This window comes from Pagrus major, chromosome 17 (genome assembly GCF_040436345.1).
Source record: "Pagrus major chromosome 17, Pma_NU_1.0".
In the NCBI taxonomy this organism is placed as follows: domain Eukaryota; kingdom Metazoa; phylum Chordata; class Actinopteri; order Spariformes; family Sparidae; genus Pagrus; species Pagrus major.
In genome coordinates this window covers 28,261,738-28,405,916 of record NC_133231.1, presented here as the reverse complement: position 1 = coordinate 28,405,916, position 144,179 = coordinate 28,261,738, and the positions used below count along the sequence as shown (strand labels likewise).

Sequence of the window (144,179 nt, the reverse complement as noted above, 5' to 3'; positions counted from 1 at the left end):
TCCCTAAAAAACAGAGAATGCTTCACACACATTCAACGCGACAGCACAGAAGATCGAAGTTACTACAGTTTTATTAATTCAGTATCTGTCCAAGTGTGAAATACAGTCACGGTCTCTTCTGATTTTATCATAATTAGTGTACGAATTTCAGAGTTATGGACTGTTGTGTGACGACACAGTGACCCTTGACCACCAAATTCTTATCAGTCAATCCTTGAACCCAGATGGACGTTAATGCCAAATTTGAAGGAAAAGCCTCGAGGGGTTCTTGAAATATTGTGTTTGGGAGAATGGGACAGACGTGACATCGTAGTGACTTTGACCTTTGACCAACAAAATCTAATCATTGCCGCCTGGAGTCCAAGTGGACATTTGTGCCAAATTTAAAGTTCCCATGAAACGGCTAATGAAGTGCAGTTTGTTTCGGCACAGTTACTTTTAGTTACAAGTAAAGCGATCTGTCCAGAGCTTCTCGAGGCAGAGCAGCCTGAGGTGAAAACCAGAAGATATTTTCTCCATAACACGACCCAGTTTCACTGAAATCACTGAATAAAGTTTTAAAGTTGTGTTTTTATACAGTCGTCTGTGAGGTCCGGTCTCTAGCAACACTCCTCGGGCGACATTTTTCTTTTTGTACATCCATGGCAGCGTCCAGGAAGTAACACTGTAAAACTGTAAAATACCATTAAAATACCCAAAAAACATTTTTTTTTGCCACTGTAAGGCCGGATAGTGGTGCATAGGTGATATATGGAGCAAGACACTTGCTTAAAAACACTTCAACAGCAATTTCAATTTCATGGGAAGTTTAAAGAAATACCCCTCCTCGTGTTTCTGAGATTTCGTGATATAGTCAGACTGACATCATGTCTTCAGCCATGGCTCGGCTCAGAGGCCTACACTGCCCCCATCACAAAGACAGGTAGATAAAGTAATCATTACTAATTAAAGACAAATAATCCTCTTTAAGTTTCTGTGTTTAAGGCAATACTGTAATATTTTAAGGTAAAATGTTACCGACTCCGACAGACGTCACACCACGGTAGGATCTGAGATCATAATATTCTCTTTACACGCAGGTTTAACAACTTATCATACTGATATAAACATCTGCTCACTGATGTGTCCTGTAATATTTCAAAACGTTGATTGTCTGAAATCACAGTGACGGCGGTATCATCTTATCACAAACTGCATTCTTCTGAACATATTATTATTGTCTGCATGTGATTTCCAATTCACAGGAAAGAAGATTGACGTTGTTTTGCTCTTTCTCCGTCTGGATTGGCTCCCTGAGTTCAGACCCGGAGTGTGATTGGTCGATGCGGAGAACGAGGCTGGTCGTGAGAGGGCTGAAGCAGATAAGAGCCGGAGCCACACCAAATAAAGCCCAGCGGTCTGTTAGCATTCCTCACGTTGTTCGTTATCCCCCTGCCACACACAGAGACATTCCTCTGCTGTCTCAGGAAAAAAACACAAAAACACGTTTAGTGCTTTTGTTTTCCAACGAGACTTAAAACTTACCGTGATAATGTGAGAGCTGGGTTGCTGAAGTATGTGAGAAGCTCATTTATAATCTCACAAATACTTTGGTCGGTCGCCGATTGGACGAACAGGTTCCAGCAGAGGTGATACGGTGCTCAGCTCAAAGACATACAGCGCTATCACAAATATGCACACAAAATAACTGAGAGTAAATGTCAGACAGATAACGGACACGACACGTGAAGCTGGAGAGCGGCACGGTCGTCATAAATGGAATGATGAAAATGTAGGAAATGAATACAACATTCTGTAAAAGATCACATTTAATTTCAGGATTTAGTTTCCTGACACTCATCCAGAGCTGGATTTGCCTTCAGCAGCTGTGAGCAGATGCATGTGTGCATCCAAAACTATATGAAGGGATGTTTATTCTGATCACATGTTGGGAGGTTTGGGGTTAATCTAATCTATTACAGGATTCAGTGAGCTCACTTCTGCCTGCAGTTTATTTAAAAAGTGTTCCTCCGTTCCCGTCTTGCAGTTGAGAAACCTGATTTTTAACTGACCAGAGAAACTTTCACACAAAACATCTTCAAGTCATCTTAAGTTAACGCAGTTAAGGAAGAACGCTACACAGTGTGGAGAGGCATCACTCACAAGCAAAGTGACTGAAACGTTTGGGCAGAATGTACGAGGAAAGGCACTCGTATTACATATTTTGTGTATAGTTTGAAAGTCCCTGTCTTGGATTAATGTGACTTAATTCCTTCATACTTAAAAATTAATAACATAGTCCAGAAACTAACCTCTGGCCTGATCCTTCTCTCCTCTTGCAGAGCCACCACTCTCTCTCCTCCTCTCCAACATCTTATTCCTCCTCCTCGTGTCCTGTTAGCTCTCGCCTCTTCCTCTATCTGCTGTCTCTATCCTAGGATTACCGTAAATAACGTTACATGCATTAATAACGTTATTAGCTCACTAAAACACTGTATAATGAAGACGTGCATCAGAGAGAATTAAAAAGTTGGTGTATGCAATGCAGACTTTGAAAAAAGTCGTTAAACGATACGTTAGCTAATGCTACGTGGCACATATCATACCATACAGTAGGCTAGGTAACATGAATCTTGAAACACAAGTTGCCTAAATCTTTTGTTGAGTGTGTTATTTCACAGTTAATTACCAGTTATAAGTGTTGAGCTGTTGAAAGCAACTAAACCAAAGCTGACATCCCTCATTATGAATGCAGTATAATGAGAATATGAAGCAACGTAACAGCAGCAGTGAAGAGTAAAAAGCTGCTTTCACTTTTACCTGCTGTGTTTAGACAGGCCGGTTCCTATCTTTGGTTCATTTAACAGGATGTTGATCGTTAAAGCTTCCTGTTGGAGCCAGCCGTGACTCAGGCGTGTGGATTTTCAAACTGTCTTGAGTTTTTGTCTTAAGCTGTCAAGTTCAGGACAAAAGCTCTTAAAATGGTTACTGCCATCAGCACCACACACGGTACAGAGGCGGAGAGCTTTCTCTTCCTAAACAAAACACCAGGCGTCAAACACAACAACCGGTCGCTGTTAAAAACCGGCCGGCAAACAACGCGTACACCCTCTCACACTTTCGCTCATTCATGCCATGGGAAGTAGGATGCCGTTCGTTACGGGCAGTTGTTTTGCTTGTGTCAGCTTTTACGAGTGAATGAGGAGATGTTGAGTTCCTGTTCCTCGCGGGCCGGACCACCCTGCCTCCAGAGTGAGCGTGAGGGTTACATGAAGGCATTTCTCAATGCAGCAAACGTCATGTTGGAAACTTCAGAGCTCTTTCAAATTCCTGAGAGCTGGAGGGTGGATGCTCAATGTCGTACAGTTTGTGTGTCTTGAACGTTTCCGGTTCTGAAAGTGAATTTTCCATTCATCCACTGATGTTTTCGTCAATCCTTATTTAAAGAGTTTTAAGCCTCATGCAAAGCCAACTAACTACTGGTATTTTTAAACCTGGGCCCTACATCTACATGTTTTGGTCGTACTTACCAAAAGTTTTGGATTTGGTTCAGCAGATCGTCCCAGCTGGCCGCGACGACAAGGCTGCAGTGGCTGCAGTGTAAATCCTTTGGGGCAGCTCCAACCATCAAATTTACGTCGATTAAAAGTGTGTGTTTGTTTCACAGGCAACGCTGTATCTTACGAAATCACAGAAACAAAGCCTACAGAGACAGCTGTTGCCTCATCTAGAGCGTCAAAATCAGTTAAATATTCAGCCGTGACTGACAATAACTCTCTCGGTAAACTTCATCTTTCTGCGACGACACTCCTCTCGTAGGATTTCAGAAAGAGACTTCACCTTGAGCGAGATTTGTGTTTCTGATTACAAAAAGGTCCACCTCCACGGGAATCATTTTGTAATGTTGTCAGACACTTGAATCACAACTTCAGCCTGTCGGTGGCAAAAACAAGCACTTTGAGTGGACGTGATTTTAATGGTCAGAGTTGCAGCCGTGTCGCTGCTGCCAGCTGAGATGATCTACTGGACCGATTCCTAAACCTTTGGTAGGAATGAATCATTTGCACACCAAAACATTTATATATAGAGCAGGGTTTAAAAATACTGGAATTCCCCTTGAAGTGTTGAAAGGACAGGAGGTCTTTTAAATCCCTTCTGGCACACTCCTTCATCCTTCACTGCAGACTGGATCCAAATAATCAGGGAGCGATTTATTTCCAAAATGAACTGGAGTGTATTGCACCTAAAAGATTTCCTTGAGTGTGTTAATGTTTCAGGACGTGTCTAAGTGTGTATTAATGCCTCTGTTCAGTGAGGTCACCGACAAGCCACGACTTAAACCACTTGACAACCGTTTTTATCTTTGATCTCTCAGGTTTTACCTCGGTGTTCGCACCTCCTCGGTGAACAAACGTGCGTCGGCGGGGTGTTAACAGACGCTTGGAGAGGGCACCTGATCATCCACTCACTTCAAAGACCGCAAACATGTCTGTTGTAGCACAAATTGCTGTTGATGTCCCATTTTGGATCCGAACGGCGCGGTCTGCAGCACAACAGTGGCTGTGTTGTTGAGGGTGTAACTGCAACCATGGCCCCCGGGGAATCCACCGGCTGAGAGCCTCAAAGCCACACAAGAGGAGCTAAGCCCTCCTGAAGAGAGGCTGTCATCTTCTCCCAGGCTGCACCTGTGGAGACTGGTCTGCCTCTCCACGGACCTGGGCCGGGAAAGAGAGAGGAGCTTTGGGAGGATTTGGGTGAGAATGGGAGCCCACTTTGCACCTTGAAACGGTAAATGCCTTGAATGGGTCGACGGCCTTTGGTATCAGCCCCGAGGGGAAGGAACGGAGACGGTGCTGGAGCTGTGAAACACGTACAGCTGTGCAGACAGGAACAGGATGATACCGCTTCAGCAGGCAAACCCACACATTAGATTGTTAGTAGATTATTTCAGATGAGAGTTATTGTTATTTCTGAATAAACGAGCACAGGATGAGTCGACTGTAGCTCTTCTCTGGAACAACTTGAGTTTGAGCATCTGCTTCGTTACACGTCTGCAAGATTCAATTAACAGCATCAAATACCACTAACCATATTTCTCTTTATTAATTTTTGTATTATTATATATTCACTCTTTATTACAGAACCTTTCTTTCACTATGATATAATTGCAAATAACTAAAACATTTCTCACCATCTCTCTGTGATTGGAAAACTTGCATCAGGCTGCATTCACATGGATTCAGGCAGACGGACAGAACAGGGAAATATGCACCAGTATGTTGTGTAGATGTAAGATTTAGCTTTCTCTAGATATTTATTATATTATTTATTATTTATGTTAAATTCCCTCTTTAATAGAAATAGAAATTCCCTGACTATTATACTATATATGCTATAAAAGTATTATCAGTTTTATAGATTAGGAAAATTAGATGATATTTCTGTGTGGAAGTCAACTCTGTCCAAATTTCTCTCTTTAGTATTTTTTAGATAATGACCAAAATACACAAAATGTCAGCGAAATGCTTTGAACACATTTACATTGCAGTTTATTATAGGTAAGTTTCCCATTTTTATTAAAAGACATGTTTTGGTGTGCTAAAATGTCATGTAAATTATGCAGAAAGGTTGCGGTAAATGATAATTTAATGTATTTTTGTGATATAACTGACGACAGAGGAGCTTCACAGAAGCAACGTAAAGCCAAAAACCCGAGACCTGAGACTCAAACGTGGTATAATCATGTGTGAGTGGAGTTGAGTATTAGTTTTATGATTGGTTTTCTCATACATAAAAAACATCAGGGAGACAGATATATGTGGCACTAAACCTGCTCGCTGTTCCCAGCAGCTCCCTCCATCCACAGGAGAGCGTTTCACAGTCTGGTACTGCCGACGTGTTTACACACACTTAAGCCTCACTGTATTTATTACTGACAGGATGCTCAGGTACTCATACAGTCGAACCCACCATCTCCGAAAACACACAAACACACATCCTGACAAACAGGCTCACACACATTCACACCCACACTTACGAATATCATGAAACCCACATTTTTCACGCGAGTACGCTCCTCAGAAGTACTTAGCGCATTAGAGAAACAAAACAGATCTACCTCTCAGCACACACTTTAATCCTCAGGCATCCAGCCCTGGGATGGTGTGAGAGAGCCTGATGCTGAGCTCTGCATCCCAAGCCGGTCTGCGCTGACAGACGGCGCTCCCTGCAGAACGATAGGTCACCGGGTCCCGTGACCTATCTTTGGACGAGCCGCGGGCAGACACGAGGGCCAAGCCGCTAATCCAGCCATCCTTCTTCGATACGCTGTCGTCAGGCGAGGGGAGAGCACTTATCTGCGAAAAGTGAGTTTTGAAGAAAAGCATGGTTTGTTGTTCAGTGATGAACAGTTGGGTTGGAAATAAGGAGACTGTGGCCGCAGCAGGTTTCAAGGGTTGGAGGGTCTTAATAAAAATGTAAACCAGCATCACAGTCGGTGTTTCTCCACATACGTGCACTTTGTTTCCAGTCATTCTGGACAGCTTTGTGTTTTGTGTTCTGACATTACTACAAGTGTTTCCAACATGGATCAAACACAGAGGAATCCTAATTTAATATTTTATGTTTAATTTAATCTTGAGTATGTTAATTTCCTGATTACATAAAAATACGCAAGTATGTGAGAACCAGTTATCTCAGGATAAGGGCGATGGGTGGGCTGGTCAAACACAGGACATTTGTGCACATTCCTTCATTTATTTCATCCCCTGAGGAGCTCTTCTATCCCAAACCATGATTTCTTTATCCCGCGATTGTCAAAGGAAACGGAAATACGAATCTACCATGTGATGAACTATTCGGTGTTCGCAACTGTGCATGCTCTACGGGCCCCACGATGTAAAAGCTTTGAGTGATTTTTATCCAAGAAGTCAACATCTGTATCCAGATTTCCCTGAATAAATCCGTGAGCCACAACGGCATCACACAAAGAAACAATGCTGGAAAAGAAAAAGAAAACTTCACAGCTGCTAGCACAGATGTAGCACAGCCTCATATCAAAATAAAAGTAGAAATGTTTTGTACAAGCCAAACACCAAACTGTGAAAGTACAGTTAGTTGCCTGTACGTCTACATGTCAGACGTGCATTCAGCTGAACGACGACCCGGTGAAAAACACTCTGTTAACCGCAAAAAGACGTTTGCTGCAAGAAGTGGATGTGGACAGTTTGAGGAATGGAGGCGTTTATAATCTGCGAGGAAACAAATGGGAGCGCTGAACGAGTGCTAGCAAAGTACGCGATCGATCACACAGGGCGGGAGGGGGAGGGACGAGGGCGAAGGGAACGTGTGAGCGGGAAGGCAGCGATGGAGGGAGTGAAGCAGTCGGGGGGCTGCTGGGTGGGTGCAGATAAAGCCGAAGCTCTGGAGGATTAACTTGTCTCGAGTGTGTTTCAGAGCCGGCGTGGTTGAGGGACAGGCACTCTGCTGCGGGGGGCTCTGGAAGTTCTCAGCAACATCCAGACGCCCTGTCTGCGGTCACACACACACACACACACACACACATAAACAGAAAAATAACACACCAACACCTAAATACAGACAGGTACACACTCTGGTCCGCCTCTGATTCTGACCCACTTATTGCTCTGACAACTTGATTCTACTGAATTTAAACTTTGTTTATACGTTCTTACTTTGGTCAACCAATGAAACACATGGAAAGTATTTAGTCGAAGTATATTTACTGTTCAAGTTTTAGGTACTTGTCCTTCCATTTTATGCAACCATCTACCTTATTTATGAATGAATGCAATTATTTCGAACATGAAAACAAAACAAACAGTTAAATTAGTTCCACAAATAAGCATCATAACATTAAAATCATGTTGTAAAGTATATTCCATTAATAAGCACTAACATGCCCGAAAAGCAGTAGGAAGAATTATACACTTATTTAATCATACCTCTTCTCCACAACTCAGTAATCAATCATAATCAATTTACTTCCATTCCTGAACCTGTGTACCTTCGTACGCTCCCATCTAACTATTACTATATAACCTTACGCTCCATTATGTTTATTTTTTATCATTAGTTACCAGTTACCTCACAGATTCAGATTTAAAAAATATATACAATCAACAAATAATTGATGTATTTTCATAGATCACCTTCAGCTGCTGCAACATTTACACATTATTATACAATGACATAATATACATTATTGTAAAATGGGCCATTATGTGCAATAAGTACTTTTAGTTAAATCTATATTTTAAAGCTAATACTTGCTAGTACTCGATCCAGCGGGATACTCAGTGATTTGAATGATTTTTGGGTGGCTCCACAAACTAAAACCAATTTTTAGATTATAATGATTTTTTTTTAATATATATATTCTCCAGTTTTAAAATAAAACAACATGAATACATCAAGATCTTTCTATATTTACACACAGTGTCTTCTAATACAACATAACATTTTGAATATTTGCCTGAAATCTGCTCACACAGTCAAATTAAGAGGATTCAACTCCAGCAAATGTTTTAGGAATAAGACTTGAGTTGAAGCTACCTTTAGGTAAAGGAAGACGATAGTTGATTGTGGAGTCTCATTCTCAGATCGTCTAACACCAACATCTTGGGTTAGAATTGAGGACCGGATACCGACCCAAAACGTTGGTACTTTGGTGTCTGGTTCTTTCTCCAGGATCACCTTCTCTACCTTTAAGGTTGGGGTTAGGCACGTGTACTTTACATGTGACTTTACTTAAAAATTACAAAGTAGACTAATCATTTGAAGTTGTAAAATTGTTTTAGCTCATACAACTTAAAATTAGTAGTCTACTTGGTAATTCTGAGGTAATTTTAAGGTCTGACCCTCAAAATCACAAAGTTTTTTACAGTCTGTGCAGCATACAACAGCTATAAGACCTTAAACTGAATAAAAAAAGGAAGACACCTCGGGAGAGTTCACTCTTCCACTACGGACGAGGTACAACTCAGAATAAGCAGGAATTTATTCACAGTTTATATAACCTTTATTTAATCTGTTAAACACAGCGAGATCTGAATACAGAGGAAAAACAAAGAACGTGAAACTATTTGTATGCACACACACACATCTGTGTGTACCTTCTCACTTCAGTCCTACTTAAAGACATAAGCCCAGAGCACTCCTGTTAGAGAAACACACAGAAACGCTGGATTACACAGTGAGAGGAAGTTTTAAAGAGATTTAAAGCTTTACTCCTTCACCCAGACGACATCCACGAAGTCTAGAGACAAAAATACTCAAGTTGTGACAGATTACTGCACAGTGAAGACGAATTAAAGGTTGGAAATCGTTTAGTAGCGTCGACTGCTACGTACTGCTGCATGATCTTCTGTTATGTGAAGTATTGTGAGGCTGATCTGTGCTCGAGGCCCACGTTGGCCTTGATGCTGGATTTATGGTTGGGTGTTAAGTGGGTGCAACTACTGTGTGTAAATAGTCACACACACACCTAATAATTTATAAAGCAGCTTTCAAAAACAGAGTTACAAAGTTCTTTACCATAAAAATACACAGTAAATGCAATAAAATCCAGAACTTAAGATATGAATGAGATAGAATATTGTCAAAATAACAATAAATACCAAGTAGGTAAGTATAATAGTTAGTATAAACTTGTGTTTATGTCTCTTTATTTTCACCCACCTGCAAGAAAAATCATAAACAATAAGAAGACATGATTAGAAACACTGCACAGCACAGTAATAGACCTTTCCAGCACCAACAGCTCAGTCTGCCAACAGAACAGTGTTAATCGCCTACTCATCACTCATCATGTTGTGTGCTCAAGAGGGTAAATGATCAGTAAGCGACATAATTATGGTTTTAGTATCGACATCTATCTGCAACAGAAAGGTCCAAAACGTTTCTTTCCAACAGGTAGTTTGCTTCACAGCATGCTGATAGCAATTCCTGAGAAAATTAAGGTCTCATTCCCTGGATGTCCCGGAGACCAGAGCCTTTAATCAACCAGCGACATGAGTTAGCAGGTCTGTTTCACACCGTGACGCTCTCGGGCTCTGGCTGCTTCGCTGGTGTCGGCTGAGGAAGGTGACAGGAACCCGGTGTGAAAGCGCTGATAGGAGCTCCCTTTTCCAGAAACGTTCCCACACGGAGCGTCTCCAGAGCCACCGACACTGACAGCATTGATGGGTGACAAGCGTGTCTGCCGTCAGTCATCCCGGGGCCCACCGACGTTTCAGCGACTAGATCCACATTATTAGTGCTGAGGTGATCTGTCAGTTAATTGATAACCAGACTGGATGTTGATCTGATGTTTATTTGAATATTTGATGGTCTTTGTGTCCAGTGAAGGGACCATGTTGGTGTCCAGAGACAAGAAGGTCAAATGTTTCAATGATTATTGAAAAAACCTTTGAATATTTCAGCAAAAAGAGAAACTGTTGTGATAACATCAACTTGTAAAATGTCACACACACACACACACACACACACACAGCAGGCCCTCCCACAGACATAATCCAGGCAGCAGGTGACTTTGTGTCTTTGCGTGTTTTCTGTCCATGCACGTCTTGTTAATACACTGCATGTGTGTTAGTGCATGTGCCTGTGTGTGTGTGTTGTTCAGACGTCATCATCACTGTCATGTTGACAGTAGCACACACACGTAGCTCTGAGAGGCGTCTGAGGAGCCTCAGGCTGCGTCTGTGTGTCAGCAGTGGTGAGTTAATCGAGCCATTACGCTGATTAGCTCGTCTGCTGTGAAACCAGAGAGATGGTTTAAAAAAAAAAAAAAACATTATTTAGAGGGTGTTTTTAAAGAGGTGGGTGAGTGTCGGTGTTGGTTAAAGAGGAAGTTTGCTTCACGGGTGACAATTAGGAGTTCAAAATGTGTTTTAAACTTCGACAAAGGGATGCCTCATCCAGGTGTTTCCACCAGATTTAACACGGTGCTTCACTCACTAACAGTGAGAGTTTGAACCTGAGCATTCGTCACTGATGGTTTACATTTCAGTCCTTCAAACAACCCAGTCTCACACAAATAACACTTAATTATTTTGCATTAGGAATCATATTTTGCGGGAAATACCTTTTACAGCAAAGCACACGTGAAATGCATTTTGTCGCATGCGGGGCACCATTTATAGATATATTTGCATTTGTAAAATATGAGACATCACATCTATGTCACATGTGCTTTCTTTTGGTCAGCAACAAACACGTGCTTATTTTTATTGGTAACCTTGAATATGTTTTGAGCACACTAGAGGGATTTGGTAAATGTTTCCGTTAATAAGGAGTTAGTAAAAATTAGTTATTAAAGTTAATAAAAAAGTTTACCTCTGCTCAGTTTTCTGGGACTCAGGATTAAAAGCACCACTGTCTTTCTTCTGTGGATTTCTTCTGCAGTATTATGATTTACAGATGATAACAGTGTAATTTGTTTACTAATTTCAGTTGAATATTCATCAAAGCACAACGTTCCTGAAAAGGAAAGATTTTTGGTAACTAAAGCTAAGTCGCTCTTTATGTATCTCTTAATTTAAATGTATCCTATTTTGTGGTATTTATCCTTGTTTTATTGCAAATGTTTCTGGTTATTTGATTTATTGTAAATCAGTTTGTGCTGCATTTTGTGCATGAACTTTACAGTAAATGTATGTAAATAAACAGCATACACACTTTTTTATTCTTTTGGTTTGTCTGGTTGAAGAATCACAGACTTTTATATTTCAGGAATAACCAACGAAAGAACATTTGCAATAATATTTAGCAGATTCATACATTTTTCAGCACATTTAGCATTATATTTCTCATCCTTTCAATTGCTTGATCAAAAGTCTTCACCTGTTTTACAAGTCATTGATAAACTAAAATGTCTTGATGTGCACTTTATTAAAGTAAGTATCTCTGCAGGCCTTCCTCTCGTCTTTCCCGATTTGTTGTTCTCTACAATCCGAGCAGCAAATAAAATTTTCTGGAGAGAGGCCCACCTGCTTCTTCAGCAGCATCTTCACTCAGCGCAGCCTCCACAGCGGCTGTTAGCTTTATTGTGTCTGTGATTTGTCATCCTCTCGTTTCCTTCAGGACTCTTGGCCGGGGGACAGCTGCCTTTGTGTCGCTCTGGTGTTGAGCTCTGGTGAAAAGGCAACAGAGACGAGGCAATGAGCTAAGTGATGTTTAGCTCTTTGCCTGCTTCGAACCAAGACAAACACACACACACACACACACACTGTCTCTCACACATGCCTACAAACAGATCTACACACACAGATAGACGTATAAAAACAAAACACAAAGTCCCTTCAATACACTCAGCAACCGTCGAAGCTGGCTCCAAACCTCCCAACAATCAGCAACACACACACACACAAACACACACATCCTCTGTCAGCCCGGAGTTGACGCTGACAGGCCGCTCTTTTGTCCATCATTCACCCGCAGACAAGAGCACCAACAAGAGAGGGAGAGAGAGGGAGAGATAAAAGCCCTCCCCCCTGCCCGCCGTAATCCAATTACAGGCCTGCAAATTTGATTGGCGCCCCAGGAGTGTGCCTTCAGCTGTCCGTCATTAGCGACTAGAGAACAGGGGGGCTCGCCGAGGGTGCTGTTAGGGTGGAGGGAGGTGTGTGTGTGTGTGTGTGTGTGTGTGTCTGAGACAGAGCAGGACTTACATTTTATCTCTGCTGCCTCAAAGACGTCTCCTCTGTCTTCATGTGCCAATGTCCCGTGTAGACTTCCCATTAGTGGCCATTAGAAAAACAATGAAGCAGGCGGTAAAACGTCTTCATGAAACGTTTGTCGGATTATCAAACGTGCTGCAGATTCCTGTGGTGGGCCTCACGTTCAGAGGAGACACAGGGTGTAAATAAAGGTTAAAAAAGAAGTGGAAAAACAGGACACTTTATGTTTTTAGTCCGGTTAATCTCTGATATCCTGTTGATCTTCTCAGCTCAGGAAAATCTGGATCCTGATCTGAGTGGATGAAGTGATGGGGAGACAGTCGCTGTGATCAGTAAAAGCAGAGCAGCAGAGCAGCTACAGACTCCAAATTCTTGGCAGATATACACTGAAACTTTTAACCAAACTGATTCTCATTCGCACACGCTCAAACACCGATGGCCAGCGGCGCAGGAAGTTCTCAGAATTGAACTGGCATGACATCTGGTGCAGATATTTGGGGGGGAACTTTGACATGTTGACGAGGAACATGTCAAACCAACGCGGCAGGTAGTGGACAATTAGCTCTACCTCTTGAAGACAGCCTTACAAAGCTGCTGGCGTGGCTTTAGCCATGTGTGATACCATCACTGCTGCGTCTAGTTGAAAATCTCTCAACTTTTCAGGAAGGCGCTGGTCGCCGTTGCTCTTTTTCATTCTACTGGAGGAGGCATTGTATTTCACAGCATTTTTGTCTCATACGACATCATCCTCCTTGCTTTGGTGCTGATATCTGGAGCCCTGACTGCGGGGACATTATTAGGCTCATCGTCCACACAAAGTATGAGGTCAAGCTCATGGTAAAAAAAAGATGTCAAAGAGAAAACAGAGGTGGTCAAGGTATTGTTGTCGTAGAGACATTTGTGCAGCGTTTTTTTTCTCTCATCCCAAGTGCACTTCTACCCACGATGGACACGGTCTGCATGGAAACAAGGTGTGCTCGGTCAGCGTATATGGAAGATGAAGTGAAACTGAAAGTGAAACAAGTCGTTAAAACTGTGCACGTATAACTTTAGCAGATTGTGTAGCCAGGAAGCCTCTCTGCCAAATATAGCAAGTGTTCAGAATGGTTTGAATAATGCGTCTACATGATTAAACAGTAGATTTGTCTGACGGTATGTCTGATGGCTGAAGCCCTAATGGACTCCATTATAAAGATGTTGTCGTAACTGATAGGAAAGATGGCCGAAAACAACAAAAGTAAGACCCGTCTGTTCAAAACGAAGAATCTGGATTCAAACACAGCCTCAAAAGCAGTCCTGTTACGTGTTTTAAAGTCGACTATGTGAGCAGTTTATGTTGGTTTCTCTGTGGATGCCAGCGAGACGCCAGCCGTATCAGCGCGGAGCCTTGTATCTACTGAAGGAAGATCAGTGAGGAAGTCACAGACATGCCGCAGGTCTTATCTTTTATTGGCTGGCTCCTCGCAAGCTTATCTTTTATTGGCTGGCTCCTCCGTCAAGCTTATCTTTATTGGCTGGCTCCTCCTGAGGACAGCCTGTAAGCCATGCTGGGTGGAGGTGGAGGGCGGAGGTGGAGGTGGAGGGAGGGGGCAGTGCCAGGATGACTGGGACCGACACAGATAGCACAATCACCAGTGTGGGAAAAACACACAACCCTGTTTCCACCTCCACCAGAGAAGAGACAGAGTTCCTACTGTCTCTACTCTCCCCTTCTCTCCTTACTTCCTCTCATTCGTCCCTCCTACTTCCCTCTCCATCGGTCTGCCATTGTTTTGACCCCATGACCCATTTTACACTTCATTTAGCTGATGCTGTGGAGTGATTCGGATGTTCAGATGCAAGTTTGCTTCAAAAACACAACAAAACGTACGTCTCAGTACTCACACCGGCATTTAAAATGGCTGAGGTTTGTGGCGAAATCAATTCATGGCAGTGGAGGTGTTGAGATCGGTGATTACGCCACATTTGCTCGCAAGTTTGGTGAACTGGTTGACAAATAGCAAGCCGTCTAGTCGGTGCCGACCGAGAGGGAACAAAAAGTCCCAAGAAACAGAAAGTATCATAGCTTATTAGCTGAGCAGCAACAAGTAATGTTTTTTTCCCGATGTAGAATATTTTGCTCAAACTTTTTCGTTTATTTTTTCTCTCCTTATTCTGCTATTTTTTCCCTCATTGGACAGACACTGACACCCTGATGTGCTGCTTTCAATCAGCAGCCTCCTTGTTGCTCATCACATGTGACATCACTCTGTCGTGTGTGTGTGTGTATGTGTGTGTGTGTGTGTGTGTGTAAATGACAGAATAAGACGCTGTTGTTCTCAACACTTTTTTTCCTGGAGTCTGGCCTATCAGTGAGATAAACAGCAGATCTCCTTCAGCAGGTCTGTTACAGGAACTGCTGTTCACAGGCGTTACACAGTTCAGTCACACAGAGCAGAGCTGATAACTGACCTCTGCAGACCGACTCAGCGTTAACCATAATAAGCATTTGAAGAGCTTCGTTCCAGCAGCAGATGTCTGAAAAAGAGACACCTGTTCTCATCAAATAGATGCTAAATACGGGGTGTGTGCTAACGCTTTCAGCTTGAAAAAGGTGTAAAATAACGTCGTTTCAAATTAATTTGAGATCTTGAGACCTCCGGAGCCGTTTTGTTTTGAAGGATATGAAAACTTTAAAGGGGCACTATGTCGTTTTGGAGAAGAAATTCAATCTCAGAATTTTGATATTTACAATATTAATGAGGTAATAATACAAACTCAGACATATCTATTTTTTCAAGAGGCAAATGAGGTCCCCAGAACACTGTTTGAAGCTAGAAAGGTGGCAGGGTCCGCCACAAACAAAGTTAAACAGTATGAAATTGTGTGTTGTTCTTTAAGATCAGTTTGTCATCAGTCAATGAAGATCTTATTCTTATAAGATTTATTCCTTAGTGCTCCTTTAATGAGAATTAAAAAGAGGACTTCAGGAACCAGACGACTTTTCTTCTACTGTCTGTCCGTCCTGTCAGCTCACAGTGAGGGGGCTGACATCCCCCTCCGCTCCCCCAGCTCACCGTCCCTGGACCCCCTTATCAGCTCCTCCTGTCCTCCACGGCTCCACCACCAACCACAACCACAACCCCCCCACCTCCACCACCTCCTCCCCAAAACACACTGCCGTCCTCCATGTCTCCTGATAAGTGTGCGTGTGTGTGTGTTGACTGTGTGTATTTGTGTCCTGCCGTGGCCCTCGTCTGTCTCCGTGCCTCGGATGACATCACTGGGACGTAAAGTGGGGAAGTGTGTGTGTGTCTGGCGGAGATGGTGGACTGTCCTGCGGTTGCCGTGACAACAGCATCATCCGTCCCGTGGGAGGAGGGAGAACTGGAGGTCTTATCACTCTGAAAAGCTTTTAAAAAGAGAGAGAGAAAGGAAAAAAACAAAACAAGTCGAGGCTTTAGGAAGCAGAGCCCGATGGGTAAATAAGTTAACCAGGGATCCATCTCCGCCATTTACGACCAGTTTCCAGTAAAACACTGATTACTAACCGAAAACTGTGTGAGCGAGTGTCTGACCGTCTTTGTGAGGTCCAATTTAAATTGTTTCAACTACTTCAGTTCTTTTTAAAAAGCAGCGGTTCTGCAGCACATCTCATCATCTACACGGGCGTTTTTAGTTATTAGATGATCGGACCTGGAGCTGTGATGGCAACTGCATGAGGTCATCAGACTCAATGCACCGATTAAACCACATAAACTGAAGAAGTCCTTCTAAAGACAAAACATGTCACTGCTTGTTTCTTTTAACAGAACTGAACATTTCAGAGGTTCTGAAAAACAGAGATGCAGATTTTCTGCTGGACTTTGATGCCTGTTGAATCTTTTTTTTAAATCCCTGCACAGTTTTCTGGTAAATATAAAGTTCAGCTCAGGGTTGAAGTTGAAGGTCACCAAACACCATGAACTGCAGTCGGACTTGACTTCACCAGGTGAGATTAATTTAAGTGGCGTGATGAAAAGCAGCGCGGGCAGGTAGCAGCGTGGGTCGTACAGTAGTGAATCACAGGAACAGGCAAAAATAGCATCAGGGAAGGGAAAACACAACAGCTGACTCAACAAAGATGGACCTGAAGACTGGGCTTAAATACAAACTAAACTAACGAAGGGATGAGGTGCAGGTGAAGTGAGGTGGAGAAACAAAGGGGAGGGGATACAGAGCAGGGAAGGAGCTGATTGGCTGGAAAACACTGGGAACAGGGCTGGGCCGACGAAGGAGATGCAGTGCAGGTGAGGAGGGATAATCAGCCTCGCCTCACTCCATATAGAGTTAAACAGGGAGTTAAATTTGGGCTGTAACGAAGGTGCAATGAAACTAACGAGTGAAGAAGCTGTCAGTCAGTGACAGGCTGTAACACACCTACATGCCCAGTTATTATGTACTTAAATTTTTTTATTTCAAATGTCTTTTTTGTGTTAAGATGTTAAGATAAATGTTGACAATATAAAGTAAAGACACAAAAATTGTGTTTCCAAAAAGTGAGTTGAAGCTCCTCTTAGTTCCCAAAAGTAATCAGAGTACTTTCTTTGTCCGTTTTCATCACCCCTGTAATCTTTTGCTGTCTCTGTGTCGCTTCATGTCTCCCATCCAGCCTGTTAATGAAATCAGGACTGACAGCTCACCATGACGATCCGCAGCTCTGTCGTGTCATTGGCTGATAAACAGGAAGTAGTTTATGCATCAAGTGTTTATAGAAAAACAAACATTAATGTTCAGAGCTCTGATTTTAGGGGTTGTGTTTCAGTAGGTAAATAAAGTAGTCACACCTTGCTTATGTGAACACACACACACACACGCACACAAACGGTGTGTTGAAAACACACACACACACCCCATCCAGACGTCCCTCCTTATCTCTCAGCTCCTTGGCTGCATCTTGACACACTAACCATGTACAAATATGGAGAGAGCAAAGCACTGTCAACACCATCCCAGTCCTCCCAGTATGGACCAGAGCACATGCACGCACGCACACACACACACACACACACACACACACACACACACTGAAGACAAACACATATGCACTTTCTGCATCAGAGACACACTCACTTGTACTAGAGAATGCACAAGACCACAGATTTACTTTGGTTGACTCATACTGTTACTTGCCCGGACACTTTCACTCTCACAGTCATAATCACACACACACACACTCACACACACACTCACACACACACAGGCACACACACGCACACACACCCCTCCTCCCTGGGAAAGGGTGAGAGGACAGCAGGCCGTCACTGTTAGCGTTACATACCACTCTGAGCGCGCTCAGATAAGACGAGCAGAGGAGCCGAGTCCTTCAAAAGACCAAGACCAGATCCTGACTGAGCTGCTGACAAGACAGTTACAAATATTAGAATACTTAATATTAGGACATAACTTATATTTTCATTTGAATAAATTATGTTTTTAGTTGATATTTTGTTCCCATTTTCAGTTGAGAATCTGCTCACACTTCACAATCCTGCCCTTCATCTCCGCCTGTCCTAAATACTCGACACACCTTCTCACTAAAGGTCTTCTTGAGATTATTTTGGCCTCTGGAGCAGCTTCTCCTGCTGTAACCTGCAGTCTGCAGGGAGCTGATTGTGTTGGACGGTGATGACCAGAGCTGCGTGCTGATAAAGAAGAAGAGGCCTTGTTGTGTTCACTTCTTCACTAATTTAAGATGTCCTCTAATTGTGGCTCGCTAATGGACCGTAGAGCTCCTATTAGGATCTGTGAGATAGTTTATCTATGAGCTGACCCCCCCCCACACACACACACGCAGATACACAACCACCTGCACACATTTGTGGCCTTTAACATCCGACACACATTTATTAAAAATACTACAAGGATGTAGACAACATACAGCACTGGTGAGACAATAATTTAACTGTTATAAACATTATTAATATCTTAACTGTAATTTAAGATAGAATTTAAGTTTGTATTCAAGCAATACTGTTAAAGTAATAAAGTAAATCTTCCTCTCTGGTGATGCAGCAGTGTGCGTCTACCTGCTTAAAGGTGTATCCTAAACCAATGACACGCTTGTCTCGATCCCCACAGTACTATTGAAAGATCGCTGCTAACAATGTGACTCAATGTTAATTCAGTTACAAACACGTTTCAACTCCTGTAACTTCTTTACGATAAAAGCCCTCCGTTATTTAGTCATTTAAAAGCTTTTATTATGAAGCAGCATTACAGGAAACAGTCCGGCATGGCCCTGCTCCGGAGCAGGTCCATTGGCGGCACGGCTCAGCTCAACTTGCTGCAGTGAAGCTGGTAAAGGAAAGGCGAATCTAGGGCTGGTGGAAAAAACGGCATCTGAGGGTTTATCAGGGTCCAGGGTGCTGTGCAGGAGGGTCAGCAGGTCACAGTGGGAGGCCTGAAGGTTCAGGGGCAGGCTGTCTGTCTGGGAGCTAATCCTCCAGCACACACACACCTGACCTTAGACCTGACCTCTCTACCGCCAACAGCATCACAGACCGGACCACGAAGCCAAGTGTGTGTTTATATCTGTGTCTCTGCGTTTGCATGAATCTGTCCCTGGTGTCTGTGTGTGTGTGTTTGTCACATCTGAGCTCCAAGAAAGATATTTTACTGAGTGTGTGTGCGTGTGTGTGCGTGACGGCGTCCATCATCCATCGTCATGCCGGTCGCTGCAGACAGGGAGGCCGGGCCGGGGGTCAAAGTTCACAGAGAAACAGAAGTCCCCGACCACATCTATCTATCAGCACTCCATCGTTCTTCGCCTTCGTTCTCAGAGCAGAGCAGAGGAACCGACAGCAAAAAAACGACAGAACTATCAACACTTCATTTCTGGAAAAAAAATGACTTCTGGTGATTTGTTTACATTTTCACTTGACACAAACTGAACACAACTCAGTAAAGTTTCAGTTTTTATGTAAAAAATCTATTTTCTTTTAATCAGAAAGACTTTCTCTTTCTTTCTGTTTGTCTTTCTGTGAGTGCCTCAACGGTTTAATTTAAAGGCAAGACTTTACTGAACAAATTACAGGATTGATTTGTCAAAAGTCTCCCGTCTTACACTCACCAGGCTCTGTATCTTTGGTAGTGAAGTGAAATCAATCGTCGGTGTTTTAAAACCTGATAAAACACGATTCTTACGATTGATTTTCATTCCTCAGCTCAGAGAGACGCTGAATGTGACAAAATGGACACAATTTTTATTTGTGTCGGGAGTTGGGCTGCAGGGATGTGTGACAGTGTGTATGTGTCATCAGACACTTACAGTGTGTGTGTGTGTGTGTGTGTGTGTGTGTGTGTGTGTGTGTGTGTGTGCGTGCAGATGGGTGACCAATCAGAGGTGATGCTGTTTATGTTCATTCTTCCATAGATTTTAGCAGCAGTGTGTCCGCTGGGTATCACTCAGTCTTCAGCAGTTGGTGTGTTTCTCTGGAGGTTTGGACACAGAGTGTGTGTACATGCATGTACAGTGCAGTGTGTATTGAGTGTGCACGTACACAAACCATTGTACTGTGAGTTTTGTATTGTACTGTTGTATTTTTTTACCCTTTTTAGACCTGAGACTAATCAGACCCAATCCAACATGCAGGTCCAAAACAGTAGGGATGCACAATACTGGATTTTTGCAGATATCCGATATGCTGGTATTTTATTAAACTCATTTTGTCTGAACATTTGTTTCCACCTAATTACAGAGAACATTAAGTATTAAAAAAAATACAATTATGCCTACTTCTATCATGATGGCCCACCAGCAGATTCAGACGAACAATGCTTTTTAAAATGTTCACATTCACTGGGCCAATTAAGAAAACTACTGGGCCTGTCATATCGGGAGACATGTTCATTATGGGCCGATGCAATATTTTGTTTTCAGTAGCGGCACTTTTACATTTTACTCCTTGGCGTACCTTGACTTTTTCTTTCTTTTTTTTCTTTTCTGCCAGAAAAGGTCACTCTTTTCTGTCCTCGCAACATCACACTGATATCAGTCGCAGACCAGCTCGCACTAAAAGCTCAGTGAATCTCACGATGACTTCACAGCGACGGCAAAACTACTCTGCTGCATACGTTTATATTTAAGTTGTCTTGGCAAAGCTATTTAATAAGCTGTTGATTTATTCATTTTGCATATTTCCCCCCGGATATTTTGGCCCTTTATATTTTAAACCTGCAGGACTACACGTGATACATAAACATAAACCCTGGCGCCATGATGTCATCCTCTGTGTAGGTTTGCCTAATAAATTGGCCACCAAGTTTATTTTGTCTTAATACCTTTTCATGCCTCGATGTTGAAATGTGCCACAGTATAAACTCGTCTTTAGTCTGAATCTGTTGCTGCTTATCCGTCAGATGATGTTTCCTCTGTCCTGTATCTTTAAAGGAGGAGTGAACCTGTTGACCTCTTGGTTCATCAGTCAGACAGAAACATTTTCTGTTTGATAAATAAAGAGTGTGACTCTTCAAGCCTCAGTCGGTGAGTGGGATCGACCTTTTTTGAATTAAATATTGGAGAAAAAAAATAGTTTGATGCTCTTTCTGTTGTGATTATTGTCTCAAGTTCACCTTGTTTGCATTTCTGTGTGTATCAGTTCTTTGTGTACTTGTACACACACACAGATTCAGGTCCAGTCCCTTGGGGCTGCAGCAGTTCTTAGCAGCTGCTCGGTGTTTATGTGACACCTTTTCAGGGGTGCTAATGCTGCAGAGCCGTTTAACAGCCAAACAGGCCGCCGAGGCCTCCGAGCTGCCAGGAGACAGTAATGGATGGTTGGACAGTGACTCAGGGGGGAGAGGAGACAGGAGGAGGGGGTGAAGATGGGTGAGGGAAGATGTTGTTATGAGGGGGTGTTTCTTATCCCTGTCCCATGGCGGCTCCCCTGCTGCGCTGGATGAAAGCTCCCCGACCAGCCGTCGTCGCGGTAACTAATTTGCTGAGATTTTCTGCTCGACTGGAGGCACGAGGAAGAGGCTCCCCATCCCGCCCCGACCAGCGCCACCCCCACCACCCACCCCACCATCAACTTCCCCTCATGTCTCCCTCAACACTCACAATGTCTCCATCTCAACTTCCAGAGATCATAATTATGATCATAATCAAGGTTTTTATGGAGAATTATTTCTGTTCTGCATCTTTATATTACAGTAAAATTACCTTAAACATGAAACTGCCCTCTCATATCAGATTAACTGGACATATGAGCTCCCATGGGAGGAAAACATTCATATCAGCCTGGAAATTAAGGATGGATCACATTTTCTTCCATTGCTTTTTAGGTCTTACTGTTTGCTACTTTTTCTTTTGTACATGTTAATATCAAGATTTTTCTCTCTCTACTACAGGCAGTAAAGAAAAGTTAAATATAAATGTCGTTTTCACCTCAAACTTTACCTTTGAATATGCATAAAATATAATACCTGCTGCCGTTTCTTATTCATGCAATTCAATGACTGTATGACACCCAGTTATAGGAATAATGTGTGATCTTCCAGTTCTTCATTTTTTTCTGATATGAACTCTGCAGGAACAAACTGGTCTTCATTGTTGTCGTGGAATTGATGTTTCAAATTTGCATTTCTTTCTGAGCAGTTTAAGGATGTCTCCTCCGTGTTGGCGTGAAGGCTGAGGTTCACTCTCCATCTTGAATCAGCAGTTGAGACAACGGGAACACCACAAGGTCAATTTAGTCGCTATGCTGGATAAATAACACAATCTCCAGCCGTAGACTGGACTTTAAACTCCAGCTTTTGAGCCAACGTGCACAAGAAGTGCGACGAAAATGAGAAAAATTGAAATCTGAACACCTATGTTGCCATGACAACTGTTGATGAACATCATGAGACACTGAACGGACCTTCACCAAAGTCCCCTCTTCATTATCTGGGAACCAATATTTCGTCTGTAGAGCGACTAACATGATTACATACAGGAACTCATACAGCTTCTGTCTCTGCCTGTTGTGTCTCAGCCACGTCATCTTGATAATATTCCCTAATCAGCGCTGTGGCACCCTTTAGGGTTCAAACGGGTCATTGGCAAGAAGCCATAATCCCCTTTTTGAACTCCGACCCGCGACAGCCATTTTAATAGGGTCAAATACTGAAAGCGGATCACATCACATCCTGACCAGCGTCGCAAACTCTGACGTATCGGCTTGCTGGAGGCGAGAGGACGCTTTGAGGGGCTCTTCATGCCTTCACACATCAGGAACTCAGCAATTATGTACCTGCAGCGGATAAACATGAGGATTAAACACAGGGGCGATCGATAATATTGATGGGGACGCAGCGGTGGAGGTGATCACTTGTCATCAGTTCATGTATGAAACCACAAAGGAGGAAGGTGTGTGGATTACCAACAAATGCATGGGAACTGTGTGTGAAAGCCGCAAGAACAACACTAAGTGTCTACGTGTGTTTGTGCATGTGCTGGTGTGTGTTTAGCTGCGTATGTGTGTGTGTGTGTGCATTATGGTGTAACTAAGCGCAGATAATACCAGGCAATAACAACACTTGGACAACAATGGACCTTTTCTCCGGGCTCGTTGGCTCTCCTCCAGTTTTCTCTGTGTTATTTTAGCGGCGATGCTAATCCCGCTCCGAGCAGCGTTCGGTCCCGTCCAGCAGCCGAGACGAACACAGGCCATGAGACCGCAAGATTACGGCTTATAGATCGCCGTTTCTAACCCACAGGAAGTCCATCTGAGTGTGTGTGAGTCGAGCAGAAGGTGAGAGTCTGTGGGTTTGGATGTTTATGCCTGGAGTTAATGTAAGAAATGTTTTTTTAATCTGCCACCACAGGAATTACTTTTATTTTCTCATGGTTATCCAGAATTGTTTATTTTATTTGATCTTTTTTTCACTCTTTGTCACAGGTGCTACACATGTTTTGTTTTTGTTTTTACGTATTTTGGATCAGATCGCTCCTCAGAGCTTTGTCAGGACGTCTTTTCTAACTCACAAGTCCTCGTAGCATTTATAAAAAGGTAAAATTAGCTCTAAGATCAAGATTCAAGATTCACTTTGTCGTCCCACATTGTGCAAAAAACTAAAATTGGTGTAGGCCAATGCCCCCAAGTGCAGGATGAGTCATCAATATTTTTTTAACTTTTTCAGGAAATTACAAACTCTAAAATAACAATGAAATACCGCAAATACCTCCTTTTTTGCTAGCATGACACTTAGCAAGATAGCTGGAGGGGGTGTTTGTGGCTAACTTGCCAGCTACAGTGGTTGGGAGCTAGTGAGTGCGAGTACGAAACCCATTCACCAGATGACTAAATGTCGGCAATGTTTACTTCTTACATTTCTTTATGTAGAGTTTTCAATTTTATGTTGCGACAACACTGTGCTTGGATTCGGTTTAGGCAAAAAAGCCACTTGGTTAGGGTTAAAGCTTAGTTTATGCTTCTGCGTCATGTCGACGCCGTACCTACGCAGTCGACATGACGCCGTCGTTGAGCATTCGAAGTTCTGCGTCGAGGGTCCGCGTTGCTCTGCAATTCACCGCCATGCCGCCAGGGGGGTGTGGCTGTGTGGCTGTGTGGTTTCAGGGGTTATAGCCGAATCCTTGCTTTTTCTTCCGGTCACAGTAAACAACAGTAAACAATGGCGACCGAGGTGGAGCAGCTGTATTTGGAGTTGGATCAATATTGAAGAGCAAATGCTTATATTGTAAATGTTAAAGCGCAGGCGACAGAGAAGACGTTTGCGGAGGTCGTCTGTATGATCGGAACAAGCAACTGCCGGAAATTACGTTCTGAGCGGACCAATCACAGCGCTTGCGGTCCGCGTCAACGCGACGCGTAGTTAGGATTTTTTGGAGGTGCACGTCAGGCTACGGCGTAGGGGTCTGCGTCGACGGCGTAGCTACGGCGTAGGTACGCCGTCGACCTGACGCAGAAGCATAAACTAAGCTTAAGAAGAGATCCTGTTGTGGCTAACCTGGTTCTGTCACCACAGACACGGCGGGAAATAGTCTGACATCTCATCAAAAGTACTTTTTTAATTATATTGTCCCAATGTCTAATTGAAAAGGGCTTTGATGTTACAGTCACGGCTGGAAAAAATACCTGGTTTTTCGACTTAAAGGTGCAATTTGAAGAATTGGCCACATGTTGAATTCATACTCCGAACAAATATGGGGCAGCATTTCCCCAGAGTGATCCCCAACTGCTGCTAACTCTAGCTACAGTTAGCTAGTGAGCTATGTTAGCTACTGTAGTGTAGTGGTCATATTAGCAAACTCTGCCCACCTAAATTAGACTTGACAATATAACAAACAAATTAAAATGGTGTCCTTGACATTAAGAGAACTCAAGATTTAAACAGATCACAAAAAATTGGGAAGTGAGTGCAAACTTGAACAATTCGTGCATTGAGATATTATGTAAGGATGAAACCATGAGGGTCAAATTGATGTGTAAGAGGAAAAAAAAGTCTTCTGAGCGACCTTGCAGACCCGGAGGAGAGCCTGGACGGGGTGGGTGAGGAGCAGAGGGGGTGGTGGGTGAGGGAGGGTGCTCGGGGTTGTCGGGGTCTTTAAGTGAATAAAGGTTGGAGTCAGTTCTACTAACAGGGGCTCTTTGCACATTGCAGTGCCTTTGCCTCCCCTCGCTGCGCCGGCTGTTAGCACCCTGCATCCCTCTGCTCTTCAGATCCGTCCTGCAGCCCCCAGCTACCCCCACCAACACACACACACACACACACACACACACACACACACATGGATGCATGAGACGACAATGCACAACACAAATCTAGAAACAAATTAACGTGCAGTACATGCTAAATCTGGAGTGATCCTGTGTAGTCACTTAAATCTGCATGAGGACATTTATACGGCATAAAGCAACTCACCAAATCCTGTGATATCAAACAAAAAACGTAGAAGTAAAGACAACACGGTCACATGTATGTAAGTCGTAGTAGACCTGTGATACTCTCAGACTAAAAGGGTGCACCTGAAAAAAGATTTCACAGTAAGTTAACGCTTTCTCTGCTCTTGAGTTGAGAATTTGTCCTCAAATATCCACAATCATGAGATAAAACCCTTGTTCCCAGGGATGTGCAAAACTTTACTCTTTATTCTTCAATAGTTGTGTATGTATAATCTGCCGTGACAGTTTGAGTTCACATATTAAATTCAGACAATATTAAGAACACCGATGACCTCTGAAATTATGAGGGATGAAGCCGGGTGTATTTCCAAATCAAGCTCAAATTTCGACACATTTTTTAGAAAGTCTGCAAAAGAAAAATGTGAATGAATGCACATTTTCATTGTCTTCTGTTGTGGCTGAAATATTGTATTTCTGTTTGCTTAATGTGTTAATTGGAGGAAGGTTACTGTCTCCTCATCGCTACACACACTTTAGTGGATGTTTAGGTCACATGCTTCATGTACATCATAATTTATTTGCTGAATCTGTTTCCTTTGCACTTTTTTACACATTTTCTTTTTAACGTTACTCCAACTTTTTACATCCCCAAGCGTAAAAACGTGAAAGTTTGACCTTTTTTTCTTCTTCTTTTATTTCAGTTTTTTTGTGTTTTTGTGCACAAACTGAACATGCTCATGAAACAGTTGGATGGAAACACACTGTTAGAGGAATAGCCAATAAATATAGTGCCTAAGATGTTCTTCTTGATACTTATTGGGTAAAAAATCAAATCCTAGTACGACTAACATTTTCCTGGAGGTGACACAACATAACATCTTGAAAAGCATACAAATGAATCTGTATCTCTTAATATGGTGATCATAATCTGATCTAAAAATAATTTTTTGTACATGTTTTTCCCATCACAGGTCATTTGAAAGAGCAAAGATGCAGTGATTTTCACATATTCAGGACCGAATGCTCGACCTTGAAGGTGCAAAGAAAGCAAAAGCCGAACGTTGTAGAAAAAAAGAACTACTTTCCACAACTTTGTGCAACGACCTTGACTTTGACTGTGACTTTCCAGCCTCGGTGTGAAGCTTCCCGTGGGCCAGACCTCCTTCTCTCCTCCTTGCCAAAGTGAAAATCTGTGGAGCTGAAGTGTGGAGTTCTGAAGTTGAGGTCAAACTAATAGAAGGACACGGAGGTGAAGTCCACAGTCTAACATGCCGAGGTGACTCCCCCCCTCGTTCTGGCCATATTTAGAGATGTGACTCTTGGCACATCTCAGAAACAGCCTCCCCGGGGGGTCAAGAGGGTCGATCCGGTCTGCAGAGTCACAACACAATTACAGCACTCCTTCTTAAAGAGCTGTACGAGGAGGCTGAGGTGCAGGGTGGAGGGGTGTATGTCTAAAGTCAGACTGTTAGCTTTTAGCACCACCCCCCCGCCTGCTAAAATCTTATGGTTGTCCGTGCTATGCTGCAAAAAGGGTTTGGGTGTTGCAGTAAGCGTGTTATTAGCCTCTCGCTGTCTCGGTGTCTGTCGCGCTCTCTCAGGACGCACAGCAGAGAGCCTGTAGATGTGCATTAATCCGCCTCCTTTAACCACCGAGCTCCTCAATTATTCAGCAGCGGTGTGGAGTCAAACATTCCCATTTAAAGATCCAACACTTGTTTGACCAGCTGAATGTCCGATAGTCGTGTCGAGACAGACGGATGGCGGGTGGCTGGGTGAGGGGCGACGAGGACGGACACGAACACACAGACAGTGTGGCGAGACAGACAGTATATTGAGATAAAGTAAAGACTTTTTTCTAGAAAGACGTGTTCACTTAAAGGCTTTATTCTACTTTCTGATGGGATAAATTATGTCCCTTAAGAAAATATCGCGTGAGATCAATGGCTGCGTGGAAAGTCAGACATTGGGCTAAAATCTTGTGCTTTTTTAAAACAGTTAACTGTGTTTTCAGTGTTTTCTGGCTTGAGATCGTCTCGTCTTTAACAGTTAAATGACATCTCCTCTCTTAGCGCTCTCCCAAACCTCCATCCATCTCACAGTATCACAGTGTTTGTGGCTCATCAGTCCCCTGATCCATCACATCCTCATCCCTCCACCCCGCCTCCCTCCTTTCTTTTCATTTGACCTATCCTTCACCAAGGCCCAGTGTAATCCCATTGAGTTTGGGCAAAACAGAGTTTAAAGGGGAAGGAGGGGTGAGTTATCGGGGGGAGGGAGGGACGTTAAGGAAACCTGCTCTATAATCCGAAAAGTCACAGACTTGATCCTGCAGCTACGGCTCAGTGTTTGACAATATATTTAAAGGCAAACAAGGAACTGAAAATGGAAACACGAGGACATTTAGTCTCACTAACGCTGTGATCTTTAGCTTTCTAGCGGCGTGGTTTCAGACTGAAAACAGTCCTGTGTTAAAACAACAGGAGGGTCTGTGTTGGTGGAGGCGCATTGTTTCAGGTACTTAAGAGAAATTAACACAATCCACAAAGTCCAGATCCTTGTCAGACGGCAAACACTACAGAGTGTTTATAATTCTCTGCAACAGGATTTTTACAACTACAGAGAGTTACTGTGGTCGCAATGGTTTTATCTTTTGTCGCCCTGATCGTGAGGTAAACAGTAGAAATACCATTGAAACCCATGACACCAGGAATATAAGATACATATTTGATGGATCAACGCAGCGGCAGCCCGATGACCAGGAGATTGAGATGTTGTGATTCTCTTGAGTCATTATTTTTACACTAAGTTCACTGATTATTTTGCTTCTTTTTTCACATTTCTGTCGCAGTAGAGGCAACAAAAAATCTGGTTAGGTTGAGGAAAAGACAGTTTGGGTTAAAGCAACATTATGTAGAAATCGTGCAGCACCACTGTCAGCGTAATGAAGGTGCTAACTACAAACACAACTCACGTATGAAACGCTGTGATCCGACCCTCTCACTGAAGTTAGATAGGGCAGAAACAAGTGACAGAGACACCATTCACCCGCTTACAAGACACTGAACCATCAACATGAATTTGAAGCTGTTATTTTAAGGTAAAAAAGTTACATAATGTTGCTTAGATAAGAAAATCAGACTAAAGGTCGAGGTTTGACAATGTGTCGTCGAATCATGCACTTGAAGATGGGGTGAAAAGCGTGACGAGGCGATTGAACAGAGCTGGAGGGAAAAGTACAAACCACGCCTGACCAACACCGCTACCTTCCCCACAGTTCAGAGCTCAAGTTTAAGAAGCTCTGACAAGCACTTTGTTTGAGGCACACTGTCCGATAATGTCTCTGTCCCTTAACCTGACTTCGGATGCTGTTAGCTAAACTAATAAAACTATATTTGTGATCAAACTCATTTACATTCACATGCTGTTGTGTTCGCTCTGTTTTTATTCGTACTCCCATCATAAAGCGTTTTGTGACTTTCCTGTTTGTTGAACCTCTTCATGGCGGAGATGAGTCGAGGGGGGACGGGGGTGTGGCGAGAGTTGGGGTTGGGGGGGGAGGGTACTGCGGGGGTGAGTGGAGACGTCGGCCCTGCATTTGAACTTAACCTGACTGTGGCCCGGGACTGACGCAGCAATTAGCACCAGGGATCAGCATCAAAAGGAACGGCGCAGTGTGAAGCTGGTCTAATTAGTCATATGAACGGAGGCAACAGACCGACCACTGCATGCCTGAAGATCTGGAGGGGAGGAGGGGAGTGTGTGTGTGTGTGTGTGTGTGTGTGTGTGTGTGTGTGTGTGTGTGTGTGTGTGTGTGTGTGTGTGTGTGTGAAGGGCTGACTCGCTGCAGTCAACAGCAGGTGAATAAGAGTCCACGTTGGTGAGGACATGCTTCAGATCAAAGCTCTGTTCTGTCGGCTCTTACGTGATCTGATACGATCTGTTTCTGAAAACATCCCCACTGCTTCTCCGCACGCAGTTTTTTGTTATCGGCATACATTTAATTTGAAGCTGAGCCCATTATTATTATGAATCCATATGAGAAACCGTTTTAAAGTTTGAGTTGTGTAGCCAAAAGAAAAAGTGTAAAACATGAGAAAAACAAAGATTGGTGAAAAGTTAATAAAAATGAAAAAAACTGCTCTTGTGTTTTTATTTCATGCTGCCTTTTGAGAGGGAAGTATTGTTGTTGTTACTCCACATTTATACACATTTAAAGCTTCATTTCAGTTCTTTTCAGTCAAGTCGCCAGAATCGAATATTGGCTCTTAACATTTCTGCAAACCACAAAATGTCCTACATACCATGAGCTGACTTTGATGTCAGAAGGTCGAGAAGATGGTGGTGGATTAACTGCAAGCCAGAGACCACTGTTCAAGACAGTGTTTCAACTTTTGTAAGTGTGATAGCACTGGATATTTTTAGGGAGAAGTCGGGACAATTTCCAGCCGTGTTCGTAGTGACTGAACCAGGTATTTTAAGCCAAAAGATCTTTTCCTAACTCTAATTTATTTAGAGATTTGGGGTTTTTTTTGTTTTGTTTTTTGGTGCCTTAAGCTAACCAGACCACATGCACAGCGTTGTTACAACATGAAATTGAAAATGTAAACTAAAGTTGACAGATAAAGAATGTAAAGTGTGCAGAAACATACATTGCAAACATTTATTCTGGTGACTGAGTTGATTACTCACGAAAAATATGAATCAACTAAAAATTATGATTTTTTTTTTTTTAGGTTAAGGTACCGAGCACGATATGGAGCTGCACCTTTACCAGCTGCAGCATTAAACTGATGAACACATTAATTCATCAATAATATAATATTATTATTATATTATTCTGAAACAGGACAGTCTATATAATGATTACATTTGATACTTAAAGAATATTTTGATGTTGATACTTTTACTTAAAGGGGCACTATGTAGAGAAAAAAATTCAAACTCAGCATTTTAATATATACAATATTAATGAGGTAATAATACAAACTCAGAAACATTTATTTTTCCTATAAGTGAATAAACAAGCTGTCCTCAGAGGAAAATAAGGTCCCAGAACACTGTTTGTTTATACGTGGCGGACCCTGCCACCTTTCTAGCTTCAAAGTAAACCAGTATGAAATTGTGTTGTCCTTTAAGGTCAGTTGGTTTATTCAGTTTATTCAGTCATGAAAACAAAGAGAGCTCGTTCATTTAGTTTGTTTAGACATAAAACAAATCAATCAGGGAAGATCTTTCTCCTCTGATTAAAATGTCTTCCCCAAAACTCCACATCTATTAAGACGTACAAAAAAGTTCTATTGTGTGTCCAACATGGTTTTTAACATATAATTACCACATTTAAATCTCAAAATGGCACCTGTTTCTTCTCCGTCACTTAAAAATATATGAAAGTGCAATTATTTTTCATTTCTCAAGTTGAACTTGCTGGACTCAAGAGTCCGTTCTCAGTGTTTGAGCGCTGGAGGCTTCGAGTTTCCACATCACACTTGTGTTTGCTGAGTATGGGACCAGAACTGGGTCTGAACTAATCCTTATTTACACTGGAAACAATCTCCTCTGTTTCCACTATAGTTAAGAGAAAACAGAATCTATTTTTAATCTGAGTGGATTAAATGACTTGTCACAATAGAGCTGTACTCTGCAGTGTGTGTGTGTGTGTGTTAGTGTGTGTGTGTCGCTGCCACACATCAGTATTTCTGAGCAGCAGGAGATAACAGGATATGTGACGGCTCACCACACCGAGAGCGTACGAGCGGCAGCACTCAGGGATATGACGACGAAACCATCCGAACAATTATTCCTCGGGATGAATGGCCGCGGCGTGAAAAGGTCAGCAACTAAATGACAGCCAATTCCCCTCAGAGTGGGATCTGAGGAAAAATAATCGCCCCGTGATTGAATTGCATCCTGGGACATTTGAGCCACAGTAATGAAAATGGCTGTTGTTGTGACCCGAACCTTTCACCTCCCCGACGATTTTTTACCAGATTACAGAGCAGGCAGCAGGGGCGACTATTTGCCTACAGGAATACATTTAATATATGTGCATAGGTTTGTTTTGTCAATGTAAATCCCCCATTATCACAGATACTTCTGCATATTACATGTCGGTGTTCACCTGCAGGGCTGACGGGGCCACACGGCGCTGAGGAGAGGGATTTATTTATTTAGTTATAACGGACGCTGCTGAACACGGGATTTTAGCCACACTAGCAATGGAAGTGTCTGTCTTTGGTCGTCTCAGCAGGAGACTATCGGTTAAACTATTGGATGGATTAATTTGAAATTTTGTACAAACCAAACATGGTTCCCAGGGAAGAATTTGAAAGTCTTATCCCCTGACTTTTCATGAAAAAACCCAGAAATCAGTTTGCATTTTTCCAGTTCCTTCCAGTTCCCTCGTCTTGAAGTCATTTAAACGTTTTGTTCTACGACATAAAATACATCCCACAATTTAATTATAAAGCGCTTACTTGTCTTAAAAACGGCGTCTAAATGAGACGACAGACGTTGTCACGGACATTAAACGTCATCACAGCGAACACAGAGAATGCAGTTACAGTTAGTTGCAAATTATTCTAACTCTAACTTTACAACTTGTACATTGATCAGTGTAAAGAAAACTTGTGTAGTAATTATGTAGTAAGATGCTTAGCTGTGGTGACGTTTAAGTCATGTGACCGTGATGTCGTCTGTTTACAGCCTAACATTAGCTTTTTACTGCAGGAGATTTAATTTACTGTTCGAAAATCACTAAAGCGGTTTTCATCTGTGAAGATTATCTTGATGAACAAAACGTGTAAGTATCCTGAACATTTAAAAAAACCATAAAATCCAATGAAAAAATCCCAAAGGCTTTTTATCGAGGGAACCAGGGCGATGCTAACTTCAGGGTTAGCCTGCAAAAATACGTCATCGCTACACCCACTCTATAAAGGTTAAGAGCAGTCACATGTTAAAGGCCCAGTCAGTGCTTTTTGTGTATAAACTACAAGTTCATTCACATTTCTAATTGTTAAGTTTCAATTGTTGATGAACCAGCAGTATTTTCTTGTTGGTTTCTAATGTGCAGGTTATAGATATTAAGTACTGTGAACATAACATAGTGTCAAGAGACATTAACAGTATCAGAGTGCAAGTTAGACTATTTATTTATATTTAAAACTGATCACTCTCCTTTCAAAAATAGCTTAACATTGTTTAGATTTTGTGCTTTTAATCATCTTTTGTTTTTAATCATCTTTTGTATAAAGACACACAATAAATAAGAGTTCAGGGTTTCATGTCGTCTGCTGTCGTCTATGAGAGACTCACACAAACTGAACAAATGTATGTTTGTTTACAAAAAATAAATTAGTAAAAGCAAAAAATATAAAAAGACAATTTAACAAGTATCAGCATTAGCTCAAGTGTTTATTTGTTGTTGAACACACTGGGCGTGTTTTAATCATAGTAACACAAATGTATGCAGATATTATGTGGAGAAGCAGTTGAAAGTCGTGATGATTTATGAAAAATTTTTCATTTAAAAGGTTTATTATTATTATTATTATTATTATTATTTCAAGTGATTTGAAAGCAAAGACTTTGAATGAAAAGGGCTCGTTAAAAAGTTTGGAATAAAATCACTTGACGTGTAAATAGACTGTATTATAGTTAAATTTTTTACATTTTCTGTTGCATTTATGTGTGATACAAGATTTTATAACCTTGATCTATCCTTTAATTATGTTTTGAGTTGTTATCACTAAAGATTTGTTCAGTTTTAAGGTGAGTTTGTCTTGTATTTGGGTTTCCTTTGTTAAAGATATGATATGTAACATTTTCGCATTAAAATTTCTAAACAACTTGTTACATATTTTATCGAGTTGCGTACTTACGTTACATCCCAAATGTTTCGAACAATGTTCAAACCTAGAAATCTGCACTTTCTGGTCGCCTGTGATTATAACTTCTGGGGGAACATCAGGTGATACGTCGGAGAGTGAGGAAGGAAGCTGGTGGATGATACTAAATGTCACGTAGTCACAACTCCCATGATACCACAATACCTACGTCTTTTGTTTAGCTTTGATTGTGAGGCAGAAATTACATTCTGGAAGTTTAAAGTCAGACTTGCAGCTGATTTTGTGCTGGACAAAAGGACACCATGTACGTGGAGTAAAGACAGTTTAAAAGGTGGTAAACAAAGGCACAAATGAATAGACAGCCTGCAAAAATGAACCTCCAGAGGGTTAAATGTGGGTCAACTTTCAGTGGTTATTCTGAAAGGTTTTTTTTTTTAAATCTCACCCTGTCTTTGAGTCACTTGGCTTTGAACCATCGTTAGTCAACTCTTACTCCTGGATTTCCCGGTTTTCTCCGTGACTCATCCTGTATTCAGCTGTGAAAGCCACCGACACCAAACACCATCTGTTTTCTCCCCCCGGTCCTGTTTCTTTAAGGCTGCACCGGCCCCTCAAAGTGTGAATAATATTCAGTAAGGAGTAACGCTTAAGTGGGAAAGCTTTTAGCACATTATCCACTGGCAATTGCAAGGTAATCTAATTTGCCAGCGCAGGTCTCTTATTAAATATCTGCAGCAGCGGATTTGCATTCAGGAGTCTCCTAATGGGTTTAGCCGCTCCGCAGATCTCTGGCTCTGTGTTCCTGTGAGGAGAGAGCGAGAGTGACATTGAGGATGAGAGGTGGTCCTGCTCTCTGCAAACACACACATAGACACCTTTGGAATAAATCTGAAGTCAGCATTTTGGATACGTGATGCCTTCAGGTGCTGCTCGTAAGCTTCTGCTTCTTTCTCAAACATTTTGATTTAAAAATAAAAAATAAAAAAATGTGCTCTGTAGCGAAAGTCTCTCTGACCGTCGAGCATATCAGTCGTGTCGAGAAAGAAAAACATTTTGTCTCGATAAAGCTTTATGTGACGTCTAGACCGGATTCGGTCCCTATCAAGTTAAAAGCACGGGAAATAAAATAAGATTTCTATAATCAGCTCTGAAAGCTTTCTCCTTTGATATAAAACTGAATGAGTGACTGAAGACGGTAATAAGATGATAACAGTAGGAAGTGTGAGCCTGGAAACACTGCAGTATGGACTGCAGGCCGGTCTGCTGTCACCATTAAAACCAACTGCTAGAGTGGTACTGTTAATAACCAACCCAGTCACCAGGATTAATACTGGTGATGTGCGTTACTGCAAACAACAGATGTGTTGAAACTTTACATTTCTGAATCTTCAGTTTTCAATTAATATTGTGACAGTGCTGCGCTTATGATCTGGTTAGGTTTAGGTACAAAAGCCACTTGGTCAGGAAAACATCATGTTTTGATCCTGATGCTTTTGTTTCCACAAACACAACTGGAAATGTCTCGACGCCTCGCCATAAATATCCAGTTTTGTTGCCACAAACACGCTGGAGACTGTAACTGACGTCTTGTCAAGTTTGCTCGCTTTATGGTCACAGACACAACTGGAAAAATTCCCAACATCTCATCAAAAATATCCAGATTTGTCACCATGAATGTGGCTTGAAAATGTCCCCAAGTCTCTTCAAATGTATCTGGTTTAGCTGCCACAAACATGACTACAAAATATCTTGACTTCTCGTTAAAAAAGCAGTTTTGTCCCTGCAAATGAGGCCGGAAATCATCCCAACATCTCATCAAGAATATCTGGCTTTCTCACCACAAACACGGCTTGAAAAATGTCCCAGCGTCTCGTAAAGCCGGCTCATATCCACGTAACGTGAACGAGATATTAAACTTATTGTAGAAAAGTCGATATGAAACGTAAAATGGCGACTTTCTTCAAGCCACTTTGCTCTAAGAGCAACTGCTGTTACTGGAAGGCCTCATAAAAATAATGTGCATTTCCTGTTGTCACATGAGAGCTGTGTGTGTGTGTGTGTGTGTGTGTGTGTGTGTGTGTGTGTGTGTGTGTGTGTGTGTGTGTGTGTGTGTGTGTTAAAGATTAGGTGCTCACTGGTGTGTGTCACAGAACGGATTAACCCAAGACTGCTGCTCCTGCACTCAATAAGGTTCCTGTGTGTGTGTGTGTGTGTGTGTGTGTGTGTGTGTGTGTGTGTGTGTGTGTGTGTGTGTGTGTGTGTGTGTGTTGTAAAGGCATTTCTCACAGTTGCTGAGGGTCTCACACACTTTGAAATCACATAATGAGGCCAAAAAGCAGAGTGGACGGAGAGTCAGTCAGAGTGTTTGTTCTCAGTCGGTTCATGTTAAACAGAAGCTGAATCCTGATGCAAACATCCGTCCGTCCGTCCGTCCGTCTGTCCGTCATCCTGTTTCTTCTCCTTTAATCCAAACTATCATACAGGCTGTCATGACTGTTTTCAAGATGAATACCTCAGGGTAGTAGTGCTGTAACTCTGTAACCCTGCCAGCTAATGAACACCACAGTGGTGTGTGAACCAGCTTCTCATCGACTCAGATTCAAACAGCTGCAAACACTGGCTGACATCAGCTAACTGCTAGCTAGGCTAACAGCTAACATATAGAATGAATATATTTACACCGCTGTCCGTATTATAATTTTGGATTCAAGATTCAAGAACGTTTCCATCGGTTGGGGCTCAAACAACATTCACACCCAATGAGACTCACATGAAATCACACAGCAGTTCCATAGATCAATAAAAACATGTGTGCAAAGCTACATTAAAGGAGAAAATGCATATTGCAGTGAGAATAAAAGAGTTCTTGTAAGTTCTCCTTTCGGCCAGAGGTGCTGCTGAAGGTCGTGTGAAGGGTCCTCAGTGATGCAAACTGCTTCTCTTCTTACTGCACGACTGTAAAAGTCTGAAAGTTGGATGTGAGTGGTTGTGGGTTACTTTAACTGGTGGTGCCCAAACTTTTTCCCTTGGAGGGCCACGACTAAAAACTTAATGGTGGACCTCGGGCTGAGAGCATTAAGATGCAGAGGGAAAACCCAGAGAGGCAAGTGAGGAAAAAAACAATCTGCTAATCTGTTTTCTAAGTCTGATCTAATTTGTTTTGTCTCCTTTGTTTGTGATTTACGAGATGAAATGTTTTGCCAGAATAATCTTCGACTGACTTCCTGAAAAAGTGTCTCTATGCCGGCCCTGCTCAGATTAAAATAATAATAATAATGATGATGATAATAATAATAATTAGGGATCCTACATATTTAAAGAGCATTTTCCCCACACCATAAGTAAAGAAACATACACGGCAATTCATATTTTATGTAAATATTTTTTCATTAATTATATCTTTTCATTAGAAACACCTGGCTGAGACAAATCAAACCGTATGGTGGCCACTTTGGGCAGCCCTCTCACTGTTATTTATAGTATGTAAGTGCATTACACTTTACTTCTTCTTGGAATAAAGTTGAAATTAAAATAATAATCCTATGCCTTTACAATACAGTAACTAAAAACTAAAAAAAATAATAATTTTAAGCAGCTCTGAGTTTCTCCCACATGCTCTGATGACACTAACAGGAGGGAATTTGTGGTTTTGTGATATTGAATCGTTACAAAATCAAAACATGTGTGAATATGAGTGTGTCATCACCTTCCTGCTGCCATTAATTATCAAACAGCACCATCTTGGGCAAACCGCTCCACTGTTGACACTCTGGGTTTGTGAGTCCCCAACATGTGGTCTGTGGGCCCTCCAGGGGTCCACCAGAGGGCTACAAACATAAACCGAATTTCACTTTTTTATTTCTCTTCTTTAATTTTGTGCAATGAGAGCAAAGAATCACATTTTCCTGACCGTGTGTTAGTCATTTCCCCACTGTCATCACCACCAGAAAAGTCTCCCATAGTACTCCTCTGTAACCACACGCGCTCTCCGGGGTCTCTGGCACGAAAAAGCCCCCCCCTGACAGCTCCAGCTTTTGTAATTGGCTGCTCGGTATCAGAGCTGCTGTGGGACAGTGGGAGTGTGACGTGGAGGCAGAGGCAGTGATTGGAGGGGCAGGCTGGAATTATAAGGGGAGGGTGCATCGGACTGAAGCTTCCCAAACAGCAGCCGCGGCCTCAGATCTGACACCGCAGGACAAGTCAGTGGAGTCGGTCCTTCAACATGCATCCGACGAGACGAGCAAGTCGGCAAGTGTGACCAAAGAGGCGAGAATTTATCCGTCCGAGCGAGCAGAGCGCGCGTAAAGAGCGAAATCCAGGACAATCTGTGCGTATTTGTCCCTGCGCCTTTTTTCCTTTTTTCCTCCGCTGGGAGCTGAAAACAGGCGGAGTTGAGCCTTTCTGGAGGATTTTTTTTTCTTTCTTTTTTTCTTATTTAAAGGGGAATATTTTCGTGTCCGAGCCTTTGCACCGACATGGAGTACACGTCCTCCCCGAAACCGCAGCTCTCATCCCGGGCGAACGCTTTCTCCATAGCCGCCCTGATGTCCAGCGGGAAGCCCAGCAAGGAGAAGGAGGCGGAGGAAAACACCATCAAGCCTCTCGGTAAGAGATGGAGGAAAGGGGAGTTAAAATAGAAAAAAAAAACTTATTACGAGTTTAAATCAGGTGAGTTCATGCGTGAAAATTACAGCTGTTAAAGTTGTTTTTACGCAGAAGTCCATAGAGAAAATGAAGGATTTAAGGGAGGCGGAGACACAGCTGAGAACAGATCCGAGTTGAGAAAACAAAAATAGGAAAATACATAAATTAGGATGAAGTGGATGTAAAAAGCGAGAGATTAAGTCTTTATAATATTTACATGTGTATAAAATTGTAATATAGGCGACAGAAACATCCTCATAATTTTACAAATATATTTAAAAATTGACCATTAACTATTTTTTCAATTATTAATTATGATTTAAAACAAGAAGTGAGAGAAATGTGATTTATGTGACTCATTATATTAGTTTTATTAAATTTCACATAAGATAAATGGTAACAGATGATTTCACTTCACTGGATTTTGGAGCAGAGTGTTATTTTATTTTATTTTATGTCTTAAATATGAAATAATTTGTCATTTGAAGCAACACAGACACATTAACATTAATCCATGATGAGGCATTATTGTGCAAAATATAGTTGGTTTGTAGCCTGTTTGTTTTATCAATAAAGTTTTTATTTAAAGTTTGGATTCGTCAAACATTATATGAGAAAAAATATAAACCTTTGAATAAACTATGCAACCACGTTATATACAGATACATAAAAGAAAAAGAAAAAGAATCTTTCATTTATTTTGTTTTTATTTTTATAATTTGAGTGAAATTGTAAAAAATGAGTCCACGTCTCATAGATTCATTAAAATATAGAGCTAAAATGTTCTTTCTTTTTATTTTCCCCGAGCCTGGAGACTTTAAACTAGTCATAATATCCAATAATAATAATGTTAATAATAAAGAAAATATAAAACTGATGATGACAAAGACGAAATAAACCCTCCTCACTCTTCCGTCCGTCTGTTTCTCTGTTTGCATAAACAAAAGAGCAATTCGTGGAGAAGTCCTCGTGCAGCCAGCAGTCTCTGGCCGACCTGTCCTCCCTGGACGGACACGGGGACTTCAGCGGGAGCGCGCCGGCGGTGTGCACGGAGCCGCTCATCCCCACCAATCCCGGCATCCCCAGCGAGGAGATGGCGAAGATCTCGTGCAGCCTGGAGACCAAAGAGCTGTGGGACAAGTTTCACGAGCTCGGCACCGAGATGATCATCACCAAGTCTGGAAGGTGAAGCGCCCACTGTCTTTTATTTTAATCATCTTGTTTTGTTTTTATTTTTTGTTATTAACAGTCGGAAAAATAATAAAAACAACAACAATGATAATAATATAATTTATAAATTAATTCTGTGACTATAAAAGGCACAGATTTATATTATAACGGTGTTTTTTCGTTAAAGGAAACATTTATTGTCCTCAAAAATATCCTATAATTATAAAAATGAAGAGTTCAGATGCTCTGCAGCTCTCTGGGAGTTTTCCTCTGAGACTCACCTGATTTACTGAAGAGTCACATAAACGTGCTGCCTGAAATCATAATGTATCATAATGTTTTATTGACTTTTGAAAACAGAAAAATATATATAAGTTATGTCCATATAAAGCCGCATTAGCCGACACCACAGTGGCTTCATCTGCACATAAAATAAACACATAATTTAAAAGAATTATCCATATTTGCTGAAGTATAAAACTAATATGTATCCATACAAGTTGAAACATTTCCAGGGTCTTGTGATTTTATACGTTTCTGCACGTGTTGGCCTAAATATCGAGACGGAGTGTAGCTGCACGAGGACAATGAGGTCACACGCTGAGCAGCATGGAGGGGGTTGCAGTCTTTATAAATTAAAAATAAAAAACACATGACACGCATTTTCAGACTTTAGTAATAAAGTAAAGTAACTTATGACTAACTTTAAAGCAACAGAATAAAAATATAAAAATAAGTGACACCAGCTTTAAAAATAACGAAATTAAACCAGGAAATAAAATGCAAATAATTAAATAAGTGGGTGTAAACATGTGAAAAAGACTGACTGATTTAAAAATTAAAAAAGAAAGATGTATTTAAATGCTGCATGTTGTTTGACACAAATCGGATATATTGGCTGTTTTTCACACATTATTGTTACCAAATAACTTCTTTTATAAATAATAATAAATAAATTCTTATTAGAAAATTAAATAAAATACAAATGTAAATGGTAAACAAACAACAAAACAAACAACAACACGTCTTTTATTATATTTTTATTACAGCCTAATTCTCATTATAAGCCCCATATATATAATATATAAGAATAAATGTAACCTTTCTGTTCTGCATCAGGAGGATGTTTCCCACCATCCGGGTCTCTTTCTCCGGAGTGGACCAGGACTCCAAGTACATCGTGTTGATGGACATCGTCCCGGTGGATAATAAACGGTACCGGTACGCGTACCACCGCTCCTCCTGGCTGGTGGCCGGCAAGGCCGACCCTCCTCTGCCCGCCAGGTACCTACAGACCCACAGATACAGGCTATTTAATTACTTATTTGTGCTATTTAACCTTTATTTAACTATAAAATCTGGCTGTAAACATGCAAACGCGTATATGAAGATTAATATTCTGAGTGAATTATATCTGACATACACTTGTGATGTTATTCTGGAGGCTGTGTGTGCAGAGCCTGACTGCACACGCCTGTATTTTGTTTATATCACCTGTCAGACGTGCTCCATTCAGCAGCTGGATTACCTGCTCCAGGTGTTTGTGTTGATAACGTGCAGCGCTGACACACGAGCCAGTCTCACCTTCACATCAGTAACTGTCGTGACATTTATTTATTTATTTATTTATTTATTTATTTATTTTAAATAAACGTCATCAACAACATGGTGGAGACCAAAGAGCCTCACGAGGCCACCACCTTAATTGAGACCGATGAAATAATTGAATCTTTAGCAGGAAGCATCTGGGAACATTCATCCAGCTGATGGATGTTATAAAGATGTCAATTTGAGAATAGAGCAGCTGAAGCAGTTTCTTTCTTTTCTTTCTTTCTTTTTTTTTTGTTTTGTTTTGCGCGATGACAATGGGGTCATGTCCTTTTTTCCCTGAGAATTTGAGGGTTTTGGGGAGATATTTAGGCTCAATACATTCGAATTTGACCAAATAAATGAACAATTTCTCCGCCAAAATGATGTGGAGGCTCCTGTTTTGGGGTTATATTAAAGGTGCACTCTGTAGTTTTGGGGAAGACACTTCAATCAGAAGAGAAAGGTCTTCACTGACTCATTTATTAACTCCTAAACAAACTAAATAAACAAACTTTCTTCGCTTTCATGACTGAATAAACAAACTGACCTTGAAGGAGGACACACTTCCACACCGTTTATATTTTCCTCTGAGAACAGCTTGTTTATTCAGTTACGGAAACAATAAATATTTATTGTATTTCCTCATTAATATTGTAAATGAGTATTTGAGTATGAACTTCTTAAAATTACACAGTGCCCCATGAACGGACTTGGGACCTCTGTATTTCCAAAGTCCTGGTTCAGGCCCTTCATGCACATTCATCAATAATTACCATAAAAAATGGTTCAGAAAACGTGGAGCACATGTACATGTAGATCAATTTATGTTTCCGCACTGATGAATAAAGCCAAAATAATGTATATAACTACGATTTTTTTGGGTTGGAAAAAGATTTACTATCAAAAAACATTTCTCTCGATTTTTTCCTGTCCTTGTTTTGCTCCTCGGAGTTAAAATACCTCCTAAAAACCTTTAAAAACACGCAAATTAACAGTTTTCCCTCCTCAATATTCACCCGTTATATAGCGGGAAGATGGAGCGCGGTTGCTAAGCGACATGTAATTTTTCCCCGCAGCAGAGCGTTGATTGGCTATCGCGCGTTCTCTTCCAGCGTCTCTCAGCCAATCAGAGCGGAGGATATGACCGTTCTTCTTCTTCTTCTTCTTCTTCTTCTTCTTCTTCTTCTTCTTCTTCTTCTTCTTCTTCTTCTTCTTCTTCTTCTTCTTCTTCTTCTTCTTCTTCTCTCCCTCCCGCAGGCTGTACGTCCACCCGGACTCGCCGTTCACCGGAGAGCAGCTCATGAAGCAGATGGTTTCCTTCGAGAAAGTCAAGCTGACAAACAACGAACTGGACCAACACGGACATGTGAGCACTTGTTACTAACTTTATTCCTCTTTTAACTCGACAAAATAAAAAAAGGAACACACACACACGTTATGAGTCATGTTTAAAAACGGGAAAATAACTAACTCAACGGTACAGTTAAGCTAGCAACATTTCAGCTAGCAGTTTATTCATCTTTCCCTTATAAGTTACATAAAAGTAGTTTATCTTCTTATATACCAGAAATACATATAGCTTTAACCTGCTAACATTTTTAAATAGTCATATACAGTGAAGCTGTATCTAAAAAATAGGCTGCTACATGTTTTTCTTTTACATTTCTGGCTCCTGGATCATATAGTTCCCATGAAGAAGCTCTCCTCTCTGTCAGGTTTAAAGGCCGGTGTGACAATAAAATGACTCACCTGACGAGAGCAAATTGCTCTTTTAATCCTCTTTTCACTGGAGGCTTCATGCAAGCACAAGCAGGGAACTGACAAACATTTCACAACCCTAAAAAAAACATTTACTAACGTTTATCCATTAATAAGCCAACAGTAGGCGAAGACACAGCCTGGGAAACAGGGTAATTATTATCCTGAAGGGTGTGTGTGTGTGTGTGTGTGTGTGTGTGTGTGTGTGTGTTACACAAATAGCCTCCTGATAATATTTACATGTAAGTCACCAATACAAATTAGCCTATGAGTACATAAAACCAAAATTTCTTTATAGGCCTATTGCTTTTATTTATCTGATTTATATTTTTTATTTTCTCTCTATATATCTTATAATAATAGAGTAATAATAACAATAATAATAATAATAATCATAATAATAATAATAATAGAGTTTATGGTCACAAGGTCTTGACCAACTGTATTTAAAAGAGAAAGATAGTTGTTTTTCTCACTAAATGAACGTAATAGCAATAGTCTTGTATTCCCAATTATAAGATCATTTCAAGACTTTATTAATCCCTCAGCGGGGAAATTCAGGTGTTACAACAGCTTAAGAGTCATAGGCGGAGGGAAAAGAACAACAGTGACTGAGACAAAAATAGATTAATATAAAGATAAAGTGATAAAAGTAATAATGATAATAATAATGATAAGACTATATACACTATTTACCTTTTACTTACAGATACGACCAAGGAGGACAATGGCACTTAATAATTGCAGCCATAGTTGTTTTGAAATTAAGGAAAAATCATTCATAATAATATTTGTAATAATTTCTATCAATCATGAAATTAATTGTTTTACATAGACATACTATGAATGAATAACGAGAAATGAAATACATTTTTACTCTATAGCTGCACATTTTAAACAGAGGTAACCTGAAAGCAATACAAAATTAAATACATACACCCAAAATATCCTATAATATATATATACCATTCAGAAAAAAACAAGCTGTGAGAATGAATTTTGAAATAAGATAAAAGAGACATTTTCCTTAATTCAAAAACAATATTATTTTCATCACAAAAACAGAACGTAGAAAAACAAAATAGTAATGTACATGGTGCATCCTTCTGTATCAAACATGAGTTTAATGAGCTTATATACCTGTAAAGACTGCATCCTTTTGCACCTGTTATTCTGCAGTAAAAAACACAATCAGTACACACATCACATCTGATATTTGATTTGATATTTAGCATCCTGAGTCAGTAGTTGAGAAAGATATTAAAATGTTTCCTGGGTTGCAGCCAGACGATCATAGAGGAAAACTCTCACCTGGAGCTGCTGCAGTGCTGACAACATTATCTGTTCACACTTGTCTCTCTGTCTTTTTATTCTTCTGTCGTTTAACTATTTGTCTCTCTGCACATCATTCTTGTCTCTTTGTCAGTTTATTTTTTATTCATCTTTCCTTTTTTTTCCTCCGTCTTTGTTGTCCTTACCTTCCCTTTCAGTCAGGGCGGTGAGTCGGTTGGATATATGTTAGATATTTGTTTGGATATTTTAATTTCAAAATATATGCAAAGCTGCACAGAGTCTGGAGCAAAGACCAAACACTGAGTTTGAACTGTGAGACGCCCTGCTCAGTGTCAGAGGTCTCTCATTTCTTATTTCAAACAAATATTTCAACGCTTATTTAAACATTTGTTTATTTTTCATTTGATGATGCTTTTTTGTTTGTTGCTGATTTAAAAACATCAGAAGTGAAATGATTCTGGAGCAACTTCTTAAAAGTTTTTTTCAGCAAATTAAGAAAACAATCTCAACCCAAGGTCCATTTAGTAGCTGTTCTGGAGCTTTCGACCAGATCACACGATGATAATGATGAGTGACCATTATTTTGGAGCGCTTCAAGGACTTTTGGCTGAAAAGCTATAAGGTTGAAGTTTGAAATACATCTAATAAATGCAAAAATACACCACAGTTCACTTTATTTTAATAATTTTCACACATGATGTGAAACTCACTTTGTAAAACATGCGAACAGGATGAACTTGACATTTGGTTTGTCACCTTTTTCTACCATCTTGAATTTGCAGCCATGAAACTTATTCAAACAGACCAGACCTGAGCATGAGCATGATGTATTTACGCTGGTTAGACTGTGTGTCATTTTAGTCTGACAGTTAAACCTGTAGATTTACCTGTATCATTGTTTATTATTGATGCTGGCTCCACAGATCATCCTCAACTCCATGCACAAGTACCAGCCACGGGTCCACATCATCAAGAAGAAGGACCACACCGCCTCGCTGCTCAACCTCAAGTCTGAGGAGTTCCGCACCTTTGTCTTCGTCGAGACCGTCTTCACTGCCGTCACTGCTTATCAGAACCAGCTGGTGAGTGAGTGATGGTTGACGCTGACCAACGAGCATTAGAGGTCACGTGTCTCTTCTTTGTCTTCTTTGGATTAACTGCCAAACTCTGCTGTTCCAGGAAGTTTTAAAACAATAGAATAGCCTGAAACCCCATTTTAGTGGCTGTCCTGGAGCTTCTGATTGTATCATCTTCATCGGCAAATGGAGTTTGCCCAGCTGACATGAATAAGAAGCACTTTGAGGACGTCTTGTCCCCATGGGCTTAAACGTTGAAAATAAAAATTATTTCTTGACTTGAGGAAGATTGGGTGATATGTTGTGAAAGCTCCAGAACAGCTAATAATCTTGACATTATGTTTGATACTGAACAGAATACCCAACAGCACAAATACAATCAGTGATACAATATAATCATCATCAAACTCAGTGACGGGAACCAGATCATTCATGACTGATCCCTCTCTAAGGCGGTTTCAGCTTGAGTTGAAAACGATCGAGTTCTGTGGAAAAGCAGTTCCACCTATCGACCACCTGGACAGAGAAAGACGTCCGTCAAAATATTAGGTAAATATAAGTACAAGATCGGATTGGTATCAGCAGAAACCTGATATTAAAGGACTCGGATCAGATCAGGACCAAAAAGACATCTGCTCTAATAAATATGAAAAGCTTTAAAGCCTGAGCTCTATTGTGTGAGGAGAGAGCAAAGCTGCAGGAAGCAGCACGTTGAGACAGACTGACTGGACGAGGGAGAAAAGACAAAATCAGATGGAAATATGAGTGAAACATTTACACTCCTGACTCTCCCTCACTCTGCTTTTGTTTTTTCTTGACAGATCACCAAACTGAAGATCGACAGCAACCCGTTCGCCAAAGGTTTCAGGGACTCGTCACGGCTCACAGACATGGAGAGGTACAGGGGATTCTGGGTCCTGCACTGTTTGTTTATCGTCCATAACACGAGGAGGGTGTGTGTGTGTGTGTGTGTGTGTGTGTGTGTGTGTGTGTGTGTGTGTGCGTGCGTGTGTGTGTGTGCGTGTGTATGTGTGTGTTACAGATATCCTGCTGCTCATTAGCAAATACAGTTTGTTTCTCTCTGTGTCAGCATTAAACAGATAATCTCATATAAGAAGCTTCGTCATCTGAATTCTCTCTTCTTTCTTTCTTTCTTTCTTTCTTTCTTTCTGTTCCTTTGTTCTTTACTTTCATCTTTACAGTCTTTACATTTTTATTTCTTTTCTTCTCTCTGTCACCATCTTCTTTCCATCCTTTGTTTGTGTTTTCCCTTTTCTTTACTTATTCTGCCTTTCCTTCTTGTCCTTGCTTCTAACCTTGTTCCTTATCTTTAATTCTTTTCTTCCTTTTCTCTCGTTTTTTCTTTCTTTCTCGTCTTCCCGGTTCGTTCTTTCCTTACTTGCCTTCTTGTCTTTCTTTCATTTAATTCCTTTTTGTGTTAATTGTCTTTCTTGTCCTTTTCTTTCACCCTGGATTTCCTTCCTTGTTGCTAGATCACTCCATTCTTGTCTTCCATTCTTACCTTGTTGTATTACTCCTTCCCTCTTATCTTTCTGTCTTGCTTTTTCTGTCTTCTCTCTTTAGTTCTATGATTACCCTTTTTTGTTTTTTTTCTCTTTCTGCTGTCGTGCTGCCTTTTCCATTTTCTTCTTTTATTCCTTCTTTTATCTTTCTGCCGTCTTTCAGTCTTCTCTTCCTTGTTGTTCCTTCTTTCTGTATTTCCCTCTGCGTCATAATTTCTTGCGTTGTTGTGTTTCCTTTTTTCTTTAATTCCTTCCTTTCTTTTTTTAATCTTTCCAACTCTCCTGTTGATTCTTGTCTGTTTTCATCTTTTCTCCTCTCACATCTTCCCTGGTATTTTCCTTTTTATTTAATTTGTCTCTTGTCATTTTTTGCCATGAGTGTTTTTCTTTCTTTGCCGTCTTTTCTTTACTTGTCATTGTCTCTTTATTTTTCTTTCCTTCATTATATATTTCATTTGTTTTCTTTTTATCATCTTCTATTTCTCTACTCTTCTTTCTTTGCTTCTGTCATTCCTTTCTTTACATTTTAGCCGGTCTTTCTTCTCCTCCCTCACCTGTTTACCTGTCTTTAATCCAGCCATCCCTGTCTTTCAGTCCTTTACCTTTTTCTTTCACCCTTTCCTTCTTATCTTTCACTTCTCTTTATTTCTTTCATTTGTCTGACTTTTCGTTTAACCTTCATTCTCCAATTTCCTTCCTTCCTTCCCTCCCTCCTGTCATTTCAGTCTTTGTTTCTTTGTTTCTGTTCTTGTTCACTACAGTTTATCCTGTATAACATTATATGCTCACTATTTATGTAGAGTACCACATTGTGCAAGAGGCTTATGCATCACACACACACACCCACACACACACACACACACACACACACACACATTTACAGTAACCCCGACCATCCAAACGATTTATATGGTCGCTGCCAAAACACACACTTCTCGTAATTCCTGATTCCGGCACTTCAGCCGAAATCAAACCATCTGCCCATTTCCCTCAAACATCCCAAACCAGAGACGGTCGAATCACAGCCAGACACCCTCCTCCTCCTCCTCCTCGTCCTCCTCCTCCTCCTCTGTCTCTCTCTTTTTGAGGGCTGTGAATTAGACCTGATCAATTGATCTTCGGGGAGCTGCAGAAATCACATTAGTCTGGAGTCGGCCACTGCACTAAAACACACTGTAATTCAATTGGCTGCAGTGACTGATTGAAACCAGCATGTCCCGCCCCCCCTCTTCGTATCCCTCTTGCCCTGCCTTGCATTGTGGGAGTTCGCTGTGGCCTCAGTGCCGGAGGGGCCCGACGCTGATAAAAACACACACATTTGTACTCCTCTGCTGACAGATATTGCACTTTCCTAACCTAATTGGAGGGGCGGGGGCTGCGGAGGGGGGGCTGCTAATGTGGACGCATGGCTCTCATGATGCAGACCACTTGCCTGTCCACCCACACACACACACACACTCACACACACACACACACACACACACACACACACGCACACACGCTCACTACTCCCCCCAACAATTTGTGTCACTGTGTTTGAGAAGTGCGATCTGACAAGACTCAAATGAGCTAATGCACTTTGTGGGATAGTGAACATACACACACAAACACACACAGGCCAAAATCTACATGCAAAGTCTACACAAACATGAGGATAACTACACACACAGTTAACACACACACTTTTTTATTTAAACAAAAATACTACATGAATGCAAAGTAAATACACTGGGCAAACTTTAAAAACTCAAGCCAACAACTGTGTTTAAAACAATATATTGTTAAATATTGAAATATTTAATGTTATGTTATATATGTTATATTATATTATTATTAGTATTTGTAAATGTTAAATAATGATAGTGGTTGAATTATTGTTATTTAAAGTTTGATTTAAATATTCAAAACACATTTTTGAAACTATAAATGATGAAAATGTGTTTAAAATTGTGGATAAATGCGTTTAGATTTATCTAAACAAAGAGAGGATCACAAGTTGTGGCAACAGCTACTAAAATAAGTGACCGCAGGGGAGAAGTTTATTTTATTTGTGATTTTGTTTTTACTGTTTTTAATTTTGATTTTGTGACAGAGAGATCGATCTCAACAAGGCTTTCATGGGTAAATCAACGAAAAAATAAAGTCACAGCATTTGACAGATCACAGATTTAAATTTAGCATGGCAAAAATAATATAGATGCATTATTCAGTATATAAAAGATTATATTCATCTGGAATTCTTAATCATTTTAACATTTTTCAAAATTTAACTGATTAAAAAACACACAGGTTTTTATGTTGGGATGCAACTCTACAAAATGAATATCTAAAATGGAAACAAAGAGATTTATGTTGGGGCTCTCTCTTCGGCTTTTGCTGCAGGGAAAGTGTTGAGAATCTGATCCACAAGCACTCGTACGCCCGGTCGCCGATCCGAACCTACGCTGGAGACGAGGAGAACCTGAGCGAGGACGGACACTCGGCACATGCCAGAGGTGAGCGGCTGTTACATCTACACAGTCTAAACAACCAAAATAAGATCTTAACGTAGGATAAGTGTGGTGTTATTTTGTATTTTTGTTACTGTCAAAGAATCCAATGAAAAGACCAAAACCAGCAATCTGTTTGTGCATCGCTCAATACTTCCTGACTAGCAGTTCCTACTGAAGAGATAGTTTTTTAACTCCAGGCTTCAAATATATTTGGTTTTTAAAAAGACACAGCTGGCTATTTCCTTGAGTATTTCGAGCAGCAGGACGGTGTTTGCAGGACTGACTCAAAATAAACTACAGTGTGTGTGTTTTTGGACAACAGAGGAAGATGAAGTTTGTTTTGGTCTTTGGATTTGTCAACACCCAGCTACTTTCCTACTTTCCTCTAGATGTTTACGTCAACCTCGTGTCTCCTGCAGGCTCGGCGTTCACCGCCTCAGACAACCTCTCCCTGAGCTCCTGGGTCACCACCACTTCGGGCTTCTCGGGTTTCCAGCACCCACAGTCCCTGTCGGCCATGGGCACCGGCACCGCCTCCCTGCCTCACCCAATCCAGGGCTCCCTGCCCCCCTACAGCCGGCTGGGCATGCCGCTGACGCCCACCGCTCTGGCTGGAACCATGCAGGGCAGCGGGCCGTCCTTCCCTTCCTTCCACATGCCCCGCTACCACCACTACTTCCAGCAGGGGCCCTACGCCGCCATCCAGGGACTCCGCCACTCCTCCACGGTCATGACGCCCTTTGTATGACTCCGTCCTGGTGAGGAGACGGCCGATCCTCGCTCTGACACTCATCCTCAGTCAACCAGTTGTTTCTCCACTCCGGCTCATCACTCCTCATCCTGTTTGTATCTCTCCCCATGGACTTTGTAAATAGTTCACCTGCAGAGTGAGGCAAAGCGGATGATCCAGAAAAGAAGAACAGAGGCACCGCAACAGGACACATCAGCAGGTCCTGTGGTCTCTACAAACACTTTCTTGACATTTTACAAACACTTGCAACCTCATTAAAAAACTATAAAACCTGATGCAAGACGACAAAAGGAGCATGTTTGGTCTTGGCCCTTGAAGAACAGAAAGTGGATCCTCAAATCCTCAACGTAAACTCATGTTAGGTAGCAGACCCTCTGAAGGCTGAACAATCCCTACTGGCTACAGGGTCTCCACCTCACTGATCCTTCAACAATGCAACCTAAACGATCCTTTTCTGGAGAGACTCATCTGATGCTTCAGTATGTTGGACACCGAGGCTCAGTCTGAGCGGTGGAGCGTCCACCTCAGCTCTCCTGTTTTCTAGAAAGCCAGCCATATGTACAGTTCAGACGTCACGCTGTGTTGAAAATAATGTCAAAAATGAGTTGTACAAAGATGAAAAAGGCAACATTTACTCATAGGAAAATTCTCATTGTAGAGTGCAAAAACAAAAAAAAATCATAGGACGCATGCTGACCGCAGTAGACAAACACACTGGGTAAACTTTATATGGAATAATATGGGACGAGGAAGCTGACCTGCGACAGGAGTGAAGGCTCTCCGCATACTTTAAAGGTTCGGTCACACCAGCTGTTGCTGTGAAATCTGTTCATTTCAAAGGAATCTGTGGATTTACTCATCGGGGCGGAGTCAGTTTTCATATTTCTGTCTGTGGTAACACTTGTGAACTTTCACATCCAGATTCCACCGTTGAATAACAGCAAACTGTCTAAACTGTGCTGACATTTGAGGGAACAGAACTAGAGAATACAAAATGGAGGAAGCTATTTTATTACATGTGTTTTAACTTTTAAAATGCTCCAAAAGAATGGATTGCAGGCCTTCATGAGACAGGAAGTGATAGTACAAATACGTCTTTTGAATAAACTATGTGAGCTTACTGCCTCGTTGGCAAAAATAGCTGATGAAATGAATGAAATGGCGCAAAATCCTGAGAACAAGGGTTGAGCGATTTCTCGGCTAAAATGAGTATCTGGTTCAGATAATTTAATTTTTACAAGTAGGAGTATCATCAGAGTAAGATGTAAGAGGTTGTTCGATTAAGTTCATGAAAAAAAAACTGCTCTGTCAAAAGTTCTGAGGCAGTTTTGTAATAAAAAATAAATCCAGCAACCTTTGATCAACCTAAATCAATTTCAGGCTTAAATTAACAACCTCAAATTAGTGTCACTCATTTCCAGTTTAACCCCGCCTGTTTCGAGTACAGACACGACTACAGATAATGGTGTACTCGCTTATCCTATCCTAGCAACTTAGCTAACGAGCTTCTTGACTGACAGTCAGCGTGCTCGCGTCCTCCTTCCTCCTTTTTGAATGAAATGGTTTAAATTCCTGAGAACACACTGCCAGTGGGAATAAACTGCCCACGACAGAGAAAATACAACAAATCTCAGAGGGTTATTTTGACTAACAAGCGTTAGCTGAAGTAGTTCGTTACTAGCCGTGTGCAGAGGTCACAGAGCCTCTAATTCTGCCCATTTCCTGCAAAGACGTGTAGATGAATTTCATGTGTTACTTTCTGGTGTGACCGAGCCTTAACTAAGAGGGATTTAATGACAAAATGTGTTGAGTTGAAATCATATTTTTATTCACTGGACATACATGTAACCCTCATAAGTCTGTCCCCACTGGTCTGAGGGAGAGAAACATTTCATATTTTTCATTGTAAACACACGGCAGCCTCACGTTTATCTCCACGGTGTTCCCAGTCACCGTCTGTTGACTGCAGCCTCTTAGCGGTTGGTCTTTAGCAGGTGTTAGTGAGCTGATTCATGGCTGCATCAGAGCGTGTCGACAGGGCGTCCGCACCTGGAAATAATGGCTCTCTGCTGTCTCGTTTAAAACATGCAGGGAGGAAGAAGCTGGGAGCTGCTGGAGTCGACTCAGTAACAGTGCAGGTGCATAAAAGTGGCAACTCACAGGTGGAGAAGTCAGTAATTTATTTAAAAAATATGAAGAAATAGACGGTGCTACTTGGAGGGACAATTAATGCTGTTATTTTAGAAAACATTTCAGACTGAAGATACATTTTCAGTCCAGGAGTTTCACAGGAAAGATCTCTGCCTTAGTAAGTATTTCTGTCTGTAACTGAGTCCTAAAAATTAGAGCTCACTGCAGAGAGAGCTGCCACAATTTTCAATTGATCGGTGAGTCGATTGAATGAAAGTTATTCCAAAAATATTTTGATAATTGATCATTTCAGCCATTTCATTTTTAAGTCTAACATTGGCTGGTTCCAGCTTCTTAATTGTGAGGAAACTGCTGCTTTTCTTTGTTATTTATGACGGTAAATGAAGAGTCTTCAGATTTTGGACTGTTGGTTTGACAGAAGAAGCAGTTTGAAGACGTCAGGTTGGTCTCCAGGAAATTAAGACAAGGGTTATGCACAATTTTTTGACATTTCATAAACTGATTTGATAATGATGAATTTGTGAATCATGAAAATAATTGGCAGATTAATCTATCATGACAAAAATTGTTAGTTGCAGCCCTTAGTGCAGATCTATCTGTGCATGTCTGATGATAAGTCACAACAAAGTTGCTGAGCAGAAATGCCAAGACATGTTTGAACTAATTTGTAACAGTGTCTCCATTACATAGTTTGTCCACGAACAATTTGTCATCGATTATAGTTTTGTCTATAAAATGTAAAAAACACATAAGATAATATAAAAGAGCTAAACATGACAAATTAAAATGCTTCTTTTTTTCTCTCAATCATCTCAAAACCCCCTAAAATATATTTACTGTCATATATCACAGAGAAAATCTCTCTCCTGATACTTGAGAAGCGGGAACTGTTGGCATTTTTGTTTGAAAAATAACTGAAACGATTAATTGTTTCACAAATTACCTGCTGATTAGTTTTCTGTTGATTGACTGATCAATTAATTGGCTGATTGTTTCAGTTCTAATTCCTTGACCAAATAGATTTAAAAGCTCTTCACCAAACATGAATATCGGCTGTTTAGTCGCTGACTATTTTATTTAAACTTTAGTATGAGCTAGTCGACCACTACAGTTGGATTTATCTACACAAATCAGTCACAGCCTAAATTCAAGTGTTGCTTTCTGCGCAGTTCTGTTGTGTTTCATAAAATATTGTAATTTTGAAACAAGTTGGATTATACTGCAAACGACGTCTCACCACAGGGAAAATCAGACTTTTTAAAGGACAATAATTGACAAAATCCAAAGAAACTCATGGTTAGATATTTCAGCAGTGTCTTGGTGCATCAGTTACGAGGCTTCATGTTGATTCAGGTGTGAGTGACACGTGAAGAATTCGGCTCTGCGGAGGCAGAAATCAAACACATGTATAACAGCGAGCTGGTTACACACAAACACTGTAAATGTCCCGGTTTGACTTTCACATCTTCTGAATCTTGTTGCAGTGAAAAATGGACGTAATTGTTCTGCCGCCTTGCACATCACTGATGTGCAATCAGTTCATTCGATCTCATCTGTTTATTGAGGAAAAGTGAAAAAGTCTTGACCTGTTTTTTTCTTTGTCCTTCACTGACGTGCAGCCTGAGCTGGTTTGAAAGGTGTGTACAGATGAACTGAATGTTTATTTCCAGCCGTGTAAATATAAAAACACTTTTCCTTTTGAACCGTCTGCACAGCCCCGACTCACCACTGAAAATAATCTCTTTTTAAAGAACCTTTTCTTTTGTATGCCATAATATGAATACGACACCGAACGAGATTGTGTTTTGATGATTTTTAAGTGCAATATATTTATTTTGCTCTCTGGAAATACTGTGTAATGTACTATGCCGCATTTAAAAAAAATAGTTATTTGTAAACCTTGAGAAAATATATATCACCACCCAAACTTTCTTTCTTTCTTTTTTTCACTGACTGACATTATGTACACTTTTCTCTCTCGATGAATCACAGATTGTCAGAAATAAATTAAATCATGAAATCATTTAAAAACACAACTGAAACAAACATTGATTCAGGTTATTTTGTATCTGTAATTTATTTATTATTTTACCATGCAAGAACATTTGAGACTTTTTAAAGACTTCTTGATCTTCTAGTTTAAAGTTAATGGGATGAAATTTTAAAGAGAAATCAGTTGGCAAGAAGTTCAATGTCACAAACTGTCTCTGTTGGTATCCTACAGCACCTCCTACTGGTCAGCTGTGTCATTGCACCCAGTTGTTTTGGCTGGTTCCTGCATTATGTCCATATTTGAGACACACTTTACAATCAAAATAACTACAAACCTGCTCCAAACCACATTAAAATATCAGCTAAAAAATATATGTATCTGTGGGGAATGCCAACGTTCACTTATACATGGAAAATATTTTTTTTAAAAGCCTCTTCAGGGGATAAAGAAACTGAAACATATTTCTTCTTTTACCATCTCGAAAGTCCCCAATGTAATGAAAAGAGAAAAACTGAAGGTGTATAGAGGAGCTTGGGTATCTGGGGAGTCAATTAAAATAACAACAAAAGAAACCTGCAGGTGCCAGAATGTAGAAAGCTACAGGCAGAAAGAAACGAGGGCAGTAAAGAAATCTCAACTGGGCCTCGTCACTCCCTGACTGGCTGACACTCTGCAGCCTGCAACAGGTGATCTGAATCCACTGCAATCAGTCCAGAGGGATTTTGACATTCAGCCAAAAGACAGCAAGAACGACACAATGGGTCTGCGACACCACATATTTTTGGGCCTATCAACGTCGGCAGGGAAATTGATCTGAAACAGTTTAAAAGAAGCCATCAGAGGCATCGTGAATCTGAATAATAACATTATAATAATGTATAAGGAAGCCTTTTCTGGAGCTGCAGAGAACCTCTTGGACGGCATATTTCTGAAGATTTTTACAAGCTCAGCCCCTCGTTGTGTTCATTGTTTTCTAGTCTACTGTGCATCTAATTAAAAAAAATCGATCCATTTTTATTCCTGCAAAAGTCTGACAGAATTTGGATCAGACAAGGAGGTGAAACGTTACTAGAAAGTAATTAAATTTTGCCTTAATTATTGAAATAACAAGTCACAAATCTTTGATGGATCAGATCTGGAACCGTTTCTTGCAACCAGACATGTTTATTAAGTCAACACTGGAGAAAAGATGTTCCTCTTTGTTCAGGACAGCACGCTGACCTTCGTACAAATGCTCCTAATCCAGGAGGAGATCACCAGGTTTTAACGTTTTTCAAATAGATTTAATCTGCAGGACAACAAGCCTCAATTATCTGATGAACAAGAGGTTTCCATCGAGTCCACGTGAGCGTGTTTATAAACCCAAGACATCCTTAAACGACAGCATTTAGTCGATTAATTGATGAGTACCTCGGAAGAAAAGTTGCCAAATATTTTGAGAATTGATTCAACATTATAGTTATTTTTCAAGCAAACATGTCTCCTGGTTCCAGATTATTAAATGTGAGGATTTGCTGCTTCTCTTTGACAGCAAATGAAGAGTCTTTGGGTTTGGGACTGTTGGCTGGATCATGAATGGTCACTTTGACATTTGATAGACTAAACGATTAATCAATTAATTGTGAAAATAATCCACAGATGAATTAATAATGAATATAATCTGCAGTTGCAAATATAATCACATGTTCAAAAGCATCAAAAGAGAAGTCCTCCCATCACCAGAAGCAGTGACAAACATCCAGAGCACTGGTGTAAATAATAAAATATTGATGGCTCACTGTCACATTGTTGTGACCTTCACACCTGAACAGAACAGAGCCATCATTGATGTCAACAGTAACACCTTTGTGTTCTCAAACAATTTAAAATGTCTGCTGTGAAAATAATGGACGACGTGTGGAGAGAGATGAAGGAACGTCGGGGTCGCTGCGGGCGACAACAACCACAAGACTCTCCTGAACCGATGGAGGTGATGTCACAGACTCTGAAGGCAAGGCATTAATTATTTACACAGGACAGAAGTCATGAGTAACATTAACGCTGAGTGCAGGATGATATGAGCAGGAAAACATGAATGGTTAATGATATCTGATGTAAAAACCTTTGGGTTGCCAGGTTGTGAAAAATCTCTCTGCCTGAGTCTTTAATACAGTTAATATTTAATATTTACAGGAATAACAATGATATCTTAACAAAGGCTGATGCCATACGACTGTGTCTGACTTCACGCTCACTACAGTTTGCAAATATGTATTCATCCGCCCTTGAAAGTAGTCCCCAACAAACGCTGAGTTGTCTGATGCCACTCATTTTAGATACACGCTTTAATTTAGAACGGTGAGCAGACAATTTCACTTGAACAACGTTAATTGACACCCTGCAGCCAATCAGAATCGAGTACTCCGTATAATTTTACGTTATTCTGTTATCTCGAGATCCTGAGTTCATTTTTTGTTAATGCTTTTGTTTTTCTGTCTCAAAAACAAGGTATTTAACCCATTATCTTGAGCAAATGATCTGTTTTGTTCCCAAGATGACGTCATATATACCTAATAACAATAATAGGAAAAATATAGAATGACAGGAGCTTTATTCTTGTTTAACTGAAGATGTTTCATGCAAAAAAAAAAGTATACAAAGGTTAAATGAAAGAGACTGTGATCCTGTCAAAAATGAGAAAATGAAAAAACAGACTTAATGAGACGGATTGGACCAAAAATGCTCACTCAGAAATACTGAGCAGTTTGTTATATAAACATTAAGTTTGGTCATATATCACAATGTTCTGTAACACTAATAGACCTGGAACTGAAACGCAGGAACAGCATCTTTAGATGGAAGCAGCAAAATGTTATAGATTTTTACATTTTAGGCATTTTGCCGACACTTTTATGGGCGTAACAGAAGAATATGAGCATCAACATTTACGGCACTTGATGTAGATGTTTGAATGGATCAAAAAATCTTCATTCATCACTAAAAATAAAATAAAACAATGTCAGGAATTAAATCGGATGAGAAATAATGCTCCTTTAGCCTGGTTAGTGTTCATGTGTACATGTTCAATCACAATCTATGGACTGAAACACACACCCATATCTGCACTATTGACTCCTGTACACAAAGTGCACGCACTCATACATATAAACACACACAAACACACACACACACACACAGTCTATCACCAGAAGCATCACCCGCCACCGCAGACGAACTGACGGATCGATGGCTGGACGTTAGTCACCGTTTCACCAGGAAGAAGGCCCCACTTCGGCCCTGATAAGAATCGGTTACATCCTTCGAAAATAAATAAATAAACAAATAAATAACATCCAGTGTGGCTCTGATTGGATTAAAGGGAGAGGGGAAGGGCAAGACAAGCCACCGTGAGGTATGGCCTAACAAATTGGAGCGAACAGTCGGGCCAGAGAGTCCATTTTGGGGCATAATTTACACAGTGAGGAGCATGAGCTGAATCTAATGTCATTTCCATCAATTTTGCATTTTGGCCCTTTTTTCCTTCCCTCCGGCTTTTAGCGGTCATTTGAATCGTCTGGCGGAGGACAGCCGGCGAGCATTACAATGTCGGAGATGACATTTGGCACAGCAGCAGAGTGAGAGGTGGTTCTTTATGGCGTGGTGACTGGCTGCACAACGACAGCGTGGATCCATTGCTGCACCATCTCGCAAATGGCTAACAATATGCTAATAGGGTAAGAGCACAGAATGGGCCCAGACAAAACCACTTAATGGATGTTTTATCTGCAGGTCGAGAGACTCATCAGCCGCAATCTCTCCTGACAAGACGTGCCAAGTCAAATTTAGCGATAAAAGCGCTTTTAACAAACAGGCCACAAAGTGCTTCGGGGAGGACAAAGGACGCAGACACACACAGGAGTTTGTGGTGAAATGTGAAACCTGTTGGGAAATCGTTTTAGAGGAAATACACCTTGAAAGCAAAGTTGTCCGAGGACAAAAAAAGAGACGACAGGACTTCCTGACAGAGCTCCAACTTATTTCTCTTCCTGACCACAAATGGCTGGAATACAAAATACAGTCAGGCTGCTGCAGTGATTTGTGGATGTGGGACCCTAAAATGGTGTTTGAGGGATTTACTCCCAAAACACTTCAGAAGGAAATCTGACACATTCATCTAACAGCTGTAGTTATTTACACCTCCAATCAGCAAGCTGATACTTGATGCAGATGTAATTAAACAAGGTCAATGTGATCAGCTCCAGGTGTTTCAGCTTGATTTGTGTGAGAAGCACACAGTGTATTTTTACCTTGGCTTGTGCCGTGCTCCATCGTGCTGTTTTTCTTTCATTTTTGGTTTATATCATAAGATAACATGTCATAACAAAACTGGAACAGCAGATGGTGAACTGTAAAGAACAGTGAAATAAATCTGAGCTCTCATGAAGCTGAAACACTAAAATGCTGCTTTGCTGCTGATGCACCAGTAGAAATAATATATATAATACTATAACACCTACTTTTACTTTAATACTTAGAGCAGCTGTAAGCGTTGTCATCACGTTAGCATCCCCTCCCTCCTCTCTACGTCACTTGGAGCAAACAGTTCTCTGTCCTGACTGGATAAAGTTGGCAGGGATACTAGAAAATGAATTGAGCAGGGGATGGAGAGACAAGAGTTACTGACCAAACACTCTATAACAGCGATAACTGTTGGAATATCGAGCTATTTAACACTTACTTTAATAAAAATGTATCACTTACAGCGGCTGTAACTTGAATTTGGCCACTGGAGGGCAGTGCAGTGAGCTGTAAACACACCGTCAACATATATGCATGTTCGTTAACAGAAAACAGTCACCTTGAGTGATGAGTTTTCGTTCACCTGATGAATGAAAGTCAAATACTGACTCTAATTGTAGCTCTGTTTTTGGTCTCCACCAACTCCTGAGGGAAATATGTGACTCTTCACCTGCTGAATGCTCTGCCGTGTTCACCAGCTAATCGCTAACTTTGTCCGTCTGCTGTTTGGTGCTGAGCAGGTTGTGCACAGTAGGTTTATTGTTTTTATCTTAAATCTTCTTTATCTTTTGCAAATGCCATAAACATTTTGATTAGAGCAGCATTAAGTATAATTTTTAATACATTTTACTTGTAAAAGAGTTGTTTTTTTTGTGTTAATGCAACTTTTATTTAAGTGTAAGATCTGAAAGCACCTTCCTCCGCTGGTTAAAATGAGCTCAAGAGGTTTACGATCATAGATTATTAAAATCCTACTCAGTAGTGACACTGTACGGCTACAAACTTCCTGCACTGTGACTCAAAATGTCACATTTGAGCTCTAAGCTGATGCTCTGCGTTAGCCGTACTGGACTTGATGTGGATGCAGCTACTTTTGGGAATCAATTGAATCACAAGATAATCATGTAAATCATATCTGGTCTGTGCTTTTGACAGTTTGAGGATTACACAGGGCCAAAAGATGCAACTTTTCCTTTCAGTGTCAGACAGCAAAGGAAATCCACTTAACATATTGTATAACATTGCCTCTGACACATGCCGGAGTGTATACCAGAGCTATACTGGACTCTTGTTTCCTCTAATTCCCCTCACCTGTTTCTCCACCTGCACTTCATCCCCTCCTTAGTTTTAGTTGTCTTTAAGTTTGTCTGTTGAGTTGATTACCTTAAAACAAGTCTCTGGCATTTATGTTCTGCTTTTTTGATACTATGTGGTTGACACATCAAATCCAATATATCTGTGATGAGCAAAAATCGGTCTGGTTTTAGTCTAAACGCCAACTTTTGCTGCACATGCTCAGTCGGGGTACTTTTAGTGAAAGCAGGTGCTACAGAGCATCACCATCTGGTGTCACACACTCTCTCTATCTCTCACCCCCATCTCCTCTGTGTTTACTTAATAAACTCAGTGTATCTCTGTGGCATGTGTCCAGCCCAACTGCTGCCTCTCCAAAGACAACGAGGCCTGATAGCAGGGAAACGGGGAGGGAGCCGGGCTGAATAACAACGAGGGACTTATTATGATGATGAAATGTCCTACAAGACCCCAAACACCCTCTTAAAGAAATCCGCCCCTCCGATAAGGGGAGTCAAACCCAGACCTGCAGAGAGAGGAGGAGGAGGAGGAGGGGGGTCCTAACCTGATTGGATCGGCGGCTCGGCGGGGGCGCGCGTAACGAAATCAAATGGCCGTCAAGCCGCTGTCATGCATAATTAATTGGGCCTTGTACGACCAACTACACAAAAATCCATGGTCATTTGATTAGGGGGTTTTGGAGGACTCTCTGAAGTGCATCGCTGTCTGAGCTGCTTCCCTGCTCACCTCTCTATCTGTGAGCAGAGTGTCAGAGCGACGTTAGCCGGAGAATGTTTTACTTTAACGTCCAACAGAGACGAAACACAAACTTCCGCTGAGGTTCTTTCAAAACTCAAGGACAACCTGGTGTTAAAACTACTTCATAAAGTCTGTACATCACGGTGACGCCTTGTGCTGAAGGTCACCTCAGTGTATAGATGCATACAGAAGTCAACACATTTGAGGGGGCCAAATCAGCTGTAGGTTACTGTATATATTATAGATACGGCCCTGCTCCCTCTCTACAACTGAGCTGCCCTTGAGCAAGGCATTTACCATCATTTGCAACAACACTAAGAGTCTACACACAATGCCTAGCAGCTCTGTGAGGCTGAACTTAGGCATAGTGGTACTTTGAGCTACATGCGAACATCAGCTGGCTAAAATGATCTCAATGACAGCGCTAACACACTAATGTTGACCATTTTCAGTGTTAAAATGGCAGTGGCTGTTGGGAACGTCATTGGTTAGCAGATATTTGGACATAAACACAAGTATTTGTACTAGTTAGAGACCTGACTGTCAACAGGATTCATTCTCTGGGGACCATGAATGATACAAAACTGGCAACCCAAACATTAGTTGTTGGACTGTTTCAGTCTCTGACTGACTGCTATCCTCAAAAGCCAGGCTGCTAAATTCTGAAACAACAAAGGCCTTGAGGAAGGAAATGTTTCTTACGAATGCGTAGTTGTATATAGTGTATATTCATATACTGTATTGTGCACTTTCATACACATTTGCCACTCTGCCATCTAATACATAATTACACATAATAACAGAAGTTAATAAAGCAACAGTCAGCATCATCTCTTACTTTTTTCTTTTATCTTAATTTATTTTTATCTGCTTGTGTTTCCTTTTTCTTATAATTTGCTCTAATTAATTATTAATTTGTTGGCTTATGTGGAGCATTCTGTTGCTTTGTTTTTTAAATTACTGTCTTTACTATTAGTATTATTATAATCACATGCCATGGAACATTTTAAGTAATCACAAAGTCACAATTTCATTGACTGCTGAGCACTGGAAACGATATGAAAATAATAAAATACCTAAGAATAAGGAAATATAAATAATTTGGGGTTTATCTACAAGCAGAATTTAACTGTAAACATGCTGAACTTAAAGATATATGAATTATTGTTGAATCAAGACAATTTACATCCAAGTCCTACACAAGGAAGTTCAAGCTGAAACTAGTTTAACATCTGTGTGTGAGACTGCTGCCACCTGCAGGACGTCAGAGAGGACAACAGGGAGTAAACACCAGCAGACGAGTCGAACCGCAGCAAGATTTTTATTCAAAAAAAGCTTATATTCAGGAATTAAAGATGCATATACTTACATGTGTAAATAGATAATGTTCAAATACACAAAGTGGGAAAACAATGTGCTTCAGTAGCTGCAATGTCATTATGCACATCGTGTGCATACATGAAAATGTCTTTGGGGATGCGGTTTTTCATGGTTTGTTCAGGACAAACATCTCCCTGTCCTTTCAGGGAGACTCTCTTTTTTTCTTGGTCTGTGTCACATCCCTCATTATGACCTCATCACTGTTTAAAATGGAAGACAGCTCCCTCTGGTGTCTCTTACCATCAACACGTCTCAATGAATTCACGACCGATGAAAGAAAAACAAAACAAAAAAAACCTTTCACTGCTGAAGCGTTTTCTCCGTTAACACAGCGTCATATTTACTTTCTAAATGTCAGTTTGTTCACCCGCCGCCTGCAGAACTCACTGCTTCTGCTCTTAAACTTCAGAGGAGCCTGTTTTAAGTATCAGTCAGTTTGTTGGCAGCTTGTAGGAGGTTTGTCGCCGACTGGCCGCGGTGGTACCGGGGGTAAAGGGGGTATTCAGGACAGTGAAGATGAAGGTGGGAATGGTGATACTTGTGTACCTGCTGGCAGGAGGACGGGGGGGTATTTGAGAGGTAGGCCAGAGGGGTGGGGTCTGTCTAGTTGGCCGGGTGGGGTCGTCCCTCGGGGATGAGCGAGGTGAAGAAGGTGCTGATGAAGGACCACGCGGTGGTGAGGAAGTTCGGCTCAGGGAGAGCAGCGGCTGCCTGGTCCTCAGGGCCTCCGCCTCCTTCCTCACCACTGTCATCGTCCTCTATCCCCTCATCCATCAGACGTTCCTGGGACACAGACAGTCATCGTTAGAGAGACAGAATATAATGAGGACGTTAGACTATAGTCAGACAAACAATCTGATCATTGCATTTGTCAATGAATGAAATGCTTTGGGCTTTTTCTCCAAAAATTCAATTCTTCAAAAACTTCACTCGTGTCTCAAAGAACAAATGATCCAAGAAGAATCCAAGTGTTTTTTCCACAACTAATTACCAGTAACTCTGCATCATGGGGCTTTTTTAGCCCATCTTTCTAGTGTTTTCTAGTTTTTCTAGTTTTTCTTCTTCATCTGAAAAATGATTAAAAATGTCAGCTCAATTCGAGAGCTAAAATTGATTCCTTGAGTAATTTAGAGATCTGAATAATTTTTTATTCTCTGATTGTAACACAGCTGCAAAACTACATGGCAGAGGCATACAAGAAGACACAACAGAGGGCTAGAAAATGGGGAAAATTAAATGTGTGTTCAGGTCTCAGCTTTATTTTCCGTTTCTTTCAGCATGATGCAGCTTAAAGTCTCCATGCAGACAGAAAAATAAGTCAGAAGTCAACTGCTTGAGTCCACGAGGCAATCATCACGGCCATTCTAGACAATGCTTGTGATTCCACCTGACGCGCTGCAGTGGGTTTCCAAAGCATCCCAGAAGTGGCTCTCCGCCCTGCTCTGCTTAAAATACACAGTACGTCTATTTATGTTGGCAGCCGTGTCAAACTGCACGGACTGGTTCGGCCCGTGCGGGATAGGACAGCATCAGGAAACCAGTCAATCAAACAAGAATCAATGACAAACACGGCCTACTTAAACGTGGTAGAAGCACAAAAATCAAGAAAAAATGACCAAATTAACAAAATCTGAGCAAGGCGCCCTGATAGCTCATTTTAAAGAACGTGCACCCCATGTACAGAGGCTGTGTCCTCACCGCAGCGGCACACAGTTCGAATCTGACCTGTGGCCGTTTGCTGCATGTCATCCCCCTCTCTCTCTCATCCCGTTTCCTGCTGCTCTTCAAGCTGTACTTTCAAATAGAGCCATGAAAAGGCCCAAAAAGAGTCAAAACCGGGGAGGCATAATGCTTCTGAAACATTCCCTGTGTGGTATGAATCTGTGTGGACGAGCGTGATGCAGACAAAAACAAAAGTCGGATTTAATTGCTGCTGTGTGGCTTCAAGAAGAACAAGACAGACAATAAGGACTGCTGAATGTTTCTGCACCTGCCTCCAGACACATGCACGTGCAACTGTGACCCTGAATTATGTGATTACTGTAATTATCGTGGCCTTACTGGCATAGATTGGTCAACAGCGTCCACTACAGTGTCAGAGAGTAAGGAGATACTTTGATATGATTTGTTGCAGTGCACACACACCCACAGAGGAGATGGTGTGAGGGGTTTGGCGCATGGTGCTGATGGTCTCACGATGAGAGCTAAGTACAAAATGGAGGCTAAGGAGGCTGAGAGACATTCTTCCACTCACAATTTCCTGTATGTCCTGGTGTCTCTCTGCTTCCTCCTGAGGAGCTCTGGCTCTTTCTCCTCCTCGAAGGTTCTGCTGATCCGGCCTGAAGGGAAACCAACCGGCCTGATGCCTGGGAAAAAAAACACAATACAAACATAAACATTCTGTCTGACTTGGGTTTGAAGCTTTTTCACGTGACATATATGTGAGAAAAGTTAAATATGTATCTGTAAATACATGTTTTTTCAGTGTTGTGCAGCGTTGACTCACAGGTAGACAAGCAGCATGGCGCCAACCACCATGACGAAGCGGCTGAAGGAGGAGTAGAAGTACACGATGCTGAGCAGGACGCCAGCGCGAGACACTGTGTACAGCCAGTCCAGCCAATCGCGGTTCAGCTCGTCATCGTTCAACACGGCACCGCCCTGCGCGTTCATCTGGATGTTGGGGTTGGCCGGCTGGTTCTCTGGTAAAGGGTTGGGGTCCGGGTTGGGACCCAGAGGGGGCTGCACGGCTTCGTTGGGCTGGGCGGGCTGATGGGGTGAGGAGGGGGAGGGAGAGGGAGGAGGGGAGGCGCTGGGAGGCTGAGAGGCGGCTACTGCTGCTTGACTGATGAGAGGGAGGAAGAGGAGAAGAAAACACAATGACAAAGTTTTAACGTGAAGTAAACGGAAAAAGATCAAATCTGTGCTGATCGTTTACTGACACATTTCTTCAACTCACTATTGCATGTAGTAGTGACGTGCATACATCTGCTGCCACCACAGCATCTGCATGGGCATGTACATGGGGTGGGGGGGCATGTTGGCAGGGAGGCCGCCTTGCAGAGGAACCTGGGCTCCATCTGGCCTGTGGAAGAAAGTCACGTTCGTTATTATACACGTGTTAACAGTGCGGACAACTCTTTTTAGTTTTCACTGTACTGGAAATATTCTTAAAGATTTTGTAACATCTTCTTATCATCTTGGCGCTGTGCTTGAGCATTTGCAACATCACGATCACAAACCGCAAACTTATTCTACACTTCTGCTTTCAGTGTAATTCAATCCAACACAAACCACAAACAGACAATAGTGTTGAATCAGCGACTGTCTCGCAGTCTCAACAAAAACTGATTTAAGCTTCTTAAAAGGCCTGATTTACTGCAGGACTGATTTATTGGATTACATTACATTATACGGCTCAGATGGTAATTTAATGTACATTTTAAGAGGGCTGCATTTGTGTAACAAATGAGATGTCTGTACTAAAGACTTCTTGGTAAAACAATTGTTTGACAACACAGAGAACTCATTTTTTACAATTAAAATACGACAAGATTATCTCAATCATAGGCTGAGTTTTGTGTTTCTGCTCAGGAAAAAATGTTGTGGTTTTGCAGTTGACAGTAGGACCAAAACATCCATGAAAAAGGGTTGTATACCAGTTATACTGTGGTGTCAGAGACTTGCTTACCACTGAGGGACAGCAGGTGGGCCCTGAGGGTCGTACGGGGGGAAGCCGCCGCGATACCTCAGGCCGTCATAACTTCCTGGGACAGAAGAGGAGGAGGCTGGCTGACTGTCCTGATTTGGTGTGTTGGCAGAGGAGGCGGTGCCGGCACTGTCTGAACTCTGAGTGACGACATGTGAACACATTCATCAGCATTTTGACATAAATAGTACAATGAAAACAGAATGTCCTTCCTTTCTGAAGTGTGTTCGACTGTTGGAGGCAAAGGAAGGAGGCAAAGGGAAGGAGGCAAAGGGAAGACATAAGTGGAGGCGAACAAACATGGTTTTGCTGCAATTTGAGCTGAAGGCACGTTTGCACAAATTGAAAATTCTTCTGTTGTCATTTATGTTTTTTCCCAAAGCGAAAGTAGGCCCGACATTTTGCACCTTAATAACACAATACAACAAGTTTAAATTTTGACCCTCCCAAGGGGAAAAGTTTGGGCAACCCTGACATAAACACTGAAATGCATAATCACGATTACTGTAACTGTATTTACTGTGGATCAGTCATGTCATGGTCAATACCTGATCAACCTAATGAGGTCAGAATCTGACAGAATATCTCTCTGATTGGTCCATCCCTTTGACTAATATCTGTGCAGTTGTTTCAGTGGCTGAACACCAACAAGTGTCTCACAATACCATGATCATAAACTTCATATCAAAAGGTAGTTTCAGTAGGAATGAGATCAAAAGACTGCAGAGCTCTACCTGCTATCAAGCACAGACGCTCACACCTTGCCTCTGGTGTGTCATCTTGAGGATTTAGCCGTTTACACAACATATAAAGCAGTAAATCATTGGAGTGGAAGTCCTCGCTCTTCACTATGACTAAGCATAAACTTGTAACTTGAGTGTGTATTGACAGCCTTTTGTGTATCCTAACAATAAACCACACACACACAGAGGAGGAGGAGGAGGAGGAGGTCATTAGAGCCGAGTGTCGGTCTACTCACGCTGGAGTCCGAAGCTGAAGAGTTGGCCATGGAGGGGCTGCGAGGCATGGGCGAGGCTGGGGGGCTGTGAGAGGCACACACTAGATGCATCATGTGGTATTCATCCTGCTGCGGGTCGACGAGGTCACAGGACGAGCCGAGGATGTGGGAGGAAGACAGAGAAAAGGAGGAGGAGGAGGAGGAGGAGGAAGAGGAGGAGGTGAAGGCAGCAACAGAGCAGAGAGACAAAACAAGAAACAGAGAGACACAGAGAGAGAGAGAGAGAGAGAGGAAGGATTAGTGTGGAATCAGCCAGAATTCAAACACAATGCTGAGGCTTTGTTGTTAAATCACATCAGATCAGCTTTTGTTTCCCAGGCAGCCTGTTTCAGTTCCCTTACAACACACGCACAGACATGCGCACAAGCTGTGTGTGGTCAAACACACAGCAACTGGGCAAATCTTGAAAAAAAACTACTAACTAACAACCTGCCAAACACACACAAACCCTTGACAATCAGGGTAGACGAGGCTGGAGATTTGATGTAAAATACTCTTTTAGGGGTACAACAATTAGTCGAAAATTTATTGTAAACTGTTTTAATTATCGAATAATCACTTTAGTCTTTTTTTTTTTGAGCTGACAAAGATTTGCCCCAGACTCTCAGATGTGTAGGTTTGATGCTTTTCATTGTCAAACATGATTTTAAACTTCATAATCATGATGGTTGGTTTTGAAAAAAGACATTTAAAAGACATAAAATTGAACTTTGGGAAGTTGTAATGGGACTTTTACCTATATCTAACATTTTACAGCAAAAACAATGAATTAAGAAAATACTTTGCAGAGTAATCCATCATGAAAATAATCGTTAGCTGCAGACCTACAGTATATTCTTTACACGTCTTGTGAAGATGTTATTTGGTAAATAACTAGAAGATAACGAGGCTGAAAAATAATTTGATTAATTAATTTCAGTGTTTTCTTATTGTTAATTCTCTCTTCAGTCCTGATCAGTGGAGCCATGAGTACTCTTATCATGTTTTGTTTGTCTGTGCTGTAAAATGTGTCAACATGGACGCCTTGTCTTCTTAAATCTACTGACAGGTACAAACACAGTAACCTGAACCTGAACACACACTCATCTTAATTAGTCCTATTTCATTTAGACACGTACAACATAAATATGTTGTTGCTCATTATGTAATGATTTAAAGGCAATTCTTATTAGTACTTTATTAGTACTCTTTTTCGTCTCTGATCATTCGGCTTAACTTGTTTTTCTTTATGTTTCTTTGTTTTTGCTAACTAATACAATAAATGACAACTACAACTACTGCAGTGCAAAATAAAATGTGCTATTAGACCCATTATAGGCTTAAAATTATATCTAACTTCATCAACATTATGTGGGCACAATAAATAAAAGTGTTGTGGATGACTCACATTTTAAGCTCTTGATTGTTTTTGAGTTAAACCGTCTTTTAATCTACATTAATGAGAAACACCAACACCAAGCAGCTGAATTAAATAAAAAAGGAAGATGTATTCAGGCAAATTAATTTTGAGCAGCTATAGATGACTAAAGAAGGAACTTTCACGAGGATATAAATCATTCACACATGTATCGTTTCCCACAAGTCGCCGTAAATACACACTGACTGCAAAACGGCAAAGAATTCACAAGATGCATAATAACTGTATATAAAGCTTCCTACTAAATGAAGAAAAATTTAATATATACATTTAAAACAACTAAAAATCTATATGGGTTGGTTGCCACACGAACAAATCGATGCATAACAGTTTTGTGCGTAAACACACAAAGGAAAAACAGCACTAGAGCAGCTCTTACCTTTCTGAGCACATCTCTGAGCTGCAGGTGGTCTTGAAGGAGCCGTCCTGAGTACACCAGCCGCTGGTCTTTAGACAGCTAAGACACAAAACAGGGTTCATACAGTGTAGAAGAGTGTAAATGTGCTTTATTTATTTATTAAAACACACCAGCAACAGGTGAGTGGATTTAGGTCACTGGCTGGCCTAAGTTCTCTCCACAGTGTCACCAGATAAGAGTGTTTTTGCCTCAGAAAATAAAAGATATAAACACTGTCTCTTTTAATAACATTTCAGACCTTCCTTGTGGCCTTTTCCTCAGATTGTACTGCAACATAAACAGTCACTGACACTGAAAAGGCCCCGAGAGCAGACCTGGGCCTCGGGGCTAAAATTAACCTCAAACATCAACAAATGTTTCAACGGTTCTCAAGGTCAAGAGTGAACTTTTAACCCCAGCAGCTTTTAAACCAACGTGAATGAGAGGCTCCATGTGCTCATGAACATCGTGTGATATGAGCTAAAGCATGAAAGCTATAGAGCGGACCTCATGGTGAGGTTTTAAATCCACCCAGACACCAGTTAGAGCCACAACGTTGCCAAAACAAGAAAACCACCGAACCTGAGAGCTACTCACCGGCTTGCTGGGGTACACGTTGGAGATGTGACTCTTCAGCCTCTCCACGGTCCAGTTGAGGAAGCAGTTGATGGTCTGGTCTTCATACTTCTGATTGGGGGCCTTAATGACCAGGGTTACAGGACTTTCAAGGGCCCCAGAGTCCATGGCTCATATTACTAGCAGGGTGGGCTCTGAAGAATCGGAGCTCAGGAGAGCTAAGTGTCACAACTCAGGAGTCACCTGAGGAGAGCGTGTCCTCAAATCCTCTCCATCCTGGACTCAGCAACACACCTAAACCAGTCCCTGATCTGAGTGGGGGGGGATGAAGGTCCCCCTCTACAACATCAGCCTCATCTGTGGGGGAAGTCGTCGACTCCAACGATGCTGATAGGACTTCTTCTGTGGTAGGATTTCTGGTGAAAAGACAGAAGGACTTGCTGAGAAAGAAGTTCTGAATACGCTGGATCATCCAATTAAATCATATTATATCCGGCTATTATTCATATATTACACCAATGTGATTGAAATGTCACTTAGGACAGCTGCATTATTTATAGCTGAAATGATAAATAAGTGTACACTCAGTGACCTCTTGTGTCTTGTCTTGAATTGTTATACTGAGATATTATGATAGGATGTGGAAGAAGAGAAGTGTTTTTTATAATGATTCTAGCTTCTTAAATGTGAATATTATCTGGTTTCTTTCCTCCTCTTCGACAGTAAACTGAATATCTTTGAGTTTGTGGACAAACAAGACATTTGAGGACGTCGTCTTGGGCTTTGGGAAACACTGATCGACAATGTTCAACATTTCATAGACCAAATAACTAAGCAGCTCTTTTTAGGTGTACCTGCTAAACTGGGAACGAACTGTGAACTTGAATGGGATGATCAATATTGTCTCTTGGCTGAGTTTTGCCTCTTTAAGTTACAGTATGTGCTGAGAGAAGTTTCATAAGGACCGTGACGTATGAGATCACTGACATAACAGACCGAAACCAGTCTGTCTTCTCGATACTTATTAACTTCTCCAACCGGTCTGTGGCTTTTTAGGGCCGATGGCGATGGCGATATTAGGGAGAAGGATATTACGATACCGACACATTTTTTGCAGTGATCCCTCAAATATGGTTTTCAAACATTTGTGATAAAGATATTATAACGTAGGCTGGACATTTAACAGTTTAACAACAACCCTTATAATCTAAATCTAAATCTTGAGTGTTGTATATCAGGTATGAGCTTCACAAACACTGTGCTTCAGTCTGTTGTTGGTTTTGGTGTTTTAAATGGGTTTTGTTGATTCACTTAAAAAAGGACAAACCCAGAATAAAGAACATCACCAGGAACATTTAGCTTGTTATAATAAAAAGGAGAAAACAAAAACCCCAGACACAAAAGAGAAAGTGAGCAGCTCAGACTGAACCTGTCACTTCCTGACACCTGCCACGTTGCGTCATCTTCACTGTAAACTGTCAAAACAACTAACTAGCTGTAAATCATCACGAGTCGAGCTCAACCAGGTGACTTATAATTAACTTAGCTACACGTACAGTTCGCCAGCACAACCCTCGTGTTCACAAACCAACACGTACACACATTAAACTAGCTTTAAAAGGCAGGTCAAGCGGGGCAGCTCTGTTTTATTCCGACCCTTGTCATCATGAAGCCAGGGGTAACACGGTTAGCTCGATGCTAACGCTAGCTCCGCTGGTTTAACAAACAAAACCGTTTCCGCCATGACAGCTCGTGAAAGCGTCTAACTGTGCGAACCCGGAGTGAGATAAAGGCGTCGGACATGTTTCTTCTCGTACCTGTTTTCCTCCGGTGGTACCGTCGTCTCTTCGCCCCAGCTCAGCTCGGCTCGGCTCGGCTCAGTCCAGCTCGGCTCGTCCGCCTTGTTGTTGTAATGTCGGGTGAGACCGGAAGCAACGTCATCATCCTCCGACTCCTCCTCCTCATCGTCCTCACAACAGCTGATCGGGGGGAAACAGATAAAACAGTCCGGAGGGTGTTTCAGCAGCGAGACAAGGAGACGGAGAGGCTTCATCTGTAAACGACAATATGCAACTACAGTTAATGACACCCGGAACAGTGATGCTAGTTGTTTTTTTTTGCTAGTTTTTCTGGAGTTTCTGGTTGCGAGGTGTGAACCTGGTGAACAGGTGTTGCACCAGATTCTGTGACCGTCAGATTTGGTGACCCAGCAGGAACATCAGCACTTTCTGACAGACACTGCAAACGTGTTTTTCCAGTTTCCATTGTGGCACTACTGTGAGTGAAATGCTTACAAACCAGCCCCATACCCACATAAAAACATAAAAAAATATATTTATTTATTTATAAATAATCAACAAATGCCTCTTCAGGAGATAATGAATGTGGGTAAATAGGCTTTGACAACCTCTCAAGTGCCCCAAATACATTTTAATCAGAAGAGAAAGATCTTAATTGACTGTTTTTATGCCTAAACAAACTAAACAACAAACTCTCTTTGTTTTGGCATTTTTAACAATTGTAGTTACCTCCTATTTTTATTTTTTTATGTATATTTACCTTCATCTATCCTATTTCAATTTGTATTTGTGCTTACTTTTATCTACTTGCTGCGTTGTCTTTGTGCTGCTGCAACATTTGAATTTCCCCTCAGGGCATCAATAAAGAATTATCTTATCTTATCATGACTGAATAAACAAACTGACCTTAAAGGACAACACAGTTTCATACTGTTTATATTTGGCGGACCCTGCCACCTTTCTAGCTTCAAACAGAAAACAACAACAATGATAAATATTTATGAAATCAATATTTGTATTTATATTTATATCTATAATTAAAACAGGACAACTAAAGGTGTGTGGAGGGGTTTGGGTGTCAAGGGGTTCAGTTAAGACAAACAAAAGAAAACCTGCAGGCGTCAGGCTGTTTGAAAGGCGAGCAACACACCTGCACAAATAAGCTCGGTCCTGGTGCAGGTAGTGTAGTTGAAGGGTGACACACATCTTCACTCAACTAGAACGAAACAGGTGCAACAAAGAAATCTCAGTGGGGCCCAAACCATCTGTGGAGGTTGTATCACGGACAGAACCAGAACCCTTCATCAAAGAGCGTCGTCACACCCTGATTGGCTACGACGGGAACGCCCCGAGCTGCTTTCACTCATAACTAGAAGCCAGTCTCCACATCCTGCACACAGACAATCTGAATCCACTGCAATCAATACAGCCAAAATAAAAAAAGAAACTATATTACTGTTGTAACTGTAGTAATTAAATGGAGTGACAATAATTATGTCTCTATATCTGTGGGGGTCACTTTTTTTCTGTTTTCTTATACAGATATGAACATTTTTGACACTTTGTTTGTATATTGTCACTTTTTCAAATCAAATTATTTTGACTGTTATGAAAAAATTTTGACACATTCTGTATTTATAAGATCACGATTTTTTAAAGTTACAGTTATCGGATCCTATCTGTTTCTATGGGGTCAATGTGTCAAACAGTTTTGACCCTTTTTTTATGTATACGCTTTAATCTACAAAATTAAAAAGATGTTTTAATGTTTTTTTCAGTTCAAAGAGCTGCAGAACAGGAAAAAAAAGCCAGAGCATTTTTCATCAACTTTTATTGATCCAGTGACGGTTTTATCAGACTCTAACCCACTTGCTCAGTTCTCTGGTTGTCTGAAATTACATTTTTTGGTTCTGTTACTGTTTCAGTTTGCGCAGAACCTCTTTGGTCAGCTGTTTACTGTAGTGGTTGATCTTCCAGTGTCCCGGCATCCATCCCAGCAGAAAACGATGAAAATCTGTCCAGGCGAACGCAAACATCTCCCTCCACTCTTTCTCTAAGGCAGCGAAGTCCACGTCTTTTTCCACAGCTACCTTTAGCTCTGTGAAATAAAAGTCCAGCAGGCCTGGCACCCTCCTCTCACACTGCTTCTCCTCCATGCAGCTTCCTAAAAAATACACAACATCTTTCATCCCACAGCCTCCACCGACATACTGGAAGTCCACAGCTGCTACATCCTGTCCGCTCGGGGAGAAACAGAAGTTGGCCAACTTGGCGTCTCCGTGAACGATGGTCTTGAATCGACATTCGTTGAGTATCCTGTCGATGTCTGCGGCTGCTGCTTTGAGAGCGGCGTCGTCCATGGCCTCCAGCTCGTCTGGCCGGGTCTCCAGGTGCCAGTAGGTACCGACAGGCCACAGGCCCTCTGGTGCCACGTCCAGGAAGAGGGCATGGAAGTGGGCAAGCCAGCTGAGGCAAGCCTTTATTTCTCTGTCCTTCACACTGGTCCTAAAAGCAAAAACAATCAAAGTGATTTAACCAGCATGAAACTTGAAAAGAACGTTGGGTTTGGGTTAGCTGACGACTCGACCTACAATCCCACAGAGTCAGCAATTCATACAGAACGTTCTGTGTTCTCACCTTCTCTGATCATAACCGACCACGTCCAGATCCTCCAGCACGATCAGCATCTCGTCTCCATGGGAACAGGCAGCGATGCAGGCGGGGATCCGACAGCTCTGATTGGTGGAATAGTTCTGGTACCAGTGTGTCTCCACCTGGTAGGATCTGACTTTACGCATGTGGGAGCGGTCTGTGTTCCAGCCTCCTGGGTGCTCGGCCTCCTCGGGGAACTTGACGTGTTTGACGACCACAGACGGCCGGTCGCAGCCCTCCAGGTGCAGCCTGACGATCTCGCCGTAACCGCTCCAGAGTGTCTGGATCTTTGCACCGACACGCAGAGATGAAGCTCCGCACGCCTGCAGGACGAGATCCTGGTACTGCTGCTTCATCTCCGGTCAGAGCTGAACCAAAGAAAAGAGGAAGCACAGTGTGTTTGTTAGCTAAGTTTTTTAACTTTATACTTTTTACTTTACTACATTTAAGAAAATCAAGTGTTTCTTTATGTGTTGAGAATATTCTTGGATGGAAAATGCATCATCACAAAGAGTACTTTTACTTTTGATACTTTAAGTACATTTTCTGATAATACTTACATACTTTTACTTGGATATAGGACTTATTCTTGTAATGAAGTATTCTCATTATACTTTTACTTGAGCAGGTTGAGAAGGATCTGAATACTTTCCACAACAGTGAGGATACATTCAATTCACAAATGAGCATCAAGACACCAAAAACACAACATTTTGAGCCAAAACAACACACACACTGAGAGTGTATGTAAGCAGTGTGTAACAGGAACTGTTTCACTGATGCTAAATCACTTACAACAGAGTGTATTTGCTTTATTTTACCTTTAGCTTCATGTCAAATGCGTCTCAATGGCCAGATAACAGGAAGTGTTCTCTACTGCAGCCTTCTGTGAGGTGTTTAAAGCTACAGACGGGAAATAAAAGAGAGTCAAATAAACACCGCTGCCACCTGCTGGACCGGAGTGTATCAACAGACTGAGTCCCTGATGATTGTCCTTCTGCTTCCACATTCTTCAAATATATTTCTTAACCTACTTGTATCAGATATTCTGTCATTTTAATCTGTATACTTGTTGGTCTGTTCAGTACACGCGACATCTATTGCATGTGCGTCCGTCCTGAGAGAGGAAGCCCTTCTCTGTGGCTCTTTGGGGGAGTTTTTCCTGACTCCAGTCGAGGGTCGAGGGACAGAGGATGTCGTTCAGTGCAGATTGTAAAGCCCACTGATGCAATGTGGGCAATTATAAATATTAGACTTGACTTCATTTTATTTTCAACTGTGAGATTCAGATCAGCTGGGTGTGGGCACGTCAACAAAATCTGTACGATCAGCTGCAAACTGAAGGAGGACACAAAAGGAGGTTCCTGAGACAAAAAAGCTGGAAGTCGGCTGCTCTTCACGGGTAGTTCAGCTTCCTGATATGACCTCTTGATCAACACGGTCAGCAGTGAGAGCTGCAGCAACACACAACAACTTTTTACTCCTTCCTGTCGAGTGCACACTAACATCCATGAATCAGAGAGAACGATGCTCCTTACAGCTCCAGATGCACTTCATTATTTTGTTTGATGTACATAATTAATATTACAAGCTACTAACAATATAAAGAAATCCAGTAAGACAACACCTGACAGGTAACTACAGAATAAAAAAGTCTACAGTTGCTGAGTCAACATCTCCAGGACCAGATCGGGCCTCTAAAATAAGGGGCCCCAAAGGCTGTGGGCCCCTTTATTGACCCTGGAGTGAAAATGTCTTCCAGTGCAGTTTAAAAATGAAAAGTTAGTTATTAATCTTGTGTTTCTGTGTCTCAGCATAAACTATCAGATACATTAATCTGTTTGCACTTTCTTAAGATGTCTTCCAAAAAAAGTTGAGAGTCGGAGGCTTATTTTTTTTATTCCTGAACAAAACATGTATAAAACATTTTTTTGTGCGTTGTTTACAACACTTAAAGGGAGCGTTCAACCGTTTATACTCGAGAGAAGGGAGACATCTTTATGGCCAATGTCTCCAAAACTCGACAGGTTGCATGTAAGATGAACAATATTACTTCCAAATTTGGGGGTGAACTCTCCCTTTAAGCTTCGTGACGTGTGCATCTTTAATGTATAGAGCAGCTTACAGACATTTAACTGACGGAAATTAATTTAAAGTGTTTAATCTAAAGAGCCAATGTTAAGGACTATTGTTGCAGAATAAAGGAGCAGATCGTCTTTCTTGTTACCATTTCTCTCTGATCTGTATTACAGCGATGGGGTGGACCATGAATCTAACTCTCCTACTTTCAGGTCAGTGTTATTCAAGTTAATCACATTAGCCTCCATTATATCCCACTGTTAATTCTAATTTTAGGTGTTTCAGGTTAATAATAGTTGCAGTTTCATCTCAACTCAAACATGTTAATGCTCAGTGGACTTGTTGCAGGAGCATCATGTGGCTCTCTGTGCAGCATCCTGCACGAACTTTATAGACTTCCGCCCGACTGAGTGTTTGAGCGAAAGAACAGGGGGGTAACTCTCCGTTGTGATTGTCCAAATTTTAGTATCTTGGCTGTAAATAGTTAATTTTACTGCGATAAATCTTGCATGTATGTATCAACATATCCTCATTTAATTAGTTTGTAAAAACGTATTCAAGCTACCGGTATATATTTTTGGTTGCGACCTACGACCGCCCCCCCTCCTCACAGAACGCAAGTGGTACATTCCATATGACAGCTCGACTTGAGCTAGCCTTCATGTCCGAGCATCAGCAGATTGTCAGAGCCGCGGAAAGGAGAGATTTACTCAAGAACTTCTCGCTTTATTTGTGCCCTTATAGTCTAATTTCAAACTATTAGTCACCCAACATGTCTGCTCCGAAGAAGGGAGACTTGTCTTCAAGCGAAAAGGAATTGTTTGAGGTTATTACGGCAGGTAAGCCTCTTCGGCTAACGCTAATCCCTCTGGAACACCACACAGGGGTTAGCTAGCTAGCTAGCTAGCTCCTGTTTTTAAGTTGTTATATTTGTGTGATTAGTTACAAGAATAAGGAAATAACGCCAGCCTCCTGCTTTTACTACTCGGTTACTACCTTGTCAAATCATTGCAATTCACTTAAATGTGAGTTCGCATGCTAGGCTTGGCACAAGCTAACGTTAGCTGACAGCTAATAGTGTGCACATGAGTAGCTTACCTGTGATAGCGAACTGTCAGATATATGCACACCTGAGGGAACAGGCAGGTCAGGATTACATGCATTTGAAAAGGTGTTTCTGTGGGATTGTTTGCATTGTGCAGTCAGAAGAGTGTGTATTATGTTAGACCTAGAATATGACAAAATCTCAGAAAATAGAGGTGGTTTAATCTCTAGAGCTGAGAACAGTTAATAAAGCTTGGTGTTGTTTTTATAATGCTGTATTAATATTGTATTTTATGCACTTAGGAAATGTTCAAGAGGCCTCCAGGCTGCTGGGCTGTAAGGATGTGCGAGTCAACTGTTTGGATGAGGTAACAGAGCTTTCCTGACAGGAATAAACTCTCAGAGCTGGTTGATACTAGTTGGTTTGTTAAGTTTATTTCTTTTCACAGGATCAATAAAATAGTTGTGCTGATGAGCTTTTAAAAAAACCCTCAATGGGCTTATAAAGTTAATTTAATTTTGTATCTAATTTTCAAATCTGATCTCATAATACTTTGGATATATTCATTCCAAGGCACATAAATCATACAGTTGAAAACCTGCTGCATTTGACGGCAGCAAGCGGAGGTAGGAAGTAACTAAATACAAAGCCTTCGTTATTGTATATGTCAATTTTTTGGGTATCTTTACTTTACTTGAGTATTTATTTTTCTGACAACCTTTAACTTTAACTCCCAACATTTTAACACAAATATCTGTACTTTCTTCTCCTTACATTTTCAAAACAGGTTAGTTACATTAGTTTTAATGCACTTGAGGAGAATTAGTCATTAATTTTATTTTGCACGCCGCCTTCCCAACATCACAAGACTGATTTCAGTCCGTCAGTGCATTTAACGCACGACAGTACGTAGCAAGATGAAACAACGCTTAAAAACGTAACAAGATGAAACCGACAGAGAGGGAGACTCGAATGGGGAGAAAAGACATGTTGTAATAAAGGTTCAGTTTATTTTGCGTAGAAATGTCCTTCAGAGGGATACTTTTTACTTTTATACTTGAGTATCTGTACTTCAGCTTAAGTAAGCAAAGTGTGCACTTTTGCCAACCTCTAGTAGAGTGACATATCTCCTGGTTAATTTGGTCGTAATCAGTAAAACAGAAAGATTTAAGATCAGATTCATTAACCTATCATCATAACTGCTGTTGCATTAAAACATTTACATTTTTTCCTGCATCAATCGACCTCAATCCACAGCAGCTGACATTGCTAACTTGAATGTAATCATCAATGCAAAAGTGTCAAATGTGAATACGATGATGAACTCATTGGAGGCACAAATTCAGGTATGTGTAGGTGAATTTTAAGCACAACTGTTTGTTAGTTATGTAGAAGAAAAAGCGTCCTAAGATCTGTTAGGAAAGCTCCTCCTTTGTTCACTGACATATGTGTGGGACAAGAGGACTTGAGTCACTCCACTGAAGAGCTTTGGAGACGCTCCTTCATGTCCTTCCTGCTGTCTCTCATTCTTTGTTGTCCACCTGTCAGCATCAGGTGTTTGAAACAGATGCTTTCTTTTGTAATCGAAGCCGTGTGAGTTTTTGCTTATGTAAAAGTGAAATTGTTTGTGTAAATGTCTTTTTTCAATCTTTCAATCCACAGTATGGGATGACCCCTCTCATGCACGCTGCTTACAAAGGTAAAGCAGACATGTGCAGGTTGCTGCTACAACACGGAGCAGATGTGAATTGTAATCAACATGAGCATGGATACACAGCGCTGATGTTTGCCGGCCTGTCAGGTAAGCTGTTATCATAACCGGTGAAATGTTGGAGTTGACACAGCAATATGATTATTTTGCAAAGTCTCTTCCTGCATGTGTTGTGACTCTTCTTCCTCTGTGGCTGTAGGTAAGACTGATATCACGTGGATGATGCTGGACGCGGGGGCAGAGACAGACGTGGTCAACTCTGTCGGGAGGACTGCCGCACAGATGGCAGCCTTTGTTGGTACGTCTGGATGTGACGTGCGCTTATTCACACAAGTGTTGTCAAGTGTTGTATCATCCCACACACAAAGACGAGGGATCACACACACCACTTGTTTGTCAGTCAGGAGCATTTTACACATTTAATTTGATCATTAGCAGAATTACCATGTAGATCGTACTCATTGTAGTTTCTGTTTTTCCACAGAAGTGAAGAGAAATCAATTTTTAGTTTAATTTTTCCCTTTTTCTATTCTATTTTTCTGTTTTTTAGTACAATTATTAATACAGAGTAGAGGAATTCTTAAAAAAATAGCATGAAACTTGCTCCGACTGAACACAAACATGTGACAAAAATGATATTCATGCCTCCTCTTTTCCCTCCTCAGGGCAACACGACTGTGTCACTGTGATCAACAACTTCTTCTCCCGTGCCAGACTAGATTATTACACCAAGCCTCAGGGTCTGGAGAAGGAACCCAAGCTGCCGCCCAAACTGGCCGGACCTCTCCACAAAGTCATCATGAGCACCAACCTGAACCCCGTCAAGGTACGACACAGCTGGACAGGAAAAGAGGAGGCTGTAGTATAGTGATTGTTTTCAAAATGTGTGTTCAGACTGAGTCCATCCTGCAGCTCCTTCATCCAGCCACCCTTTAATCTCCTTGTGCATTTCTGTAGAGAAATACTCATCATCCCAATGAGCAGTTCTTCATTCAAACACTCCAACTGCCAATTTCACTGATTATATTCCTCCATGTTGCGAGGAAACAAATAATCAGAGAACTAATCAGCCGCTGCTGTGATTACTTAGATTGGAGAGCAGCATGCTCCCGGGCCTCTTGGATCATGTGGCATACAAGGAAGCATGAAATGAGCTTCTGTGCCAAAAATACACCACTTCAAAAACACTTTACAAAATATGTTTGTCAGTGTCTACTATCATGGACTACAGTGAACATTTGTTGCTTTTAGCTTCATAAATGTGAGGATTTGTTGCTTTTCTTTGTCATTAATGACAGTAAATGGAGAGTTTTTGGTTGTAGGTGGGTTGAGGGGACAAAAGAAGCAACTTGAAGATGTCACTTTGGGAAATTGTGATGAGAATTGCCAACTTCTTCAAATTAACACAGGATTAATTGTGAAATTAATTGGCAGATTAATCAATTATCAAAATAATAATTGGTTGCAGCCGTAGTCGACAACAGAACTGGATACTGTATAATAACATGCATGTAAAACACAACAAGGAACATGACAGTACATCAAATATATACCATTAGAGATGTTTTATTTTGAAGGAGTAGATTTTTGTGTCAGATGTAACTGATGTAAGTATTGTTTGTGTTTTACAGATGGTGATGCTGGTGAAGGAGAACCCCCTGCTGGCGGAGGTGGAGGCTTTAGAAAAATGCCGCCGGGTGATGGAGCTCATCTGTGAGAAGTGCATTAAGCAGCAGGACATGAACGAAGTGCTCGCCATGAAGATGCATTACATAAGCTGTGTGCTGAGAAAATGTGCCTCCTTCCTCAAAGACCGTGAGGACAAACTGGACGGCCTCATCAAGAGGTGAGGTCATGGGGGATTTTAACTGAGGATACGTTTCCTGTCGTAGCTCTGACTTAAATTTCCTAAAATGTTTGATCTCTCTGATGCCTGTCCTGCAGTTTGCTGAAGGGTCGAGACAGCGATGGCTTCCCCGTGTTTCAGGAGAAGTTTCTCAGAGAGTGCATCCGCAAGTTTCCTTACTGTGACGCTACTCTGCTGCAGCAGCTGGTGCGGAGTATCGCTCCTGTGGAGATCGTGAGTCTGGAGAAAATTTAGACAGTTCAGACTTTGAGTGTTGATGACTTGGATTTGAATGATTCTAATCTAAGTGAAAACCTTTCTTGGTTTGTGTTTTGTTGCTTAAGCCTGATCTGTTTTCTTGTCCTGCTTTCTTCCATCATCACAGGGCAACGACCCCACGGCTCTGTCCGTGTTGACTCAGGCCATCACAGGTCAGGTCGGCTTCATGGACGCAGAGTTTTGTACTTCCTGTGGAGAGAAGGGAGCTGAGAAGAGATGCTCCGTCTGTAAAATGGTGAGTGTCAAAACAACAGTGTTTTTTTTTAGACTGCAACTTCCCAGCAGGTAACTTTTTTAATAATATAAATCTGCAACAAAGGTCACCGACTGGGTTCAAACTGGAACTTTGTGTTCGACGGCTTCTTAACCTCTCAGTGCTGGTATTTTCTTTCTCCTTTGTTTGTGCCTTTTATTCAGTTACACGGTCAGTAAAGTAAACTTAATCTTTTTGTGGCACCAGGTGATCTACTGTGACCAAGTCTGCCAGAAGATGCACTGGTTCACCCACAAGAAAGTCTGCAAGAGTCTGCAGGAGCAGAGAGAGAAGCAGGAGGAAGAAACAGCCAAACTGAGGATGCAGCAGAGCAAAGGTACGTCATCCAGCTCAGAGAGCAAGAATAAAACCAAACTACAGTGATCCCTCATCGCATACACTCAGGTTAACATCCAAAGAATGTTACATTATGAGCTGTTATTACTTCATAATAAAAACATTTTACAAACATTTTCAAAACATTTTCAAAACATTTTCAAAACAAATGTCTGAAAACAACTGGACCTTTATTATATAATTTAGTGAGCTGTGTAGGGAAACATTAGATGATACATCAGAGAATGAGGACGTGACTAAAGAAAACATGAATACAACTTTAAAGCCTCTTTACATTTCTGTCTGAGTCATAGTCACATATATTTATTTACAATGATGGTTGGACCTCGTCCTCAGAAGTCTTGATTCAGATTCTTTCAGTATGAAAGCACAGTCAGACCTCATCACATATTCTCTTGTGTTTCAGAGGAGGGTGAAGCTGTGCAGGAGGCAGCAGACTCCATGCAGGAGCTCTCAGTGGACGACGCTCCTTCAGCCTCTGCAGCAGAAACATCAAACTCCACTCCCATCGCAGCTGCCGACAACTGAACAACATCAGAATCTCCAGACCACACCCATACACCACAGACCGAGCAGACCGGCAGTGACACTGAAAGCCAGACATGGACTGGTCCAGCCGGAGAGAAGAGCCCATATTTATTATCGACATGAGACTGTCACAGAGGCAGGGAGACACTAAAGCGTTTCGGGGGGAGGTTCGTGCTACCACGCTCATGTTTTCGTCTTTTTTATATGTTAATTTTTTCAGATGATATTGTCGTATGTGAATGTGAAAAATAAATTGCATAGGCTGATGTGTTTGTGGTAGAGGTCACTGGGAGGAATTGTGGGTAATGATGGGACGAGCTAACGGTTCGCGTCGATGATGGAACGAAATTCTGCCTTAAGAAAACTGTAGCAAGCCGTGCAGGAGGGGAAGTGACTGTGTAGCCAATCAGAGCCGTCGTTTGTTTGCAATATACTTGACTTGTTATTGGGACGTTTGTTTTGTACTGATGAACATGTGGCAGGCGGTGAGTGGAGAGCATGGCTGCACAATAATGACCAAAAATGTATATTTTTAAATATAAACAACATAAACATGAATTTATTATAAGTGTATCGTGAAAGATGATGTTAACGCTCAGGATTTTACAAACTGTAACAAGATGAAAGTTTTTTTTCTCATTTGTTGACAACGCAGCACAATAACACCACGTCCAGGACACATACAAACACTTTGTTTTGAAAACATTTAAGCAGTTTGGTTTTGATTTTGTTTATTGTGCAGCCTGAACGGACAGAGACGTTTGAAGTTAAACAGCAGGTCCAACGTGGCTTCGTTTGTTCCTGAGCGCTGATCATTTTCAATCTGTCAAACAACTTTGAGCTGAATCACATTAAATAAAGACCGACTTCATCAAAGTGCCCATTCATCATATCCATCTTTGGCGTTTTCTTCTCTTCATTTTTCTATTACAGCTGCAACTAACGATTACTTTAATTACCTCCAACAAGAAGGTTATGTTTTCATCTGTGTCCGTTTGTTTGTTTTGTTTGTTTGTCGGCAGGATTACACAAAAACTACTGAGTGGAGTCGTCTTTGTGCAGCCCTGTAATGTTCAGTTTTGTGTTCCCCAACACTCCACTTCATCGTATTAACAGATTTTGTGACTTTAGCATTATTATTCTTTGTCTTTAATCCGTTCTGGGGATAATTATGCTCTTAACTTCGGGCCTACAGTTCCCATAATTTGGGGGATTTTAACAGGAAGTGTGCTGTTGCCGTGGAGTTAGTGAGTTAGCTGTGGGCGACGATTTTTTTGGACTTTCTGGATTAATTTGATACTCAAGAAAACCTAAAAACATCTGGATTGGTAAATGTTTCTTATTGTATACAAATGGAGAGCTAAGCAGAGATGATTAGCGAGCTACAGGTCTTATTAGACCGCTGCTTTCTAACTCAACACCCACCTTTATTCTCAAGCTTGAGAGTCTTGAGCCTCAACAACATTCATCAGATTCATTGCGTCTCCCTCTGGCGTTCCCCTCGTATGAATTACCTCCAATAAGCAGGTCAATAAATTGTACTTTGACTGGTCATTATAAAGTAATTCAAGCAGACCACAGTGTCATAAATATACAACAAACACATGTTTGCACTGTGTAATAACTGGACTATTTGCCAAGATTCATAACGAATATCCTCTCAGCTGGTGGGCCGTCACGTTGCCCGTCTGCAGAAGGCCACAGACTGGAGGACGCGATGACGCTCCTGGCTGAACATCTGGAAGGACCTCCTCCTCTCTGCTGACGTCACCTCTGACAACACAACACAGCAGATAGATACTGACACATTTAAACAAATACAAGCCACACAAGTAGCATCTCTTATGACACACGACACACACGTGTCCCTGTGAATGTCTGAAGATCTCACCTTTCCTATCTAAAACCTGGACAGAAGGTAAGCAGTGGATCACATGGTGGCGATATCCAGGCTCATGGGAGATGGGATTGAGGAAAAAAGCTGCAAAGAAGAAGAATCAGACATGTTCTCAGCCCGCTGTGTGATCTTGTGGATGTATGTTGTCGCACTCACTTGCAGTTTGAAGCTGCTGCATCCTCCTGAGTTCGTGCATCGTGTCCTCCAGCCCTCTGATCTGGTTGTTGTGGAGAAAAAGAAGTCGGAGGCAGGTCAGATGATTCAGGGCCTCTGTGTGAAAGACCAGGAGGGATTCAGGTTTCTTTATCGAGAGCACAAGTGGTGAACGGGACTAATTTGCGTTCAGTCAGCTGCATACATTAATACCTGAAGGAGTATTAAAGGAACAGTTCACCCAAAAACGAGAATTCAGTCATTATCTTCTCACCCTCATGCTGATGGAAAGTCGGGTGAAGTTTCGTAGTCCATAAAACATTTCTGGAGCTTCACAGCAAAACAGCTTAAGTAGCTGGGTACTTGTTTTTAGATGTAAAATAAAAATCGGAACAAAACCCAAAACATAAAGTGGCTCCGTACAGCTCGTCCGGACTGATCCAGACTAATCTAATCTAGTCCGGAGATCCAAAATTGATTTCAAGGCGTTATTTACACTGTTTTTAGCTTTGCGAGATTTGGATAACTATGAAGACATTATGGAGACATATTATTTTTTATTTTTTTGGTTATTTGTTTATCTACTTCAGTTGCTTAGGAGAGTGCTGCAACACTGTTTTTTTCGTGAAGCTCAAGAAATGTTTTTTTTTTTCAGTTTTAATGACTGAATTTTTTATTTTGGGGAGAACTGTTCCTTTAAGTGCTTTAATATTTTCTACTGAAATTTGTCAACAACAAGAAGTGGCTGTAACAACATCCATAATACGTGTCTGTGTTCTTAAAAGTACATCAAAAATAGTCTGAAAATTAAAAAACTAAAGATCAACCTCAGACTGCACAGGTCAATAATAAAAAGTAATAAGAAACGAAAATTTTAAGCCCTTTTGTAGTTTTATTCAAGGATGTCTCGTGATCAAGACTAAAAAAAAGCGTGACGTTTATTTTCTTAGCTTGTTACGGAGCTCTGAAAGTGACATTTTTTATCTTACACACAAAAGTTAATGAAGTTTGTTTCATCTCTCTACATACTTCCTGTCTTCTCTTTCAAAAATAAAAGCATCAAATATCTTACTTACAGACAGTACCGTTAAATACTGGTCCAAGTATCCTTTATTTTTTAATACATCCTTTATGTTTGTACACTATGATTTTTATTTAATTACATCTGTTACATTACTATTACACAACCATATACTTACATATACTATCACTTTATTGTTATATTATTACTACAATCAGCCCATAATCATCACAAGGTTCAGAAAATTCAGAAAAGAAATTAAAAAACTCACCAGAAATGGACTTGATGTTGTTATTGTGGAGGTAAAGTTCAGTTAAGCAGCAGTTGAGGGAACGACAGCTGAGCTCTGTGATCTGAAACATTCAAAATAAAGAATAAATGTATTTCTGATGCATTTTAAACTTTAAAAAATCACTCTGTAGCTGAAATCCACAAAGCTGTACCTTGTTGTTATTCAGCCACAACTCCCTCAGAAAGTGAAATCTTGATAAGTCGGGGACGCTGGTGAGTTTTCTGCTCAGAAAATAGCAAAAATGGTCACATGTGTTTAAATTATAAATGTGTTTTAAACACCAAAAATACGTTTTCTTACTTTGTGTCGAGGCGAAGCTCACAAACATCAACGTCTCTCCTTAGTCCACACTGCTGAGAGTCCTTCATGTTCTGTATTCAGGGTGAGAGAAGAAAATCCAGTTAAAATTGACAGATAATGTGTCTTTGGGTTTTTAAAGTGTTCAGTGTTCAGTGTTTGAGATGAAGCTTGTCCACCTTGGTCACCTCCATTGTTTTGCACCAGCCACACCTGTTGCCAGGAAACCTGAAATCACAACAAACAAAACATAATTCTTCACTTCACAAAAAAGTTGTTATTTTATGTTGATTTGAGTTTCATGACAGGACTTTGGTGGATTTACAGGATTAGATTTGGTTCAGATTAGAGTTTAAATATCTGCATCATTCAGCTGCAGTGAGGGCCGGTGTCCAGCAGAGGGCAGTGTTTCACCAGAAGTGAATTTTTAGTTTTCAGGTGTGTTCACACTGAGGCTCCTGATGATGTGCAGGAGTTTCTCTGCTCTCTGCATTCAAGTCAAACAGCTGATTTCACTGACACTGCCCCTTCATTGTTACTTATTACATTTACTCATCGCTGTATGAATCACAACCACAACATGTCAAATGAAAATATTGTACTTTTTGTTCCCTTACATGTAACAAGTTAGTAGTTTGCAGTTAAAATAGTTTAACATTTTGAGGAATAAACGTAAAAGTACTTTTTCCCTGAGTGAGATGAGAAGATGAAACTCTCGTGTCTGTAAGGAGATAGAACAGCACGGCTTATAGTTTAGCTTAGCTTAGCTTAGCTCCAACCAGGACGAAACAGCTAGCCAGTCTGTACACAAACAGAAATGTAAAAAATAACAAGTTTCCTGATAAAACAATTAATCCATACATCCGGCACATTGTTTAGCAACTGTGGATGTGGCACATAATTCAGTCTAAAACAGCAAATTGTCATTTTTACATTTCTGTTTACGGATTAAAAATAAGATACTATGTGTTAATTAAAATTCATCAGTACGGGGAGGCAGCTTTTTGTTAACTTCGCACAGAGTTAGACCATCTTTTTCCTTTACCTCCAGTATTTATGCTAAGCTAGGCTAATTACCTCCCGATTCTTTGGATGGAAAATGCATGAGGTTGTTTCGCTTCAAAAAAATATGTTTTTGTGATCCTGTGTGGATCCTGATTGATACTGAATAAATTCTCTAATCTAGTTTTTGCACTAACTTAACTCTCCCGGCATGTTTCTAGTGTATGTTGAGGACCAAGATTTACATACAAGCTAATTTAACAAATATAATATCCAGAAAGAGTTTTGCACGTCCTCTTAATTTGTGCAGCAGTTAGCAGATAATTGATATTTGCTAACATCAGCCTACTTTTCTTTAATTTTGTTTCATGTTATTACAAGCCAAGGCTGCCAGACTGCAGTTCGAGTCACACCAGTGGATACTTTTAAGGAAACTTGGGGATATTTACATCTGTTTTTGTCACATCAGAGGCAGGTGTGTTTTTTAAGGAGTCCTCGAGATATATTCAGTGTTTTTTTTGGCGTCCAAAAGTGTGTTTTTCACCAGAAGTTGGACCATCTGCATCCGTGATCGTGGCGACCAAAACTATAAACCAAACCGTGATGTTTTCCTGACCCTAACCAAGTGGTTTTTGTGTGTTAACCCAACCAGAGCACAAGCACAGCGTCGTGACCGGAGAGAGAAACAGGAAATTCAACCTAAACAAACGCAAAGTTGCAACATAAAGAAACGTTTCACTCAGCCATCATTTATTCTGGCGATTGGTTTGGTCTTAGTGTGACTCGTCGTGATCGTATATGGGGTTGAGCTGATAATATCTTGTCTTGATTGAAAGCGTCGTTGCTGTCAGAAGTGAACTGCTTCAACACTTCAGTCGTACAGTGACGCCTGAGCCGGTTCTGTGTGCTAATGAAGACCTCTGTGTGGTGGAAAGACTGTGACTTTATAAAACAGAGCCTGTGAAAGCTTGTAACAATACTAATAGTTAAATATAAGTACTATGGATTGTCATATAATCTCTGGGAATAACAGAAATGAATGACACACAGCCCTTCATCCATTGTATGTCTTCTTTTGGGATTTCTGCCAAACCCTGCTGCCACAATGACCTCTCTTCCTTGGCTTTGTTCCAGTGTTGTGCATTCCTTTTGTTCCCCTCCGGTCGCCCTCGCCACACCTCCCATTGCTGCATGTGGGCGCTTCCTGATCATGCACACACTCCTGCCATGCTGCTTGTCAATATGCTATTAACCCAGCCACCTTTTCATTTCCCATGAGGGTTCGGGGGGCGAACCACCGCTCCTCCGAGAGGGAGTCGGCTCTCAGCTTTCTGTTTCTTTACATAGCGGGGGCACAAAAGCCGAGGGGGCCTATCGTATTCACCGTGCAGCATTCATTCAAGCCGGTCCCATAAGAAGCTCAGAGGGGCGTCGAAGTGTAAATAGTCCTCTGAGGAGAGCCGGCCACGTTGTCCTTTTATTTTCCCTCGGAAGTGGAGTGAATGAGCCTCTGGTGTCCTTGTCTGAGGAAGAACAAAAGAGAGGAAACAATAACAGAAGCTGAGTGTGAAGTTTAATGACAGACTGGGTTCACCTGCGGAGGAGGTTTAACACCAGAGTCAGGAAGGCACGAATACATTTTAACGCTCTGGTGCTGGGATGGCAAGTTCCTCATTAGGCTACTTAGAAATAGAAACAGAAACATTCAATATAATTTGCTAAATGTACTCGGCTTTTTTCACTTCTACAACCAAAACATAGGAACAAACGTGTAACGACTTGATTAAACTGTGTTTATGCTTCAATGTAAGCTGATTTCGTTAGCCTGTCTGGCTAACTAGCTTACTACTAACAATAACCAAACGTCCAAGGCCAGATATCATCATTAAGTTGCTACATAAGTTTGTAGGGTTAAAAAGAAAGTTCACACTCACAGCTGTCATATTTCGCTGCTGTGTGGACGCCATGACTACTGGATGCTATCAGAATTTAAACTAACACCTCAGCAACGTTACCTGACATTGTTTGCCAAACACATCCGCAACCTTCTGCAAACTATTTGAAAATGCAAACAAAAATGGTTTGCTAGCTAGTCAGCTCTACTCTGCTATATAATAACATCCTTTATGTCCATGTTTTGCCTGGGACATGTAGCTTTAGCTTCAATCTTTCACTGTAAAATCATGTATGATATGTAGGCTAGAGAAGACTGCTGTTACAAGATTTTAGTTTTGGCTTGAAACATGAAAAAGTCAGCTGGGAACAGCGTTTTCAACCACGGCATGAAGCTAACGTTAGCTCAAATAGGTTTCCAGCTAGCCTACAACATTAGCTGACATAATCTGCCAGTCACAGTTGTAATTTCGACAAGCAAAGTCAGCTTTTGTCTCCCTCTGTCTGAAATCAAAGACATTATTTAAAATTATGGAATAAAAGTATAAACATCAGGCTAAATTTAGCTAAATCGTCCACCAGTAGCCGATTACTGCAAGCTGCATTTGTTCGATGGGAGAACAGAAAGGTCGAGGGGTTTAGAAAATGTATCCAACACTGTTTTAAAATACACCACATGGCCAAAAGTATGTGGACAACTGAGCATTTTTTTTTTTTTTTTTACCGAGAAGACATCTCAATCCAAAGCTGTGGGAATCAGCCGCGTCTGCTATCATAGCAGCTTTTCGAACGTGGCTGCAGGGATTTGCTCCCTTTCAGCCATAAGAACATTAGTGAGGTCGGGCTCTGGTGTTGGGCGATAAGATCTGGCTTTCAGTCGGTGAATCACTTCATCCCAAAGCTGTTGGATGGGGCTGGAGGTCACAACTCAGTGAAGTTCTTCTTCCACACCAAAAACTGGGAAAACTGTTTCTATAACGACCTGGTTTTGTCCACGAGCCACACACGAACACAAAAAATGAAAATAACGTTAATGTTGCATTAAGATTTCCCTTCGCTGGCAGTGAAACCATGAAAACAGTCCCAGACAAATGCAAGTTGACAGGTGCATCCACCTTCATTTCTCTTTTTGATTTTCTTCTTTCTTTCAATATTTCTGACACGTGTTTTCGTCCCCTTTTACTTATTTATTTCCTTTTTCTTTCCATCCCTTCCTCCATCCTTTCTTACTTTTCTTCCCGATTTAAAATCCTGACAATAACCAGAACCGGTGGTGTTAGCTACACCTTCAGCTCTTTTCTTCACACTGACTACTTTGAATTCTCAGATACATTTTTTCCAAATACGTGTGCACCTTTCCCCCCCAAAGTCTCTGTGTTATTGCCACATCTGTGTCCTCTCCCCCTCCTCCTCCACCACTGATTAAAAATGAAAACCTCTCACTCAGGAGAAGAAAGAAACATCCTCGGGCCCACTTCACTCTTCATCCCGAAAAAGGGACCACAGCCCTTTAAAAATGTGCTCGTGTGATAATAAAAACCAACAAGTGATCCGCGTATCAACTTTCATCCTCATGCGCAACAATTAGTGTCTCTGCACGACGCCTCTTTTCAAATCACTAAGACAAGCCGGGATTGAATGTTGCCCACAAAAGTAATTATATCTGTGCTTGTTTTGTGCAGCGGACACAAAGACTCCAGTTAGTCTGGGCACTCGGATCATTAGACGTGTAACTGACAGGGATTGAGAGGTAGGCACGGGGGAGGATGCCGTAGACAGACAGCAAATTACACACAAGACAATATCAGCTTTCATTCTTGAATTAAAACGTGCGCCCGAGAGAGGCAAGTCACGACGTGGAGAACCTCCAACCAGAAGGTAAAACACGAGCCGGTGTCTGAAATGATCAGCTGTGTACACACGTGTGATTAATGCTCCATCGCTACTGACGACGGTGGTTAATAACGAGCAGCTGTGGTCTAAATAATGTTTGCAATCATTCCTGTGATTTGTCTGACACACAGGGCAACACAGCAGATGTCACAGAGCTCTGACCTTTAAACCATTTCAGAGGGAAGTGCTCAGGAGTTTATGGCTCATCTGAGTTTGTCTGCGTCTGGTTTACGGCTGAGCTGATGTGGGTTAGTTAGAGTTAAGTTAAGTGAGTTAAAGACAGCTAGTTCGAGAGGTTTTGTCAAGGTGAAGGCCACAATGGTCAGACAAGATACTGAGGAGGTTTAGATGAGATACTACGTCATTATTTAGGGAAACTTTCTGGTTATTTTGCGACACTTACTCATTATTTTGAGATTTATATATAATTTAAGAAAAAGAGACGTATTCAGTTGCAGTTTCTCAGGTTATAATGCAGCTATGTAGCTATAAAACTGGAGGAAACAGTGTTATCTCATCTGTTCAGACTGCAAAACACTCTCATTTAAAATGTAGAAGCTGCTGAATCACCAAATATAGATCACAAAGATTGACTTTAAAGAGACTCAGGTTCAGATATTATGATGATAAATACATTTAAGCAGAATGAATGTGCCGTGGGTGGTGATGAGGTGATTATTGATTGTTCAGATGATTAAATCTTCTACTTTTAAGTTATTATATTGTATTTATTCATATCAGATACATTAAATGTCTGTCTGTGTGTCTGTGAGAGTGAAAACAGTAGAAATAAATCTATTATTGTGTCTTATAAACACATTATATCATCGGAGTGTTGTCGGCTGAACCAAAACAAGAACCAGGTGTTGACGAGACACGACTCAGGCATGTAATCCCATCATCACCATCACCATCATCACCATCAGGATCCTCTCCAGCATCCAATGTTTAATCTCTTCAAAATAAAAGCCGTAGGCGGGGTCTTATCCTCCGTGACGACCAATCAGAGCCTCCCTACAGAGACGCACCTGAGTAGCTGCCAGAGCTCGAGGCGTGCCGGCTGTATAAAACCCCGGGACTCACATGTTCCCTCACCCAGCATCAGTGCGCCTCCGGTCGGACCTACATCTCCACATTCTCCCCTCCCTGACGCAGCCATGCACCTGAGCGCGTACGCGTCGTGCCACTCCCTGGTCGTCCTCTGCGTCCTCCTGAGGAGCTGCCAGGCCCTGAAGAACGACGCCACGGAGCTGCTGTTCTCGCATGTGAGCGCGCCGCCGGTGCCGGAGGTCCAGAGCAACGTGACGCTGAACCGCGCGCGGAACGGCGGGAGAGGCGCGGGCAGCGGGGCGCACGACAGAGGCGGTGAGTGGAGATACGCTGCTTTTATAACAGTGTCGGGACTTTAACACGAGCGGTGCTCTTCAGTCAGACGCAGATATGTTAGTGTGCCGTGAAGGAGGACAATTATATGTTGTTTTATTTCAAACAAATAAATGTTCATTAAACAGTCCTGATGGATGATGACTGCAGTCCAGCTGTATACTGTCATAGTTTTTGTAGCCTAAGGAGCATTAATAACAGACAGGAGAGCACAGAATCAGCTCTTCCTTCTCCATTTCCCATTGTTTATTGCTTTATTTGATTTTTCTCCACTTGTCCTTGAAGTGTTTGTGCTTGATTAAGTATCAGTATCAGTCTCTCACATTTACATCTCTAAGAGGCACCTTTTTAATCAGGCACTTAATCCCATCGTCGTTTACACACACAGATGGAAGATTTGAGTAAAACAAAAAGTAATGTATATCACAATAATCCTGCAGGTGTGGATTGGGACATGAATATAAAGTAATGTCATAAGATCACTGAGCGGCTCTGCTGCTGCTGCTGTCGATTCATCTGCTGGTTATTTTCAGCCCAGTTTCAGAGTTGAAAACTGAAAAACAGTCCAAAACCCAAAGACTCTTCATTTACTGCCATGAATGACAAATTAAAGCTGCAGATTCTCACATTTAAATCAACATTACGTCACTTTTTACCTTAAAATATCAGCTTCAAAGTCACTTTCATGGTGCAGTGTCTTGTAATGAGGTGAATGGTGTCTCCGCCCTCCATCACTTGTTTCTGCACAGTGTAACTTCATTGTTGTGACGTAATGAGCCAAAAACTGTAACAGACCTGGGATTTGTATTTACGGCAGTGGAGTTGCACTCAGATGCTGTGGGAGGCGCCAAAACGCACAAAACGTCAATTTCTACATAGTGTTGCTTTAACCAGTTGGTCTATAAAGTGTAAAAAAAATATGAAAAAGCTTCAATAAGCTTTTTTTTTATAACCAGCAGTCGAAAACCCAAAGACGCTTCATTTACTGCCATAAATGACAAAGAAAAGCATCAAACGCTCACATTTAAATCAACATTATGTCACTTTTTCATGGAACAGTGTCTTGTGACAGGCTGAATGGTGTCTCTGTTTATGACGTAATGAGTTTTGTTTGTAGTTAGCACCTACATTACAAACTGTTACAGACCTGGGATTTTTATTTACGACAGTGGAGTTGCACTCAGAAACTGTGGGAGGCGCCAAAACGGCAATTTCTACATAATGTTGCTTTAAAAAGTCTATAAAGTGAAAAAAAAATCATGAAAAAAGCTTAAAAAATGCTTTTGTTTAATAACCAGCAGTCCAAAACCCTGAGACTCTTAATTTATTCTCATAAATAACAAAGAAAAGCAGCGATCGTCACATTTTAGAGCCAGGAACCAGCAGAAGTTTGACATCTTTTGCTTCATTCATCGATTATCAAGATAGCTGGTGATTAATCTTCTTTCGATCGCGATCTGTGGCATCACTCAGTGTAACACACACCTGGCTGGCCGTCGTCCAGGCGGGGATGAGACGTGCCGTGTAGCCGCCCGTCTGAATGGAGGTGTTCTCCCGTAAACAGGAAGCCTCTGATTGTGGAAGTCTCTCAGCAGCCGACCGTGAAGCAGGGGAGGGAGGTGGGGGAGTCTCAGCCCCTGTTCATTCATCAAACTGACAGAGACGCAGGGAGAGGGGTGTCACTGAGGTGTATGAATGGACCTGATCTCCGGTTACAGTGTTGGAGGGACAGTGTTTGTTTGTAGCCTGCAGCAGAATCATGTGACGGTCGTAGCCGCTGCACAGACGTAATCCCCCTGATAAAAAAGACAGTTTTTTGTCTTCACATGTCGTAATTATTCAACTTTTTTGAAGTAGAAAGGTCAGTAAGCTATTGTGCTTCTTCCCTGTGTGACTGTGAGTCACCTGAGGCTACAAAGTGGCTCATAATGTAGAGGGTAAAGGGCCGGGCAGTAATCCGCTATTATCACATATTCACCTTCACATCATGATGAAATAATGACACTGAGTCACTGTGATGTGCAGTGTTGTTGTCTCAATTATGGCTGACAAGGACGTTTTAATTCAAATCTCTCAGAGAACTAAATCTGCCACAATTAGTCGATTAATCAATCAATAAAAACTTAATCTAAACCAATTTTAAAAATCAGTCAGCTGTGTCAGTCAGTTTAATTCACCATCTCAAGCAAAAATATAAAAGATTCTCGTTTTACTAGTTATAGCGAGAGCTGCAGCGATTACTTGTTTAGTTGTCAACTATTAAATTAACTGCCAACTATTCTGATGATCGATTAATCAGTTTGAGTAACATTTTGAGGAAGAAAATCCAGATTCCAGCTTCTTAAATGTGAATATTTACTTTTCTTTTTACTCCTTTGTGACAGTAAACTGAATATCTTAAGGTTGTTACTAAACAAGACATTTGTAGACGTCATCTTGGCTTTCAGAATCACTGATTGATATTTTTCACCATTTACTGACCAAACAACTAATCGATTAATCGAGAAGATCGACTGTGAAAATGATCAATAGTTGCAGATTCTTCTTTCTCATAATTCTCATTGTCTCTTTCCACAGAACGAAGCCAAATCGGATGCAGAGAGCTGCGCTCCACTAAGTACATCTCCGATGGCCACTGCACCAGCATCAACCCCATCAAGGAGCTGGTGTGCACCGGCGAGTGCCTCCCGGCTCAGATGCTTCAAAACTGGATCGGCGGCGCCTACAGCAGGAAGCTCTGGGGTCGCCGAGGCAGCAACCAGGACTGGCGTTGCGTCAACGACAAGACACGCACCCAGCGCATCCAGCTGCAGTGCCAGGACGGCAGCACGAGAACGTACAAAATCACTGTGGTCACCTCCTGCAAGTGCAAGAGGTACTCCAGGCAGCACAACGAGTCGGGCAACAAGTTCGAGGAGCCGGCGCTGACGCCGCCTCAGCTCCTGCACAAGCACAAGTCCAAGAGCAAGAGGAGGCTGGGGAAGAACCGGCTGAGTGACAACTGGCACGAGACTGAACCCTGAGAGCCGGCAGGCACACAGACTCTGAATCCACATGAACCCGCAGGAGTTTTGTCTCGGTGATTTTTGGGACACGACGTCCAGAGCTGTGGATTATCTCTCAATGTGACTGGGACTTGATTCAGGTGAAGCTGGTTCCTCACTATGACGGAGAACTCCAAAGGGCATGCTGAGGACTTTCTCTCGACATTTGAATCCATGTGGTTTAAGACAATATGAACAGTCTGCAGAGCTGCAGAGCTTCCTGGAGTCAACTCACATTGTCCCTGATGTAGCCGTGTGCATGTGTTCCTATATTCATTTAATATGCAGATGGAGATCTGCAGGCAAACCTGACACCAGTAAACAACGACAAACATCTCCATAAGTCCTGTAAATACTTGTACATATATCAAATTCTTACTCGCCTGTTGAAGTACGGCCATGTGTATAAAATGTTACTATGTAAGATTTATGATGTATGATGTAATATATTTTCTGTGCCGACATATAATATGAGGCGTCAGCATGTGGGTGAAATCTGGAGAAGCTTTTCATCAATCTGTCTTGTAATAACTTTATATGAAATAAATATTCACTTTTTATCACATGTATTGTTGTCAGTGGACACTTGGACATATATGATGCTACAGGTGACTCACGCAGAGCGACGTTTTATCTACACGAGGCATTTAAACTTAAATCAGACCAGTACTGTACAACATGTAGATGAATAGAGGCTCAAACTCAAACGCTGATGTAGAATTGGCTTCACAAAGACTTATTTCAGGTGTGCCAGGTGAAATGACAGGAACACCTGGATCTTTGGTCCAGCTGCTGATGCTTCTCCAAAAACATGTGTCAAGCAACAACTTGAATTTGACAGGAAATGACTTAAATTTTACCTTCAAAATTAAAGTTTAGTCTAAACTAAAACCAAGAAACTACATTAAAATGAGTTAAAACGTAACTGATTGTAAAACGTTTGCTTCATTGGTTTTAAATGACATGTTTCCATCAGTCGGTTCCACTTCGAGTGATATTTTCAAGATAACACGTTTTCTACTATTCTGATTTCATGCTTAAATGGATTTTTGGCAGTCGTTATATTACATTTTCCATTTTCAGCACAATGCAGTCTGAGGAACTGGTATTTCTACTTTTACTCTATTCCTACTTTTCACCTCATACATTTCTGTGGCAAACACTTTATATCCTGACAACTAAAACAACATAACTGAAGGTCTATTTAGTTTAGTGGAGCGTTGTGCATATGGAGATCATTACGAACAGAACAAATTAAGAGTGCATGGAATAGATACACCACCTACCACATAACATTACAAATAATCTGATTTTCACTGATAATAGCACGTTTATTATAGTGAAATTTTCTCTGAGGGACTATTTGTTGTTTTGGCATTTACTTGTATTTTTTAAAACTTTATAAGTGACACATCTTTACAGTTTCTCTCCACTAAATAACTTAGACATCTATAAACTGCACTGCAGGTTGAAAGTACCCCACTTTAAATCCACAGCCCATTTTATGAAGTAAAGTGAAAACCGAGCTACAGTTGGGGGGGGTTTATTTTGAAAGCATTCACCGGAAGTCCGCCATTTTCCCGTTGTAACTTGACAGCGCTGTTTCCCAAAAAACTCCATCCGCGCTGCCGCCGCGTCTCCTCCCCGCCCCCGAACCTGTAAATGGACCGCTTCGGGAACCACCTGTCGTGACCTCCGACCCCGAACCGATGGAGGTTACCCGCCCGAACACGCAGGGCGGTGACCGTGAGCCGGACAGGCCCGCTCATCCCGGGATTTTCCCAACCTGCGAGGCCGGGAAGAGCGAGCGGCAGCCGGCGGAACGCAGCGTGGACTTCCCGGTGTCTGTGGTTCTTCCCGCCGGAGGCACCGGAGAGAGAACCGGGCTGCGGACACCCAAACAGTTCTGCTCGTTTCTGGGTCGGCCGCTCATAAGCTACACTATCCAGGCTTTCGAGAGGTAGGAAAAGAGTGAAGTAAGATAGGAGTAGAGATGTTTGTGGACACGTCCAGGTGCGTTACAGGTAGACCGGAAACACACGTCTCTGTCAGGATTCACCTGCTCTGACAGGTGCAGGCTGCTCACACAGTAAAGCTAATACACTTTAATTATTGTCCAGTACTACTTGAATATTTTGACACTTTCCCCTCTTTTACTGCTCTGTCAGGAGGAAATACTGAAGCTACTCTAGTGGCAGAAAGTAACTAAGTACATTTACTCAAGTACTGTACTTTTAAAACAACATTTTGAGATACTTACACCTTATTTTATCTGCTCTTTTAAACGTGTACTCCACTACAATTCACAGGGAAGCCTTTAACAGGGACGTAGCACAAAAGTCTGGACCCTGATCACAGACCGGGCCCCCCTCACATGCAGCCAGCTGATTATTGATTATAGTTTATACATTGTGGAGCTGTGTGGCTAAACATTGTGGCTCGACCTGTCTGATGTGTCTGTTGTGTTTATTTGATGTATTGTGTTGCTTTGCCAGCATCTTTGATATCTACACAACAGCAACATCTCAGACCACCAGATCAACTCAAGCCGTCATATTCTCCAACACTTACATTATGTCTTTTAATCTATTATTAGTGAAAGTGTTGTGTATAATAAAACTAAATGGCACTCGGCTTGTGGTGCTGAAAGCGCCTAAAAAGTACATTTTGAAAAATTCAACAGCGATGTCGCTTTGCAGAAGTCACAAACTGGTTTCTTAAGATAAACCACAGACCCTGTTGTGAGCAGTTTCGTGTAAGGACTATTTTCTTTCTACCCAATGGCGCCATGTCATTAGTTAGCTCGCCTCTTGCGTCCTTCTGTGCGGTAATTCAGAAAGAAAATACAAAAATACAAAAAAACGTATTTCACAACTTCAAGCGAGAAGCACCGGATTGAGTCCAAGGGGAACCAAAATCCTGCGAAGAAAAGCTCAACAGCTATTACCGCAGACATACCCTCAAATATCATCTTATTTTACACTTTAAATGCAGCTATTATATCATTTTGGTATTGTTAAAGGTCTCGATGCTTTCTTCCATCACTGGAGGACAGACAGCGATAACGACCTCAGGTTTCAGGCCCCGAGTCAGCGAGGAGAAGATGGATGTTTACAAGCTGTCGTGATCACTGCCTGACCTCCATTACAACAATAGAATAACAACCGGTGTTTATTAATCAGACGTGTCTCCTCCCAGCTTGTTGTCAGTGTTTACGAGTTGTCAGGAAATGAGTGCAGCAACATCCTGGGCACCGGAGAGCGGGAGGAGAAGCTGCCTGTGTGGCCCCGGTCGTTACACAGAGGCTCCCAGTGGAGGAGGGTCAAAGGTCGTCAGTGTTGGAGCCGAAATCCAAGCAGTTTTTTTTTTTTTTTTTAAAGCAATTATTTCCTGAATGCTGAAAAGATCAGTAGTTAAATCAACAAATATTCAGCAACAGTTTGACAATTTTGTTGACGATTTAAGTGATTGATTAAAGGAATAGTTCAACATTTTGGGAAATATTCTCATTCGCTTTCTTTTTGAGAGTTTGATTAGAATATTGACGTAACTCTCGTGGGTACGCTACAGTTAGCTCAGCAGAAATACTGAAAGTGTTGAATTACCTGCTTGTCTGTATTTCATGTGTCTGTAAATTACATATCTTTGGGTTTGGGCTGTTGGTTGGCCAATACACTCAATCTGAAGGTGTTACTTTGGGCTCTGGGATCTTTTTAACAAGCATTTTTCAGCATCCTAATGTTTAAAGAAGAAACAATAATCAATAGCTTTGTTGTAGCCCTTATTTCCAAATGTAAGAGGCTGCTGTCAAGCGTTATGTTCTGCTTATCTGACTTCTCACCTCACCAAACAGAATTTGCTGAAAGGACAGTGTTTTCTTGCAGGGTGTCATGGATCCAGTGCGTTGTTGTGGTTGTTGCCAAAGAAAACGTGGACCTGATGACGGACATCATCCAGCGCTTCCAGCACAGAAAGGTCCGAGTGGTGCCAGGCGGTTCGACCCGTCACAGGTCGATATGTAACGGAGTGCTGGCTCTGGGCGAAGGCGAAGGGGAAGAGGAGAGTCCCGCAGCAGACAGACCAAAGGTGGTCATCATCCACGATGCCGTGCGGCCTTTTGTGGAGGAGGACTTTCTGTACAAGATAGCCACGGCTGCCAAGGAACAAGGGGTCAGTACGATTCCAGCTGTTTGAACTGAAGCACGTGGGAATGTGGAGGAATTGGATCTTTTACAAGCTGAAATCCCACCAACATTGGTTTATTTCTGTTATATTACATTTGGTCAAGTGAGAACATTTGTACCCAATACATGAGGGATGAAACCATTTATTAGTCAATTGCATAGAAGAAAACTGGCAAAATTAATCAGCAACTGTTCTGTTAGTTGACCAACAGTTTGAATGATTTTCTAACAGGCAACATTTCCTAATATTCTCTTAAATATTAAATATTCTAGCACCTCAAGTGTGAGGATTTTTTGCAGTTTTGTTTTATGTAGAGCGGCAGATAATAACTATTTTCATTATTGATCAATTGATTAATTGTCTGCAGTTGGTTAATTGACAGATGTCTAATTTTGTCTGGCCAACAGTCTAAAACTCCAAAATATTCAATTAACTATAATATAAAACAAGTTAAAGCAGTAAATGTTCATATTCAAGAAACTGAAACCTGTGAATGTTTTTGCATTTACGCATGAAAAATGACTCGTCATCAGCATCATTATCAAAATAGCAACAATGATTTTTCTGACCATCAACTAATCGATTAATGGACTAACTGTTGCAGCTGTAGGATTATATTAAACTTGAGGTTTTAGACTGTTGGTCAGACAACACAAGACATTTGAAGAGGTCACCTTTGACTTTGGGAAACTGGATAGTACATATTTTTCTATTTTTGGATGTTTTATAGAGCAAAAAAAAATAATTAATCACGAAAAATGTTTGCAGATTAATCGAGATTTCCCACTTGGTAAGTAATGATGTGATGTAGGGCCATTTGATACAATTATTTGTAATTGATGAGTTGTTTGGTTTATAAAATGTCAGAAAAATGTCAATCAGCCCAAGCTGACGTCTTCAAATGTCTTTTTTTTGTCCACAACCCGAAGATACTCAGTTTACTGTCATAAAGAAGTAAAGGAACCAAAATATTCACATTAAAGAAGCTGGAATCAGAGAATTTTGACTTTTTTGTCTTAGAAATTACTCAAACCGATTTTATCAATTATCAAAATAGTTGTCCTATAATTTAAAGGTTGACGATGGATTAATTGATCAATCGTTGCAGGTCGAAGAAAGCTTTTGTACACTTACAGGATATAGAAATATTTCTTTAGCGTGAAAATGAACCAGATATGAGAAGCACTCAGGACACAGTGGAAATTGGGTCTTTGCTCAGTGAAAACATTAATTTGTATGCAAATGGTCTTTCTCCCATGAGAAAACGTTCAAAGTTCAGTACTGTAAATGTCGCAACTTGGAAATGACCATAAAGCTCTCACTGTAAATATGACTTAAAGATGTGTGGCCTCTGTGGATTGTCAGTGTTTCCAGTAGCACATACAGGCAGAATGTGTCTTGTTCAGAGACAGATCGTAATCCCTCCCCAAATAAAGGAAACAGCCCTAAAATGCCAGCAGTTCTTCATTCTTGGACATCGTCGTTGAAGCTAATTAAATCTCGACTGTAGCTCATACTTCATCTCTTCATGTGAATTTAGCTGAAAAACCAGAGAAGGTCAACTATAGCTCAGAGTGTAAACAACTCCATCACAGTTAGCTGCAGTCCCAGGAATCAAACCTTTCACCTGGTGGGATAAAGCGACGCGTCACTTCTGTTTGTGCGCCCTGTGGTTCGTTTGTCAGCGTGTAGTGTGAACATAAACAAACTACACGTTAAGTTACAACAAAGTGGAGTTTTCCAGATGGGTTCAGAGCAAAGAAGACAAGCAGTTCTTTTGATTGCACCTTTACCTTTCCATCGTCTCACAAAGTGTTTATCAGAGTGGCAGGCCCATCGCTCCCGCTGTTGGAGTTTATTTCATCAGCGGTAGATGGAAAACATTTGGGCCGGTTGCAGATTGGTCTCGTAATTATTCATGGCTGAGACTCTGAGAGGAGACTCTTGTTGAATGCAGGTCACACAGGTTGCGTAAAAAGCACGAGCTCCCTGACATAAGGCCAACATTGATGATGTGTTTCTGAGTGTGTGTGTCTGTGTGACGAACTTTCACAGCAGGCGGTCTGGTCTTCATTATCTAGCCAGAATCCACACTCATGGCAGAACGCCCGTCACCGCTGAGGAGCAGCAGATTAATTTTGATTTTAACAGCATGTGTAACACGCAGAACACATGTTTGCTTTCCTTTCATTTATTAGTTTCTCCTGCACACGCTCGCCGACTGTCTGCTCCTGCAAACGGCCGACAATCGTAGCTGCAGTGAGATGAAAATATTATCTCTTGAAATTTTGATTATTTTGAGTTTCCGAGGGGAGGAGGTACAAGCAGTGCGTGCTGCAGATGTGCTGGTTAAGATAGATTTATTGTTGCTGATGTGGCTGCTGACTCAAAGTATGATCAGGGAAATATTCTCTCTCAGAAATGTGCAGTTATGGCTGAACAGCCACCGAGATAATTTGACAAAGGCAAAAAAAATCTGGACTTTTTGTCCACAACCCAAAGACATTCTGTTTACGGTCACAGAGGCACCAGAAAATATTCACATCTAAGAAACTGGAATAAGAGAATTATGATGTTTTTCTTAGAAATTACTCAAATTGATGAATCGATTATTAAAATAGTTGCCGATTAATGTTATAGTCGACAATTTATCCGTTAATCGTTGCAAATTAAAGGATAATCTTGATTTTCAGTGTTGATTTTATTAAAGAAGAGAAGTTATTCCGTCTATTTAATCATTTTCATTCATCAAAAGCACAAAGAAGCGTCACCAGTTCCTCGGCTGACTCTGTATGTTAAAAACTGTGATATCAGAGTTTACCAGGAACTCTAATTTTCTCTGATTTTCCACGAGATGTTTTCTTGTCTGTTCCTCTCTCTGTAACCGTTCATCAGTGTAGTCGCGAACGTTTGCTCAAATTTATGCATCTTGAAATTGATTCAGTGCATGTTCATCACCTCATTTCATGCCGCCCTGTGTGTCTGTTCACTGCTATTTAAATAATTCCTATGATTCCACCTCTAAATGTCATTTCACAAAAATGAAAAATGAACGGCAGCATTCATCACATTCAGAGTAGAAACTGGGGTTTGTGCCCAGTAAAGGTGTTTGGAAAATACTCGTACTTGTTCAGCCATTTGATCCCTGTCCTGTTAAGAATATTACTGTCTAGACATTTCATTCATACATGTTTTTATGTAATCTGTTTTTTGCATTTACTATCTAAAAAAACTACTAAAATAACTGAGACAGGTGTGACTTGAAGAAAATATTTTTGCACACTGTATGCTCGAGGAGTAAGAGATAAGGAAGAATTTCTATGATATGTTTTCAAACAAATGCTAAAGACTGAATCCTCTTTTTCTCTGTTACCCAGGCAGCAGGAGCCATCAGGCCTCTTGTTTCCACGGTGATAGCCACCACATCAGAGGGCTACCTGGATCACTCTCTAGAACGAGCCAAGTACAGAGCCAGCGAGATGCCTCAGGGATTCACATATGATGTCATCTATCAAGCCTATCAGAGGGTAGAGTCGGGTCTTTATTTACCTACTTAACAAACAAGACGGCGTTCTTAGGTTGTGAATGTTGGAACAGGGGTGTTAATGAATGAATGAATGAATGAATGGTATGGTCCCTCTCTCCCTTGTTACAAAAAAAACTTAAAAACAGAACAGCTGCGTTTTGTTTTTTGTCTTGATGCTGTGTCAAAAGAGAAAACCTTGTTTTAAAATATCTTAATCAATAATATTCTGAATTAGACACATTATTTTTTCCGCAGCTGATAACTGAAGTTGCGGAGGAGTGATACATCTCACTTCTTTCTGATCTCTGTTGAGAGCTGCACATGCATAGTACCGATCAGGCAGCTTGAATATCTTTTACTTCTGTTTCCTCTCTCTTTCAAACTCATCGCTGACTGAACGAGGCGGATTGAAAGATATTAACAAGCCAGCGACCATAAACCTCAACACATGTGAGAGCATCGTGCCTGAAAAGGAGAGTACGTTAGCGTGTTCACCTGCAACTTGTGTTCACGTCACAGCCGAGCCGGAGGAAATAAATACATGTGACTACTGCCTGGAGTAAATCCTCAATATACATTCACATTGCACACAAAAGCCAGATGGAAGCGTGTTTTAAATGTTTTTTTTGGCCAGTGTAAAGTAACACAAAGTTTGAAAAGTTCCACTGCAGCTTGTCCCTCTTCTGGCAGTCATTCTCTTGACTTATTAATAGTCTTTGTCCTGTTTCCTCACATGTAGTTAATCACAAACACAATCTGTTTGCACATTTGCACATTACGGATGTTTTTCTTTAGACATGATGTCTCTCTCTGTTTCTCACCCTCGTCCCTTTGTTAACTGGTTTAAATTAAAGCTGAAAGTTAAATACAAACAAAACTAAAAAATAAGAAAATAAAAAATCAAAGTGAGAGGAACAAGAAACTAGAGAGGGGGACAGATGAGAAAGTAAGGAAATTAAAACTTTATCTTCACGTATTTTATTGCAGATACTTGATCGATAAATTCCTCCGTTACAGAGTTACACTTACCATTTCTTCTTCTTCTTTTTATGCATTCATTGGAGATCGTTGTTCCTTTAAAATTGCCACTAATTACCAGATCATTCTGTCTTACTGAGAAGGTCAAGCAGCAATCCTGGATTCACCCAAAGCACATGAGACAGTGTGTTAAAACAACTCATAATATCTGAGGATCCTGCAGGCGTGTGCTGTTCACTCCTGGTGTCAAATAATTGGCCAAAAAAAAAAAAAAATCTCTCAAATCTTTTGACAGATTGAGATTTATGCTCTAAGAATTACAGCACTTAGATGACGGCGGCCTTTATGATTCTCATACATCATATCAGGCCTTCACAGTCCTTCATTGTTCAGCTGATGTGCCAGAACCTGCAGGCTTTCACTCTGAAGAGCTTGTGGCGTGGGTGCTATCATTTTCACTCGGCCTCGGCTGCGTCTGGGAAAGAAATGACACATTAATAATATTTTCAGCCACACTGCAGCAGATTAGTCTGTGGAACAAAAATGAACAAAGGCTCAGTTGGAAAACTGGTGAAAAAGCACTGAAATTACATGGCACATTTAGGTGGATTTGGATTAATAGTCTGAGCAGTTGAGTGCGTTTTAATATGTCTACCTGAAAAATGGAAAGAATTCATCCGCTGACGTCAGCTGTAAATGTGTTGATTCTTCCCTTAAAGCGAAGACTTGGCAGGCTAATCCAGGGCAACTTAATGCGAAACCTGAGCTGCAGAAGTTGACCTTATTTATTTTTCAGACACTTTTAGTTTGCTATTTCAACCTTGACTCCATTAGACGGTTCTTCCGATCCGCCACGTCTTTCGAAGGACGCAGCAAGCTTTGAGCTAAGAGCTGAAGTATGCCTCCAATTGGAGCCCCGTTTGTCTGCAGTTATTTTTATTCCTGGCACATATGGATCTTCAGATTGCTCTGAGAGCTCTGTTGGCTTTGCTGTTGGCCTTTTCAGCAAATGAGCTCACATTTGTGCCGCAATGTCAAACCAGTCGAGTTGCAAAAAATCAGGACGAACTGGGGAGGTCGCTGGAGAAAGAAGAGGTTTGGGGTCGTTGGAGTTTGTGTCGTTTTTTCTCCTCCTCTTCAACCTTTCAAAAGATAGGGGAAGTGTCAGGTTAGGACTGTAGGACATGCTCATGAAAAATCTGTGAGAGCTGCACATTTGTATCTTGACATCCATTGAGAGTAGAAGAACTTAGGGCTGAAAAGACAAAGGGGAGACACTTTATCCAGTCCCCTAGTGAAAGCTTTTGTACGGGGAGAAGAAGGTTAAATTACCTCAAGACCGAAAGCGAATTTCTGCTGTAATTTCTCTCTCTTCTGTTCCAGGGTCTCCCGAATAAAAGACCCCTCTCTTTTATAGCTTGATAAAATATTACCTAGGTATTATCTCAGGTAGCATGGATTGGTCTTTGTAGTGTCTGTGGCCTTTTAAACCAAATGAGCTCATCGCCTCAATCCAAACTTCCATGTGATCTACACAAACTGAGCTTTCCCAGCAAGATGTTACTTGGTACAATAAAGTATATGATCATAATTTCAGGCTGAGAAATGACAGTCAGCAACACAAAATCTCTTTTAGACACCTTAGTTTAAAGCTTCTCTAATCAATAGTTGCATATTATGAAAAAGGATCAATTGACTATGCGTAAAGTACAACAGAGTAGTTCCCCTCAGATCTATGGAGCATTTTAGCATCCGTCACTTCACTGTTTTGGTTTTCGGGTCCTTTTCTGTTTTAGTTATACATCTCTCATGACGTTCTTTCCAGGAGCTTTTTTCTGCAAATTGCTCTCATTAAAAAAAATCAGCCAAACGTCCTGCAAAACAGCAGACAGACAAAGTTAGCAACTAGCTGGTGGACATAGTGGAGCACTTGGCAGCTAAAGGGCTCCTCCTCTCCGAGAAGTTGTTGGAGAAACTGAGCTTAAAGAGATTGAATACCGGACTCTCACTAATGAGAAAGCCTGACACAAGAGTCCAAATGAATCTTCATGTTTCTCCATATTTGATGGATGTAAATTTGCTGACATGTGAATGTTTTTGTGCTGACTACAATAAGCCAAACAGGATAGGGACAGCTGGCAAGACCTTTGCATCAAGATACGCTTATTAATATTTTTATATACAAAATGGTGTGTAATGTAAAAGACATAGTGACAAAACCACAAAAAGTATTGCGGTAACTAACTAACTAACTAACTAACTCACTCTAGCTTTCTGGTTTCACTTGGCTCAGTATTTCTTTTGTTGAATTGATTTGAGCATTTCTCTCAACAGAGCTTTGTCCTGCACAAAAATATTTTTTATTTAAACCCTTTGTATTTATTTCTTTTCGAACGTGACATTCTGCTGGTTCTGACAGACCTTCTCCTAATCCCTTTCTTAACATTTGCAGTCCAAGTCACGCATGTTTTTGTGTACAACACATTTTTTAAAGCAGTTTTCAGTCCATAAAAACATCACCATTGCATGTGTAAGACTTCCTTCCAATGAAATATACTAGAACCACATGTTTACCTACTAATGAGCCTTGGATCTGTTTTTTTGACAAACCATGGAAAATAAAGTACTGGAACAAACAATGTCAGATCTCTGCTGTTGAAAAGGGGCAGTTATGTAAAGATTAGTAGTTTCTGTTTAAGCATTTATTATGAAAAATGTTAAAGTGAAAGTTAAAGTTTTCTTTGTCATCCAGAACAAAGTGGAATATAATGAGATTTCAGACAAAGTAGGAGCCGACAGGAGTCTGAACTAGATCCGGTTGTTCCACCCAGACGAACAATTTTCAAATGAAGTAAACATAAAGCGACTGTATAACCTCGTATGTGCAGGAGCCATTTGTGTAGCACTGACAGTTATACATGAAAACACCACGTCTTACGGAACAGTGTGGGAAAATGTCTTATGACCTGATGAAACAAATGTTCTTAATACAGATAGATAAGAGCGTTACAGGGCCAACAGTCCATCAGCCAAAGAAAACAGATTCCTCTGAAGTGTCTGTTGAAAAATGTGGTGACGGCAGCACCATGTTCTGAGCCTGTTTTTCTTCTGTTGAAACTCCAGGCTGCAAATTAAAGAAGAATTTCATCTCTGAAGGATGCGACCATATGTTGAACAGAACCAAATTATCTGAGGAATGCCTGGACAGAAGAAGGGCCTCCTCGAACAAGTGCCAAATCAGACACTGACTTTTTTTCCCTCCTGAATAATGAAAATGTACCACTTTTACATAACAAATTTCAAAAACCTAAATTGCGTTTGCGTGCTGTATGTCATAATCCTGTCGACCGATTGCCGTGAAATGTTAGAAGCACATTCAAACAAAAGAAAGGGACGTTAACCGTGAACCTAAACTCCTACTTTTGGCTCTAATCATTCAACTGCAGTTTTATTCTTGATACTTCATAACCAGAAAGACAGGAATTTTAGCCATGCTGGTGGTGATATCGTAGTTGGAGGTTAAGGTTTGTGAGCAGATGTCATAGTTATGTAACTGAAGAACATGCCAGTGAATGAATAAAATTGTCTTTTTTGCACTTTCAGTAACAAGATTTTATTTGCCAAATGGAAAATCTACGTGCATTTGGCGCTTGACTCTGCGTGTGGCTGGTGGCGGCTTTTAAATCATAATTTCAAGGTGGTAAAGGGGTCAGAGACCAATGACTGTCGGCCATCAGAGACGGACGACTGGCATAGTCAGTATCAACATTCATGGTGCTCAGAGGATGAATCCTACTGACTTTGGCATCTACTGACTTTTCCTTTGGAGCCACTGTGAGGTTGTCATGTGTAGTTTTTGAGTGAAATGTCTCAGCCACTGTTGGATGGATTGTCATGAAATGTTTGATTCATGGTCTCTTCAGGATGAATTGTGACAACTTTTGTGGTCCCCTAACTTTTCCTCCGGTGCCATTTCAGGTCTAAATTATAACATTTGCATCAGTCTCAGCCGTACTTTGGGATTATTGCTTATTAGCAAATGTTAGAATGGCAACACGCTTAGCTAGGATGAGGAAACATTACACCTGCTGTTAGCATTGTCATTGTGAGCATAGTCAAAGCTCCACTAGCTGTGTTAACATCCAATATAATGCAAATTTTAAACGAATTTAAGTAAATCTGCAAATAAAAATCCAAGTAAATGCTTGTTCCCATCCACTAATGTAATATGTAGCCTCACAGAGCTGTAAGCAAGAAAACAGACCATTTATCTTGTTCATATTTAAGTCAGTTTGACCTTAAACCATTTTAAAATGAAGGTTATGTGATCGACAAAATGTATTCTGATACACACTATATTATACATTAATACTACATATATTTGACCGTAGGTATGTGAATGTAACAGGACATCCAGTTGGTGCAGTTCCCACACTGCAGTGGAACAACACACGGTACCACAGTCCCACTGACGGTTGTCAACACTTGTCCACAGCCTCTTCTCTCTGTTGTGTCCCCCTCTGCAGTGCACAGAGTCAGACTTTGAGTTTGGCACCGAGTGTCTTCATCTGGCTCTGCAGTACTGCGGCACCAACGCCAAGCTCGTCCAGGGTCCGCCAACACTGTGGAAGGTGAGCTCCGCCAGGGGCCTGCTTCGATTTGGGGATTTGGTGACATATTGGCGAGCGCCGCTGTGAGCCCTCTTTTTACTTTTATCATATGGGCACAAAGAAAGCTCATGAATTGAAAGTGAGGGGTGCTGGCAAAAGAGGAGGCAGTTATATATTGGATATGACGTTCAAGATTAGCATGTAGAAATTAGTTTAATTGTAAATGTTATGTGTTTAACGTTCGATCAGATTATATAACTTCTTGCCTTAAACATTAAGTGCACCCAAATAACAAAAAGACATCTTTTCTTTGTTAAACTGAATGTTATCTTTCCATGAAGATAGTTTTGGTTTCATGTGCTGAGGTTTGGAGTTTTCTTTGTCCAACTCAATATAATAGACGTAGACAGAATTATGTTTGTTGTGTTCAAAGGCTTGGACAAGGACATTTTAACTATATTTGGAGACCAACTTGTCTTTTCAGAAGCCATGCCCTGGTTACTCTGAATAACTCTAAAATAACATTTTGCTTGTGATGAATATAAAGCCATGGCCCCACTCCACAGATGGTTTGTCACATGAATTGTTAGTTATGATTTTTCCCTTCTTCCCTTTCGACAAACTAATTCCAGTAACTGTGGAGCCAAAACATCTGAATCAGGAACTAAACATCACCTTTGTGCTCTCCTCTATGAGTTTACCGCTTCTAGAGCTGCAAGGACTTATCAATTAATCAATTAGTTGATCTAAAGAAAAGTAGTCACCACCTGTTTCGATATACGATTAATCGTTTCGCTCATTTATCGAGCAAAGGTGTCAGAAATGTGCTTTTTTTTTGTCATTAATGATAGTTAATGAAAAGTCTTTGGGTTTGGACTGTTGGTGTAACAAAAGAAGCGATTTGAAGCTGCTTCTCCCTCACTTCTTCTGCAGGAACCATCAAGATTTGCCAAATTTGTCTGATAATGGATTAAAAAGAAAACTATGGCTGCAATTCAGATGCAATTTTCACATGTGGGAAAAAAACTCAGCTAAGATACGTTTCTGGTCTGCAGGACAGTGGACTTTTTTGGCACTAGTAACTCAGTTTAGACCCTTGTACCTCCGGTCACATCTTCAGGTCTTGCGGGAGAATCACGCTATTAAATTGTTTCATTTGAATATTTCTGTAGACTTGAAGAGGCAAAACTATATTGTTCTCAAAAAAAGCCAAGATTATAGAAAAGTCATTTAACTTTGTGTTGCAGAATTAGGTTTTTATTATTTCTTATTTCCTATTAATCATCTCAAGACAACTTGGGAACCATTGGTCTAGAGTAACTGAGACACTGTTTCTGGTAAGACACCCTTTTTCTGAGGCAAATGACTCAAAATCTTGCACATAAAAAAACTTGCTGCCTCACCTCTTTAGATGAACAGTTCTTTTGGGGGAACTGATCCTTTAATTTATTTTGCCTTCAGGTAACCTACAAAAGAGATCTGGCTGCTGCAGAGTCCATTATCAAAGGTGAGTCACCTTCTCCATTCATTATTTCCTGTATGTACTAATGTACTGTGTATAGTGGACCCTTTCTTGTGTCCATGCAGACATGTAGACATGAAAGTCTTCTCAGGCAGGTTGAATGCTCAGAAATGGGCAGTGTGAGAATTTATCGTCTCATTTTGTTGTTGTTTGAGTCAGATTTGAAGAGAATGAACCAAAATGGCTCCTCACCGTCCTCAGAAGGAGACATTCTTTGTAGCATTGTTCAGCTTGGTTGGAACAGGACGGCTTAAGCAGTCTGAATACTACGGAGAGCAAGTCAGGACAAGGGAGACTATCACAATCAGAGACGTGGAAATAAATACAGCCCTATATTTCACCCCACCAGCACCTGGACCAACAATTACCTGTTTGATGATGACATAAGGTGCACGGTGATTATTCCCAGAGCCTCTGATGTGAATGAATTCATTGTGTGTTTTTTCTACAGCGGACGTGGAAGAACGTTCTCACATCTGTCAGTACGACAAACTGTCAAGTGTTTCAGTTTGTGTGTGTTTGTGTTTCTGTGTGCTCAAACGTACTTACAGCACGTACACACCACTGTGAGTATATGTGTGTGCAGGCTTACATGTGTGTATCCTGGTTAAAGGTGTGTGTTTGTGTGGACACTTATGAATCCATTTTTCAAAAGGAGCCTTTTAAGTGAGCTCTGTTTTTTTTGCAGACGTGGCTGTGATGAGTTGATGTTGTCATTTTAACTTAACGTTTTTGACCATGAATTTACAATTTTATTGAAGACTTGCAAAGGAGGAGTAGCTATTTCTAGCGCCCTGGTTCTGGTTTACCTTACAAGGCAGCTGGATTGGCGCGGTCAAATGATCGCGTGATCTCACAAATCCGTCTCGCCAGGCCTCAAACTATGCTCTTGTGGCCGAACTCACAGTGGTTTGAACAAATCAATGTTGTATGAAGAACTACTGGCAGCCACTGGCATGTTGTAAATGTGATGACCAGTGAAAGAAGCGATTTTTCATTCGAAAACAACAGTGGCGGTGGTGAAAGAGGTCAGCACAGATGTTGCTATTGCATCAGTTTTATCAGAACTGCAGAGTATTTTTCATGGAAAGAAGAGCAAAGTCGGGCACTGAAGGCTTTTCTTGATGGAAAAGATGCATTCGCTCAAGAGTTTGATTTACTAACTGGCTCCACAGGTGGTAGTGTTCTCCAACTGTTGATGTGATTGTTTGAAGTTTGCCCGTGATAGATGGCGATAGACAAGTGGTTTGGTGAATCACCTGCAAAGTATTTATCGAAAATGCCCATCCCTTTTCCAAACTGTTTCAAAGGGCGACTTCCCAGATGGTTCTGTGTAACAAACCATCTGATGCATCTGGTTAGGTTCCAGTTACTTCTACCTACCACCGGCGTATAATTTATTTTCCATCGAGGTGAACGATCAGCCAAAACAGGTGCAGGAGACTGTAGAAAGCATTGACATAGTCTCTGTGATGTCCTGCATAGGTTTCTGAAGGGCCATAGTGAATCTCAGCATGGTGGCTGTGGCAGTTACCATCTTGGCAGTGCCTGACTCCACCTAACTGCCAGCCAATTCAAAAATAGGCAAACAGGTAGAGGGTGGATTAAACTAAGGTGGAGCTGAATGAGGCATTGTTGCTATACGACAAACTTCTTGCGAACAGCACTTGTGTGAAGAGTGTATTCAGTTCATTATTCACGTATAGCTAGTTTGTGTTCATACAATTAAGTTCTCTCACAGGAGTTTTCAACCACTCGCGTCTTTCTCTTTCAGAGACTCTGTCGCAGTCGGCCTGTGTTATCACAGGTGGATCTGCACATGCTGTGACGCTGGCTGATGGCCTCCAGAAGGCTGTCGGAGCTCTCCACATGGTAAGAGCAGGACAGTCACAGATGATTAAAATGTTGGTTGTGTTGACGAAAGCAATACTGAAGATCCCCATGAGTTTTTCATTTTTATTTTCCTCTATCTCTCCGTCCCGATACATCCAATCCCCTCTCAAACTCAATGTGAGCTCCACTTGGGTGGCCCCGTGGTGAGACTTGCCATCTGCGGTCAGACCTCTAATGGAGCCTGTCTGAGACATCCACTCTCTGCAACTTTCCTCCTCCTCATTATCTCCCTCCATCCCCGACCTCCACCTCTCACTCCCCTGCATGCAGGAGAGCAGATGGCAGTCATATTTCCTGTACCGGGGGGAGTTCGCTTGATTAATCGAGTGTTTAGTGATGAGTTCTTACCTCCTCCTCCTCATCCTGCTATCGCCTCTGCTCCCTCCGACTTGACAAGCTCCCAGTTTCAGCCCACAGTTCATATTCCTCTCTTTCACTTTGAATCTTTTTTGGGCACATCAGATTCCCATGTTGCAAACATCCTCCAGTTAATTTGTAAAATTGCTCCTAATAGACAATGGAAAACAGCATCCATATGCAAAACAGTAAATGAGTGACAGTCTGAGATATTCAGTCAGACAGCACAGACCACGCAGAGGTTCCATATGTAAAGTCCTCCCCTTTACTTTAACAACTGTTGGGTTTCCCTTGAGCGAGCCACGTAACCACTAACTCAGGCAACCTTCAGTCTTTCTTTAAAAAGAAGAAAGAAGAACGGATGTCACAAAAATAAGCTTTGTGACTACAAGTGGACATGCGACTGCAGGTTTGTCAGACAGAATAGCTTTTGTGCAAAAGCTTTAAAGCAAGAAAGTGAAGATCAAGTTATGATGGTCACAAAGCAAAATGCAATCTGAATTTGAGACAAACAAATTAACCGCACAGTTAAGGTGATCGGATGCAGGAGGGTCACCTGGGAGGGAAGAACTTGTTCGGCTAAGGGAGGACGACGTAATATCATGAATGCCTGTACAGTGTTATTTCAACAAATGCTGCCTCTGTGTAGCTTCTGTTTTTGTTTTGTCAAAGGAATGCTCAACAGAAAATACAGAAAGAGTGTCTCAAGTGGATCAAGCTGAAAGAGTAGTATGAGAAGCATTACAGCTTGACCTTGTTTCTGGAAAACGGTGTCCTGTTCCAGCTATTGTCCAGCTACTAAAGTTCAGAGAAAAGAGAAGAGAGGAGTTGATAAAAATATCGGTATGCTTGTTGAGTCACCTTCAAAAATGTTGTGAGCTCACAGAAAGTGAAGCCTTACAAGCAGCAGCAAGTGTTTTGTGGCCTGACGTGACTCAGGCAGAAATGTTCAGAGACGAGGTGATAAATTTAGTTTTTAAAAGTTGTGTTGATGTCCGCTGAAGGTCTTCCTCACTCTCTGACGTCTCACCTGATGTTTCCCCTGAAGTTTAAGCAACAGGCCATTACCCATCACCATTACACTGAATAAAATAACACATTTATGGGATAATGTAAGTACACAGCAAAAAATGCGACAAAGATCTAGTCGTTTTTAGTCAGAAATGTTACTTATTATACCTTAAATTATGAAACCAAATCTATACTCTTGACAGAAAGGGGCTTGTTGCTCACTCCTGTATGTAGTGAAAACATACTGACGATATAAACCATGAAACCAGACCAGAGTAAGGCCTCACAAGTGAAGATGGATCACTTGAGATTGTACGGGTGCTTATCATATAGTGTCCATCCCCTTACATGCATATATTTTATTCCCACGGCCTATTACTCTTCTCGAGAGCAGACACCCAGGCTGACAAATTGCCCACACATGGCTTCATGTAAAGAAACATGTGTCCTGGATCATCCTGATGTGTATATATGTTCCCTGAACGTAGCTGCTGACAGTGGAAGGGGGCGGCAGAGCACACCGCATTACGTCTTTCCATGTTCCACCGTGATCCAAATGGACCATCCTCCTTTAAACTCGCTCCAAGTCCTTCATCAGCTGGTGTCAAACGGGCGGATCTCACTGTCTGGTGCTGGGCCGGGCCCCAAAGACGGATTGGGGTCGGTATCAGTCTTCTTGGATCGGCTGATTGGAGCCATTCCCGTCTATGCTCAGGTGGCCGGTGGGGCCGTGTTTTTCCGGTGCGCGTGTTCGGAACCAGATACATCCTTTTCAGGGAGTTGGGAGAGAGGAGGAATGGAGGGGGGAGATGAAAGGCGAGGGGAGGAAGCGGAAGATGAAGAATTACCTTTGTCCCGGTGCCATTACCTGAATCTAATACAGGGATAAGCATGGATGGGCTGCCCAAGCTCAGCTGAAAACTGACAGTGTGGCGCAGTGTGTGTTTGTGTCCAGGTGGAGGATTTGGCAGCATGTGTGAGTAAGAGGACGACACTCACAGTAAGAATGTGATGGTGTGGTTGCTCTCAGCAGGATGTTGTTTTCTGAGAGATCCATTTGATGCCGTTTAAATACAGGCTTACAAAGTAAAAGAAAAAACTGTCAGTTGATGTGAAATTTAGATAAAAGTGATTCTCCTGACATCTCCACGTTTCCAGAGGACGTACTTCTGATTCCAGCACGTCGGGATGCTGTGTAACACATGGACTGTGTTTACCCACAACAGTTTTACAAAGTGTTACTAAGCCAATGTAATAGTATCCTTCATATAATCATGTGTTTCACAAAGTGGTGAAACTTGCCCCATCCTTGCTTGTGAACGAGGATACCCAATCATGTTCCCATCACCCGTTATCAGTGGACCTGTTTACCTGTGGAACGTTCCAAACAGGTGTTTTTGGAGCTTTCCACATCTCTCCCAGTCTTTTGTTGCTCCTGTCACAACTTGTTTGAAACATGTTACTCGCATCAAATTCAGAATAAGTAGATATTTACAAAAATCAGTGAAGTTGAAGAGGTGAAACATCAAATATATTGTCTTTGTACTGTTATCAAGTGTATAGGTAAAAAAGCCATTAGCAAATCATCACACTCTTTTTCATTTGTTACACAGCATTTCAACTTTTCTTCTAGATTTTGAACCTTTATTTATCCTGGGAAGTATCATCGAATATCATTGTTCAGTCAGTACAACCATTTTATCTTTTGACCACCGAATATCTACATTTTGGCTGAATGTAAACTGTTTGATCGGCTGCTGCTTAGTAGCTGAAAACCAGACGCGCTCAGGTAGTTATCTGAAAGTGTAAATGTTGTGACGATTGTGAATCAACACGTTATATTGTCAGATCAATACAACATCTCTAGTTTCAGTTACAGTTAAAAACAGTGCCAAGAGTCCTTTGCTTACAAATTTCAGTGTCAGAGCTCTAATTGTGACCACATTTCAAGCATTACTGTGTTATTGTGTCTCCATACATTTGTCAAAATGTTTCATAAACTTAGAAAAGGGAAATGTAGAAAAGAAGTAGCACAAATGTAATATTCACACGTACCAATATGTCACACATCCTAAATATCTGTGTAGAGATGAAAACTCTGATTTCCTCTCTACGAGTTCCTTCACGCCGAACTCATCTTGTGCAGTCAGCCTATATCCTGCTTTAACCTTGTGTTACATAAATATAAGCCATCAATTATTCAAACATTTGGCTTCAGTGAATTGGGAACAAAGGTGCTCATAAAACATTTACTCGTCTGGGTTTAGCTTAAGTACATAAACGAGAAAAGAAGTATTTCATTTAAGAACCAGGCCAACTCACCTCTTCTGTGTTCTCTTCCTTATCACTAATCCTTTTATGTTGATGTATGATAATATTTTCATATCTGGCCCAGATCAAAGACAGTCCTCAGACTCGTGTATCAACTTAAAGAGGGTTTTTAATGATTAACCTCGACCTATAAATGGGCCGTCATTAAGACAGAGAGCAAAGAGTTACACCACGGCAAAGAGCTTTTCTTGTCTGTCAGCCACTGATGATAAGTGATGCGTTCTGATTTGTGCCGGCAATTTCCAAAAGTTTACTCAGCAAATGCTTTTTATGAGTACAGACTTGACCTTTAAATGAGGTGAATGTACAGCAGTAGTAAGTGTTGCTGTAGCTGCTGTTAGTTTCCCATCTTGATGCCAAAACAGGCTCAGATATTAAGTAAAGTTAATACAGCAGATATGATGATTTCCCCTCTTGGCCCATGATTGCTCTAATCTTTCTCTCCCCTATTATTAAAATCTGTCTCTGCTGCTCTCGTCTGCCAAGAAACTGACATCGTAACATTAAAATCTTTATCACCCATTTTTAGGATGGTAATGCTGGTCTGTCTTTCGGTCTGTTCGGTCCACAAATTCATAGCTCCCAGAGGCTGAAGCCACCCAACTTTGGCGATCCTCTAACTTTATCCTCTAACTTTGTGTTACAGCTCAATTTCACTGGCCCAAATGTAACCATGGATATCCAAATACTAAGATAATATGTATAAGATAAGATAGAACTTTATTAATCCTGAAGGAAACTCTTGTGCCAGAGATTTCTAAAAAAAATTGCAGTACAATAGAAAAAACAGTCACAACCAGTGGCTTCCCTGGGTCAGGGTCACACACTGGGCCCAGTTTAAGACATTAAGAGTCATAAATATTAGTGAAATAAACAAAATATAAAGTAATTAAGGAGTAAATGCAGAAACCAGTGCAGGTTTAGGGCTTAAAGTTTAATTTATTTATTTAATTTTTAAACCCTGTTGTTTTAAATAAGACCAATCCTCATAAAAATTATTGACGTTTAATCTTTTCCTAAAGGTGTTTAGGATATTTAATTCATGAAAGCGGGTCGCTCACTGCTGTGCTGAGCTCCGGACTGTTGTTTTCCCAGTGTCCTCCGCGTGGTTTGGTCATCGAGCCTCTGTGGAGCCTCGGTTCTCCAGGCCATCCCCAAATTTAAGTAAACATTCCTACTCTGGGATTTCATGCCCAACCTGGTTTAGATCATGCCAATTTTTTCAAACCCTGCTAATCTACATTTCGGACTGAAATGATTTTCCTCCTGAAGCCATGGGCAGTTATCTTTCAAGAGCAATTAACCCTCCAACATATGTTTCCCATATCCATTTCACATTTCCAATTACTTTCTGTTATTTTAATGGGTAGAACAACTGTATCCCAGTGCCAGACTCTGGATGTTTATTTCCGTGTTTATTTCCTATGTGTGTGAAATCGTAGTACCAGACTGTAATTAGAGGCATAACAACAAACATGAATGTGAAACGGACATGGTGGACACGGTGAGCTATCGTATTGCCTCATCACACTCGTATGCCAAGGCTGAAACTGAATGGAAAGATCGGGACCTAAATGTCCTGGTTCTTTGAGCAAAAAAGCTTTTACGATTCTTGGCTGTAGTCGGCCTTTGACTCAATTTGCAGTGTAATGAAATTTAAGTTGGCTTGTGTCTGATCGCTGTCCCCAGCTTTTGCATATGTCAGAATTTTCCTGCCAGTTCAGACGTATAAAGGAGCCCAGAAATGGTTTCTTTTTAAAAAAATCCCTCTCCATTTGTTCTAATAAGCTCCTGAATACAGTCGATGGAAATAAGCCACTCAAATACGTACTCCCTGAGTTTTTTTTTTCTAATCATAAAATCTTTCGAAGCAGGAAAACAGGTGGTTTGTTCTCTCACACTAATAATTGAAGAAGTGGCTGAAACAGAAACCAGAAGGCTCTTGACCTCTGAGCACTGAAGTCAATCAGTCACTCAGCATCAGATGCATCAGGACCCTGGTACTGCAGCACTTGCTTTAAGCGTTATCACTCAGGATCCTTTAACAAGCAGAACTGAATATTTAACATCAGGCTATCTCTTTCTTACAGGAGCTGGATGTCATCCCAGATCTGATGGGAGAAAACACCGGATATCTACTGAAGGAGTGGAACTTCATTCAGATTTCTGTGAGTTCCTGCTTTAGCTACGACTTTTCTGAAAAATGTCTGTGTAAATATTCATGATCTGGTCTGGCTGTAGGAGTGTGTAGATGTTAGATTAAAAGCTTGGAGCACACTTCTTATCTTGCTGCTCATCATGGAGAAAAATTCCATCTATGCTCAAAAGGTTTTGATTTCCTTTGTCCGCAGGTCAATCGTTCTAGCCTGTCTGAAGTGGAGGACTTGCTGAAGGATTTGGAAGCAGCGAATCGAGCTCTACTCCATCCGCAGGTTGTCGTTTGGGTGAGTTCGCACAAGGATACTGCAGACATTGTTTTACAAAAGAGCCTAAGGATGCACAGCCATGCTAGCGGCTTTTTTAAGGCTTTACATAGGCACAGCAATGCTCTGAGCTAACATGCTCAAAATGACAATGCTAACATGATGAAGATACACAGATTTACTGTTGTTAATCATGTTCACAGTCTTAGTTAGTCAATAGTTTTGGAGTAGGCTACTGGAGTATGAAGGGTCTTGACCTGATGATGGCACTAGCAGAGAAGTAAGTAAGTGAGATGCCAAGTTTTGGATATATTGGTCGCCTGTGTATTAGGATCCCCATTAGGCGACACCATGACGGCAGCTAGTCTTCTTATATACATTATATACAGCAACACATTACCTTCCATCGTTGCATACGGTTGACAAAGTGGATACCATTTGACTTTTAACAGCAAGACTAGCAAGGTAGCCAGCCCTGTCATTGTCCCAAGATCAATATCAAAAACAAAAACAAAAAACACTGCGGCCTGAAGAAGCGAGTAGAATGGGTTAATAATAAACTTTATTTATACAGCACCTATAAAAACAGAGTTTACAAAGTGCTTTGACAAACAGGCAAAAGCAGGAAATCGCTTCTGTTCGGAGGGACAGTGAACTTCTTGCAGCTTGTGGATTCTAGACATAAAAACATTATTTGTATTTGTGGATGGGACAGTTTGACTGGAGCCACTTATTTCCATAGTTGTCCTTATATGAGGAGTGCGAAGTGCCAAAAAAAATACATCTGGAAAACTCAAAACAGTGTTTCTAGCCAGAACTCATGAACCAGTTGCTTATAATAAATAATCATAATAGATAATCCACAGACCTTGTTGTGAGCAGTTTTATGTAGGGACTACGGTATTTTGTAGTTCCCACAGTTTCTAGTTAAACTTTATTCCAGAGAAAGCAGACACATCTATGGCGATGTCTCCAAACTTCGGCAACTCACACCAAAACAATCTAAGATGTTCCATTATTGAGCCCCCTTGGGAGATCAATGGGAGATCTAGATGGATAAATAGCGCTACAGGTAAGCGGGACATGAATATTTGTACCAAATGTCATGGCAAATACATCCAAATCTTGTTGGCTGGTTGCTCAAAACCACAAAAGTGAACCTCACTGTGGCTTTAGATGGAAAGTCAGGGGATCAAAGTCTGTAGGATACGTCATCTGGAGATCATGAATGTCTGGACAAAATTTCATGGCTATCCATCCAATAGAGATGAGATATTTCAGATTGGACCACAATCTCTGTTAGAGTGGCCAAAAAGCCACCTGAGATTTGACATCCAAGTGTGTCCCACACTCCCTCCTACTCTCCTGTTTCCATTCCTTGCTCTGAGTTGGCAGCTCACCACTGAAGAAGACTGAAAGCGTAGATGTTTGGAGTTAGAGAGCTATCAGGTATCAGCTGCACCTCAACTCTGACGTGCAAAGTTACAGGGAGAACACTCATTTCTTGATTATAAAGACAGTTTTTAACCTGGACTAATGGATCAGTGCCAGAATTCATCTTAGCAATGACGCCAACAGAACCAGGAAAGACAGCTTTCCAATCTGTGATGTGTGTTTTAACCAAACCCCTCCCCCCAGCAACTCCAGTTTAAACCACTGCCTTAATTTGTTGTAGGCACACTGACCTTTCAGGAAAGCTGTAAGTCAACAAACTGCACGATACATTAGTACAGGATCTCTTCGTCCCGCCAGAACAAAAGCATCTGTGAAAATCTTGTGCTCATTGCTTTTCATTCTACTCGTTCTGCTGTGTATCTACGTACTATGAAAATATCTGGTGGAGCAGGCTGCATCAGGTTTTTATCAGACCTGGATTCTGCTTGAACATCTTCCCTGAAGTCAATAAGTGTATAAAGAGCTACTGTAGGTCTGCGTGTTTAACATCTCTGTATCATTTCCCACACTAGGAATGAACTTTTCTTTTCATGTTCTTGAAAACAGACAACTGGCACCGGACAGATTCAGTTTCTTTAAGATACATATGCTACAGGCCGAGCCGAACCTTTCCCGTTTCGTCCGCTTGTGAAAACGTCACCTGTAGCCCACCTCGGGTACCTTGATGAACTCTGTAGCTGTTTGGAAACCCTACACCTCCCAGGAGAGCCGGCTTCAAAAACACACACATCTAACAGAGTATCACTGACCTGAGAACTCAACAGGAAAAATATAAAACAAACACATCCAATCTGAACCAAGAAACTTTTGCAAAAAGGTCCTGTTTATCCTCTTTTAATTTGGAAAATTGACCTGCTCAACAAGTACTCGGATAAAGTGCCAAAACATTTCCAGATAATACGAAAAGAAATAAACTCACGGAGGCCGACAAGTCTCAATCACTGCGATGTCATGCAGCATTACTCCACTAAAGCCCCTGCTCGTATTTCTGTGAGTTGTACTAGGTTTTCAATAAAGATTGGAACACACACACTCTCTCACACACACTCTCACACACACTCACAAACACACACAAACACAAGGTTGTATTTCTTACCCTCACCGTAACCAGCATAACTTTCATAACCCTAACCTTAAACCAAGTAATTCACATGTGAAAACACACACACACACACACACACACACACACACACACACACACACACACACACACACACACACACCTACACATGTAAACAATCTGAAGCCTGGCTTTAGAGGAGTAGACTTTCTGCCAGTTCACACAATTCCTACTGTCAACATGTTTCTATTCTATTCTACTCCATATTATTTATTTATTTTGTTTTCTGTTAATTATTTCTCTATATTATTTCTTTATATAATATGTTTTATTTTGTTTTGTTTAGTTTTTTTTACTACTATATTCTCTTCTACTGGCTCTCCTCTCCTTTCTGTTTTCTTTCTATCACCTGCATCATCTGTTCACTTGGTCAGCGGTACATTTTATAAAACACACCTCACGTTCAGGATATTTTCACCAGCAATTTTGTTATCATAACAGCAGGTCAGCTGTGTGTGTAGGAAGCTTGTTAAGTATGTAACAGATCAAAAGCAACATGAACCAAACGGCATTGCAACAAGTTTGTCCAAAACAACGACATAAGTAGGCCCGCATTAAATAGGAGAGGTCACATCACAATCTGTGAATTTACAGGAGGGATGTAATACCAGAAAATGTCTGTCTCTCTCTCTCCGTCTGCAGAGGATGTGTGATTGACAGTAGATGGGAGGGGAAGAGCGAGGGTGGATTGTCCGCTAGTTATTCGATCACAGATGGCGTCGTTCTCGCCTGTAAAATGCTTAAATAGAACTTCAAATATACTCGGGCGGCATTAATATATACATGGGCGGTCCGCCCAGGTAAACTGTATGTGTGGGAAACACTGGTTATTGAGCTTGAAATTTTCATCCAATTATAGCGAAACAAAGTTCCTGGTGTCAAACCCAAGGAAGGTTTAAGGTTTGACGCCAAGAAGGTTGATTGGATTGGTTGTCCATCATTTTACAGACTAATGTTTAAATTCCTGCTCATTTTTTTTTTTTTAAACCCAAACCAAAACCAACCATTAGTGTAACTGATCACACACTTCTCCCTCCGTGACTAACCTGATTTCATGGTCACGTTTGAATGTGTCTGAACTGGGAAGTTGTGACTCCCAGAAACATGAGTTTCACGGTTCTAAGTGATGAGGCACCAAAGTTTATTCCCACCTTTGTTTGGCCGGGGGTTGTTATTGGTTTGCACACGTACCCCCGTTATTAATCACAGGTCTGATCACATGGTAGTGATCAGTGGAGGGATAATAGGGTTTGAAATGTAGCTGATGGCCTCGAGGGCAGAGAAGCAGACCGGTTGATGGAGGTCACTGTTTCAAACCGTCTGTGAAAACGAGGCCTTGAGCAAAGAATGAACCTCATGTTGTTGATATAACCACCTTATGTCTTGTGTTGTTAGGTATCATAAATATTTGTCTTTATTTTTTTTTACTGTCACTCAAATTTACCTGACAGGTAATGGAAACATGGCTCCTGTGGCATCAGTGTATCAGTAAACTCGTATGAACTAGTGGCCTGGAGGTTTAACACCTGCAAATGTGCTGAACAATCAGTCTTTAGATTGAACTTCACCTGTTGACAGCAAACGTCTGATTGATATTCAAGTGTAAGTGTAATAATTACATGTTTAGAGCAGATGTCTTGACACATTTGAAACGAGTCTCCCGATTAATGCGTCTTACTGCTGCAGTTTTTAAGGATGTATGACAAAATAATTGCAGTGAATAAATCTTGAGTGAAGTTTCTGTCAGCAGGTCAGTTGTGGAATCAGCTTAGCTTTGGATATTTTTAAGGATGACACGGTAACGTGAACCGATGTGTCTGGATTATGCTGCTCTAATTGGAGAAAATAAACCCCAGAGGGCCTAAAGATTAACAACCGGATTATAGAGTCATAATATCCCCAGACAGGACTGTGTATCAAGCTACCTCTGTTTACTTTCAGCAGAGCAGAACTCATCTTCTCTGAACACAGCTTTAAACAAACAGGCCTATAGAGTTGCAACATGTTTAAACGACTGCTTGAACAATGAGCAGTAATTGCTCCAGAAAAGGGGTATGATTGCTGTTCTGGTAAGAGATCCTCACTATTGGCAAGCTTTTCTGATTGGGTGCGGTGGCCTTTGTTTTGATAGGTGCATTTGAGCGCTTCAGATGAGCCGTCCATCAGCGGGACGGTGGCAGAGCCAGCAGCCATTATGGACCTGGCCTCAGCAGCCAAGCTCCGAAATATTCTCCTCTACGGCATCCAGGTTCATCAGTCAAAGGTAAGCTCTTAGTCTTTCTCTGTCTTCTTCATGTTTATATTTTATGTCTTCCTAAAATGAGCGCAGAGTTCCTGTGCTGTGGATGCATGTTTGAATGAGGCCAAACAAAACAGAATGGGAAATGTCTTTCAAGTGTCTTGTCTTGCTTTTATGCTTCAGGCAAGGTTGCTGTCTTTTATCACACATCTTTATGTGCGAGTTTGTGCACACTTTTGGACAGGCTTTTCCTTTTCTTTTTTTTTTTATGTGCAAGCAGGATGTCAACTTTTCACCTTCCACAGTGTGTGTGGTGCAGTATTGTTTCACCTGAATGTCAGAGGACTGAAAGGATGCAGAGGTGCTTTAGGTCTAAAGCAGACATGTAACAAGACATTTGTCTCAAGCAAGTCTTTTTTTTTTTGTTGGGCAAGTCAAATCAAGGCAAGTCATTAGTTAAGATATGTCAAGTCCTAAATCAAGTCGTCCCACACAGATAAAATTACACAAAAAATGAAAAATTGCCAGCAAGCTGACCTGTCCTTTTTTATTCACAATTTCCTCTCTTTCAGCACTGATTTTCTCTCTCTGGTGTTAATGGGTTGTGCTTGTGTTTTTCTCACGGTTAATTTGTAAAATAATCGGCCAGCGGTGGAGCTGGTGCAACAGATTTTGCACTGTAGTTGCCCCAGTAAACACACCAACCACTTTGGCTGTCACAACTGCAGTATCGCTGCGCTCATTGGGTAGAGCAAACAGGCTAAGTGGCGGAGCAGCGGCAGGGCAGCCTGTGCTGCAGACAGACAGCCTGACCGCTTTGTCTAACGAGCCCAGAGTTACTCCTGCAGCAAAGAGTGGCTACAGAGGATGAGTGACCTTAAGATGAGCAGAAGAAGACAGGGACAGAGGCCAAAAAGGTCGGCGTGTTTACCAGCGAATTGCTTTATAAAAGTTTATATATTTCTTAATTTCCTCTCCAGCAAAGAAAATATCTTCTCCCTATCACTTTAAGACTGTAAAATACTGACAGTCAGACTAAATATAACCTAAAAACCTAAACTGGAAACATAAAATGAACACAGAGAAGTCATTTCACCAATCATATCTCAAGTCATGAGTTTCAAGTCATTTTTTTCTGTCAAGTCAAGTTGCAAGTCATCAAAACACTGACTCAAGTTGAATCACAATGACTCTAGTCCACATCTCTGGTCAACCACCGCATGTGTAAGCCGAACCTCCAGGGTTAAGCTGTGTCATGGGACTCCACTGCGAGTGCCGCCAAGTGTGCGCTGGAGTCATCAGGGTGGATGTGGTTGCCCTGAAATCCATAACTGACTCCTCAGTAATCACAGGATTATATAAAGTGGAATTATTCATCCAGCACAATGACAAACGTAAGGATTCATGCTACCAAAGCTGTCAAGTCCAATCACAACTTTTGGGCCAGACATGCAGGGAAACCTAAGACAAATGTTGAATATTCATGGCGTTGTTGGCCTTAAACATGACATCCATCATGATTTATGTTGATGACTGGCTGCAGCAGTGTGATAAATGAGGTTTCTTGGCAGCCGCATCTCTTCACAAATCATTTGTCTGTGCCTCCGGCGAGGGGATGTTTGTGCAGGTTGGGTTTATTCACTCCTGCAGAAAGAAAACGATGAGCTGAAGGAAGGGGCCCGGTCTTCTGCGGCCAAAGACTCGGCATCATTCGTCGGTTCCTTGACGTCACGAGCGCCGCCTAATTAAAACGAGATGCTCAGTTTTCTCGATGGTGAAGCATGCTATTTGCTGCTGGCCCACATATGAGTTTGATTCAGCTATCGGATGTTGGACATCATGGTTTTCCCCTGAATTATGGAGACTAATGCTGTTAATTAGTCATCCTGCTTCGACTCCTCAGAGAGAACAGAGAGAAGGGGAAGGGAGTGGACGGAGATAATGCATGTTTCACCATGATAAAATACTCTTTGTTATGAGACAGTGGAACAGCAGAATACAGAATCTATAAATCATTGTTAGCGTTTTGTTATAATAAGAATAATTCTTCCCAGATGGCCTTATTGTCGAGATGCCTGCCAACACTTCCTCTGCTGGCTGCACAGTATATATTAATATTGCTCACAAATTCTAAGTTTGTTTTATTTCTTTGGCTTTAAAAAAAAAGATCTGACAGCAGGCAATAATGCACACATAGTGAACATTTTCAGGCAATCAATCAGCTGGATTATTGGAAGATGCTTTAAATCTGTGTGGGTGGCTTGTAGTACTTACAAATGATTTTTTTCTTCTACTGTGTTTTTTTCCTCGGTGTTTGTTGCCTTAACTAAAACATGAAAAAACTACCCTATGAAACTCATAAACATCTACAATGGCACTTTGATTATATGACCAATTATGTAACTGAGTACCAGGCACAAATCAGGATTGTTTGCCATAAAATGTTCAACCTCCAGAGGATGATTTTTTAGCTTGGTCACATGAAGGCTGTCCTGCTGTGTTTTCCCCACAATAAAACGGCCTGGATTACATTTTCTGTTCCCTTGCAGAAAAAGGTCAAGTGTTGGTGTCCTGTTTGGAAGTCTCAAAATAGGGGGGAAGCACGCTGAAAACATTATTTATGCTGCCGTCAACAGTTTTAAACAGATGTTCTTCCTGTGACTTTTGACAGTCCAATTTGTATCAGTAAACATTCTCTCAGTTCATATTAATTCTGCTCCGATAAAAAGATGTTTAGCTATTTCGCTTAAAAGAACTGTTTATCCATTTGAATGCAAGTTTGTGTGTGCTGATTAAAATGTTTCCTCACATCAGCACAATGTTCTGGTGTCTGAGAGTTTATGGGCTGCCCCTCCCTAAAATGTTGATGATTCAAGTCATTAGTTGAGGAGACCCCGAGTTGACCTGCATTTTGGCGGTCAAATCTCTGCACTTTTTGTTTAAAGCTGTGTTATTGTACACCGGGACAATGCAGGAACAAAACACGGCATAATGTAAACTTCAAACTGACCTAAGTACGTATTTAACTATGAAGACTCGTGGAAAAGACTTGTGCTGATGGTCAGTCTGCTAAAAGACTTTTGAACCTGACGCTGGCTCACCCTCTACTACTGCCATCCAGTGTGATAACGAGTAGTTATTTTTCTAAGGTACAGTTTTATAATTGCTGAGGTCTTTCTCACTAGCAACAAAAACTGCTGGTGAAACATAAACGCAATGTACAATCCTGAACCATAATCTGTGAACATATGAACTGTGACTGTTACTGTGTGTACAAATTACTACTGTACTCCCTCATTACCGCCGCTGAGGTGCCCTTGAGGAAGGTACTTAACCCAAAACTGCTCCAGTGGAGCTGCTCGGTAGCCAACGGGTCAGACTGTGGTTTTACTGGGCAGCTTCCAAGGTGTGAATGTGTGGAACAGCATGCAGCATGGAGTTCCTGCAAAGAAGCATTGGCGCTTGGCCATCCAGGGTGAAAAAAAAAGTTTGGAAATAATAGAACAAAACTATACCTTCTGGGGAAAAACGTCCCAATTCCAATCCAAAATACTGTTATTTCACTTTCAAAGTAGTTGGACCGTTTAAAGGTTCAGTGTGTAGGATTATGTGGCAGTGTGGTTGCAGATTGCAGCCAACTGAATACCCGTCATGTCACCCTCCCCCATGTGTCCACTAAATCCATGATAGACCCTCTCTAGAGCCAGCGTTTGGTTGGCGGGCTCCGTGGACTCGCTGAGATATAAAAGGCTCATTCTCAGGTGACAAAATCACAAGAATTCTTAGTTTAAGGTGATTATATAGTAATGACAATGTAATTATGAAAAATGATCTTTCTTTTCTGCCCCTAAATCCTACACACTGGACCTTTTTTTAATGCTAGATTATCTGCATGCAGCAAAAAGTATGCATTTTGGCAGTACTCTTGTTTTCTGGCCAAGTGTTCGAGGAGAGGATTGATACCGCTCTCATGTGCATAAGAGGATAAAGCTGGAGCCTGGAGTCAATTAGCATAGCTTAGCATAAAGACTGGAAACAGGGGGAAACAGCTGGCCTGACTCTGTTCAAAGTTGATAAAAACGTATCTACCAACACCTATAATGCTTGCTAACACAATGTATCTTGGTTAACAAAAATGTAAAACCAGCAAGTCATTGATTTGCGGGGAGTTATGTGCCTTAACTAAACTAAGCTAATCGACCGCAGCTTTATGCTTAGCACACAGACATGAGAGTGGTAAAAATCTTCTCATCTAACTTCTTAGAAAACTCACTTGTGTATTTCCATCTCTCACAAGTTAGACAACTAACACCATTTGGTTAACGTTAGGGAAGGATCATGGTCATTATGAAAAAGTCAGCAAGTTAAATACACTGAAAAACTGATGGTGTCCTGTCAGCCACAATTATACATTTTATTGCAATCTGTGGATGTCACACTGTTTCCTGCATTTGCACTGAACACACAAAAGCAGAGAAGCTGCATGTGAACCAAATTAATAGGATCATGTTTAGGTACAGTTTGTGTTCGATGCCCTTCTGAAATCAGGTTCAAAGGGTTCAGTCGTTACAGGGTAAATATTATGAAAAATGTGCTCTGTTTCAATATGACCGTACCGTTACCAGGACATGATGCTTGTACATAATACTTGGATATTTCAATCTGGCTGCAGTCACTGGAAATATTTTGAATCCTGTAAACATTTTAAGAGTACATTTTCAGCACGAAAGCATATCCTTTTCCTTTGCCTTTTTGTGTATTGTTTCAGACAAGAGCCTTAATGTGATTTGATTTCTGAAGTTTTTGAAGTTAGATGACAACTCAAGTTTTAATCTGAAGCCAAAGTTTTGACGTTTGCTGATGCCTTCAATTTGCCATCAGCAGCAAAACAAGTGATGACATCAATACTTTCTTTATTTTCCAAATTCTTTTATTTGAAACCTTGTTAAAAATAATCCACAATAAACTCCGAATCCCCTTTGTTCCTCCCTAAATGATTTCATTCTCTGCTCTGACATAACTGGTTGTTGTCACTGCACACCAGTGAGAAGAACAACTGTGGAGAACATTAGTGTCCCTGGCCTCTCGTTTTGTATCACACTGAGGAATTATTGGACGCACCCACTTCTTCGGAAAAGTACGGCCATTTGGATAATTGAGTTTTAACCTGACGGTTAAAATGCATGACTACATGGAATTGAATTTGTCCCAAAGAGGTTGGGAAAATGATCCACCTCATCGACCTTTAGTGATGTCTTTTTGGATTGAAAGTGGATTTTCTCTAACGAGGCCTGACTGCGGTTTCACATTATTCAAAGTAACACCCAATCGCCGAGGCACAATGCGTCCAGCAGCGTGTCGCCATGCGTGCCACTTCGCTTCGTCAAGAGGAGAGAGTGAAATGGAGTCACAGACAATGAACAGCGGTCTCTGTGAAAGGACATGTGATCAAAGCACTTCTCTAGAGTCTTTTTCCGTTTGTGTTGTTACCCCTCTTAAGATGCCCACAAGCCAAACATCAGGTGCGATAATGTGTGAAAACCTCAAACCGATCTAAAGATGTTGGCTGAGAGTATGCAGAAACCGGATCCTCATAAACTGACACGATGTTGTGAAAACGGTGACGGTATACGCTATCAGTGTCTGCAGTGGCGATAGGAAGTGTCATTGGATCCCTCCTTGCACAGGGTCCTGGCGACTTGTCATCCGCTGAAAAGGGAGTTGTCACGGTGATATATGGGTGTTGTAATCCCTGCAGTGAGAGCCCTGATGTTTACCCAACCCCATATTTCCTCCTCCTCAAAGAGCCCGGACCGGGAATCCTAAACCTGAGAAGAGATTAGCCGGTCGGGAAGAAAAGAGAGGGAGAGAAAGGAGAGGAGGGAGGGGAGGGAGGAAGAAAAGAAGAGGACTCTATAGGTCTATTCTCCTCTACCTGTTCAGATCTAGGTCTGAAAGGCAGACAGGTGAAACAGTACACGACCCAGTGAAGCTCTTGCTGTGACACTCGTGGAGTTGTACCTTCGCCGGGGTCAAGGGAAAACGGGGAAGATGTCATCTCTGTGGTTTCAGCACACTCAAAACTTTTCTCAGGCTAAATCCAGCAGTTGTTCTCTGCTGAATAAAGAAGTGGTCTTAATGAGGAGGCACAGCATTGCATGAAATGAAACATGGGTGGGAAGTTAGTGCAAAAGGCCTCGGCAGATATGTTTGTCTGAGTTATCTGTGCAATACCGCCGCAATGAAGACCCTTCATTCTACTTTAACACTGAACAAAAAAATGGCGGTTTACTCAGTTACCTCCCCTGTTGCATCAACCCTCTGGTGGTTGATTTCGTCCTCTGTTCGGAGGGTAAGGAGCTCCTGAACCTCGCAATGTCTCCCAGGCTTTTTTCGGTTTTGCTTTGGGACAGCTTGCCAATGTGTTGCCAACACCAGCTGGACATCTAGCAGGCTAAATCTGATCAGTGACCACGGCATAACACGTTGTCAGAATGTCACATGCCTGATCACGTTGATCCAATTCTGTTTTTTACCTCTGCTGCCAGCTCAGAGGAGGAATAATAATGACCCATTATTCTTTGTACCTTTCATACAGAACAGCGGGGCAGAATAAAGACAGTCCCACCTTGAAAAGGGCGTCACAAGTCAAAAAGTGGATCAGTAGCTGGCTTTGACAAGGATATAGCCTCTGCCAGCCTCTCAATAGTATTAATTTTATCCTTCATCCTGCGCCATGTATCCGATGAATAATGATTGGTTATTGAAATTCATCTTGATTGGGACATAATTTTTGTACCAAAGATATTTTTCTCAGAATCTCAAATGTCAACCTCACAGGGAAACACCAAAGTCATTAATCACATCTATCTGTGCCACATTTGTTCCAAAGATTGCAGTAGGAGATAGTTCACTATATAAGTGAAAACTTTAATCTGCCTGGGGGCTAGTGGAAGTCTGGTTGATACCAGAGTTAGTAGAATTCATCGTTTGGGGAACATGAATGTCTGTACAGCACTTTATAGCAATAATTGTTGAGATATTTTGGTTCGGACCAAAGTTTTGGACCAACCAACTGACATTGGCATACCTAGATCCAGAACTAGCATGGCTAAGAAAAAGTCTTAAAGTGAGCCAAAGTTTACAAAGTCATAAACAATCAGGTTTTACCGCAAAGTTCCATAAATGAAACCTGGTCTTTTAGTTAATTCCCTGAAAATGAATTACACACTCCTGGAGAATTTACTAAATGAAGCGCCAAGGGAAAATGATTTCTCCAGAAAGAGAGTCTTCGTCTGCACTTTTTCCTCACACTACATCTGTCAGGCGACATATACAGCATATCCCGCTTAGGTCCAACGAGGCAGACAGGTGAAACCCTACACAAGCAACTCAGGCTTTTGCTGTGACACCTATGCATTCGCACCCTGGCAGGGTCAAGGGAGATCAGGGATGGCTGCCGTCTCTGCTGTCTCAGCACACTCCCGACCTCTATCCGAGTTAATCCAACAATTGTTCTCGGATGAGTAAGTGACTGGTGTTATATTTTCTGTGGTGAGTGAGGAGCGTTGGAACCTTTCATGTACTCATCCCAGTTTCTAAAAATGACGAACTGTCTCCGTTACGAGACAGATGTGATTAGTGAAATCGCATTCATCAGCCCCTTTGGCTCCTTGAGGTCGATAGACATGAGGAGACATTGATATTAAGTTCAGTTTAGAAGCGATGCTCAACTGAATGAGGATGAGATAAGATAATCAAAACATTTCAGAAAGCAGCACAGATAAGAAATGACGTGGCATTTCATAAAGCTGTTTTTGGTTACCCCAAGATCTCTGGGAGAGCCAACAGATTTGGCGAGTCCTCTTGATCCACTGCACTGGAATAGAAGTCCAATATCCACCCTGCCCCTTCACATAGTTTTCCCCTGCTGTTTGCCTAAGTACTTGTCTTTGTTCTGACAATTATGTCTTTAAACTTTATCTAAGATCCCCCTGGAAATGTGGATGAGAGCACTTGGCTACCTCGGTGGAATCTTGACATCTCCATACAGACAGAAGCCCGTGGATCGCTCCCCTCCTCAGTGATGTATTTGTAGAGTGTTGGGGTCAGAGCCTTGGGAGAGACTCGCACTGCCGCAACATGTGCAGGATATCAAGCTTGATCTTCCATGCCAAGAGTGCTCCAGATGTGTGTCGGTATGTGTGAAACTTGACCGCTGGAGTTTGGCTCAAGGAATTAGACATACCAAAGCGGTGTTTACTCAGCTTTGATTTCTTAGATTAAAAAGACCAGCAGGCGCGCTGTTTGGGCTGATGTGACTTGACGCAAGCTCTTACAGACAATTTAGAAATGACATTCCAAGAGAGAATTAGTGTTACAAACAGACCGTAGGATCTTATGGAAGATTAATGTAAGCCAGCTATACACAATTAGTTTGTAAACATTCAATCACTCAGAGTACGGGCAAAAACATACGCGTGTTTGTTTTGCCACTTGGTTTTGAGCTGTTTCTGACCACCCACAGTAGTCCTGGTTTGAGTTTTCTTCCAGGGATTATGCTTTCATTTAACAGGCCTCATCAAAGATTGTTTTTGTGGCGCTCACCTTCCTGCTCTGCTTTTGCTTTTATTTGCTGGGACCTCTCGGTAAACACGCTTGTCTGGTTGGGTGCGGTGGAAAATAGCTGCGGAATAGCACGCAGTGTATTCACACCAGAATAACACCAGATGCCTCAACATGCTGGTAAAACTGTAGCTGAGGATGATGAATTTATCTGCTCCTCCAATCACTTTTGTGATGTAGAAAGCACTCAGAGGGCATGCAGCTCTGCCAAGGATAAAAAAAAATCTCAATGACTTTATTATAGAAACATTTTAAATCCACATTTGGATCTACATATATGTCAACATACACATTGTGACTGATGACTGGCTGCTCATGACTTTGATTTCTGGAGAAAATCCTTTATAGAAATGTTTGGTTTTGTATAATTGTGACGTGCACAATTTTAAATGATTCAGAGCCCTGACCCAGATAAAACCAACTGAATTTGTCATGTTGCTGTAGCACCACCCATAAGCCAGTTAAATACATTTTGCAGAAGAGCTCACACTTGATATTTGTGCCATCGGACTTGGATTGCGGTTTGACTGTGCCACACCAACAAGAATTTGGGAACTCACCAAAAATATGTTGTCTACCAAATCTCAGTAGATGAAATGTGCGTGGGTCAAAGGCTACAAACACAAATACACCATAGCCACATGAGAAATGTGATCCAAATCCTCACCAAACCAAGTTTGATTTTAAACTTGATGCAAGGGGTTCAGCTAGTCTACCAATCACTCAACGCGCTCTACAACACTTGTCACATTCACCCATTCACACACGTTTATACAACGATGGCAGAGGCTTTCATGCAAGGTGCCGACCTGCTCATCGGGAGCGATACAGTCCTTCCTATTTAAAGCACCCAGGTCATATCTGTGGTCAGCCATTCACACAACAGGAACAGCCATCGGGAGCAATTTGGGGTTCAGTATCTTGCAGAAGAACACTTCAACATGAGACCGGGGGATCCGGGGATCGAAGCACTGACCTTTCGATTAGTGGACAACCTGCTCTACCTCATGAGCCAAAGCCTTGAAGATAACAATTGTTTTCATTTGGTATGGATTACAACCATTGACTAGATATGTGTGTCATATGTGATCAGGCCTTTAAAATTCTTCACCAATGTCAAAAACTTGAGGGAGAAAACACAAGCAGCCCATCACAGTCCTTGTGTTTTGTATGAGGTATTTCCATAGCCTCTGTTGCCTTGACATGTGGTTACCTTTTTGAGGAAGCGAACATTAGCTATAGTCTAACTCACAGCTTCAGAGCCTCCACGTGTACTGTAGCAGTTGTAGCTACAGTGAAGCCACTTAACGCACAACTATAAATCAAGATTGTTTGTTGGCTCGGCCTAACGTTCCACTAAATTTTGGAAAACTACACAGGACTGAATCGGACCGAAAGCATAACTTAAGTGGAGGTAATGACCATCTACCTTCCTGTCGTCCTGAAGGTTCAGTCAGTTGGTATAAAAGAAAAACCGGCTGGTGAGTTGAGGGATTTAGGCCTCAATGCTTAAATCAAATTTCCTGCTCTGATGGAAACCCCAATTGGAGTTTTATAGTTATAAATAACCAGATTTCAAGGTAGGATTCGATACTTAAGTCTGGTCTTGTCTTTAATGCCCTCAAATGAATCTCACAGTCATGTGAAAATGATTTTCCTTCACAGTTTCTCGCAGCCGTCCCCTCTCGTTCTCACACTCCATCTGTCAGTCCACATGGGCGGCTGTATCCCCCTGATGTTTAGTCTGCGGTGCGCCGATATTATGACAGCAGTACAAAAATACAGTGTTTCACCTATGTTTGTATGTTTGGCTTATAGCCTACTGCGATTACAATCTCATGCTTGTATTGAGGATGGAAGTGAGGGCACTAAACCTTGGCCAGGATGTGTGCTGCTGAAAAAAAACAGGTTGTAATAAATGTCTTGTTTTGTGAAATATTCCTGCACCTGCACCTGACCTCAGATGGCCTGGGATACGGACTGTATTTGGCTTCCTTGCTTTTGGTGTAAGTGATACAGTGTGATAAGTAAATGAGGCATCTGTGGAGGGTGTGTGTGCTCTTGGGGCTCTCTCACCGCATGTGGGATTTGGTATGTCCCAGTTCATAAATCCCACCCATGCCTTCATGCTTTCATACCTCCTCAACTAAAGAGCCATTGTTCTGCTTACTGTTTTGAGGTATGTCTTTCGGTGAGTTGAATTCAAACAAAGTCGTCTCTCAGCAGAGCTCGTTGAAAAAGTTCTCACTGAGGGGAACTACAGACCCCCTCGATGTCCCATTCTCAGCAGGGTTTACCTTCTCTGAAGAGGGTACACAGAAAGAGAAGTCGTACATTAGACGTGACTAACAAACTGCCATGTTTGCCCAATGGACGCCCCTAGACAGGATATTTTGGAAACCTGTGTTGAAAGAGCTAAACCAGTGTACCGTGAAAGGGTTGTGCAGCAGTGATTGTTCTCTCAATGAGGTATGAAAGGCAGTTATCAATACAAAAGTTTGCTTTTTCTAAGGCTGGAAAGTTTGAGCGAACTCACAGCAGCACAGAAGTAGGGTGGGATACTGACTTATTCATTTTCCTACATTACAATCCCTTTCAGATGAAGTGAGGCAGAGTGGGGCCGACACGGGTATCTAAAACACAGACACTCAGGCAACAACACTAAATACCATGGCTAAATTCAATAAAACACTTTCCCTGGAGACATTTCTTTTGTAAGAAGTATGAAATGATGCTTAAGTCACTGTCATCTTTGTCAACATCAGCTCTCAGTCTTTCAGATTGGATCCAAGCAGATTTGTATGTTTGTGGTTGAAGTTTTAGTACAAGTATGATATATAATGTGAAGGTTTGTTTAGATCCAAGGCTCAGCAGTAAATATTCAAACTGACTGGATCACTCATCTCTGTTGACTTTAATGTACATTCAAGTGTCTGAGTAAAGTTTGGCGTGGCTATTGGTCATATTTCATTGATTACATCTCAGCAAATCATGGATCCTCTGTCCCTTTGTCTTATACTGTTACTTAGTCAGTATCTGGCTCATTATTATAGATGGAAAATAAAGAGGTTTACTGAAGTCCTGTAAGGGTAGGGTCATTTTTTGTCGTATTAGTTGAAATTCTCTTTACATGCCTATCAATCAATAAATCAAAAGCTGTGGTTTAAAAAAAAAAAAGGTACAGTATATGTGGCTGTTGCAGGCCTGTATTAAGCCCCACTGATCTTTCCATTAAGAGTCTGCTAGGCAGATATATTTGCTAAAGCTATTAGCGTGCTTGTCGCACAAGAATGTCAAACAAAGTGCCTCCTAAACTTCCCAATATTAACATACTAGCTGGAAAGAGTGGGTACTAACAATAACCATGTTCAGGATTGACTTTCCTTTTGATAATGTGTTTATTGCATGTAAATGAGACATACGTCAGTTGGATATGGTTTAGCGATGACAACGATGCCCTGCACTCCTCTTGAGGCCTGAAGGGAGGAGGTGGGATTTTTTCGGTTGGGTTCTTTTAAGATCTAGTTTATTCTTGCTGGTTTCTCTGTTACCAACACCAGGTTTGACGACATCTTTGAGCTATCCTTTATTTCTTTACTTATTTTCTTCTTTCATTCTGCTATTTCCTTGTTTTACTTTCCTAATCAAATGATTTAAAAGCATGTAAATCTCCAAGAGAAGAAACAAATGTTTTCATATTTCATATGTTCTTTCTTTATTTGTTTTTCCTTCTCTTCTTTCTTGAACGTATCTGAAAACAGATGATACTAGACCACTAGAGCTAAACTTGAACCCTCGCTACATCACAATAAGGTTTTGTGATATCAGTTTTGCAGCTAATACTTGTTTACCTCTACTTCTTCTTCCTCTTCTTCTCCTTCTACTCACTTTTACTAACTACTTTTGGGTCTTTTGATAGTGACAGGAAATGGGGAGAGAGAGGGGATGGCATTCAAAGTAAGAAGTCAGGCTGAACAGGAAAATGTGTATAAAATCCAAATGACATTTTACTGGTTTTAGGTTGTTTAACCTTGTTGTTTTAGATGAGTCTCCCATGCTAGAAAAAAAATAGGATTTCGACATGTGTGCAACAATGAGTGCTTTAATAATTAAAATAAATACTAAGAAATGTTAAGTAAAAATAAAGTAAAGTTCTGGGGCACTCTTTCTTCTTTCCCATCTTCATTTTCTCCTTCTTGAACTGATCAGACAAGATGAAAATCCCCCTAAACTAGAAACAAATAAAAGTTTTGACCGAACACGAAAGCTTAATCAGCCTTCTCCACGGTCATTACTTTTACTTGTGATATTTGAGTATATTTTGCTGCTCGTGCTTGTTTACTTCTGCCTGCTGGTGCCTCAGTCATTATAAACTCATGCTGCGCAGCCAAGTATTATTCGAACCCACAGATCTTTATTTCAAATTTTTAGTGGACAAATCAACTTGTCAGACTGAACTGTGGCTAAAATGTTTATAAAATGATGCACGAGACATCGAAAATATTTCCAGCCATAAAAACATGGAGCGGTGGATTTGAATATTTCCCCTCGGTGGAGCGAGCTTGTAAAGAATCTATACGATACTGTGAGACAGAGTGAAATAACAACCTTTTATTTTTCCAACCTTTAAGCTGCTTTAGGGAAAATAAAAGGGTGACACTGGTTGTTAAGGAGTAAAAGATTTAAATGCAAGACTTTCTTTTCTTAATGGTCCGTTTTCCCCCTGTAGGATTTGAGTCATTCTGCCGCCATTCTTCATCGTATCAAATGAGTCTCCGTAGAACCGCAGCGGTGTAAAACTTGGGGCTCTAATCAGACTCCTGGACTTGCCAGTAACTGGACCTGTTGCCCCCTTTTCTCTTCACAGTTTAGCCCCAAGCTACTGCCTGTCTTCAATGATTCAAGAAGGGGAGTGAGGGCAGCAGGACCACAATACCCACTCAGGGACGAGCTGTCAGAAGCCCTGAAACACTATCTCCTCTCAGACCAGAGCTCTGGGTGTTTTTAGCAGTATTGTATCTCTGGGATTGAACACACAGGTCATTTGGGGAGAGTATTTCGGAGAAATTACTTCATCTATTAAAGAGCAGAAAGCTCAGTGCAGTTCATGTTAGGTGGTGGTTTTTAGCTTTTAAGACTCCCGGAGTGGAGAATGCTGTCTGGCTTTAATGCAAGTAATGATACTGCCCTCAAGTGGATGCTCCGTCTATTAGTACCACGGCACGCTCATGTCACAGGCAGAAATACAGTGACAGTAAAATGTTAGGATGATGAAAAGAGGCCGTAAAAACTTTCTAAATGTTCTTGGCCACCTTGGTTATGGTAGCTGGTGTGACTCTAACAACTCTTTCCAGTTCTTTTGGCTCGGGCTCTGCGCCAAGCTTTTCCATAAGCTGTTTTTCAATTAGGACCCCGCGCTCTTGGCATTTCATGAAGGGAACAGAAGTGGAAGCCCTCAGCAGCAGCAGCAGCAGCAGTCCTCAGGGCTGGGGATCTCAGGAAAATGACAGAAGCATACAAATTGTCACTGTTAAAGGTCCTAATTGCCTGAAACCTTTAAGCTTCAAAGCAGGCTCGTCTTGTGTGGCAGAAGTGCTGCTGTGCGCTCCTCTCAGATGGAAAGGTTGATTGCAACTGTGGCATTTAAGAGTAGAGAGAGGTTTGAGGATTGCTTATTGTGTGGTCCGTCGATGCGTCCCTCCCCCCCCGTTCTTTGCTCTGTGTTTCAAAGACCTGTCGCCTCACGGCTTGTCAAAAATCCTCCCTTTAAACAGTAAGCAAAAATAGAAACTAATGATTGAAGTTCCATTCAGTAAACTCGTGGCCGCAGTTTGGAATAACAAGGCCGTCGCATGTGTTTGTGCATTCGTACATATGGGACTGATTGAGGACATTTCGCTTTTAGTTACTGCCCAGTCGAACGATTATATATCATATTGTTTATATATTAAAACAATGCCGTCACTTAATGTCGTCAGTTGACTCGTCTCTTGGACTTGACTTTAGGTTCTTGGTGCATGAGGTAAAAAACTGAACACCCCTAAAGTCCCCAGAACTCTCTCCATCCATGACTCCTATCCGGTGGTATTTTCCCCTTGACACCAGTTCATATATTGTTTGCGAACAGTCTCTATTTTTAAAATGTGAAATCTGTCAAGAGGAACTTCATGAATGCCATCTAGGCCACCAAGGGTTTTGGATGTGTCCGTAATGGATGTAGCAGACGTTCTGCTGTCCGTGGAAAAGAAGTGTTTCGAAATGTAAATGTGTCGCGTTCCCAGTCAATATGGCATACATTACTGGTGATAGTCCTTCCACTAATGTGAATAAATGATGATACTTTTGGCTGAGAAATCCTTTAAGTGAGGATTTGTGGCAGTTAATCATTATGAAGTGGAAAGTGAGGTTCCTTCACGTATAATAATAGTAAAGTGAATCTCGTAAAAAACGTGCTTTTAAAATGAAAATAAGTGAAATATACTCCCGCTGACTGCACTTAGAGTTTTGGCTCAAGAAGGAATTTCTGTCTTTGGAGCATATGGAGATGAATTCCACTATAAACAGGTGAGAAGCACTTAAATAGTGCTATTAATCAGGCTGATCCACTAGCGTTTCTCTCTCTCAAAGAGGCGAAGAGTTGCGCCTTCACTTTAGGTTTTATCTTGTGTCTGTCCAAATAGACATACAGTATATACACAAATAAGTATGATCTCAAGTATGACTTACGCAGAAAACTACATATAAGTAGTTTTCTATGAAACCTTACTTTGACTCTCAGCAAAGTCTAGACTTGACTTAAGTGATTTTCCCAACACATCCTTGTACCTAAACATCTGGATAGGTCAATTGGCAGTAAGAGAGATGTAGTGGACCTCCATCATACCTGCAGTCTGGTCAAGTTTAGGCAAGAAAACTACATGTTTAGGTTTAGGCAAAGATTGTGGTTTGGGTTAAAATATATATGTAATGTAACTTCATGAATGAATGTACATTCGTTATGTGCATAACAGAATTTACGCAAAGTACGTGAGATAACTTCAAGTCAGTTGAAATAACTCTAACTTGACTTTTGCTTTCACACGAAACACAATCATACTTGTGCTTCGTCTGACTTCCTCCCTTGCGGCTATAATAATATCCACAGCCACTGGAGGTCGCCACCTAACAAGAAATGAAAATATGGGTCGCAATCAGCGTCTTACACAGTCAACCTATATGGTCGTTTTTCGGATGAGGCCAACCTGGATTTCTTGCTGGTTATGTAGGGCTATTGCATATGCGTCCAAGGCTGTGGTGAACTTTTTTAAACCCACTATTTAGTCCACCGAATAATACGTGTTGCTGGACTTCAATCTCCTCGACTGCTGCTGTGATCTTGTCTTCCTTGATTTTCTCTTTTGGTCCATGGCTGTTCCTGACTGAACCCTCATTTGTGATGACATTATATGAGGGGAGATGAGGCAGGTGCCGTTAATTTAGGTTGACTTGAGATTTACAGATCACATGTGCGTAGGTCCCGATGGGATTCCTAAAACCTGCCTAAACACGGTTTCTTATGCTCAGCGTCTTATAAATTGAACCTAAGCGCACCGTTGGAGATGAACTTAAGATAAAGTTCAAGTATAAATCTATTTTTATAGATAAGGGGCCCAGTCCTGCGTGTCTCAACACGTCCACAGTCTCCATCTCCATATTCTGCTGGAAGAGACACTGGGACGGAGTTGTGGAAAACCTTCTTAGTCGACGCTGGAGGACATAGGCTGTTATGATGATGAAGATCTGCAGACATGCAAATCCCACCAGGCTCACATTCCACCTCTTTGTGTTTTGTGTGTGCGATGGTGCACACGTACGAGCACACCAGCTTATGAAGTGTCTCCCCGGTCCGTGCATGTGTTGCGCCTTTCGTATGCGTGCTGCTGTCTTGTGCGACCCATCACATGTATCCCCTCGTGTGGATGTTTGCGTGCACAGAACAATGAGCCAGTGAGCTGCTCGTTAGCGAGCTGCTTTATTCGTCCGGGATGGTCCTCGGTGGAAAGAGGAGACAGGAGCCGAACGGCAGCAGAGCCCGGGTCAGGAGAGGTACCAGCTCTCGTCTGACAAGAACATCCACCGCGACTCTTCCCCGAGCGGCGATCAATCAGTTCGCATGCTCCTCGCACTCAACTCATATATATTTCAGCCTGAAAGCAGTTAGATATGCAAATGTCTCAGACGTTTGTTGCTGTTGAGTAATTCTACCCTGTTGTCGTGCTTTTTTCCTCGACCGCATTTGCAGCCTGAGTGGCAGTTGTGACTACTTAAAGCTGTGCCACGAGTCAATGAAGAGCTCAAGTCGTATTTGTGTTCCACTGTGCAAGCAACTACTTGATTTAATAATGCTGTTTTTATGAAGCCTGATTCATATTTCAAAGGCAGCATATCTGGAGTGGAAATAATTCAGCGCTCGGGCTTAGACAGGCTTAAAACTTTGATCCTCCTTGGTGATCTCGACTTGCCTTTTTTTTTTTTTTGCTTTTTCTTATTTTCTTGTGTGCAAACTTGAGTGTTTTTTGTTCTGCGTATAAGAAAACAGACATCTGTAATAGAGTCATTAGCTGTGGTTTAATGGCTGTAGCTGTCTTCAATATCCCCCCGTTCTCATGACTTTCCCATGCAATCTCATCAATGCGCTTGGGTGGTAATCAGCCAACGATCGTGCTCATCACATCTATCATCCCCGTGGCATTTTTTCTCTTCCAAACACATGTAATGTCTCAAATACTTTCCGTGTGAAGAGGTGATTGCTTTTAGATAACAGTCGGAGGAATGCTTTGATCTGATTTGCTTTTGGTGTAAACAATGATAAGACGCAATCAGATTCTTTCGCTCAGAGCGGCTTGAGCGATCGCTGACGAACATATTCCCGAGGATATGTGTACAACGTTGTGCTATCAGGTTCGATTGTTGACTGCTTGCAGATGTACTGGCTCATCTCCTCATCGCCTCACACTATTGATTAGACCACAGAACAATGACTTGGGTACGACGTAAAGAGAAAACAGGAAAAGCCTTCATTCACTCAGCATCCTTTGATTCTTCAAGCCAATTGTAAATCTAAAAGCATATTAAGAAAAGCTTGTAGATGCTGACTGAAGAAGAAGAATGCCTCTGGAGCCCATTCAAAGCTATCATATTTTGATCCCATCATTTTTCTTTTTTTTTGTCATTCCCTGTGTTGCTTTAATCAATGAGAAGCCGGAGTCGCTGATCTGTGCATCAGTGCTTCAGTTCCCCCTTAAATCGGTCGGTGTGGAAAATCCATGTCATCCGACTCCCCCCCCCCCTCCGCTGGTTCTGATTAGGAACGAGTGCTCCGGGAGTTCTGGATCTCGGGGTCTCTCGCTCCCATTAACCACGGTCAGGCCCGATTCCACGCTCATCACTCTCACACCTCGTCACATTCCCGTCCAGTCGCTGCACAGACTGTGCTGCGAGGAGCTTGCCGGTGAACTTTGAGAAAGGACAGAGTGAGAGGAGGCTTATTTTTCTCCTGGTGCTCTTAACACTCAGCTCCAAGTGTGATAAACTGCTGACACATAGTTGTAATGATAAATGCGCCTGGAAGCCAGATCTGAAGATATGCTTAATCGAATGTTCCAGATCACAAATCATCGTTGTTTTGTCGTTTTAGCGGGATATAATTTTAATATGTTTTAATGTTCCTCTCAGTGGAAGTTTGGACATTAAAAGCTTTATGAAAAGCCTTCTTAAGTCTTCTTCAATCATTTTGTTTCACTAAATCTAAATCTGCCTTTCGAGAGCTGGCTGATAGAATCGCTAACGGAGCCAGAAGAGAAAGTGTCAGATTGGTTGGTGTTATTTCAGTGAAATAATACAAGTCAGATCCAATCCTGTTTTAAAAGGATAATTATTACGATTTATTACAACTTGGATCAGGTCTTTCGTAAGTTTTGGCGTCACTTTTTCTCTCCTCTGATAACATTGTCCTCGCCAGAATTGACGTTTTGACATCTCATAGCAGGAAAAAGCACAAGTGAAACTAATAATGTTAATAAAGGCTGCATTCCATTTAGGTGGTTCAGTTCCAGGCCTCTGTTGTTGTTCATCCTGGCTCACTGTCATGGCTTACTGCAAGGATCAGAGCCATTGTTACTATCATTACACAGTAGTTGCACCTGTGGTTGTGCTGCTATGACAAGTCAAAGAGAGAGACGCTGCTGTGAAGCATGGCAACATCGCGAAAAAGAAGTCTTATGGGTCGACAGTTGCCAAACAAAGAGAAAAAAACAGTTGAACAATGAAATAATTACCCAAACCGTTGAAAACATTCTTTGTAGCTTCAAGTTTTACTACCATACTTACCACAGTTGTATTTAACAGTTTTAATGTGCAATTAAGAATAAATGACACATATTGAGAGCGCTCGCTTTCGGTTTTCACGTCCAGAGTGGTAGATAATTTTTAATTAATAATTAACTGTTTCTAATCCTCTGAACAATTGAATTTCCTTTTTCTTTTTTAACTTTCTAACTTTGTCTCCGCAACTTTGTCTCCTTTTGCGAAACCTTCCCTAAACAGCAATCATAGCTCAGCTGCAGCTCGACATTACTGGCCTGTCAAGTTTCAGGCAGTGCGCCTGGGGTTGTACTGAAAGATACTCTTCATTGTAAAAGTCTTTTTTTAATGCCTTTGCAGAACCAAAGACTGCAGCTGTTAGAATATCCGTCCAACTATCCTACTACTCACAAAAGTAACCTAGCATTACCTCCAATGAGCACATCAGTAACTATCTACATTAAAATCCTGACTCTCATAATTTTAGAAGTAAAAACAGTGAAACAAACTACAGTAAACCGCTAAACAAGGTTATGTCCGAACAAAATATTAACCCGGTGCTACATTTTTGCCTGGAACGTGCAGCTTCAACCTCTGTCTTTAGCACGATAGCATGTATGTAGCCATGAAGTGCAAATTTAAGACTCAGAACGTCAAAAACTGGCGCTTTGGGATGGCAGGCGACCCGTCCTACCATCCCAAAGTGTCTTTGCTTTTGATGAGTTTGGAATAAGACTCAAAAATCAACTTTTCTTACAAATAGCACCTTTAATTAGCTAACTCGCTACAACGGACGGTTGTGATTTCAGCCGGCAAAATCAACCGTCGATGGCTCAAAATGAGAAGTCTGCTTTGTCTACCTTAGTCTCAAAACAAGGACCAGTTTTTCAAAAAATGACTCTGTCATGATTTCGATGATCTGCCACCGTTATCATTGTAAACTGCGTGTGTGCTGTACGAGAACTAAAAGCTAAGCAAACAACTAATAAACCAAACCAGTGAAAATATGATCCAAGATGTAAAACAGACTTATCCTTGAACTTGTAATGTTTTAGGTATTTGTATTCGGAGCTAATGTTTGTGAAACTTTTTGCTCATTGAAACTAAAATCAGTCCCAGGCCTTTCTTCTGTCTATTGTGGTATACATCATTTTTGTGTTCGCAGTGGTTGATACTATATCTTTAAAAGTATCAAGAAATTTAAATCTTTTTCATATTTTCTCCTTTGTGCAACTGCTACATCAAAAGCTTTTAGTAATGCCTTATTAAAGTCCATCTATGAAAAAGTCCAGGTAGAGCATGAAGCATAAATCTATGTGAACAAACCAGCCGGTGGTTAAAACCAAAGTAAAGCTCCTTGAACTGCAGCCGCCTTTGAAAGATGGAAAACAGGTCATTCTCAGGCCTCATCAAGAAACTAAATCAAAGAAGGGAGTCGCTGTAGCCCAAGGAGCAGAGTCAGGGGAGTGAAAACCATTAAAAGCGCATTGTGCAGGCGGCCTGCAGAGAAAAATAGAAGAAGAAAGAGATACAGAAGAGAGGGATCACGAAAGCAAAACAACCACAACAGTGAAGTCCGTCTTGAGAGAATGTATGGTCTCCTTTAGTCTTGCGTGTGGTTTAGCGTAGATCTGTCCAATATCATGCACCATAAATCTCAAAGTGGGCCTTATTGGTTCACAAGCTTCAGAGGACTTGACATTAACACGAATTTGTGAAAAAAGAAAGTGCCTTGATTCTGTGACATCGCCCTCCCCCCCCGTTGGAAAATTGCTTCCGTCTGTCGATTGAACGAGCCATAAAATAACTCGATAGTCACGAAAATCCTCCACGAGATCATGTGATTCTTCCAATCAAATGAAATGTGGTGAATTCAAATGGCTGTTCAGTGTATGTGACCTTAAAGCAGGAAAGCAGAACAGGATTTTTCTCTCATGAGGAGCGTTGTCGTGGAGAGTTCAGAATCCAGGACATTTTTACGAGCGTCGTCAAGAAAGTGACAGCTGATGCTAAATTTGGATCCCTCCCGACTTCCTCTTCACCATTTGTCAAATCATTGATGGATGTTGTAACTCCTTCCTGACAGCTCTGTTTCTTAACAGCATGCGTATGGTTTGGATTTGTTTCCCCGCTAGTTTGAACCGGCTGCTAACGCTAACCGAATGCTGCTGGCAGCCCCATAGACTGAAAACGCTGGTGCACAAACATTTTGGATGACTCAAGCAGAGTCGTGACTCTCGAGGGGGGAAAGATAAACACGAACAAATGTGAGTCTGTGTGTGGATGTCTGAGATTGTTACTGCAGGATCTTACTACTGAGCTAATGAGCGAGGTGGCATGTTGCTAGCGTGTCTGTCTCTAATTTTATGTTCTTCAACAAGTCACCACCCTCTCTCCTTCTCCTCCTCCTCGTCCCCCTCTTCTTCTCCCTCTCAGGACGCCGAGCGTTGGGAGAGGTCAGTGTTGAAGGTGGCTGAGATCACGTCAGCCCTGATCCGGGAGAGGAGCCCCGCCCTGGTGGGACAGCTTCTGCAGGCGTGAGGGGGGAAGCAGCATCCACAGAAAATCCCCTCGATGTGACTCATGAACACTGCAGGAATGAGACAATGGTGTTTATCCTGCTTTAAATCCATCTCTTTATCAATTACAGCACGGTCAAAGGGGTATTCCCATTTGCAAGTCTGGGGACTTTGAAGAGGCCAACTTAAAACGAGAATTGTTGAAATCTGAGCAGCAGAGGCTGAAAAATCCTGACTTTTGGTCCAAAGTGTTGGTCAAGCTCTATAAATACTACACCTCCCACAATGCAACGTTCATTGAAACCTCTCTGCTTGGTTAACACACACATCTTTCAAATTCAGTGGCTTTCTGCAGTGGTCTTTTCTGAGAAATGTGTTTATAAGGTGACCAGCGGGTTCTTTGTTCTGCTCCGGAGGTAAATGAAAGAGAGAGTTACATCTCGGGTCCAAACAAACAAAACAAAAAACAATCCTGTATCTGAATTCATGCCATCGATGGTCTGTAATTTAAACTACCGTATTGTGTCATAACCACTGCTTCTCCCACTGGATAAAGTGACTGAAACACTAACACATTATAAGAGGGTGCTTATATTTTTGTACTCCATTACTGCTGCTTATTTAAAACAATAAATGTGGCATAATAAAGATGGGTTTTTTTTCATATTCTCTCATGAGTTTTATTTTGAAATCCTAAACACAAAATATCAAGTCACAACAGCCCTAAAGTCACAGATTAGACCCCCAACAGAAGCAACAGATGTGCAGATCTGCTTTTCTGTCTGCAGCCTCACTCTGCCTTGTTTCTACTGTGCGGAGGCCAATAACGAGACATCGAAGAGGAAAAAGACTCTCACTTTTTGAGCCGACATCTCTCGTGTAAAGATATCACATTGTGTCCGATGTGGAGATCAGCATTTAAACTCAGAAGTTATTTTGTCGTATCAAGAAACCATATT

General features: G+C 41.3%; 7 protein-coding genes across 9 annotated transcripts; 4 read left to right on the top strand and 3 right to left on the bottom strand.

Moving 5' to 3' along the window:
- Positions 1 to 37,868: 37,868 nt before the first annotated feature.
- On the top strand, positions 37,869 to 53,789 carry tbx20 (T-box transcription factor 20). Of its 3 annotated transcripts, XM_073484739.1 has the most exons (9): positions 37,869 to 37,998; positions 38,985 to 39,222; positions 40,327 to 40,491; positions 42,055 to 42,163; positions 44,772 to 44,930; positions 45,746 to 45,822; positions 46,978 to 46,980; positions 48,830 to 48,942; positions 49,359 to 53,789. In XM_073484739.1, exons 1-9 carry the CDS (start codon positions 37,869 to 37,871, stop codon positions 49,685 to 49,687), a joined length of 1,323 nt encoding a protein of 440 aa, XP_073340840.1. In that variant the 3' UTR covers positions 49,688 to 53,789. The 3 variants fall into 3 exon arrangements, with proteins under 3 accessions (XP_073340840.1, XP_073340839.1, XP_073340838.1); XM_073484738.1 differs by lacking the exon at positions 46,978 to 46,980; XM_073484737.1 differs by lacking the exon at positions 46,978 to 46,980 and having other exon boundaries at positions 45,746 to 45,852.
- A 7,679-nt stretch (positions 53,790 to 61,468) lies between these two features.
- Positions 61,469 to 70,577, bottom strand: herpud2 (HERPUD family member 2). Its single transcript, XM_073485755.1, has 9 exons — positions 70,479 to 70,577; positions 68,683 to 69,077; positions 68,068 to 68,145; positions 66,233 to 66,340; positions 65,236 to 65,393; positions 64,504 to 64,629; positions 64,051 to 64,389; positions 63,799 to 63,910; positions 61,469 to 62,327 (listed from the first exon to the last, which is right to left on the bottom strand). Exons 2-9 carry the CDS (start codon positions 68,827 to 68,829, stop codon positions 62,148 to 62,150), a joined length of 1,248 nt encoding a protein of 415 aa, XP_073341856.1. The 5' UTR covers positions 68,830 to 69,077; positions 70,479 to 70,577; the 3' UTR covers positions 61,469 to 62,147.
- Positions 70,578 to 72,274: 1,697 nt separating this feature from the next.
- Positions 72,275 to 73,984, bottom strand: pkdc (protein kinase-like domain containing). The gene is made up of 3 exons (XM_073485696.1): positions 73,934 to 73,984; positions 73,098 to 73,480; positions 72,275 to 72,965 (listed from the first exon to the last, which is right to left on the bottom strand). Exons 2-3 carry the CDS (start codon positions 73,466 to 73,468, stop codon positions 72,374 to 72,376), a joined length of 963 nt encoding a protein of 320 aa, XP_073341797.1. The 5' UTR covers positions 73,469 to 73,480; positions 73,934 to 73,984; the 3' UTR covers positions 72,275 to 72,373.
- Positions 73,985 to 75,820: 1,836 nt separating this feature from the next.
- ankmy2a (ankyrin repeat and MYND domain containing 2a) lies at positions 75,821 to 82,086 on the top strand. Its single transcript, XM_073486149.1, has 10 exons — positions 75,821 to 76,030; positions 76,539 to 76,603; positions 77,899 to 78,037; positions 78,147 to 78,245; positions 78,613 to 78,773; positions 79,579 to 79,793; positions 79,892 to 80,027; positions 80,179 to 80,307; positions 80,533 to 80,662; positions 81,089 to 82,086. Exons 1-10 carry the CDS (start codon positions 75,964 to 75,966, stop codon positions 81,208 to 81,210), a joined length of 1,263 nt encoding a protein of 420 aa, XP_073342250.1. The 5' UTR covers positions 75,821 to 75,963; the 3' UTR covers positions 81,211 to 82,086.
- Positions 82,087 to 82,885: 799 nt separating this feature from the next.
- On the bottom strand, positions 82,886 to 84,941 carry LOC141011522 (leucine-rich repeat-containing protein 72). The gene is made up of 6 exons (XM_073484685.1): positions 84,874 to 84,941; positions 84,725 to 84,794; positions 84,553 to 84,634; positions 83,264 to 83,377; positions 83,102 to 83,164; positions 82,886 to 82,983 (listed from the first exon to the last, which is right to left on the bottom strand). Exons 1-6 carry the CDS (start codon positions 84,939 to 84,941, stop codon positions 82,886 to 82,888), a joined length of 495 nt encoding a protein of 164 aa, XP_073340786.1.
- Positions 84,942 to 90,798: 5,857 nt separating this feature from the next.
- sostdc1a (sclerostin domain containing 1a) lies at positions 90,799 to 94,650 on the top strand. Its single transcript, XM_073485757.1, has 2 exons — positions 90,799 to 91,023; positions 93,619 to 94,650. Exons 1-2 carry the CDS (start codon positions 90,816 to 90,818, stop codon positions 94,062 to 94,064), a joined length of 654 nt encoding a protein of 217 aa, XP_073341858.1. The 5' UTR covers positions 90,799 to 90,815; the 3' UTR covers positions 94,065 to 94,650.
- Positions 94,651 to 95,687: 1,037 nt separating this feature from the next.
- On the top strand, positions 95,688 to 143,884 carry crppa (CDP-L-ribitol pyrophosphorylase A). The gene is made up of 10 exons (XM_073486187.1): positions 95,688 to 96,045; positions 97,970 to 98,255; positions 101,648 to 101,797; positions 107,301 to 107,405; positions 108,846 to 108,891; positions 110,681 to 110,778; positions 116,589 to 116,666; positions 116,850 to 116,942; positions 121,628 to 121,759; positions 143,138 to 143,884. Exons 1-10 carry the CDS (start codon positions 95,795 to 95,797, stop codon positions 143,240 to 143,242), a joined length of 1,344 nt encoding a protein of 447 aa, XP_073342288.1. The 5' UTR covers positions 95,688 to 95,794; the 3' UTR covers positions 143,243 to 143,884.
- Positions 143,885 to 144,179: the final 295 nt, after the last annotated feature.

Bases quoted from the DNA above. Each gene is read 5' to 3' on its own strand.
- crppa (XM_073486187.1), top strand. From the start codon at position 95,795: ATGGAGGTTACCCGCCCGAACACGCAGGGCGGTGACCGTGAGCCGGAC. The intron at 108,892-110,680 runs GTGAGTCACCTT...TTTCTCTTTCAG, and splicing joins TGCAGAGTCCATTATCAAAG to AGACTCTGTCGCAGTCGGCC. The intron at 121,760-143,137 runs GTAAGCTCTTAG...TCTCCCTCTCAG, and splicing joins TCCAGGTTCATCAGTCAAAG to GACGCCGAGCGTTGGGAGAG.
- tbx20 (XM_073484737.1), top strand. From the start codon at position 37,869: ATGGAGTACACGTCCTCCCCGAAACCGCAGCTCTCATCCCGGGCGAAC. The intron at 40,492-42,054 runs GTACCTACAGAC...TCCCTCCCGCAG, and splicing joins GACCCTCCTCTGCCCGCCAG to GCTGTACGTCCACCCGGACT. The intron at 42,164-44,771 runs GTGAGCACTTGT...CTGGCTCCACAG, and splicing joins AACTGGACCAACACGGACAT to ATCATCCTCAACTCCATGCA.
- ankmy2a (XM_073486149.1), top strand. From the start codon at position 75,964: ATGTCTGCTCCGAAGAAGGGAGACTTGTCTTCAAGCGAAAAGGAATTG. The intron at 78,774-79,578 runs GTACGACACAGC...TGTGTTTTACAG, and splicing joins CCAACCTGAACCCCGTCAAG to ATGGTGATGCTGGTGAAGGA. The intron at 80,308-80,532 runs GTGAGTGTCAAA...TTGTGGCACCAG, and splicing joins GATGCTCCGTCTGTAAAATG to GTGATCTACTGTGACCAAGT.
- herpud2 (XM_073485755.1), bottom strand. From the start codon at position 68,829: ATGGACTCTGGGGCCCTTGAAAGTCCTGTAACCCTGGTCATTAAGGCC. The intron at 64,390-64,503 runs GTGAGTTGAAGA...CCCTCTCATCAG, and splicing joins CGTCACTACTACATGCAATA to TCAAGCAGCAGTAGCCGCCT. The intron at 62,328-63,798 runs GTGAGTGGAAGA...TCTGTGTCCCAG, and splicing joins ACCAGGACATACAGGAAATT to GAACGTCTGATGGATGAGGG.
- pkdc (XM_073485696.1), bottom strand. From the start codon at position 73,468: ATGAAGCAGCAGTACCAGGATCTCGTCCTGCAGGCGTGCGGAGCTTCA. The intron at 72,966-73,097 runs GTGAGAACACAG...TTTTGCTTTTAG, and splicing joins GTCGGTTATGATCAGAGAAG to GACCAGTGTGAAGGACAGAG.
- sostdc1a (XM_073485757.1), top strand. From the start codon at position 90,816: ATGCACCTGAGCGCGTACGCGTCGTGCCACTCCCTGGTCGTCCTCTGC. The intron at 91,024-93,618 runs GTGAGTGGAGAT...CTCTTTCCACAG, and splicing joins CGGGGCGCACGACAGAGGCG to AACGAAGCCAAATCGGATGC.
- LOC141011522 (XM_073484685.1), bottom strand. From the start codon at position 84,941: ATGAAGGACTCTCAGCAGTGTGGACTAAGGAGAGACGTTGATGTTTGT. The intron at 84,795-84,873 runs GTAAGAAAACGT...TTTTCTGAGCAG, and splicing joins GAGCTTCGCCTCGACACAAA to AAAACTCACCAGCGTCCCCG. The intron at 83,378-84,552 runs GTGAGTTTTTTA...TCTTTCACACAG, and splicing joins CAACATCAAGTCCATTTCTG to AGGCCCTGAATCATCTGACC.